The sequence below is a fragment of the Salmo salar genome, chromosome 27 (genome assembly GCF_965601325.2).
Source record: "Salmo salar chromosome 27, fSalSal1, whole genome shotgun sequence".
Classification (NCBI taxonomy): Eukaryota; Metazoa; Chordata; class Actinopteri; order Salmoniformes; family Salmonidae; genus Salmo; species Salmo salar.
In genome coordinates, this window is record NC_138317.1 from 2,130,789 (window position 1) to 2,274,967 (window position 144,179).

At 42.2% G+C, this 144,179-nt stretch overlaps 1 protein-coding gene across 1 annotated transcript; it reads left to right on the forward strand.

Annotated features, from left to right (window-relative positions):
- Positions 1–12,197: 12,197 nt before the first annotated feature.
- LOC106588171 (ephrin-A3) lies at positions 12,198–116,259 on the forward strand. Its single transcript, XM_014176893.3, has 5 exons — positions 12,198–13,112; positions 108,606–108,916; positions 109,535–109,600; positions 111,512–111,586; positions 113,791–116,259. Exons 1-5 carry the CDS (start codon positions 13,003–13,005, stop codon positions 113,907–113,909), a joined length of 681 nt encoding a protein of 226 aa, XP_014032368.1. The 5' UTR covers positions 12,198–13,002; the 3' UTR covers positions 113,910–116,259.
- The last annotated feature ends 27,920 nt before the right edge of the window (positions 116,260–144,179 follow it).

Below are 144,179 nucleotides of genomic sequence, written 5' to 3' on the forward strand. Positions count from 1 at the left end.
CAATATGTAGATAGTAACTTACTATAAGCTACATATTTTACATACTGAGTAGAACTGTATTATACCTTGCATATCAAACCTGATTAGCAGCTCTGACAAGGTTAATGCATTAAGCCGTGATGGAGATGAAAGTGAACTGCTGCCCTACAAGACATGTCTCTTCAAATCATGATTTAGTGGTTGGATCTAAAACCTGCTGTGTCATGTTCTTGTATAATCAGGCCCTCTTTCTCTCTTACTAAAGCCCAATGAGCTGTTACTTTTCCTAATGTGAGGACATAATTCCGGCAGCATTCTCCTTCCAAAAGCACACAGGGAAAGGTTGATGTCCATGCCAAGCCAACAGTCTGATAGTGATTGTGACATTTCCTCTCCTCCCTGAGGGCCTCACTTTGCCTCACCCCCTCCGACATCCAAAATGCTCCAATTCCTAAGGAGCAATATCTCCTCCTCACAGAGAAAAAGGTCACATGCTCCATTATTTCAAACTGAACTTTTGACCTAACATTTACAGAGAGAGGAGGCGAAAAATAGCCCTCGATGTGACACTGGAGTTCGATCGGCATGTTGTTGTTTGAATGGATGCTACAGAAATATCATTATTTGATGTTAGACATTGGATGCTTACACATTGGTGCTATCTAGAACCTAAAAGGGTAGAAACCATTTGAGTTACATGTAGAACCCTTTACACAGAGGGTTCTACATGAAACCCAAAAGAGTTCTACCTGGAACAAAAAAGGGTTCTACCTGGAACCAAAAATGATTATCCTATGGGGACAGCCATAGAACCATTTTGTAACCCTTTTCTCTGAGAGTGCAGGTTGCGAATGGATTATGAAAATATATACAATTATTACGAGACAGTAATCTACATTTAGGAGACTACTTCTGTTCTGTTTCTATTCTTGTTTGATGCTGATGTCCTATCTTTATACATCAGCGTGCAAGGGAGTAGACAAGGTTGCAGTCGGGCCCTAAGGCTGTGATGCCGAAGACTAACATTGCCTTTGACTCTGATTCACTCTGCGAGTGAGTTCACTCTGCCAGCTTCGTTTTCTTCTCATAGATTCTCATTAGTGTTGGGTGGTAAAACAATGTAAGAGGATGTAGAGTGCAACTCAGCCAATGCAAAAGGTACTGTACTGTACCATCAACCCCTCAGGACAATGAGAAACACACAAAATTCACTGATGATGCTCCCTATCAGGATATTAGAGTACATTTACACACAACAGTTATCGATTGATGTAAAGAGAGAATTTAAAAGAGAAAGAGAGAGAGAGAGAGAGAGAAATGGGGAAGATACAGCGATAGGAAGAAAGAAAGAGTGAGATAGGAGGTGAAAAGGAAAGAGAAACACCTATGGATTCATTGAGAACCTTACTTAATTGCTTCCGTAATCGATTGTTGTCCCGTGGCATGGGGTGCATTCCAAATGGCACCCTTATACTTCATAGTGCACTACTTTTGAACAGGGCCCTTAGGGCTCGGTAGTGCACTATGAAGGGAATAGGGTCCCATTTGGTACGCAGACTTGGTCAGTTGAGACTGCTGATTTGGGAGGAGCTGGATATTGACCCTGTTGTTGATTGTGCATTTGCTTTGTCTTACAAAACCAATCCTTGGAGGCTTAATAAAAGAAACGCATGCTCGGCTCCACCAAATACTTGATGTAAGGTACCGTCAACTATCATCTCTTAATAAGTTGTTTTGATTACCCTACAGTTTTCCCAAGTAAACGTTATGGATTCCAGGCTACTGCCTGTCATCATGCTTGTCAATATTTGTTCCTTGTTATACATAGCTTATTTAAGCATCGTCACATTTTGAAGATAGTGCTCCATTACGTTTCCATGTTGCAATGAGATGTTATATTACTTTGATTTATAGTCAATGGTGAGAGAGCCCTAAGACTTTCCCCAATACCCTCAAACATCCCCCCTCTTATCTCCCTCCTTTCTCCTTTAATACTCCATGCGTCACTCATGCTAATAACCACACTCCTCTTTTTGTCTTCTCATCAGACACATGCTGCTCTCCCATCTCTTGTTTTCTCCTCTCCTCTCTTCAATATTTCATGCCATTGAAAGTGCATCTATTCTCAGCGTTTCCCCATGTCCTACCACCTCCTGACTGTCAAAACATAATTTTCTATCAATCGACATCCCTCTCCCTGACTCTTTCTTCCCTCTTGCTTCTCAATCATCTCCGTTGGGACCATCATGTATTGGTGATGATGAACCTCGTTGCAGTGATTGCCTTCCTTTATTTAATTTCTCCTCATGTTTGTATGCCATTGTTCCATTATTGTCGCTACCCCAATGTTGCAAACACACTACACCCATTTTACACACACACACACGCCCCACCCGCACGGCACGCACGCACACACACACACACACACACACACACACACACACACACACACACACACGCAAAAGTCAATCACCTATTGTCAGGGTTGGGTAGGTTACTTTCTAAATGTAATCCATTACAGTTACTAGTTACCTGTCCAAAATTGTAATCAATAACATAACTTTTAGATTACCTAAACTCAGTAACATAATCTGATTACCTACCTTTACTTTTAGATTACAGTTTTTCCAACTGCTTACACACAAAATCTTTTCATGTCACACGATTTTTGAAACCTCTCACTCAAAGTGCAAAACTACATACCAAATATCCAAAACCATAAGCTATTTCTCAGCCTTTGACTCAGTTGTCAATTGCATAAAACACTTTTTTCAAAACACTACACACAATTCTCTACCTAAAACACAAAAATCTAACAGGAAGTGACTTGCTTTCCTTTTCCAAACACAACCAATCAAAATGCTACACTTATTCACCAGGTCACACACACACTCCTCACATGTGCAAACACTAATTGCTTAACTGATCACTAACCAATCACTGCTTAACTGTAGTATAGGCCTATAAATAGGTCAAAGGTCAGATTACCTGTTTCGAACAATGGATGCCAACAATGGACAGAGAGCAAGAGAAATAGGAGGGAGAGGCAGGGGACAACAACGAGGACAAATTCAAAGACTTGGACTTGGACTTGGAGGACGAGGACGAGGGCAAAGAAGAGAAGGAAGGAGAGCCATCTCTGATGAGATCAGCACAACACTTGTTGATCATGTGGTCAACCACGGTTTGACCATGAGAGAGGCTGGACTGAGAGTCCAGCCCAACTTGAGTCGATTAACAGTGGTGTCCATAATTCTAACCTTCAGAAATGAGAACAGGTATGCAACTATCTAATGACTATTTTAGCATTACAGTTATGTACTGTACAAAACGTATGACTGCATAGTATTGCATAAACATTTGTAACTCTAAGCCATCCATTTACTGCACTGCATTGAATGAATGAGGTTGGTTATCATGCTGTACTACCTTTTTTGTACATTGTTTACAGTTCCTATGCTGAACACATACTGTGTTTGAATTCGGTACAGAGTGGAAAGGCAAAGACATCATGGAGGACGAGGACGCTTGTTTACAGATGTACAAGAGACTGCAATTATAAATATGGTTTTGGCCAACAATGCAATTAGGATTGGAGAGATAAGAGCGCATATCTTGAATAATGACACCATATTTAACAACATCAATGCTGTAAGCCTGTCGACCATACAACGCATCCTCCAACGGCACCGAGTGACGATGAAACAACTTTACAAGGTGCCATTTGAGAGAAACTCTGACAAACTCTGACAGAGTCAAGAATATGCGACATTACTTTGTAGAGGTATGTATGCAACACTACTTCCAGTACTTCAGACATACCATATTTACTCATCTGTATGTCCTTTTGTCTGTTGCAGAGAGTATTGGAGCTGGATGCCCATGTAATTCGCCATTTATTTATGTGGATGAGGTTGGCTTCAACCTCACCAAAACCAGGCGCCGCGGACGAAATGTAATAGGACAAAGGGCAATTACCAATGTCCCTGGACAGCGTGGGGTAATATAACTATGTGTGCTGCCATCACTCAAAACGGGGTCCTCCATCACAATGCCACACTGGGTCCGTACAACACCGGCCATATGCTCACTTTTCTGGATGCAATTTACACAATGCTTGTCCCTGATCCAGATCAGGAGCCTGCTAGATTTGTGGTTTTATGGGACAATGTTAGTTTTCACTGGGCTGTTGTGGTCCAAAACTGGTTTGCCACCCATCCACAATTTGTAGTTTTGTACCTACCCCCATATTCACCTTTTCTAAATCCCATAGAGGAATTCTTCTCAGCCTGGCGCTGGAAAGTGTATGATCGCCAACCCTATGCCCGCATGCCGCTTCTCCAGGCAATGGAGGACGCATGTGGGGACATAGAAGTTGCCTCTGTCCAAGGTTGGATACGCCATGCTAGGAGATACGTTTTCTCTTGACAAACATCGAGGGAAGTATCTTGTGATGTGGACGAAGTATTGTGGCCAGACCCAGCCCTGAGAAGAAATTAAGATTAGTTTAGCACTGGTGACTGCCCCCCCACCAATTCCTGGACTGCCCCCCCGGGACCCCACACACGCAATTGTGTTCTTTATTGTATTCTAAAGAATATACTTTTGGTTTACATATGTTTATGGTTTTGTTGTATGCTACTGTATACAACAGTAATGTTTGGCCTAATAAATATTTTCTGTTTCTACATTGCATTGGTGTTTACAGTGTACTTGTTACCCCTCTCAGCAGATTACTTTCACTGTAGAACATTGTATTGAAATGTAAATATAAGCCTATGAAAGACCAAAGAGCTTTAGGTTTAGAACGACAGTGTTTACATGGTATATCCAAAAATGTACCATTATGAAAGCAGTGTTTGCCATTTGATGCAAATGCTTCATTCTGACATGTGTTTATGGCATTTTGAATGCAGTGTTACATTTTGAAGGAGATGTGAGGCATTTTGCATTTTGTGTGTGCAGTTTTGGGAATTGTGTGTGGAGTTTTGAAAAAAGGAGACAGTTTTGAAAACGTGTGTAAGCAGTTGGAAAAAAATGTAATTTCCCCTTAAGCGGCATTAGAAGAATTGAACGACATCTATTGCAGGATAAATCAATGTTAAGGTTTACATAGCTGGCCATATGGCTGTTAAATTTAACTTTATGGGTTGGTTATGTAGTCTTCTTCTGACCCATCGCTTTCTACTACATATAATAATACAATTCAATTATATCTTTACATTAATAACCAGTCAATCAGAATTCCAATAAATGTTATACCCCTTGATCTTCAAGAATAGGACTTGGAAATATGGAAGTATAGATTAGCCTAATTGTTTAACCTGAGCATGACGCCAAAACTAAGGACTTATTAGCCAGCTCTACTCTGTTTATGATTGTTGTCATGGAGGACTGATTTGGCTCATTGATTCGAGTTGAAAAATAAATGCTGCGCTCATGGAATGGCATGCTTTGAGAGATGAGACGTGCTATTTACATGTGAAAACTTAATTTCATATGCTACTTTTGGTATAGGCCAATTGTTTATATTTTTGTTGGTGACACTGATATCTTGATAATATGCAGCTGTATAAAGGGCAAATCCACATCTGAAACAATGACAAAACGGGCAGCCCCACCTCTGTTTTGGTAAAAAGCTGAGGGATGGGAGAATTGTAACTACTCTCAGATGAATAGACAGAGCTATGGATGCAAGGACTGACCAGCCATGATATCAAAATGATTGTTTTAACCATGTTATGAGGCTATACAATGTTTGCTTACATTTACAATGTTTACAAACATTGGAGAAAAACAGCTTATATTTTGGGTTCTCATGGAGTGAGACAGTTGAACTACTAAATTTTAGCACACCTACTCATTCAAGGGATTTATTTATTATTTAATATTTTTACATTGTAAAATAATAGTGAAGACATCAAAACTATGAAATAACACATGGAATCATGTAGCCAAAAAAAGTGTTAAACAAATCTAAATATATTTTATATTTGAGATTCTTCAAATAGCCATCCTTTGCCTTGATGACAGCTTTGCACACTCTTGGCATTCTCACAATCAGCTTCAGGGGGTAGTCACCTGGAATTCATTTCAATTAACAGGTGTGCCTTCTTCAAAGTTCATTTGTGGAATTTCTTTCCTTCTTAATGCATTTGAGCCAATCAGTTGTGTTGTGACAAGGTGGGGGGGGTATACAGAAGATAGCCCTATTTGGTAAAAGACCAAGTCCATATTATAGCAAGAACACTTCAAATAAAGAGAAATGACAGTCCATCATTACTTTAAGACATGAAGGTCAGTTAATATGGAACATTTCAAGAACTTTCTTCAAGTGCAGTTGCAAAAACCATCAACCGCTATGATGAAACTAGCTCTAATGAGGACCGCCACAGTGGATAAATTCATTACAGTTTCCAGCCTCAGAAATGGCAGCCCAAATAAATGCTTCACAGAGTTCAAGTAACAGACACATCTCAACATCAACTGTTCAGCGGAGACTGCGTGAATGAGGCCTTCATGGTCGAATTGCTGCAAAGAAACCACTACTAAAGGACACCAATAAGAAGAAGAGACTTGCTTGGGCCAACAAACACGAGCAATGGACATTAGACCAGTGGAAATTTGTCCTTTGGTCTGGAGTGCAAATTTGAGATTTTTGGTTCCAACCGCCATGTCTTTGTGTCACACGGTGTGGGTGAACGGATGATCTCTGTATCTGTATTTCCCACCGTAAAGCATGGAGGAGGAGGTGTTATGGTGTGGGGGTGCTTTGCTGGTGACACTGTCAGTGATTTATTTAGAATTCAAGGCACACTTAACCAGCATGGCTACCACAGCATTTTGCAGCGATACGCCATCCCATCTGGTTTGGGCTTAGTGGGACTATCATTTTTTTTTCAACAGGACAATGACTCAACACACGTGTAAGGGCTTTTTGACTAAGAAGGAGAGTAATGGAGTGCTGCATCAGATGACCTGGCCTCCACAATCCCCCAACCTCATCCAAATTGAGATGGTTTGGGATGAGTCGGACCGCAGACTGAAGGAAAAGCAGCCAACAAGTGCTCAGCATATGTGGGAACTCCTTCAAGACTGTTAGAACAACATTCCAGGTGAAGCTGGTTGAGAGAATGCCAAGACTGTGCAAATCTGTCATCAAGGCAAAGGGTGGCTATTTGAAGAATCTCAAATATTAAGTATATTTTGATTTGTTTAACACTCTTTTGGTTACTACATGATTCCTTATGTGTTATTTCATAGTTTCAATGTCTTCACTATTATTCCCAGATGTAGAAAATAGTAAAAATAAAGAAAAACCCTTGAATTAGTAGGTGTTCTAAAACTTTTGACCGGTAGTATGTATATATATATATATATATATATATATACAAATCCAAAAATGGATGTAGCAACTACAGATTGCTCCTTTAAGTTTATCAAAAAGTGTACGAGTTTGACCATGTGTCCATTAGGACTATGGATTTTTTTTTATCAGCATGAATTAGATTGAGCAATAAAAGCCCCACTTTTATTCCAGAGGCTGGGATCCGCGCTATGCAGCTGTAGCAAGAGCACATTTTTCACTGGCTGTCCACTGGTTTCAAAAACAATGATTGATAGGCACCTTAAACTTCTTGAATTCAACCTTAATTGGTTTCAAATACACATTGAGATTTGTGAACAGCCATCCACAACAACCACAATCTGTAAGGCGCAAATAGCTAAATGAGAGAGCAGCAGTGTGATTCACATCAATGACCTATGTACTGTAGATATCAATAATAAGTGATATCCGTATCGCCGTAGACCACACCACTGCTGTCATCCTTACCTCCAAGCGTTTATTCAAGTTGGATAATCTTTGGAATGCCGACAGCAGTCTCACCATTGGAAGACATACAGTGAGCACCATAATTAATTGGACAGTGACCATTTTTGTTATTTTGGTTCTGTACTCTAGCACTTTGAGTTTGAAAGGATACAATGACAATGAGGGTGAAGTGCAGACTGTCAGCTTTAATTTGAGGGTATTTTCATACACATCGGATGAACCGTTTAGAAATGACAGCACCTTTTGTACATGGTCCCCCCATTTTAAAGGTACTACAAGTATTTGTTGAATTGGCTTCACAGATGTGTGTCGTTAGGCATTCATTTGTGTCGTTAGTGAATGCAGGAGAGCTGTTGATGAGGAGTATTGATTCTAGACTTTGCTATTGCCTTTGGAGGTTGTTGTTGGGGTGTGACAACATGAGGAAGACAGAAGTGTCGATGCAAATGAAGCTGGCCGTCATAAGGCTCAGAAATGAAAATCAATCAATCAGGAACATTGCAAAAACCCTGGGCATGCCCAAGTCAGCAGTTTGGTTCATCAATAACAAAAACAACCGGTGAACTCAATTATGTCAAAAGACCCGGTAGACTGAGGAAGACCACTGTAGTGGATGACCGGAGAATACTCTCTATGGTGAATAAAACCCCCCTGACAACAGCCCAACAGATCGAAAACACTCTCCTGGATGCAGGTGTAGATGTGTCAAAGTCTACCATACGTAGAAGACTACACCAGCAGGACTACAGAGGGTACACTACAAGATGCAAACCACTGATAAGCCTGAAGAACAGAAAGGCGAGATTACAGTTTGCTAAAAAGCACCTAAAAGAGCCCCAAGGGTTCTGGAAAAAAAGTATTGTGGATAGATGAGACAAAGATTAACATGTACCAGAGTGATGGAAATAGGAAAGAGTGGAGAAAAAAAAGACATGCCCATGATCCAAAGCGTACCACCTCATCTGTGAAACATGGTGGAGGGGGTGTTATGGCTTAGGCCTGTATGGCTGCCAGTGGAACAGGCTCACTTGTCTTCATCGATGATATGACTGCAGACAGAAGTAAAACAATGAAATATTTTATCTGCTCAGATAAAACCAAATGCCTCCAAACTCATTGGACGGCAGTTCATCATGCAACAAGACAATGATCCTCAACATACTGCTAGAGCAACGAAGGGATTTTTGATGGCCAAAAAGTGGAAAATCCTTGACTGGCCGAGTCAATCACCAGATCTGAATCCAATTGAACATGCATTTTACATGCTGAAGAGGAGACTGAAGGCAATAAGTCCCCGAAACAAGCAGGAACTGAAGATGGCTGCAGTACAGGCCTGGCAGAGCATCACCAGGGAAGATACCCAGCGTCTGGTGATGTCGATGCATCGCAGACTTCAAGCAGTCATTCCATGCAAAGGATATGCCACCAAATATTAACAATGATTACTTTATTCTACATTATGTTAAACTGTCCAATGTTTTTTGATGCCCGAAAATGTAGGGGACTATGTACAAAAACTTCTATAATTTCTAAACGGTTCATCCGATATGTATGAAAATACCCTCAAATTAAAGCTGACAGTCTGCACTTCACCCTCATTGTCATTGTATCCTTTCAAACTCAAAGTGCTAGAGTACAGAACCCAAATAACAAAATAATTGTCACTGTCCAATTAATTATGGTGCTCACTGTAGCTTGGACTGTAGCCTAAAAAAGCCTATTCCTGTTCTTTTCCCGCGATCCATCTAACACATTTGGTGTGTCATCATAGTTGTCTCTGACTTATGGTCAGACTCGCTCACGTTGAACAAATTTAAACTTGTGCCTGTTTTCAATGCTGATTTGAATGTCATTGAGAAAACAGAGAAGTGTTACATGTAATCCGTTACACCCCAACCCTGCCTACTGTACATGTGTCTCACACCTGTTACGATGTCTGTCATCACTCTTAATACATACAGCACACCCCCATCTCCCTTCTCCCCTCTTTTTCATTCGCCACGATCATTTACCAGTACCCAGCTCATTCCCCGAAGGTTCACCTCTTATCCACTCGTTAACTTTCTCTCTCTCACTTTTCATCATGTCCTGACATTGCAGAACATTGTTCTTGATTACTTGGCAGATGCCATTATCCCGGGCCTATATCTTCCCAATCTCATTAGCCATTTGTACAGCTGGGTACTTGCTGGAGCGAATCAGGTTAAGTACCACGCTCAAGGGTACACACATCAGTAGGGCCCACCTGGAGTTTAGACCTGCCATCCTCCTGATCGCCAATAACCATAACAGACACGCTATGGTGTCCTTCGTCTTTTTCTCTCCCCCTCCCTAAACTTTCTCTCTTTTCAATTTCTCTCTCTCGCTTTCTTTCTCACCATAGTCTCCTAGGCTCTCACTTGGTCTCTCTCGCCATCTCACTTGTTTTTGGCACAGTGGGGTTAGGTAAACAGAGGAATTGAAAATTCATGTCGGGCAGTAGGGGTGAGAAAGGGAGAGGACAGGGAAGACTTGGGAGGTGGGTGTGATGGTCATGCCATTGTGGTTTACTAACACAACGCTGAACATGGGGAGAGGCACAGGGACATAGATGGCAAGATTTGCAACTGTACACATCATTGTTAGGTGTTTCTTCGTGACCAAATATTGTTATTTTTCTTATTAATAATGGTTGGTTACACTCACTAAATGTGTTTATTTGGGATCATTCTCATACCCAGAATTCTCTGAACACTTCATTCAAAGTAGGTCTTTGGTGTTTGAATTTAAAATGTGATTATTATTAAGTGAGATAAGAAATGAAAGAAATAAAGAGAGAAAAGAAGAGTGGTAAAAAGAAACAGGAGAAAATGTATGATGCAGAACGTTTATAAAAAATATTTCTCTGAATTCTGTTAGTAAATCATTATCAGGAAAACAAGGATATATGAAGACAAAGAGGTAGATTGATGATAATATATGATCTAATTAATCAATATGTCCATACCGGTAACAATCATGAATGAATCACTGTACATGCAGAGTAAACAAGGTAACTTCTCTATAGTGTAAGGCTACAGATGTTTACCATGCAGTGCCCAGCAACGGCAAAAGAACAACATGCGCGTATGTATGTGCACATCCGCAACACGTCCCAAAACATCAAATTTAAACACATTTGATTATTGATGACATGAAGCAATCCACTAGACCATGCTTCCCTCTCTCATACTATGTTTGTACAAAGCCCATATTGAGACACTCACAGTCTAACACTCATACATAGGCCAACCCTTCCCAAACACATGCATAAGGCCTACTACGTGGTTCATGTTACTCAAATAGGACTATGTGAATATTAAATATGTTCATCTAAATCTTTTCTGATCTTCATTGACAGTATTTTCAGTATGAGTTGTAGGTTATAAAAAAGAGAGGGTTTGTGAAGAGATGGCTGGGATATGCCATGGAGACGCAATGCATTCCTCTTGAATGAGTGGTGACAAAGGGATGACAAATGCTAGTAGCAAGTGATCTGGCATAGATAGAACAGGCAGAGGAAAGGGAGAGTTGGGGGAAAGTGTTGGTAAGCTACTCTCTCTTTCTCTTTCATCCCCCTTTCTCTGTCACCACAGCAACATGCCTGGAAGGCATTAAAAAGAGGGTTCATCACTGACAAAAACAACAGAGAGGGAGAGAGTGAGTGAAGGAAACTGAGATCAAAATAGACAGGGGGTGTGTGTGTGTGTGTGTGTGTGTGTGTGTGTGTGTGTGTGTGTGTGTGTGTGTGTGTGTGTGTGTGTGTGTGTGTGTGTGTGTGTGTGTGTGTGTGTGGTGTGTGTGTGTTAGAGTGTGTGTGTTAGCGTGTGTGTTAGAGTGTGTGTGTTAGCGTGTGTGTGTTAGAGTGTGTGCATGAGAGAAGGGGTGCGAGGAGGAGAGAGTAGGGCTGTAGACCTACTGTGGTTTTGGAAGAATATATATAGCATTTTCTCCAATGAATTTGAACTTTAGTGAGAACTAATCACAAGATGCAAAGCATTTAGTATTCCCAATGACAGATTATAGAAACTCACATTAGGGAGACTTAAATCCCCACTCACATCACCAAAACCACTTATGAAAATTACACCCAAGATATGATAATAACCGTTATAATAGGCCTATAGAATTTGCATAGTTAATCAAACACAGTAATGCCTAAAACAGTGAAATTAATTGTGTTTAAACCCACCATCGAAATTAAACAGGTTAATTAAAATCTCTCTGAATTTTGGAAATTAAACACACGCCCGCATCACACGCAGACGCGCGCATCACGCACACACGCACACACACACACACACACACACACACACACACACACACACAGTGGTGGCGGGGTTGGGCAGAGTGAGCGCATCTTGTCCATCAGAGGGCGGGATTGTAGGAAACTGGCGCGCAGTGCGTGGGTGGTTTGGAAGCGGTGGCAGATAGAAACTAGACACTAAATTCTTCCGCTGCTCTGTCGTTCGCTGCATACTTTACGTATATACTTTCATTGCGGAGAATAAACTAACGTCCGTGGGCGTGGCGTTTGGCTGGAGCAAGGAGTCTGGGTAGCAAGGCAAGGTAGACACCTCAAAGTCTCAACTGACAGTCTGAGCTGAGGCTAATTCAAAATGACAAAGTAGACTATCGTCAAAACGAAACGGGAACCCAATACTAACAGAAGGATAATGTGAACACATTTTGAGAAACTTCAATGCCAGCTGTGCTTGACCAACAAAGACGAAAAGATAGTATTGAGATATGTTGAGGAGAATTGCAGCATCTTCTCGGCTCAACATGGGACTACAGTTGTCAATTGTGGGAGCCTAATTTGCCGTATCACTTATTCTTATTACACTACTGTTTTCGGTCAGTGGAGAGGAATAGGGAACATAAAAGTAATAGCCTACTCAAAGCACGGTGACTTCAACGTGCGCAGCAGGCAAAGTAAGTACAAATAGGGTTGGGGAGAATGCCCAAATGGGATTCTTCGCGTAATGGAATTAGAATTGAAAAACACGTAAACCAAGCCAAGTACGCATATTTGTCCTTCCCAAAGGTTGCTGGAAACTATTCAACTGCGTTGTTTTGACCGCTGGGATGTTGTGAGAGACCCACTGTTTGGGACGGCGGAAACTGAGAGCGAAGAAGGTAGCCTAAAAAGAACGAGGAACAGTGGGATTATGGCTCTCGCAACGGTTTCTCTCTGTCTAATAGCGCTCGCCTTTACAAACTTGCACCTGACGCGAGCCAACGACCGACATGCCGTCTATTGGAACAGCTCAAATTTACAGTAAGTAGGCTACAAGTATAGTACAGTACACTATTATCTTTGTTTTCTTTGTTGCTATGGACCTAAACCGACGACAGGTGTCAGTATGAGGAATTGATCATCCCCTAACTAAATGTTACTATTTTAGAGAATTTACAGGTGAATGTATGTATAAATCATTGTTAAGTGTGTGATGAATGCTGTATTCCCCCCATCCCGAAAATGTGCATTGCAGAATTTGCCCATTTCCAATAACGAACGCACACACACACACACACACACACACACACACACACACACACACACACACACACACACACACACACACACACACACACACACACACACACACACACACACACACACTATAGCCAATACCAGGCAATTGTGTTGCCTTAATGTTCCCTTCCACCATGTAAGCAGGCACCTGGTGTTCTATATGAATATTTAATTAATGTGGCCAACTCAGTTGTCACTGTCCATCTCTTACTCCACAGTGACTCATATCTGTCATCTATGACCCCCCCCCCTCTCTCACTCTCTCACAAACACTCAATCCTCTCCATCTGACTGCAATCCATTTTGATATTGTCTGCTTTCTTTGTCCCCCCCAAAGGTGGTGCATCCATAAGGCTAGGGAAAGCTATTTCATATTGAATTAAGTTGCCAAAATGATGTAGCCTAATTATCCTAATGTCTATACAGAAATAAATAAAATCATTCAAAATAGGCTACTACACCAGAAAGCATGATTTGGCCACAGAGCTTTTTGAAGAAAAAACGCTGTGGGTTGTTTTAAATCACACAGCCTACAGTCGAAAGGGCCCGCAATTTGGGCAGCGGGCACGGCAATTACCAAATAGATGATACTTGAGTTGCAACTGTCAATGAAAAGCAGAGAGACCCAGCCAAACATGTTGCATCATTTCTAAATACAATCGCAGAATAACATAGTTTGGAAAGCAAATGGCTATTACTATAAATTGAAGACAGTGAAAAGACTCTAATCTGTCTTTAGTTATCAAAATGCTCAACTTAATTGAGCGAACACCTGCCTATCTTATTGGCACCAGCGGAGAGTATCAGCCATATCCCCGGTAGTGCTGAGCGATTAGTGCTTTTTGAGGGGGGTTCGTTTTCAGTTAGATTATGAAAAAATGTTGGTTTTTGCAATTTCTTTAGACATTAAATGCTCTATGCATTATGTGGGTTGAATGCTGTAACAATTAATACAATTAATAGAAGTCCCATGATAGTAGTGACTGCTCCATTACTGCATATCACTTATTTAACTATCATTTATTCACATTACTTTAATAAAATATTTGTTTTATTTGATTACTTTATTATTTCATTCCAAGTCAGACTGGACTAAGGTAAGTGGGCGCGCAATGGATTATGGTCATTGTAGTTAATTATCATGTTTTCGGTGCTAAAATATTTGGAATATTGGTCTGTTTGAAACTACAACATAACACAGTTCAGGCTTGATCTGATTTATCTCGACAGAAACTGCACATCGAGATCACAGAAAAAAAAATGTACAAAATGGAATTCAAATAATTGAACTGGCATCTTGTCAAATGGTTGTTTAAAAAATGAAAAATAACCGACATTTCGGTTAATCGCTCAGCACTAATCCCAGGTGAGTGTGCGTATTCACTGTCTTTATTATTGGGTCAGGGACACTTGAAAGTTAGTTTTTTAACAATAATTTACTCCTCCAGGTTAGATGGACGTCATATCGTATTTGCGTCTCTCTTTTTCTTAGGCCTATTAGATGTTTGCAGAAAACATAGTTTTTATTGATCTGTGTGTCAGTGTCAGCAGAGTAGGCTACCCTGTCATTTTTGTCATATTAAAAAAGGATTCTGCTAATGTCTCCAGTAATATGAAGTGTAGTAGAATTACATGAAATGTGTTTATTAAAGGCCACATTTTGCCCCTGCAAAGAAACATAGGCTATCTGATATAGCTTATAGTCTAGCCTACTCTACGCCTGTCACGTGGCAGGGGGTATTTGTTTTATGTGGTTCAGGGTGTGTTTGTGTATGTGTTCATGTAGAGGGGGTATTTGGTTTATATGGTTCGGGGTGGTTGTTTATGTAGAGGGGTATTTGATTTATTAGTCCAGGGTTTTGGTTATTGTTCTATGTTAGTTTTTCTATGTTCTGTCTAGGTGTTTGTATTTCTATGTTTTGGTAATGGGGATTGGGGCCTTCAATTGGAGGCAGCTGTCTATCGTTGCCTCTGATTGAAGGTCCTATATTTAGGAGTGTGTTTTGTCATGGGAGTTTGTGGGAGATTGTTGCTGTGTATAGCTTTGTGCCTTACCGGCCTGGTCTTTGTCGTCGTGGTTTTTGTATACATGTTTATTTTGGTTTTCCTTCTTTATCCTTTAATAAAAGAAGATGAGTATACATTTTCCCGCTGCGTCTTGGTCTAAACTCTACGACATCCGTGACAACGCCACTACGCGCTGCATTGATTTTATTTTTTTTGCGAACAGTGATTGAGTTATATTACTAGCCTAAATTATGACTAGCCAATCTAATCATCACAAATAGGAATAGTAGGCTATCTGACATAAGTCTGCAAATGTGAGGATGCATGGAATGCTTTGTGGTAAAGGTGAATTTCTATGGTGAAAATTTGCTTCCCCAAACTTGAAACCCACACTCCGTCTATGCCCCCCCCCCCTACCCCCCACACACACATGCAAAAACAAACGCACACTGCACACTGCACACTACACACACACACACACACACACACACACACACACACACACACACACACACACACACACACACCCCACCCCAGAAACCTGCCCCTTTCTTCCTATTCTTCTTCTATCTCTCCTTGGTCATAACAATCCTACTACAGTAGGTAACTATACTGTAGGTAAACATCTGCAGACCTCTAACTCAATACCTCTGCAGCAGAGATCGATGGGGTATCTGGTGCCTTTGTCCTCTCATTAGTTATCCATCTTTCTCACATTCTTTTATCTTCTACCCTCACCCCGCTGTTGCTCACTTTCTCTCTCTCTCTCTCGCTCTCCCTCTCTCTCTCGCTCTCTATTTTTCTCTTTCTATCTGTTTTCCACCTTTTCGTTTTGTCCATTTATATTCACCTCAGACACTGGCCTATCTCCTGTATCTCCTCTCTCTAGCTCATACTTGGTTATTTACCTCTCTCTTTCCCTTATTTTTCTACTCTCTCATGGCCAGCCTGTCCCCCTCAATTTCTTTTTTTGTTGTTGTGTGCATCTCATTACCGCCCCCCCATCTGCTCTTGTTTCCTCATTCACCTCCAAAACCCAGGCTGAGTCCCAAATTGCACCCTATTCCCTTTATAGTGCACTACTTTTGACCAGGGCCCATAGGGCTCTGGTGAAAAGTACACTATATATAGGGAATAGGGTGCCATTTGGGAGATATACTCAGATGGAAAGATATCAAAGATAATTACATATATACAACAGAGTTGTTTGAATGCAAACTCAGAAATATTTCATATAACTCAGTCTGGGTATGTGAGGCTTGAGATACTCAAGGTATCTCAATCACCTCTGGTGTACCCAACCAACAGTGCTAACGAACACCTAGTCAAATTCCAACTAGCCCTGGTTGTGATAGCAATTATGTATGTAAATTTGAATCTCAATAGAGGAGGCATATTAAAGGAGAATCCTTAGCAGTACCAGCACATGTTCAAAGTGTTGTGAGGGTTTTGCAGGTTTGTGCGTGTCACATTCTGTATTAGTATTATCTATCATTGTTAATTATTCATTTGGTGTGTGTTCTATGACTTGCACAGCGTGAGGAGTACGCCCAGGCATTGTACGGGATAATCATTCATCAAGTCTTGGCACATCAGCACCTTAATATAACACTTATATGAATATATTTTCATTAATATATTCCAATGATAATACGTGTATCCGTGTGGGGCGATGTGTGTGTGTGTGTGTTTGTAAAAAAGAATCCCCTCCTCCACATTGAGATAGGAATCTGTAAAATAATGCAAAAATTGACCCAGTTTGCAGGTAGCAGACAAATCCACAGAGGCTATGGCAGGAATACTGATAAGCGATCAAGCCTTATAGGCCGTAGGCTTTAGGCCATTTCAGCATCGTTGGTTCATCTCAAATGGCACCCTATTCCTTATATAGTACACTACTTGTAAACAAAGCACTATGGGCCCTGGTCAAAAGTTGTGCACTATATAGGGAATAAGGTGCTATTTGGGATGCAACCCCTGTCCACATCCTGCTGCAGGCCTCACTTACCCACCTCAGAATTAGATACTACCTCAGGGGGAACAGGGAGGAGCCGAGGCCAGGGCAGAGGGCAAGGGACCAGGGGCTTTCAGGGCTGAACTCTGGGTGATGAGGCCTCGCTGTTGGTTGTACCCTTGAGCGAATCATTCAGCCCAGATGGCTACAGAAAAAATCCAGCTGTGAAAAATGGGATCACATGAAAACCAAGCTGTTTGTGCTAAGGCCATGAAAACAGCTTGCTATGGGTTTTATTCTGATGAAAAATTCACATTTACCTCTTATTTTACCAGGTAAGCTGACTGAAAATACATTCTCATTTACAGCGAAGACCTGGGGAATAGTTACAGGGGAGAGGATTAATGAGCCAATTGGAAGCTGGGATGATTAGGTGGTCATTAGGTGGTCATGATGATCATGATTTAGCAAGGACACAGGTTTACCCCTCTACTCTTACAATAAGTGCCATGGTATCATTTTTGTCAACAAAGAGGCAAGACACCTGTTTAACGTCCCATCCGAGCAATGTCCCCAATCACTGCCCTGGGGAATTGGGATATATACAGTACCAGTCAAAAGTTTGGACACACCTTCTCATTCAAGGGTTTTTCTTTATTTTAAACTATTTTCTACATTGAAGAATAATAGTGAAGACATCAAAACTATGAAATAACACATGGAATCATGTAGTAACCACAAAAGTGTTAAACAAATCAAAATATATTTTATATTTGAGAATCTTCAAAGTAGCCACCCTTTACCTTGATGACAGCTTTGCACACTCTTGGCATTCTCTCAATCAACTTATCCCAAACTATCTCAATTGGGTTGAGATCGGGTGATTGTGGAGGCCAGGTCATCTAATGCAGCACTCTATCACTCTCCTTTGTCAAATAGCCCTCATCAGGTGTGTTTTGGGTCATTGTCCTGTTGAAAAACAAATAGTAGTCCCACTAAGTGCAAACCAGATGGGATGGCGTATCGCTGCAGAATGCTATGGTTGCGAAGCTGGTTAAGTGTGCCATGGATAAAAAAAAAATCACTGACAGTGTCACCAGCAAAGCACCGCCACACCATCACACCTCCTCCTCCATGCTTCACGGTGGGAACCACACATGCAGAGATAATCCGTTCATCCACTCTGTGTCTCACAAAGACAAGGCGGTTGGAACCAAAAATCTCAAATTTGGACTCATCAGACCAAAGGACAAATTTCCACTGGTCTAATGTCCAAACTTCCGGAATGCTTACAAGGCCCTCCTCCACCCTCCTTTCAGCAAATCTGACCACGACTCCATCTTGCTCCTCCAGTCCTATAGGCAGCAACTCAAACAGGAGGCACTCGTGCTTCAAAGTATTCAACGCTGGTCTGACCAATCAGAATCCACACTTCAGGATTGTTTTGATCACGTGGACTGGGACCTGTTCCGGGTAGCTTGCGAAAATAATCTAGATGCGTACACAGATACGGTGACTGAGTTTATAAGGAAGTGTATAGGAGATGTAGTACCCACTGTGACTATTAAAACATACCCTGTTAGCAGTTGATGTTACTCTTCAATAACACAGACCCAAAGCAAATCAGGGGGAGAAAAATTGTTTTATTCAAAGAGGAGATGTTATGCTGAGAGGTAGATGTTCATTCTCCCCTGTCCTCAGTGATTCTCTTCTGTGATTCTCTCCACAGAACAAAGGGACAGGATGTACTTTTTAACCCAGCCCTAACCTGTGGTTGGCCAATTAGTATTCCTTGCAATAAAACTGGGCCAATGGCCAAATAAGAAGTATCTGATTTCAGGTTCAATGTATAAACAATTTCGACCAATGAGAACTTGCCATGTAGCTATGAGTCCCGGAATGAAATTCCTCCCATGTCTCTGACCCATTGATCATTAATCCCTTATTACAGAAAAAACACTATTTCCATTGATCATTCCCTATTGACCGTTAGTACACTATTGACTTCTTGTCCTCTGCGTTGTGTTTTTATCTTCAAAATATTCTTACACTCTCCCCTAGACCATTTTAAAAATGAATATACTTAAAATGTTATTTTAGAAAACAATAAAAAGCATGAAAAAATAGACTGTATAAAAAACATTAGCAGTAAGCATAAAATTATTCACATTAAACACCTTGCATTTCTATAAAACACAAAGGGCAGATTTCACTTGCTATTGCAATAAGAAATAGATTTCAAACAAAGTTATAGAAAATAAGTATTAACAGGTGTAATGATGATGTCCCTTACGATTCCTACTGTATTAGGAGGAAACTCACAAAAAAAAGAATTGTCTACAAGACAATAATATTCAATCGTCCTATTGGCAAGGTAATCATTCACCAAGTCCCTTGAAAATGACCAGCTCTTCCACACTGGTATCAGTCCCACATAGATAACTATTATACATTATGTTCTGACAGTCTGCCAGTAGTGAGGAATTCTTCTTCCGTTCCACTGGTTGATAAGGACTTCTCTAATGACACTTCACTGGTGATCTTATATAATTTCAAGTACAGTCCTTGGGTCAAGGAATATAGCTTCAGATGGTAGATTCTCATAACCTGTAACGAAGGAATCAAAAAAGTGAAAGTAACATGTCCTGATTTCAAGAGAAATTAATATTTCACATAGATTTTTTTAAGTAAGCATGTCCTGATTTTCAGGAAAACTTTGGACATTTCACCTTAGATATCCCTAATATGTTGACTGCGGTGTACAACAATAGAAGCTTATCAGGTTCTGATCATCTTACTATGCTTCTTCACCCAAGATTGGCCCCCGATTGCTAATCAATCAGTTCTTTACTCTCCAGGCTCCGCTTTGCCATCAAAATGGACAACCTTGCAATGAGTGACATGTATCCATCGTGATTTTCCCTGGACTTTTACTGCTGACCTCGTTATGAGCAAAACTTGATAAGGACCTTCCCACTTTGGCCTTAATATGTCTGTTACATATTTTTTACCATCACCCACTGTCCTGGTACTACGTCATGTCCCCCCTCGGGAGTTATTCCCCACGCCTCTTTTACTTGTCTGTCTGTTTCCCCTACTGCATTAGAGAGTTGTATGCAATAGTTAAACATTGTGTCACTCATAAAGTGTACGTCTGCTTTTCTCAAATCTCAAATCTACTATCACATTGTCCATTGTAGTAACTGCCCAACGTGCCTTCCTCACACCCCCCTCCACAATACTTGAACCGTCTGTGTATGAGATAAACTCAGGGTTTTCCAACAGATGACTCTTAGTAAACCCATCAGAGAGCGATCCAAAACCAACTCACAACAGTCATGTTCAAGTAATGTGGTATCTGGAGGAAGCATCAGAGTAGCTGGATTACATGGTATGATGATGTTAGGAGCCTCCAACACAGCCGACCATTTGTTCCAATGAGCAGCTGTGACCTGTGCAGCTCCATTCATTGTCAAAGAGTATGAGCAGCATGTCGGCAGAATCTTTAATCACTTCTTTAGTAGCATCAATAGCTTCCTTGCTAATTGGATATTGTTTTGTAAAAACCACTATTTCCATTGATCATTCCCCACTGACCGTTAATACTCTATTGACTTCTCATCCTCTGCGTTGTGTATTTATCTTCAAAATATTCTTGCATCCCTAATCAGAAACCGTGGATAGACGGTAGCATTTGCGCGAAACTGAAAGTGCGAACCACCACATTTAACCATGGCAAGGTGACTGGTAATATGGAAGAATATAAACAGCGTAGTTATTCACTCCGCAAGGCAATCAAACAAGCTAAACGTCAGTATAGAGATGAAGTGGAATCACAATTCAACGGCTCAGACACAAGACGTATGTGGCTAACACAGTGCCACCGACGCGGCCCACTACCAAGGACTGTGGGCTCTCCTTCTCTGTGGCAGACATGAGTAAAACATTTAAACGTGTTAACCCTTGCAAGGCTGCCGGCCAAGACAGCATCCCTAGCCACAATCCTCAGAGCATGCGTAGACCAGCTGGCTGGTGTGTTTACGGGCATATTCAATCTCCCTATCCCAGTCTGCTGTCCCCACATGCTTCAAGATGGCCACCATTGTTCCTGTACCCAAGAAGGTAAAGGTAACTGAACTTAATGACTATCACCCCGTAGCATTCATTTCTGTCATCATGAAGTGCTTTGAGAGACTAGTCAAGGCTCATATCACCTCTACCTTACCTGCCACCCTAGACCCACTTCAATCTGCTTTCCGCCCCAATAGATCCACAGACAATGCAATCGCCATCACTCTGCACACTGCCCTATCCAATCTAGACAACATGAAAACCTATATAAGAATGTTACTTATTGACTATAGCTCAGCATTCAACACCATAGTACCCTCCAAGCTCATCATTAAGCTTGAAGCCCTTGGTCTGAACCCCACCTTGTGCAACTGGGTCCTGGACTTCCTGAGGGACCGACCCCAGGTGGTGAAGGTAGGAAACATCGTTCCCACTCTGCTGATCCTCAACACTGGGGCCCCATAAGGGTGCATGCATCGCCCCCTCCTGTACTCCCTGTTCACCCATGACTGCGTGGCCAAGCACGCCTCCAACTCAATCATCAAGTTTGCCGACGACACAACGGTAGTAGGCTTGATTACCAATGATGACGAGACAGCCTATAGGGAGGAGGTGAGGGCTCTGGGAATGTGGTGCCTGGAAAACAACCTCTCACTCAACGTCAACCAAACAAAGGAGATGATTGTGGACTTCAGGAACAGCAGAGGGTGCACCCCCTTATCTACATCGATGGGACCGCAGTGGAGAAGGTGGAAAGCTTCAAGTTCCTTGGCGTACACATCATTGACAAACTGAAATGGACCACCCACACAGACAGTGAAGGGAAGAAGGTTCAACAGAGCCTCTTCAACCTCAGGAGGCTAAAGAAATTTGTCTTGTCACCTAAAACCCTCACAAACTTGCACCGCAAGGCTCTCCAGAGGGTGGTGCGGTCTGTCCAACGCATTACTGGGGGCAAACTACCCGCCCTCCAGGACACCTACAGCACCCGATGTCACAGGAAGGCCAAAAAGATAGTCAAGGACATGCACCACCCGAGCCACTGCCTGTTCACCCCGCTATCATCAAGAAGGCGAGGCCTTTACAGGTGCATCAAAGCTGGGACCGAGAGACTGAAAAACAGCTTCTATCTTAAGACCATCTTACTGTTAAACAGCCATCACTAGCACATTAGAGGCTGCTGCCTATAGGCATAGACTAGAAAAAACTTGCCACTTTAAGGAATGGAAGACAAGTCACTTTAATGTTTACATATCTGGCATTACTCATCTCATATGCATATACTGTATTCTATACTATTCTATGGTATCGTAGTCTCTTAATAATGTTTACATATCTGGCATTACTCATCTCATTTGTATATACTGTATTCTATACTATTCTATGGTATCGTAGTCACTTAATAATGTTTACATATCTTGCATTACTCATCTCATATGCATATACTGTGCAACTCATCTCATATGTATATACTGTATTCTATGCTATTCTACTGTACCTTAGTCCGTTCCGCTCTGACATTGCTCGTCCATATGTATATAGTCTTAATTAATTCCTACTTAGATTTGTGTGTAGTGGGTACATGTTGTGTAATTTGTTAGATATTACTGCACTGTCGGAGCTAGAAACACAAGCATTTCGCTACACCCGCAACAACATCTGCTAATCACATGTATGTGACCAATAAAAATTGTATTTGCTCGTGTTTTTTGGCCCAAGCAAGTCTCTTCTTCTTATTGGTGTCCTTTAGTAGTGGTTTCTTTGCATCAATTACAGATACCCCAAAACACTACTTAAATAGTACTTTAAAGTGTTTTTATTTAAGTACTTTACATCACTGCGTCTCACGAAGACACAGCGGTTGGAACCAAAAATCTAAAATTTGACTCGTCAGACAAAAAGGACAGATTTTCACCGTTCTAATGTCCATTGCTCGTGTTTCTTGGCCCAAGCAAATCTCTTCTTCTTATTGGTGTCCTTTAGTAGTGGTTTCTTTGCAGCAATTTGACCATGAAGGCCTGATTCACACAGTCTCCTCTGAACAGTAGATGTTGAGATGTGTCTGTTACTTGAACTCTGTGAATGATTTATTTGGGCTGCAATCTGAGGTGCAGTTAACTCTAATTAATTTATCCACTTCAGCAGAGGTAACGCTGGGTCTTCCTTTACTGTGTCGGTCCTCATGAGAGACAGTTTCATCATAGCGCTTGATGGTTTTTGCGACTGCACTTGAAGGAACTTTCAAAGTTCTTCAAATTTTCCCGATTGACTGACCTTCATGTCTTAAAGTAATGATGGACTGTTGTTTCTCTTTGCTTATTTCAGCTGTTCTTTCCATAATATGGAGTTGGTATTTTACCAAATAGGGCTATTTTCAGTATACCACCCCTACCTTGTCACAACACAACTGGCTCAAATACATTAAGAAGGAAATAAATTCCACAAATTAACTTTTAACAAGGCACACCTGTTAATTGAAATGCATTCCAGGTGACTACCATGAAGCTGGTTGAGAGAATGCCAAGAGTGTGCAAAGCTTTCATCAAGGCAAAGGGGGGCTACTTTGAAGATTCTCAAATATAAAATATGTTTTGATTTGTATAACACTTTTCTGGTTACTACATGATTCCATATGTGTTATTTCATATTTTTGATGTATTCACTATTATTCTACAATGTAGAAAAAAATCAGAAAAACCCTTGAATGAGTAGGTGTGTCCAAACTTTTGATTGGTACTGTACCTCGAAGAAGAAGTACCCTGATTGCAGCCGTCGGAGTTGCAGCACCGTTAGCTACCTGCTTCCATCTCCATTAGAAAGAGTTGCTCTCAGCTTTCACTCGCAGCGGCGTGCCCAAGCCAACATGCTACAGATGTCCCTGCTAATGGCTGACTGAGGCAGGAAAAATCACACGCAGGCCATTAAATCATCTTGCATCTGAGGCCATCTGCCAATTAGAGAGGGGAGATGTGGAACATCTTGAGGAGTGCATAGGACCGGTGGGGGAAATGCCGCGAAGAAGTCACTTCTCCTCTGGCGGCCCGCACTCCTGTCTTCTCCTATCAGGTATTGGCCTTGCCACTGACACAGATTAAGTCCTAAATGGCACCCTATTCCCTGTGGACTCTTGACAAAAGTAGTCCACTATGTAGGGGATAGGGTGCCATTTGGGAAGCTGCCACAGACCGTAGCCTCTTAATTGGATGTTCTGTGTCAACATGATCAAAACTATAGTGTGGCTTTCACTCACTCCCAGTGTAGCTGCTAAGGATCTTAACTTAGCAGGAGATCAGGGAACAAAAGCTGCCGGTCCTTTGTATAGGCGTAGGAGGGAATAGCAAGGAACCTGTGGTGAAAATGTGGCACACCTTACTGTAAAATCGGCCTACCATCGCCCCCTTAAAAAGTTGAAAGATATTTCTTCACCGGTGGAACCTCAGTGAGTTATTGCTCAATGTGTGTTCATAGTACCACATGTTGTGACCCCGATTTAAGACCTGAAATTAAGTCTGTTAGGACCCGAACCAAATGAAGACAAAAAAAACACTTTCAGCGCATCCCGGACTGCCTGGTTGGCTCACCATATATGATGTTACAAAAGAAATGATCACCTTGTGGAGCGGAGCTGCTGTCTTACTCAACCGCCCCACTGAGGCTGTGTGGGTGGAGGACCAGCAACTTAGAGGTGGCGCTGTGTGGTGGTAGAGAGGGGAGCCCCAACACCCCTGCTGACAAATAGCTTCCCTGACTGAGAGTAGGAGGCGTGGGGCTCCTCATGATCAATGTGGAGCGGAGCTGCTGTCTTACTCAACCGCCCCACTGAGGCTGTGTGGGTGGAGGACCAGCAACTTAGAGGTGGTGCTGTGTGGTGGTAGAGAGGGGAGCCCCAACACCCCTGCTGACAAATAGCTTCCCTGACTGAGAGTAGGAGGCGTGGAGCTCCTCATGATCAATGTGGAGCGGAGCTGCTGTCTTACTCAACCACCCCACTGAGGCTGTGTGGGTGGAGGACCAGCAACTTAGAGGTGGTGCTGTGTGGTGGTGGAGAGGGGAGCCCCAACACCCCTGCTGACAAATAGCTTCCCTGAGAGTAAGAGGCTCCTCATGATCAATGTGGAGCGGAGCTGCTGTCTTACTCATCCGCCCCACTGAGGCTGTGTAGGTGGAGGACCAACAACTTAGAGGTGGCGCTGTGTGGTGGTAGAGAGGGGAGCCCCAACACCCCTGCTGTTGAGGTTTCTGATGTTTTCAGTGAGATATACAGTGAGGGAAAAAAGTTTTTGATCCCCTGCTGATTTTGTACGTTTTCCCACTGACAAAGAAATGATCAGTCTATAATTTTAATGGTAGGTTTATTTGAACAGTGAGAGACAGAATAACAACAAAAAAATCCAGAAAAACGCATGTCAAAAATGTTATAAATTGATTTGCATTTTAATGAGGGAAATAAGTATTTGAGCCCCTCTCAATCAGAAAGATTTCTGTCTCCCCGGTGTCTTTTATACAGGTAACGAGCTGAGATTATGTCACGTCCTGGCCAGTATAAGGGTTAATTGGTATTGGAGTTTGGTCAGGACGTGGCAGAGGGTATTTGTTTTATGTGGTTCAGGGTGGTGTTTTGGGAAAAGGGCGTTTGATTTAGTATGTCCGGGTTTTTGGTTTATGATCTATGTTTAGGTAATTCTATGTCTAGTCTAGGTAGTCTGTGTTTCTATGGTTGATTAATTGGGGTTGGGACTCTCAATTGAAGGCAGGTGTTTTCTCTTTGCCTTTGATTGAGAGTCCCATATATTAGGGTGTGTTTGTGATTTGTGGGAGATTGTTTTTGCATTGCGTGTTTTGTGAGCCTGCAAAACTGTCATTTGTCGTGCTTATTGTTTTCTTGTTCTCGTGTTCAACGTTCTTTAATAAATTAAGAAAATGAACACCAACTCTACTGCGTATTGGTTCACACTTTCAGACGACGATTTCGCTATATCATCGGATGATGAAGAAGTTCGTGACAGATTAGGAGCACACTCTTAAAGGGAGTGCTTCTAATTTCAGCTTGTTACCTGTATAAAAGACACCTGTCCACAGAAGCAATCAATCAATCAGATTCCAAACTCTCCGCCATGGCCAAGACCATAGAGCTCTCCAAGAATGTCAGGGACAAGATTGTAGACCTACACAAGGCTGGAATGGGCTACAAGACCATCGCCAAGCAGCTTGGTGAGAAGGTGACAACAGTCGGTGCGATTATTTGCAAATGGAAGAAACACAAAACAACTGTCAATCTCCCTCGGCCTGGGGCTCCATGCAAGATCTCACCTCGTGGAGTTGCAATGATCATGAGAACGGTGAGGAATCAGCCCAGAACTACACGGGAGGATCTTGTCAATGATCTCAAGGCAGCTGGGACCATAGTCACCAAGAAAACAGTTGGTAACACATTACGCCGTGAAGGACTGAAATCCTGCAGCGCCCGCAAGATCCCCCTGCTCAAGAAAGCACATATACATGCCCGTCTGAAGTTTACCAATGAACATCTGAATGATTCAGAGGACAACTGGGTGAAAGTGTTGTGGTCAGATGAGACCAAAATGGAGCTCTTTGGCATCAACACAACTCGCCGGGTTTGGAGAAGGAGGAATGCTGCCTATGACCCCAAGAACACCATCCCCACCGTCAAACATGGAGGTGGAAACATTATGCTTTGGGGGTGTTTTTCTGCTAAGGGGACAGGACAACTTCACCGCATCAAAGGGATGGACGATGGACGGGGCCATGTACCGTCAAATCTTGGGTGAGAACCTCCTTCCCTCAGCCAGGGCATTGAAAATGGGTCGTGGATGGGTATTCCAGCATGACAAGGACCCAAAACACACAGCCAAGGCAACAAAGGAGTGGCTCAAGAAGAAGCACATTAAGGTCCTGGCCTAGCCAGTCTCCAGACGTTAATCCCATAGAAAATCTGTGGAGGGAGCTGAAGGTTCGAGTTGCTAAATGTCAGCCTCGAAACCTTAATGACTTGGAGAAGATCTGCAAAGAGGAGTGGGACAAAATCCCTCCTGAGATGTGTGCAAACCTGGTGGCCAACTACAAGAAACGTCTGACCTCTGTGATTGCCAACAAGGGTTTTGCCACCAAGTACTAAGTCATGTTTTGCAGAGGGGTCAAATACTTATTTCCCTCATTTAAATGCAAATCATTTTATAAGTTTTGACATGCGTTTTTCTGGATTTTTTTGTTGTTATTGTGTCTCTCACTGTTCAAATATACCTTCCATTAAAATTATAGACTGATCGTTTCTTTGTCAGTGGGCAAACGTACAAAATCAGCAGGGGATCAAATACTTTTTTCCCTCACTGTATATGGAAAAACGACTGGGGGAGATGGGGAGAGGGAGAAAGAGAGAGAAACACACAGAGGGAGACAAATAGAGATGGAAGAAGATGGAGGAGAGGCAAAGTGCGGAAACAGTATTGAGAGAAAGGGGTGGGTGGTAGTGATGGAGAACAGGGAGTGCCGGTGGAATGATGGAAAGTGTGCCAAGAAGGTAGAGAGAGGGAGATTATTTTTTTAGATGGAGAGAGAATGATTGAGAGACCCAGGAGAGAGAAAGAGGTGGTGAGCTTTTGCGGAAGTGAAAGTTATTTGCCGAATATGCTGTGGCTGCTGTTTCTTCAGAGATGATACTTATGGGAGGTGACCCGTGCTAATGTGGACACACGCAGGGTTATTCATGTGGACCAGTGCTCAGAGACAATAGCAGCGGCCTGGCCCTATGCATCATTGTGCAGTGCAGTGCGTGAGACACAAGCAGATTTGCTAGATGATTACATGCATGGCTGTCTGCCTGGCTCGCTCTCTGAACAGTCTCGCCAATTTTACATACAAATGCATCTTACTCACTGGCATTCAATTTGTTCTTTTCCACATTCGTCATGCCACTGTGCAACGCAACCGTCTCAAACAGCATTAGATATTTTTCAAGTATTTCTTTCTTTCCTGACTTGTAGTTGATGTCTGTAGTGCTGAATGGGAATCTGTGAGCAGCGCTGACTCAAAAGTATACTGAATGACCTTCAATACTGAATGAAATTCTATGGAAATATTTCTGAATTAATGTAGCATGTTTATGCTAATTCAAAACAGTTATCATCTTGTCTTCACATTCTATTGACTTTCCAAAGCCGTTAAAGACCCACAGAACTGTTAGCTTAGTGATTCGTATTGTCTCATTTTCTCTTTGTGCAATAGGTTGGCACAGGTGTCAAAAATACACATATAAACGACAGTCTTCGCATTGGAAAGCTGTTTTCTTAAGTAATGTTGGCTGGTATGAGTCCTGCAAAATGCGTGAAGAAAAGCAAGCTGAAAGGATATTTAAAGTCCCAAACTACACCCTATTCCTTATAAAGCACTTATAGGACCACAATGGAAACAAGTCTTCTGACTTTTTTGTGTATAGTGTCTTCTGCAATTTTTGTTATATGTATCTGTTGCTTACTGTAACATAAAAGAGAAAACACTTGTTTTCAAATAAAATAAAATGTAATTTATTGGTCACATGCTTCGTAAACAACAGGTGTGGACTAACAATGAAATGCTTAATTATGGGCCCTTCCCAACAATGCAGAGAGAATGAAAATAGAGAAATAATAGAAAGGTTAAACACGTAATAATAAAAGTAATAATAGATACACAGTTAGTAATGATAACTTGGCTATATACAAGGGGTACCAATACCAAGTCAATGTGCAGGGGTACAGGTCATTGAGGTAGATACCTGTACATATAACTAACTAGGAATAAAGTGACAGAGCGTAAACAGCAGTGATGACTCAAAGAACTTTGTGCAAAAAGGGTCAATGCAGATAGTCCAGGTAGCAATTTGCTTAATTTATTTAATTATTTAACTCTTTAGCAGTCTTATGGCTTGGGCGTAGATTCTGTTCAGGGTCTTGCTGGTTCCAGACTTGGTGCATTGGTACCGCTTGCCGTGCGGTAGCAGAGAGAACAGTCTATGACTTGAATGACTGTAGTCTTTGACAATTAGGACCTTCTTCTGGTACCGCCTGGTATTGAGGTCCTGGATGGCAGGGGACACGGCCCCAGTCATGTACTGGGCTGTCCGCACTACCCTCTGTAGCTACTTGGCGTCGGATGCCAAGCAGTTGCAGACAGTGTCACAACCAAAGCACCCCCACACCATCACACCTCCTCCTCCATGCTTCACGGTGGGAAAAAATCCGTACACCTACTCTGCGTCTCACTGGTGGTGGAAAAAGTACCCAATTGTCATACTTGAGTAAAAGTAAACATACCTTAAAAGTAAAAATCACCCAGTAAAATACTTTTGTTTTAAATATACTTAAGTATCAAAAGTAAATGTAATTGATAAAATATACTTAAGTATCAAAAGTAAAAGTACAAATTGTTTCAAATTCCTTATATTAAGCAGATCTTTTTAATTTACAGATAGCCAGGGCACACTCCAACACTCAGACATAATTTACAAATGACGCATTTGTGTTTCTTGAGTTTGTGAGTCCCCCAGATCAGAGGCAGTAGGGATTACCAGGGATGTTCTCTTAATTAGAGTGTGAATTTGACCATTTTCCTGTCCTGCTAAGCATAAAAAATTTATCAAGTACTTTTGGGTGTAAGGGAAAATGTATGGAGTAAAAAGTACATCATTTTCTTTAGGAATGTAGTGCAGTAAAAGTAAAAGTTGTCAAAAATATAAATAGTAAAGTAAAGTACAGATACCAAAAAAAAACGACTTAAGTAGTACTTTAAAGTATTTTTAATTAAGTACTTTACACCACTGCGTCTCATGAGGACATGGCGGGTTGGAAGCAAAATCTCAAATTTGGACTCATCAGACAAAAAGACAATTTTCCACCAGTTTAATGTACATTGCACATGTTTCTTGGTCCAAGCAAGTCTCTTCTTCTTATTAGTGTCCTTTAGTAGTGGTTTCTTTACAGCAATTCAACCATGAAGGCCTGATTCACGCAGTCTCCTCTGAACAGTTGATGTTGAGATGTGTCTGTTACTTGAACTCTGTGAAGCATTTATTTGGGCTGCAATGTCTGAGGCTGGTAATGATAATGATCTTATCCTCTGCAGCAGAGGTAACAATGTGTCTTCCTTTCCTATGTCGGTCCTCATGAGAGCCAGTTTCATCATAGCGCTTGATGGTTTTTGCGACTGCACTTGACGAAACTTGAAAGTTCTCAAAATTTTCCGAATTGACTGACCTTCATGTCTTAAAGTAATGATGGACTGTCATTTCTCTTTGCTTATTTGAGCTGTTCTTGCCATAATATGGAGTTGGTATTTTACCAAATAGGGCTAATTTCTGTATACCACCCCAACCTTGTCACAACACAACTGATTGGCTCAAACGAATTAAGAATTGAAATGCATTCCAGGTGACTATCTCATGAAGCTGGTTAAGAGAATGCCATGTGTGTGCAAAGCTGTCATCAAGCTAAAGGGTGGCTACTTTGAAGAATCTCAAATATGACATATATTTTGATTTGACTAACACTTTTTTGGTTACATCATTTTGATGTCTTCACTATTATTCTACTCTAGAAAATTGTAAAAAGAAAGAAAAACCCTGGAATGAGTAGGTGTGTCCAAACCTTTTACTGGTACTGTATCGGGACATGATTTTTTTACCGTTAGCCGTATAGTTTTGACAATATCACAATATTATTTTTGCGCTTGTTGGCTGTACCTTCACCAAAACACATTTATTTCCATGACCAGGGCTCAACATTAATGCTAGTTGTCTTGTCATGAACAAGTCAAAATAATAGTTGGACAAGAAGAATGTAAGTTTCAAGTTTTAATGTGTACAGTGAAATGCATTTCTTGCAATCTCTAAACCCAACAATTCAGTAATCAATATCAATATAGTACTAAAAATAGCATAAGGTAGAGCAAGAACACACAAGAAATAAAAATAAGAAATAAGAAGAACACGAGAACCGTACAAACGATATACGAGCATAGAAATGATATAGATTTAAGTTGTCCAAATAGACAGCTAAAAAAAAAAAAAAAAACACAAAATCACAATATCAAACAATTACTGCGATCCGAATTGGATCAGAGAGGCCAACAATAATTTTCTATATTTTTTCATATACAGAAATAAAAGAGCCTACATGTAAGAGTGTAGGTGATATGCATATTTGCTACAGCCTCATGTCCAAACTGATGCTGAGGGAGGCACCAGAAAATGAGGGAGGCACCAGAAAATGTAACCAAACTTTAAGGAGACTTTAATTACATAAATATAGGCTAAACGCCAGTAATGTTTGACAAATATAATGAATGATAACATCAACGTCTAAAGACTTGACTCTGGCAACATACTCGGGGCACAGTTCGTTCATATCAAATTATCACAAGACCAGAGAGAGCACAAAAAGCTTATTTCTCTCAAATTTTGTGCACAAATTTGTTTACATCCCTGTTAGTGAGCATTTCTCTTTTGTCAAGATAATCCATCCACCTGACAGGTTTGGCATATCAAGAAGCTGATTAAACAGCATGATCATTGCACAGCTGCACCTTATGCTATGGACAATAAAAGGCCACGTTAAAATGTGCCTTTTTGTCACACAACACAATGCCACAGATGTCTCAAGTTTTGAGGGAGTGTGCAATTGGCATGATGACTGCAGGAATGTCCACCAGAGCTGTTGCCTGAGATTTTATGTTCATTTCTCACCCATAAGCTGCCTCCAACATCTTTTTAGAGAATTTGTCACTACGTTTAACCGGCCTCACAACCGCAGACCACGTGTATGGCGTTGTGTGGACAAGCGGTTTGCTGATGTCAACATTTTGAACAGAGTGCCCCATGGTGGCGGTGGGGTTATGGTATGGGCAGGCATAAGCTACGGACAACAAACACAATTGCATTTTATCAATGGCAATTTGAACGCACAGAGATACTGTGAAAAGATCCTGAGGCCCATTGTTGCGCAATTCATCCGTCCCATGTAGCAAGGGTCTGTACACAATTCCTGGAAGCTGAAAATGTCCCTGTTCTTCCATGGCCTGCATACTCACCAGACATGTCACCCATTGAGCATGTTTGGGATGCTCTGGATCGACATGAACAACAGCGTGTCCCAGTTCCCGCCAATATCCAGCATCTTCGCACAGCCATTGAAGAGCAGTGGGACAACATTCCACAGGCCACAATCAACAGCCTGATCAACTCTATGCGAAGGAGATGTGTCGCGCTGCATGAGGGAAATTGTGGTCACACCAGATACTAACTGGTTTTCTGATCCACACCCCTACCTTTTTTATGTATCTGTGAGGAACAGATGCATATCTGTATTCCCAGTCATGTGAAATCCACGGATTAGGACCTAATGAATTTATTTAAATTGACTGATTTCAAATTTCAAATCAAATGTATTTATAAAGCCCTTCTTACATCAGCTGATATCTCAAAGTGCTGTACAGAAACCCAGACTAAAATCCCAAACAGCAAGCAATGCAAGTGTAGAAGCACGGTGGCTAGGAAAAACTCACTAGAAAGGCCAGAACCTAGGAAGAAACCTAGAGAGGTATGTCGTGACGTTGTATTAATAAGAGCGTCTGCTAAATGACTTAAATGTAAATGTATTAGTTAATGTGACGACTGTTGCTCATCGAATGATTAACGGTTTATAATTGCGTGATTAAATGAATTAAGCAATGAATCAAGCAATTATTAACTCATCAACCTGGGGCACCATGGGAACAGTATTTTGATTGAGTTTCTATTTCCCAAATTAACTCAAAGGATATCAGAATATCGATTTTACAACAGTCGCTAAATTAATCAACCTCTTGTCTCATGTCTGAACGTCGCATAATCCGGGAATCTGCACGGACCCGGGTCCCACCAATGAGTTTACCACACCAATCTTAGTTGATTATTTATTTACTAGCAAGCTAAAATGATGATAAAAATACACATACACAAAACACAGTATAGCTATTGATTAGGACTTAGTATAACGGGCCAACACACTATGGCACGTGTTACCCAAGATGGGGATTTAGAAGAGAGAGAAACCAAGAAAGTACACGAGAGAAATATACATTTGGGTTCATTTGTCAGCCATGCTTATTTACATTTACATTTCATTTCAGTCATTTAGCAGACGCTCTTATCCAGAGCGACTTACAGTAGTGAATGCATACATTTCATACAATTTCATACGTTTATTATTTTTATTTTTTTTTCCCTGTGCTGGCCCCCCGTGGGAATCGAACCCACAACCCTGGTGTTGCAAACACCATGCTCTACCAACTGAGCTACAGGGAAGGCTAGCCTTGCCCCGAACTGCCGCTCTTATGGGTCAGAATATAATGATGTAATTACGTGTTGCAGGTCTCAGGTGGGAAGCTCCGCGTGGGTCGTTTAGGCTTCTCAATGACGCACTTCTCCGGCGCAACTCTCTGGTTGTCCTCACGATGTCAGTGTCCTTCTTGGCTTAGTGGTCTGATCCCTCGCGGTCTTCTGAGGACAGACAGCTCTGTAGCTCAGAGCTCACAGCTTCGGACTCGAACGGTGTAGATACCACGATTCAATGGAGAGTGGAGGCTGGGTGGTTCGGCTTGAATTCACCCGCTTAGACACTGCTACTCGTCCGTAGCTCGTGTAGAAAAAGATTTCTTTGTCTTCAACCTTGTTTCGTTTTGGGGTTCGTTGACTTCGTTAGACCTTCGCTGCAGCTTGGGGTCAATTAGTCTGATATGTTAATTCTTCACTCTCCTGTCTTATACCCTAGGGTCAGAAGTGGGCGTAACCGCCTTTAGGGCAATTCTCTGGGCGGACCAAGTTAAGGGGCAAGGCCTAGATTTGACTAAAATCCTATTTTAGACACTACCTTCAACTCTCATCTTTACCAAAACATTCTCTTTGATTTGGATATTTTCCACACAACGAACAATGTATAAACATCAGGCATATACTGGGAAAACTCTTAAAGGTACAATGTTTTCATAATAACGTCATCTCTTAACCTTTAATAACAATTCAAAAGTTACATACATTTTCATATTCCACCTCTCGTCATGACCACCATTGTGGCTGACGGAAACCATTGTTCCAAAGTCCCTTTATTGCATGTTTAATGTTCTGAGGCCAGTTCTCCATAGTGAGAGGACAAAGGAATTTCTCAGTGGCCTAAGGTTTATTATGGGCGTGAGGTGTCATAAAACCCCCCACATCTTCAGACCCCTAGATCTCTCCTCCTCTGTTGGGGGTTTGGGAGATAATCTGTAGGGTGGTGGTCTCCTGTACCCTGACCTGATCAGGACAGTCATGACAGGTACCAGGCTATGAGGGGTGGCCAGTCCTCTTCTGGCTGTGCCGGGTGGAGATTATAACAGAACATGGCCAAGATGTTCAAATGTTCATAGATGACCAGCAGGGTGAAATAATAATAATCACAGTGGTTGTAGATGGTGCAACAGGTCAGCACCTCAGGAGTAAATGTAAGTTGGCTTTTCATAGCCGATCATTCAGAGTATCTCTATCGCTCCTGCTGTCTCTAGAGAGTTGAAAACAGCAGGGCTAGCACTGGAGTAATATGGTCAAATTTTTTGGTTCTAGTCAAGATTCTAGCAGCCATGTTTAGCACTAACTGAAGTTTATTTAGTGCCTTATCTGGGTAGCCGGAAAGTAGAGCATTGCAGTAGTTAACCTGTTGGGGCTAACCTAGAAGTGACAAAAGCATGGATTCATTTTTTTGCATCATTTTTGGACAGAAAGTTTCTGTTTTTTGCAATGTTACGTAGATGTAAAAAAGCTGTCCTTGAAACAGTCTTGATATCTTTGTCAAATGAGAGATTAGGGTCCAGAGTAATGCCGAGGTTCTTCACAATTTTATTTGAGACGACTGTAAAACCATCAAGATTAATTGTCAGATTCAACAGAAGTTTCAACAGAAATCTCTTTGTTTCTTGGGACCTAGAACAAGCATCTCTATTTTGTCTGAGTTTAAAAGTAGAACATTTGCCGCCATCCACTTCCTTATGTCTGAAACACAGGCTTCCAGCGAGGGCAATTTGGGGCTTCACCATGTTTCATCAAAATGTACAGCTGTGTGTCATCTGCAGAGCAGTGAAAGTTAACATTATGTTTCCGAATGACATCACCAAGAGGTAAAATATATAGTGAAAACAATAGTGGTCCTAAAACAGAACCTTGAGGAACACTGAAATTTACAGTTGATTTGTCAGAGGACAAACCATCCACAGAGACACACTGATATCTTTCTGACAGATAAGAACTCTGCCAGGCCAGAACTTGTCCGTGTAGACCAATTTGGGTTTCCAATCTCTCCAAAAGAATGTGGTGATCGATGGTATCAAAAGCAACACTAAGGTCTAGGAGCACGACGACAGATGCAGAGCCTCGGTCTGATGCCATTAAAAGGTCATTTACCACCTTCACAAGTGCAGTCTCAGTGCTATGATGGGGTGTAAAACCAGACTGAAGCGTTTCGTATATATTGTTTGTCTTCAGGAAGGCAGTGAGTTGCTGCGCAACATCTTTTTCAATTTTTTTGAGAGGAATGGGAGATTCGATATGGGCCGAAAGTTTTCTATATTTTCTGGGTCATGGTTTGGCTTTTTCAAAAGAGGCTTTATTACTGCCACTTTTAGTGCATTTGGTACACATCCGGTGGATAGAGGTCCAGTATGCAGCTTGAAGGTTTAGAGGCCATGATTATTTTCATCAATGTGTCAAGAGATATAGTACTAAAACACTTCAGTGTCTCCCTTGATCCTAGGTCCTGGCTGAGTGGTACAGACTCAGGACAACTGAGCTTTGGAGAAATACACAGATTTAAAAAGGAGTCCGTAATTTTCTTTCTAATTATCATGATCTTTTCCTCAAAGAAGTTCATGAATTTATCACTGCTGAAGTGAAAGCCATCCTCTCTTGGGGAATGCTGGTTTTTAGTTAGCTTTGCGACAGTATCAAAAATAAATATTGGATTGTTCTTATTTTCCTCAATTAAGTTGGAAAAGTAGGATGATCGAGCAGCAGTGAGGGCTCTTCGATACTGCACGGTACTGTCTTTCGAAACTAGTCGGTGGACTTACAGTTTGGTGTGGCGCCATTTACATTCCAATTTTCTGGAAGCGTGCTTCAGAGCTCGGGTATTTTCTGTATACCAGGGAGTTAGTTTCTTATGACAAATGTTTTTTGTTTTTAGGAGTGCGACTGCATCTAGGGTATTGCGCAAGGTTAAATTGAGTTCCTCAGTTAGGTGGTTAACTGATTTTTGTACTCTGACGTCCTTGGGTAGGCGGAGGGAGTCTGGAATGGCATCTAGGAATCTTTGGGTTGTCCGAGAATTTATAGCACGACTTTTGATGATCCTTGGTTGGGGTCTGAGCAGATTATTTGTTGCGATTGCAAACATAATGAAATGGTGGTCCGATCATCCAGGATTATGAGGAAAAACATTAAGATCCACAACATTTATACCACAGGACAAAACTAGGTCCAGAGTATGACTGTGGCAGTGAGTAGGTCCGGAGACATGTTGGACAAAACCCACTGAGTCAATGATGGCTCCGAAAGCCTTTTGGAGTGGGTCTATGGACTTTTCCATGTGAATATTAAAGTCACCAAAAATGTGAATATTATCTGCCATGACTACAAGGTCAGATAGGAATTCAGGGAACTCAGTGAGGAACGCTGTATATGGCCCAGGAGGCTTGTAGCTATAAAAAGTGATTGAGTAGGCTGCATAGATTTCATGACTAGAAGCTCAAAAGACGAAAATGTAGTTTTTTTTGTTAATTTAAATTTGCTATCATAAATGTTAGCAACATCTCCGCCTTTGCGGGATGCGCGGGGGATATGGTCACTAGTGTAACCAGGAGGTGAGGCCTCATTTAACACAGTAAATTCATCAGGCTTAAGCCATGTTTCAGTCAGACCAATCACATCAATATTATGATCAGTGAATAGTTCATTGACTATAACTGCCTTGGAAGTGAGGGATCTAACATTAAGTAGCCCTATTATGAGATGTGAGTTATCACAATCTCTTTCAATAATGGCAGGAATGGAGGAGGTCTTTATTCCAGTGAGTTTGCTTAGGCGAACACCGCCGTGTTTTGTTTTGCACAACCTAGGTCGAGGCACAGATACGATCTCAATGGGGATAGCTGAGCTGAAGCCATGAGAAAGTTATCCGGCGGCAGGGACTTTCGAGGGAATTTATACTACTATCTGTACTTACTGGTGGCACAGATGCTGTTTAATCCTTTCCTACACTGAAATTACCCTTGCCTAACAATTGCGTCTGAAGCTGGGCTTGCAGCACAGCTATCCTCGCCGTAAGGTGATCGTTCTCCTGTATATTATGAGTACAGTGACTGCAATTAGAAGGCATCATGTTAATGTTACTACTTAGCTTCGGCTGGTGGGGGTCCCGACGAACCAAGTCCAGATAAAGCATCCATAGTGAAAAAGTTGAATGAAAAAAAGTCAAGCGAGGGAGTAACTAAAAATATAAACGGTATTTAAAAAGTAAAAACCGTAAAGTTGTCAGGTAGCAAAGTAAGGTTAGCAACAAAACGCACAGCAGCACGTAAACAAGTCTACAAGTTGTGACCTGAAATTTCCTTATATGAACTGTAACTCAGTAAAATCGTTGAAATTGTTGCATGTTGCATTTATATTTTGCTGCAGTATATTTAATAAATAAAATAATAATAATAATAAAATAAACCTAATTGTTTAAAAGCATGTCTTTGAAGCATGTCTTACCTTGTTTCAAAGTAGCCTAGCCTAGCCAAAGTACAACTATAGAAAGGTTGAGGGAATTATGTTATAAACACTTAATATTCCATTTACATGTGCTACGCCCCCGATGCTTCCTCATCAATTTGCTATGCCCCCACAAGAGAGGTAAACCATCCAAGCTAAAGTTAGGATTAACTAAAACTGGGGAGAAAAACTCCTTTCTGAAAAGGAGATGGAGAGACGACACTGCCAAATAGTAATGACCAACTTAGGGATTTAATTAAAATAGGAGCAACTTGAAGCATTTCGAGCCTTTGTGTGAAGGTATGATGTATTAGCGCTCTTGCCAGCGGGATTTTAGGAAAAGCAAGGAAGGGTGCATGCGACCTTGTCTTCGGAAGTTTGGAGAGCTGGTTGGGGAAGACAGGGAGAGATGTGTTGGCCTCTGTCCTATACAGCTCCAAAATCATCTGAATCGTTGTGGATGAAGTTCATATGACCTACATATAGTATGTACACAGACCTAGAACTATAGCTCAACGATTTAGAATGGCACTGCGATGGATACATGTAATGTTGGAATGGAAATTATAGTGATGAATGATTGTTTGAAAGTGTTGGTATTTGTACAAACGTAATGAGTAAGAAGTGTGTGTTTGCATGAAATGTTTGCATGATAGGCCTTAAAGACAGTAACCTAAACAAAGTGATAGAACTGCATCATAAATAACTGGGTTACAGGCAACAAAAGTGCTAAAAGAGGCACTACAGAAAGTACTTTTACTGGATTAAACTATGGGAACCCTACACATTTTCTTATGCAAGAAATACTAGCATAGTAATCAAATGTGCTTCAAAATCTGCATATTGTTACCAATGATGCATTTATTCTGAATGAGAATGGGAATTAAGAATCTATAGCCTACTTTTTATCACAGTCAGCAGACTAACAACAGTATCTTTCTGTAGGGGTCAGGGCTCAAAATGAAAACTTGCCATTTTGGAGTTTCAGCAAGCTTGTAGAACTACTTTCTTTGGTGAAAGAAAATGAGATTCCTATATACCGTATGAGAACATCATGTTCAAATGCAACATTATTTGAGTGACAGAGAGAATAAACATGAAGAGCCATGTTGAGAAGGCATCACTTACTATAGATTATAGCCCAAAGTCGACTGTCTATTTTACCAGGGGCCATCGCCACTCATAGATAGTGTCTTCAAAGTGAAACACAACGTAAAACAAAAAGCTCTAGGTCTTTTAATGAGGTGTTCATTTTGTGTCAGTTCCCAATGCCAACAAATTGTACTGTTGGTAAAGGATGTCTTCATAGTGCCAGCATGACCTATTGACATACAGTTGAAGTCGGAGGTTTACATACACCTTAGCCAAATACATTTAAAAAGTAGATGGCATCATAAGGGAGGAAAAGTATGTTGATCTATTGAAGCAACATCTCAAGACATCAGTCAGGAAGTTAAAGCTTAGTCGCAAATGGGTCTTCCAAATGGACAATGACCCCAAGCATACTTCCAAAGTTGTGGCAAAATGGCTTAAGGACAACAAAGTCAAGGTATTGGAGTGGCCATCACAAAGCCCTGACCTCAATCCTATAGAAAATTTGTGGGCAGAACTGAAAAAGTGTGTGCGATCAAGGAGGCCTACAAACCTGACTCAGTTACACCAGCTCTGTCAGGAGGAATGCACCAAAATTCACCCAACTTATTGTGGGAAGCTTGTGGAAGGCTACCCGAGACGTTTGACCCAAGTTTAACAATTTAAAGGCAATGCTACCAAATACTAATTGAGTGTATGTAAACTTCTGAACCACTGAGAATGTGATGAAAGAAATAAAAGCTGAAATAAATCATTCTCTCTGCTATTATTCTGACATTTCACATTCTTAAAATAAAGTGGTGATCCTAACTGGCCTAAGATTTTTACTAGGATTAAATGTCAGGAATTGTGAAATGCTGAGTTTAAATGTATTTGGCTGTGTATGTAAACTTCCGACCTCAACTGTATATATGTAAAAATAAGAAAACAAATGTAATATGCACAATAGAGGTCGACCGATTATGATTTTTTTTTAGCGCCAATACCGGTACCGATTAATCGGCCAATTTTTTTTTTTATTTGTAATAATGACAATTACAACAATACTGAATGAACACTTATTTTAACTTAATATAATACATCAATAAAATCAATTTAGCCTCAAATAAATAATGAAACATGTTCAATTTGGTTTAAATAATGCAAAAACAAAGTGTTGGAGAAGAAAGCAAAAGTGCAATATGTGCCATGTAAGAAAGCTAACGTTTAAGTGCCTTGCTCAGAACATGGGAACATATGAAAGCTGGTGGTTCCTTTTAACATGAGTCTTCAATATTCCCAGGTAAGAAGTTTTAGGTTGTAATTATTATAGGAATTATAGGAGTATTTCTCTCTATACGATTTGTATTTCATATACCTTTGACTATTGGATGTTCTTATAGGCACTTTAGTATTGCCAGTGTAACAGTATAGCTTCCGTCCCTCTTCTCGCTCCAGGAACACATCGACAACAGCCACCCTCGAAGCAGCGTTACCCATGCAGAGCAAGGGGAACAACCACTCCAAGTCTCAGAGCGAGTGACGTTTGAAACGCTATTTGCGCGCACCCGCTAACTAGCTAGCCATTTCACATCGGTTACACCAGCCTAATCTTGGGAGTTGACAGGCTTGAAGTCATAAACAGCGCAATGCATTGCGAAAGCTTCTGGCAAAACGCACGAAAGTGCTGTTTGAATGAATGCTTACGATCCTGCTGGTGCCTACCACCGCTCAGTCAGACTGCTCTATCAAATCATAGACTTAATTATAATATAATAAACACACAGAAATACGAGCCTTAGGTAATTAATATGGTCGAATCCGGTAACTATCATCTCGAAAACCAAACGTTTTTTTTTCTTTCAGTGAAATACGGAACCGGTCCGTATTTTATCTAATGGGTGGCATCCCTAAGTCTAAATATTCCTGTTACATTGTACAACCTTCAATGGTATGTCATAATTACGTAAAATTCTGGCAAATTAGTTCGCAACGAGCCAGGCAATGAACGCAAGAGCAGTGACACAATTTCATGTTAGCAGGCAATAGTAACTAAATATGCAGGTTTAAAAATATATACTTGTGTATTGATTTTAAAGAAAGGCATTGATGTTTATGGTTAGGTACATTGGTGCAATGACAGTGTTTTTTTCGCAATTGAGCTTGTTAAATCATCACCCGTTTGTCGAAGTAGGCTGTGATTTGATGAGAAATTAACAGGCACCGTATCGATTATATGCATAATGCTATGAACCTAGCATAAACCTATGCTACCCTCCAGTCCCTAGACTTCCTGGCGCTGACAGAAACATGGATTACCACAGATAACACTGCTACTCCTACTGCTCTCTCTTCGTCTGCCCACGTGTTCTCGCATACCCCTAGAGCATCGAGCCAGCGGGGTGGTGGCACTGGAATCCTCATCTCTCCCAAGTGGACATTCTCTCTTTCTCCCCTGACCCATCTGTCTATCTCCACATTTGAATTCCATGCTGTCACAGTTACCAGCCCTTTCAAGCTTAACATCCTTATCATTTATCGCCCTCCAGGTTCCCTTGGAGAGTTCATCAATGAGCTTGATGCCTTGATAAGTTCCTTTCCTGAGGATGGCTCACCTCTCACAGTTCTGGGTGACTTTAACCTCCCCACGTCTACCTTTGACTCATTCCTCTCTGCCTCCTTCTTTCCACTCCTCTCCTCTTTTGACCTCACCCTCTCACCTTCCCCCCCTACTCACAAGGCAGGCAATACGCTTGACCTCATCTTTACTAGATGCTGTTCTTCCACTAATCTCATTGCAACTCCCCTCCAAATCTCCGACCACTACCTTGTATCCTTTTCCCTCTTGCTCTCATCCAACACTTCTCACTCTGCCCCTACTCGGATGGTATTGCGCCGTCCCAACCTTCGCTCTCTCTCTCCCGCTACTCTCGCCTCTTCCATCCTATCATCTCTTCCCTCTGCTCAAACCTTCTCCAACCTATCTCCTGATTCTGCCTCCTCAACCCTCCTCTCCTCCCTTTCTTCATCCTTTGATTTTCTCTGTCCCCTATCCTCCAGGCCGGCTCGGTCCTCCCCTCCTGCTCCGTGGCTCGACGACTCCCTACGAGCTCACAGAACAGGGCTCCGGGCAGCCGAGCGGAAATGGAGGAAAACTCGCCTTCCTGCGGACCTGGCATCCTTTCACTCCCTCCTCTCTACATTCTCCTCTTCTGTCTCTGCTGCTAAAGCCACTTTCTACCACTCTAAATTCCAAGCATCTGCCTCTAACCCTAGGAAGCTCTTTGCTACCTTCTCCTCCCTCCTGAATCCTCCTCCCCCCCCCCCCCCTCCTCCCTCTCTGCGGATGACTTCGTCAACCATTTTGAAAAGAAGGTTGACGATATCCGATCCTCGTTTGCTAAGTCAAACGACACCGCTGGTCCTGCTCACACTGCCCTACCCTGTGCTTTGACCTCTTTCTCCCCTCTCTCTCCAGATGAAATCTCGCGTCTTGTGACGGCCGGCCGCCCAACAACCTGCCCACTTGACCCTATCCCCTCCTCTCTTCTCCAGACCATTTCCGGAGACCTTCTCCCCTTCCTCACCTCGCTCATCAACTCATCCTTGACCGCTGGCTACGTCCCTTCCGTCTTCAAGAGAGCGAGAGTTGCACCCCTTCTGAAAAAACCTACACTCGATCCCTCCGATGTCAACAACTACAGACCAGTATCCCTTCTTTCTTTTCTCTCCAAAACTCTTGAACGTGCCGTCCTTGGCCAGCTCTCCTGCTATCTCTCTCAGAATGACCTTCTTGATCCTAATCAGTCAGGTTTCAAGACTGGGCATTCAACTGAGACTGCTCTTCTCTGTGTCACGGAGGCTCTCTGCACTGCTAAAGCTAACTCTCTCTCCTCTGCTCTCATACTTCTAGACCTATCTGCTGCCTTTGATACTGTGAACCATCAGATCCTCCTCTCCACCCTCTCCGAGTTGGGCATCTCCGGCGCGGCCCACGCTTGGATTGCGTCCTACCTGACAGGTCGCTCCTACCAGGTGGCGTGGCGAGAATCTGTCTCCGCACCATTCGCTCTCACCACTGGTGTCCCCCAGGGCTCTGTTCTAGGCCCTCTCCTATTCTCGCTATACACCAAGTCACTTGGCTCTGTCATATCCTCACATGGTCTCTCCTATCATTGCTATGCAGACGACACACAATTAATCTTCTCCTTTCCCCCTTCTGATAACCAGGCGGCGAATCGCATCTCTGCATGTCTGTCAGACATATCAGTGTGGATGACGGATCACCACCTCAAGCTGAACCTCGGCAAGACGGAGCTGCTCTTCCTCCCGGGGAAGGACTGCCCGTTCCATGATCTCGCCATCACGGTTGACAACTCACTTGTGTCCTCCTCCCAGAGTGCTAAGAACCTTGGCGTGATCCTGGACAACACCCTGTCGTTCTCCACTAACATCAAGGCGGTGACCCGATCCTGTAGGTTCATGCTCTACAACATTCGCAGAGTACGACCCTGCCTCACACAGGAAGCGGCGCAGGTCCTAATCCAGGCACTTGTCATCTCCCGTCTGGATTACTGCAACTCGCTGTTGGCTGGGCTCCCTGCCTGTGCCATTAAACCCCTACAACTCATCCAGAACGCCGTAGCCCGTCTGGTGTTCAACCTTCCCAAGTTCTCTCACGTCACCCCGCTCCTCCGCTCTCTCCACTGGCTTCCAGTTGAAGCTCGCATCCGCTACAAGACCATGGTGATTGCCTACGGAGCTGTGAAGGGAACGGCACCTCCATACCTTCAGGCTCTGATCAGGCCCTACACCCAAACAAGGGCACTGCGTTCATCCACCTCTGGCCTGCTGGCCCCCCTACCTCTGAGGAAGCACAGTTCCCGCTCAGCCCAGTCAAAACTGTTCGCTGCTCTGGCACCCCAATGGTGGAACAAGCTCCCTCACGACGCCAGGACAGCGGAGTCAATCACCACCTTCCGGAGACACCTGAAACCCCACCTCTTTAAGGAATACCTAGGATAGGATAAAGTAATCCTTCTAACCCCCCCCCCTTAAAAGATTTAGATGCACTATTGTAAAGTGGTTGTTCCACTGGATATCATAAGGTGAATGCACCAATTTGTAAGTCGCTCTGGATAAGAGCGTCTGCTAAATGACTTAAATGTAAATGTAAATGTATATGCAACGCAGGACACGTTAGATAAACTAGTAATATCATCAACCATGTGTAGTTAACTAGTGATTATGTTAAGATTGATAGTTTTTTTATAAGATAAGATTAATGCTAGCTAGCGACTTACCTTGTCTTCTTGCTGCCCTCGCGTAACAGGTAGTCAGCCTGCCATGCAGGATCCTCGTGGAGTGCAATGCAAGGCAGGTGGTTAGAGCGTTGGACTAGTAACCAGAAGGTTGCAAAAACGAATCCCCGAATCCCCCCTGAACAAGGCAGTTAACCCCTGTTCCTAGGCCGTCATTGAAAATAAGAATGTGTTCTTAATCTGACTTGCCTAGTTATATAAAGGTGTGAAAAAAAATAAAAAAATAAAAAAAATAGGCAAATCGGTGGCCAAAAATACCGATTACCGATTGTTATGTAAACTTGAAATCGGCCCTAATTAATCCGCCATCCGATTAATCGGTCAACCTCTAATACACAACAACTGAAATATTTGATTAAAGTAAATTTATGCTAATAAATCATGGTTAATAAGTAATAAGCAGTAATGGGTAGTCACTACCATAATTTGACTCTAATTAATAGTTTTATTCTGGGTTGTTACAGCATTCAACCCACATAATGTGTAGTGCATTTAATGTAAAAAATGTTATATGCCTATTATTAGCTAATGTTAGTTGGTACTTGTTAGCCACAAGATTGTGACGTTTAACAGTTTAAAGTTGTCTAATATGTTACTCTTTTTAATGTAAAAGGGTCGTTATAACGTCTGAGGGCACAGCCCTTTGATTATCGTCGCTTCGTGCCCACACATCAAAGCAGCTGACCCAGACTCTCAAATTAAGGACATAGATCAGCTGGATCTCTTTAGAGCTCCCCCTTCTTAATTTCTAACAGATATTTTCATCTCTGTCACATCAAACCATGCACATGTGCAGTGCGTGTTTAAGAAAAGTGTTTCCTGCTAATTGCATTTTGGAAAATTCGAGCCCTGGAAGGAATTGTTTGGTTGTAATTGTAATGTTGCAATATTTTATAGGCTACCAAGGGTGGCCAACCATCCTCCAGGACAGCCTTAAAGGGGCAGTGTTGTATTTTGAGACAGGCTTGAATATGCAAAGAAGCCAATAGGCAGAGTGTAGCCTACATTTCTGTTTGATTCTCTATGGTAAAAAAGATAATAACAATAAATATTGTATCGGCACCTAAGTATCGTGATAATATCGTATCGTGAGGTCTTTGGCAATTCCCAGCCCTACCATTTGGGACCTAGCCTTAATGGTCCATATGGAACCTGATGGTGGGTATGTGAATCAATATAGTTCTATGGGACAGAAAGGCTGTGCTCCCAGCCCTGATCTGAAAACATACAAAGGTTGCACTCTGTATATCGCTCTATCCCCAGGCCATAAGATGATCAATGTTCAAAAGCATTTTTAATTAGATTTCACGGTGTCAGTAAATTTCCATTAAGTATTCTGAGGTGGACGTGGAATGCTTCAGATCAGGTTATTGACTTATAAAAGCATGCTTGAGAATGTATACGTCCTAAATGGAACCCTATCCTCTATCCCCAAAAGTTGTGCACTAAATAGGGAATAGGGTGCCATTTGGGACTGTTGTGGCTGAAGGTAAGAGAAAAGCAAAAATATTGCTGGAACCGATGAGAAGTATAGCAAGAATTCAGAGGCAATGCACGATGTTGAGATTTTCTATGCTTATTATTGAACGCCCTCTTCTCAAGGTCTGCAAAACACGTCAGCTATTTGTCAGCAAGACAATACAGTTCAAAATAGCTAAATTATATTTCCAATGACTGTATTATGCAATTATGGGACTTCTTGAGACATGATCCATCTTTAGATTGATGAGAAGACTGGTCATGTTGTAGACTATGTAAAAGAGCCATATCTCTTGTATGGAAAGCTCTTTCTTTCTCTCAGTGAGGTTCATAAGACCGCAACAGCCTCCCAGAAAAATAACAAGGCACTCAAGAGCTCTCTGTCTTATTATTGACTGGAATTGTCATGGTAGGCATTGGATGCGTTCCAAATGGCACCCTATTCTCTATATAGTGAACTACTTTTGACCAGTGCCCGTTAATTTTTTTCTATTTTCTACATTGTAGAATAATAGTGAAGACATCAAAACTATGAAATTACACATATGGAATCATGTAATAATTTTTTTCTGGATTTTTTTGTTGTTATTCTGTCTGTCACTGTTCAAATAAACCTACCATTAAAATTATAGACTGATCATTTCTTTGTCAGTGGGCAAACGTAAAAAATCAGCAGGGGATCAAATACTTTTTTCCCTCACTGTATTTGAAAGTGATGCAGAATGCTACAATTGGTGGAATCATGCCATATTTAGACCAGATCATGTTAAACAAGGTTGGAATGTGAAGCAATGAAATGGGGTATCATGACACCCACAGAACACAACTGTGGGTGTCATGATACAAATACATGATACACATACAAATCATTAAAATCCAGACGGAAAATATTTACACAAGCGTTGTAGCTCTTATCGCGGGACTGTGATTGTGTGATATCACCTCCCCAGTAAGCCTGTTGTGTGCATTTATATTCATATTGCACTGTACAGCTTTACCTAAGGATTGGGGATCAATGAAATGGGGTATCAGTCTATTCAATACCCAAGATATTTTTTCCCAACGTCCTCCTCAGAGTTATCAGACTCCAAAACATCCACGCAGTGTTGTCGTTCCTCGGGAATAGTGTTCAATACACATAGGTTGACAAAAAATGTGGTTCAATTCACAGTTGTTTCAGAGTCCCACAATAAGAGCTACGACGCTAATGTTCTCTGGGTGTCACTGAGTAGACTGATTCCCCATGTCATTGATCCACAATCCATAGGTAAGGCTGTACAGTGAAATAAGTATGCCCCCAATGCAATTCTAAAGTATAATACATCCAGTGTGATTTCAACATATTTTTGTCAAATTAACAAATGATTGTCTTTTGTTGATTTTATATAACAACATTCCAACCTCGTTTAGCATGATCTATTCAATTATGGCATAATTCTACTATTTGTATTCATTTGCATCACTGTCAATGACATACTTTTATTTTGAAGGCTAATCGCGAAGTCCACTATTGTGGCTAATCCTTATTGTGGCTAGCTTCACATAGATGTGTCCGACCATCAAACCGTCTTATAAATTGGGGTTGTTTTAGATGATGACAGCTACTGAAACAGATGTCATTTTGCTATGTTTTTGGGGAAGAACATTGTTTACATCTGTCGTGTCTTTGGCTATGCCGGATTAAGTGATATGACATGCTAACCTATAAAATCCTTTCTCTGTAATTAATATTACCTGATTAAGCTAATCATGTAAATGTAATTAACTAGAAAGTCAGGGGCACCACGGAAGAACGTTTATAGAGCCGTTATCTTCCGAATAAACTCTTAAAATACTTAGTAATACTTTACATCGATAGCAGTCAATATTATCCCTTATCTTATTTTCAGTCTCATAATGAAAGTTGTAAATTCTTGGCTATCTTCACGAACCCTGGCTAACAAGTTGAATCAGCAATACCAAATTGGGTTTAATTATTTATTTACTAAATACCTAAACTAATCACACAGAATTACATATACACAGAATACAAATGATGTCATACAGAAAACGTCCTGGTGGACGGAACCTGTATGATGGCTGGTTACACAAAGGAAAGGGGGTTGGGCTTGAATGAAAGAGCGGGAAGACTTAGGAACGAAGAAACAGCAGCTATGCTATCGTAAATACATTATCTTATGCATTACTAAATTACCGCCCATTTGGAAAAGGAAAATGCAATAAATATTTACTCTGAGCTGCGCTTCTGTAGATTGGTCGTAGATGTTGGCCGGGTTGGCCAACAGATCTTCCTGTCCTCGGAAGAATGTCAATGGTGGTAAAGTGGATACGTGGTGGTATCTTCGTCTGGTTGTTAGACTGGATCCGTCGTCCGTCCTTTCCTAGCACCACGTCTACAGCGGCCGCTGCTAACTCAACGGCTAGGAAGTATCACTTCTGTAGTGAATAAGCTCAAAGATCATACCATTCGCCACCAAAGCTCACGCCGAGGTTGGCTTAGTTCTGTACTTGACATGTGTGTCCTTCTAACATAGAGGCTGCAGACCTCACGTACTGGAACCTGTGGTTATCTTTTCGTCAAAGGCTTATATAGTGGAGAGGGGGAAGGATGTTTCATCGTTTATAACCCCTGTGTCTCTTCACAGGGGTGGGCCACTGATCAAGCAGGGCACTTTCCTTATGAAAACCCAATTCTCTCATTTGGAAGCTAAAATTACATTTAATCTCCTAACAAACAATTTCAATATCAAACATTTCAATTGCATAACAATTCCACGTGGCTCTGATAACTAGAGGGTGTATACTTTCCCAGGTACAGTTTATGTCGTCCTGTCATCAGTCATAATGTCTCAGATGACAACCGAACTGACATCCATACTCATTACGTTCCAAAGCATATTTCCAACTGGTTTTATTATCAAAATATGGTTCCTTTCCCCATTTGTTTGATGTTCCCAGACTCTCTATATTTAACAGGACAGCAGTCCTTCAGGACAGCAGTCCTTCAGTAGGGTCAGAAAGAGAGGGGAAGGGAGAAAGGTATTTATGGGGGGGGTCAGAAACCTTACCCACAGGCCAACGTCATGACACATCCATGAGCTAGCTAGCTTTTTTTATGACCAGCAACTTTACCAGCATCAAAGCATACAGTGAGGGAAAAAAGTATTTGATCCCCTGCTGATTTTGTACGTTTGCCCACTGACAAAGAAATGATCAGTCTATAATTTTAATGGTAGGTTTATTTGAACAATGAGAGACAGAATAACAACAAAAAAATCCAGAAAAATACATGTCAAAAATGTTATAAATTGATTTGCATTTTAATGAGGGAAATAAGTATTTGAGCCCCTCTCAATCAGAAAGATTTCTGGCTCCCAGGTGTCTTTTATACAGGTAACGAGCTGAGATTAGGAGCACACTCTTAAATGGAGTGCTCCTAATCTCAGCTTGTTACCTGTATAAAAGACACCTGTCCACAGAAGCAATCAATCAGATTCCAAACTCTCCACCATGGCCAAGACCAAAGAGCTCTCCAAGGATGTCAGGGACAAGATTGTAGACCTACACAAGGCTGGAATGGGCTAAAAAACTGTCAATCTCCCTCGGCCTGGGGCTCCATGCAAGATTGCAATGATCATGAGAACGGTGAGGAATCAACCCAGAACTTCACGGGAGGATCTTGTCAATGATCTCAAGGCAGCTGGGACCATAGTCACCAAGAAAACAATTGGTAACACACTACGCCGTGTAGGACTGAAATCCTGCAGCACCCGCAAGGTCCCCCTGCTCAAGAAAGCACATATACATGCCCGTCTGAAGTTTACCAATGAACATCTGAATGATTCAGAGGACAACTGGGTGAAAGTGTTGTGGTCAGATGAGACCAAAATGGAGCTCTTTGGCATCAACTCAACTCGCCGTGTTTGGAGGAGGAGGAATGCTGCCTATGACCCCAAGAACACCATCTCCACCGTCAATCATGGAGGTGGAAACATTATGCTTTGGGGGTGTTTTTCTGCTAAGGGAACAGGACAACTTCACCGCATCAAAGGGACGATGGACGGGGCCATGTACCGTCAAATCTTGGGTGAGAACATCCTTCCCTCAGCCAGGGCATTGAAAATGGGTCGTGGATGGGTATTCCAGCATGACAATGACCCAAAGCACACGGCCAAGGCAACAAAGGAGTGGCTCAAGAAGAAGCACATTAAGGTCCTGGAGTGGCCTAGCCAGTCTCCAGACCTTAATCCCATAGAAAATCTGTGGAGGGAGCTGAAGGTTCGAGTTGCCAAACGTCAGCCTCGAAACCTTAATGACTTGGAGAAGATCTGCAAAGAGGAGTGGGACAAAATCCCTCCTGAGATGTGTGCAACCCTGGTGGCCAACTACAAGAAACGTCTGACCTCTGTGATTGCCAACAAGGGTTTTGCCACCAAGTACTAAGTCATGTTTTGCAGAGGGGTCAAATACTTATTTCCCTCATTAAAATGCAAATGAATTTATAACATTTTTGACATGCGTTTTTTTCTGGATTTTTTTGTTGTTATTGTGTCTCTCACTGTTCAAATATACCTACCATTAAAATTATAGACTGATCATTTCTTTGTCAGTGGGCAAACGTACAAAATCAGCAAATACTTTTTTCTCTCACTGTATGTATCGATGAATCATTGTGACATCTGAAATACGAGTGATAGTGTAATCAATGTAATAATTCCTTCATATTCAGGTCCTGATTGGTCAACAAACTTATTTGACACGTCAAATAGTGTTATTTCACATGTCAAATAGTGTTATTTCACACGTCAAATAGTGTTATTTCACACTTGAAATAGTGTTTTTTGACGTGTGTCTTTTTTGACACACAAAGACCCAAACGGAGCTCCATAGAAATCCTGGTTGAGAATGACATGACTGAACAAATGAACCATGAAACAGCACAGCAAGTAAGTGAAAGAAATAGGTTTTGATTATGTTTTACTGGTAATGGGGACATACGTAAATGCCAACAAAATAACTTTTTGGTCAGTGTGGTGTGTGTGCGTGTAACCTTTATTTAACTAGGCAAGTCAGTTAAGAACAAATTCTTATTTACAATGACTTTGCTGGGCCAATTGTGCACCGCCTTATGGGACTCCCAATCACGGCCGGATGTGATACAGCCTGGATTCGAACCAGGGACTGTAGTGACGCCTATTGCACTGAGATACAGTGCCTTAGACCGCTGCGTCCATGTGTGTATCGGTTATCGGTATCGGTATCGTTTTTTTTGGCAAGGAAAATATTGGATATCATATCGGTGCATCACTACCCAACACACCTCCAGGCTGTGTAAGGGCTATTTAACCAAGAAGGAGAGTGACAGAGTGCTGCATCAGATGACCTGTCCTCCACAATCACCCAACCTCAACCCAATTGAGATGGTTTGGGATGAGTTGGACCGCAGAGTTAAGGAAAAGCAGCCAACAAGCGCTCAGCATATGTGGGAACTCCTTCAAGACTGTTGGAAAAGCAAAGCTGTCATCAAGGCAAATTGTGGGTTCTTTGAATAATCTCAAATATTACATCAATGTTGATTTGTTTAACACTTTTTTGATTACTACATGATTCTATATGTGCTATTTCATAGTTGTGATATATTCACTATTATTCTACAATGTAGAAAATAGTAAAAATAAAGAAAAACTCTTGAATGAGGTAATCGGGTACATTTTGGGACGCAACCATTGTGTAGTTTCTCTCTCTTCATATCGAGAACCCTACTGGGGAGGTGTCATGGGACTAATGTGAGAGTAGGGCATGCCTTCTTCAGATGAACGCAGAGAGAAAACACAAGGCCCCTTCACATGCTATCAAAATCCATTAGTATTCCAGGCGCTCCAAGGTTATAGAGACTACACTTAGCCAGCTCTGTAAACCCACAGGAGATAGCCCTGATCTAGACAGGTAGAACCAATTTCAGACTTAATGATTTGAATGTAAATGCTCCTACAGAGGAGGCCTCCCAACTCTCAGCCTGAGCCTCCTCCTCTAAGTTCTACTACAGTGTGTGCATTATGCTAGCAGTGTTGTGAGCAGGGATGGACAGAGACGAGAAATCGGCCCATGCATTTCTAACACACCAGCTAATTTTTTTCCTTGAAGCTCCCAAACCGGACCATTATTTTCCTCGAGGCCCCCACATCTGCCCATTCTTTCCCCTCAAAGCCCCCATTAATAGCCAAATAATGATAATTCTGCACAAAACCGCCAATTTAGACACGCTCAAATAGGCTAAAGATGGACCAGCCCTTCTGGCGTTTGCCAGAACTGCCCTATGGCCAGTCCGCCACTACAATGCATTATGCTACTAGTGTTGTGATGTTTCTGCCAGGAAATGCATTTATTTTGTGAAGGAAATTGTTAACCTTTGTAGAAAAATATCAAAGCCATTGATATATGGATGGTCACTGGCCATAGTGCCTTGTAATGGACCTTGCTGCATTGCCTGGAGAAGTCGTTATCGTTTCTCAATAAGAAAAGCTCTCAGGTGTGAGGCTTGAGTTTGTAGTTCTTGTTTGCCAGTACCTCTTCAATAGATAACTATACTTTGTCATTGAACATTTTTGGTAGAAAAAAGCACTTAATCACAAGGATGTGCTCTGTCATATCTTGTCGTCTTAACAGCCTCCTACAGGTCTTAAGTCAGTGTCATGTCTTTGCTGTAATACTCCTGAGTATTTTACAACAATGCAGTCACATGAACAGGCAGTGGAATGGAAGCTTCATCGGAGTTCAATGGATGGGAGTGCTTTTTAGTCTATCTATCAAGAGGGTCAATTCTGAATATGGATGTAATAATTAGGTATTCTGTTATAATTAAGAATTTTCCTATTGAAGCTGTAATTATAGGAAGGTCTGAGACCCTTTGGCAGCCGTCGTCTCTCTAATGAGAACATATGAAGAAAATTGAAATCTCTCTCCAGTGCTTTGCACATTGAAAATGACTAAATGTAATCTGACCTTCTTCAACGGCAGCAGGCAGCCACTGCTGCCTCCAGAAGTTTAATGTGCCCGGTTAAAATGTTGAGGGGGGACGTCTAAATCAGGACAACTTCAAGCGAAACACTTCTATTAGAGCTTGAAAGTCAGAAATAAGTGGAATGGACAGGAGGCCACTACCTGAAGGCAAGGAGGGAAGAAGAATTATTATTAGGAAGCCATATAGGGCTGGGGAGCCCTGATGGAAGAAGTCCCACTTTTGCCAAGTCAAAAGACTAGCCTAAAAAGCAGTCTGTTTAACAGAAAAGCCAATAGCATTATTTGACATACAAGACACGGCTTCTGTGACTAAATCAGTGTTTTGCATAGATTGCAACACCCAAACTGCTGGCCTAATTCCCCTCTACATTTAGACTCAAAGACAAAATACAAATCGGTATGAAAATCCGACATTGACACAAGCATATTCCTGCTGTCAGTGTTTCCATCTCTTCAAACTCATAATTTAATCCAGTCTCGTGTTGGCCTGCATCAAAAATCTATTTGGAATTCATTTGGCGCCTTGATGTGTAAATTTGATTATGGTTAATACATGAGCTACGGCACATGTATAGTCATGTATTTCTCTTCACACACGTGCACATGTTTTAATCTCTGTGTTATTCTCATTGATGTGTACAGAGATATTCGTGACTTATCTCTCACCTATAGTCTCCTCTATCAATGGACGTGCTGGCAATGGTTCACTAGTGTGTGTGTGTGCAATGTTCCTGTATTCGATAACGAGTGCGGGTATGTCTCAAGCGATGCAGTGAGGATGTGTGTAAAGGTATGTGTATGTTATTTTTACCTGTGTACCGACAGTTGAAGTCGGAAGTTTACACCTTAGCCAGATACATTTAAACTCAATTTATCACAATTCCTGACATTTCACTCTGGTAAAAAAAAAATTTTAAATGGTAAAATTCCCTGTTTTAGGTCAGTTAGGATCACCACTTTATTTTAAGAATGTGAAATGTCAGAATAAAAGTAGAGAGAATTATTTATTTCAGCTTTTATTTCTTTCATCACATTCCCAGTGGTTCAGAAGTTTACATACACTCAATTAGTATTTGGTAGCATTGCCTTTAAATTGTTTAACTTGGGTCAAACATTTTGGGTAGCCTTCCACAAGCTTCCCACAATAAGTTGGGTGAATTTTGGCCCATTCCTTCTGACAGAGCTGGTGTAACTGAGTCAGGTTTGTAGGCTTCCTTGCTAGCACACGCTTTTTCAGATCTGCCCACACATTTTCTATAGGATTGAGGTCAGGGCTTTGTGATGGCCACTCCAATACCTTGACTTTGTTGTCCTTAATTAAGCCATTTTGCCACAACTTTAGGAGTATGCTTGGGGTCATTGTCCATTTGGAAGACCCATTTGTGACCAAGCTTTAACTTCCTGACTGATGTCTTGAGATGTTGCTTCAATATGACCACATAATTATCCCCCCTCATTATGCCATCTATTTTGTGAAGTGCACCAGTCCCTCCTGCAGCAAAGCACCCCCACAACATTATGCTGCCACCCCCGTGTTTCATGGTTGGGATGGTGTTCTTCGGCTTGCAAGCCTCCCCCTTTTTCCTCCAAACATAATGATGGTCATTATGGACAAACAGTTCTATTTTTGTTTCATTAGACCAGAGGACATTTCTCCAAAAAGTACAATCTTTGTCCCATGTGCAGTTGCAAACCGTAGTCTGGCTTTTTTATGGCGGTTTTGGAGCAATGGCTTCTTTCTTGCTGAGCTGCCTTTCAGGTTATGTCGATATAGGACTCATTTTCCTGTGGATATAGATACTTTTGTATCTTCGTATCTCCATGCTTCTACACCTGCATTGCTTGCTGTTTGGGGTTTTAGGCTGAGTTTCTGTACAGCACTTTGAGATATCAGCTGATGTAAGAAGGGCTATATAAATACATTTGATTTGACTTGATTTGATTGTGTTCCTGTTTCCTCCAGCATCTTCACAAGGTCCTTTGCTGTTGTTCTGGGATTAATTTGCACTTTTCGCACCAAAGTAGGAGACAGAACGCATCTCCTTACTGAGCGGTATGACGGCTGCGTGGTCCAAGGGTGTTTATACTTGCGTACTATTTTTTGTACATTTTTTGTACAGATGAATGTGGTACCTTCAGGCGTTTGGAAATTGCTCCCAATGATGAACCAGACTTGTGGAGGTCTACCATTTTTTTTCTGAGGTCTTGGCTGATTTATTTAGATTTTCCCATGATGTCAAGCAGAGAGCCACTGAATTTGAAGGTAGGCCTTGCAATATATCCACAGGTACATCTCCAATTGACTCAATTAGCCTATCAGAAGCTTCTAAAGCCATTACATAATTTTCTGGAATTTTCCAAGCAGTTTAAAGGCACAGTCAGCTTTGTGTATGTAAACTTCTAACCCACTGGAATTGTGATACAATGAATTATAAGTTAAATAATCTGTCTGTAAACAATTGTTGGAAAAATGACTTGTGTCATGCACAAAGTAGATGTCCTAATCGACTTGCCAAAACTATAGTTTGTTAACAAGAAATTTGTGGAGTGGTTGAAAAACAAGTTTTAATGACTCCAACTTAAGTGTATGTAAACTTCCGACTTCAACTGCATGTCCTTATGTCTGTAATGGCTACTGTAATTGTTACTGTAGTATATTTTTCAGATTTTGTGCTTAATGTATAGTTGTGTTATTCATTTTTTTACCCTTACTTTACCAGGTAAGTTGACTGAGAACACATTCTCATTTACAGAAACGACCTGAGGAATCGTTACAGCGGAGAGGAGAATGAATGAGCCAATTGGTAGCTGGGGATGATTAGGTGGCCATGATGGTACAGTATGAAGGCCAGATTGGGAATTTAGCCAGGACACCGGGGTTAACACCCCTACTCTTACAACAAGTGCCATGGTATCTTTAGTGACCACAGAGAGTTAGGACACCCATTTAACGTCCCATCTGAAAGACGGCACCCAACACAGGGCAACGTCCCCAATCACTGCCCTTTGGCAATGGGATTTTGTATAATTTTTGGGGGACCAGAGGAAAGAATGCCTCCTACTGGCCCTCCAACACCACTTCCAGCAGCATCTGGTCTTTACTTTACTGACTTTATTGTCCCCATGGGGAAATTATGTTGCAGTGTCATGTACGCGATTAATGTGGCGTTTACATTTTTAAAAACTATTTGACAATACAAATTCCATAACAGTTACATACCAATAAAAAGAGACTTGCCTAAAGGCCTTACTGGGTCAATAGGAACATTAGCCCAAGCTATTTAGGAGGGATATCACACTTGGCACAAATGATTGTCTACAGTAGTTCTGTTTTTCCTGCCGAGGGGTGCCCTATACCTGCACCCAGAGGGGAGTAGTTCAAAGTCCGGGTACAGGGGGTGGCTTGGGTCTAAAATGATTTTGTGAGCCTTGTGGAAGACCCTGACCTTAAAGATCTCATCCAGGCCTAATCTGTTTGACTCCAAGTACCTTGCTTGCTGTGGTGAGAATCCTTCTCAGCATATTTCTCTGGCTGACAGTGGCATTGCCAAATCAACAAACAAACAAAATACAAAAAGTTAAAATACTCTCAATGAAAGATTTGCAAAACAGAGTCAGTATAGTACAGTCAACATTAAAAGATCCCAGCTTTTTGAGAAAGTACAGTCTCTGTTTATAGATCAGGTCTGTACATTTACTCCACTGAAGTGTGTTGTCCAAGAGGAGACCCAGATATTTGTATTCCTCTACAATCTCTATGTTCTGACCTCTGATAGATGTTGCAGAACTAGGTGGTAGGTCTCCCATCCAGGGACTGACCAGGACCAACCCTGCTTAGTTTCAGAACCAAGCCAGCAATGGGATGCAGGGTGGTATGTGTAGATGACAGTGTGTAATGTGTAGTGTAATTATGTTGCTGTGTGTGTGTGTGTGTGCGTACATGCGTGTGCGCCCGTGTGTGTTAGTGTGTGTCAATTGATGGTGCAGAACAGATCAGTGCAGTATGTAAACTGGGGGAGACACAGAGAGATGAGCCCAGATCCTAGATTCCAGATCCTCACCACGTTGTGTGTGGGTGTGCTGAATATCAATGTCCTGCTGCGCTCTCTCTCTCAATGTATTAATGTGTGTGTGTTTGTGTGTGTGTGTGTGTTTGTGTGTGTGGTGTGTGTGTGTGTGTGTGTGTGTGTGTGTGTGTGTGTGTGTGTGTGTGTGTGTGTGTGTGTGTGTGTGTGTGTCTGAGTCTGGGTGTGTAAGACTTTGCATGGAAGAGACAATGCATGTCTGTGATTGGGTGTCAGTGAGTCAAGGTTTGTGTGTGTCCAGTATGTAAGTGTGGGTGGATATCTAACCATTCTTTGGGTTTGTCTGAGAGGGATTGTCTGGAAGTGCAGAATACTGATTCAACCTGTTTTCTCCTCTGTCTCGCTCTCTCTCTCTCTCTCTCTCTCCCACGTGATAATGTGTGTGTTTCTCTCTGAGTACACAGTGACAGACCATGGCTGCTGCTATGTGGGGATGTTCCTGCGTGGAGAGTAGCCCTTCTTTTCTCTGTCTTCACTCTCTGTGGTGTATTTCAAGTGGTTCTGCCTAGCCTTCTGTTCCTTCTCTCTTCTCACCTTGTGTAGAGTCAATGGGAAGTCCCAGAAGACCACGCTCAACCGCATTGCTGTGCGTGGGAGGAGAGCTGACACTGCCGCACATTACCTCCCTTTCATTTACCCTGCTACAGTAGTGTGTATGTGTGTGTGTGTGTGTGTGTGTGTGTGTGTGTGTGTGTGTGTGTGTGTGTGTGTGTGTGTGTGTGTGTGTGTGTGTGTGTGTGTGTGTGTGTGTGTGTGTGTGTGTGAGCTAGAATCTATTTGTGCTAGCTGCAGGCTGTGTGTATGTGTGTCTTGTGCAGTTCTGTTAGTAAATGTAGGAGATAGATGGTTATGATAAATAGATTTGATTTTACAGCAGTTAAAGGATTCTGTGCCACTTCCCTCGAGAGGGAGAGCAACAGAAAGAGGTAGAAAAAGATAAGGCAGAAATAACCAAAAACTAGCTAAAGAAAGATAGGAAGAAAGTGAGATTGGGAGAGAGGTAGAACTAGATACAGTATTACCCAAGGCAGAGATGTAAAAGGAGATAGAAGACGGATGGAGAGGGGAGGTAGAGCTGGCATAGAAAATATGAATGTTGTGTCAGAGAGTGGAGTTTCTTCACAGACCAGCATCTCTCTCTCTCTCTCTCTCTCTCTCTCTCTCTCTCTCTCTCTCTCTCTCTGTCTCTCTCTGCCTCTCTCTCTTTTTCACACGCACACAGAGCACATTACTCGGTTAATCGGATCAGACTAATTCATCAGACACTAACAATTCACATTGACAATGCTTGCAGAAACACAATGATCATCCACAGGTAGCAAAATGTTTAAAACACAAAGCTTGTCGGAGTTATTTTCACATACTGTAGCCCTCCAGACAAAACTAACATGCAAACACCTAATTATTCAACTCATTATGTATTCTTATCTAATTGAGATGTGACCATCTTCTATCTGTCTATCTGAGCTAAAGCTTTGGCCTTGAACACCTGCTCAGTTGGCCGACTTCAAGACAGCAAACATTGACTCCTTCCCACACACACACACAACACTCTTTGAGTTACCGCTGTGTCAGGACTTGGAAATCCCTGCCAGCACCTGTCACTGGCTGGATCTACAATAAGTCCCTGGAAGATAGGGAGCTGCTAGTGTAAGAGAGAGAGAGAGAGAGAGAGAGAGAGAGAGAGAGAGAGAGAGAGAGAGAGAGAGAGAGAGAGAGAGAGTAAGTTAAAGTGAGAGAGAGAGAGAGAGAGAGAGATGATGCTCATTCATGATGTGAACAGGGGCGGTGATGTGAGGGAGAGACACCCTATCATTCACGGCAGACGGTGTCATGGGTGACAGCCAAATGACAGGGCCAAGCACGCTGCAGTCTAGAAAGGGATAGAGGGAGATAGAGAAGGTGAAAATAGAATGAATGGTGGGAGAGAGTATGTACTGTATACTGTCGATGGGGAGAATATTCTGTTAAATGATGCCTGGAAAAAATAACATGGTGGTTAGGGTGGTTGTTCGGGATGGAGAAGTAACTAAAGCATACTAAAGCAATGGTTTTCCTGAAAAATGGTTAAGCCTGATATATACGCACCAAGCTCTTTGTACCCAGAAGCACAGAGTAGGCTAGAATTAGCAACAATGAGCAAAAAGGCTGAGCAAAAAGAGGAAATTGCACAAAACGTATGTACATGATTGTCTTTGTTTGATGTAAAATTTTGTCGACTGGAACACAAGCCCCACTTCACAGTCAAGTCTTTATCAAAATATAGCTGAAAACCCCTGGCAACGTTGTGAAGAGGTGCTAATATCCATAAATCGCTCTTGAAGCGGTATCTGCCAATATAGGACACTCCTGATGCAGGGTATCATAAAAATGCTAAAAACTGTTAAATGTTGCAATTTTGGATGTTTATCCCAATAACACAGATGCATTTCCAGTCAACATGAATTAGAATCAGTAGTTACATTACGGTTGAATTCCAACAGTCGTTTCTGTGCATGTGATGTGCCATATGATGCTTAAATACTGTTTACAGTTGCTATTTCTTTCTACTTTTCGATGTTGTGTCTTTTGTTTGGTTTTTATCTAACTAAACCTACACATTTTCATTCAACATGAATTAGTTATTTAGTTACATAATTCTAACTGTTTTGTAATTCTAGCAGTTGTTTCTATGCGCGTTTAATAGGTTAGAACCGGGACGAAAGTAACACAGAAGCTAGAATGATGCAGTGAAGTCAGCATGTTCCTAATGTGGAAGACGACTGACTGTTTGAAAATTATATATGACATCATTAGAATTATGCTTTAATCAATTGACTTGATGGATCAGCTTTCACATAAGATTTATCAACAGGTTAGTAGTTAATGGGGGTCACTTAGTGGGGGTCAATTACCTTGTGTCAAGCCATGGAATTGTGATAAGCATGATGAGTTTGCCATTTCTGAAGAGAATAAATAAGTTTATTCTATCAAGACACGAGGAGAGAGCATGACAAGGACAGTTGGAGCACACCTGATTGGTAGGGCTAAGCATGAAAAGTAATTGAAAATGGTGATAAACATCTCCTACTACATTCCCATTGAAGTGAGATGAGAAAATGATGGTTAATATAGGTTTTATGTCATCTATTTTAGTTCGATTAATATTGTAAGGCAACATACAGTATTGGGGTTGCGCAACATTGGTTCATTTTCATAAATGTCGAAACCTATAGTATGAATTATTCAAATCGACACAAACATACAATTATGGCGGATAGTACATTTGTTGAAAGTAACGAGTATTACAAACCAGAAACATGGAGATATTGTGCACTTCTCACCAGTGTTGTTGCCACCCGCCGGCAGGTACAAAAGTAATGTTGCGGTAGTTCTGTTCGCTGTATATTTCATTTAAAGTCATTTACCCTAAATTAAATTACAGTTGCTAATGGTAGAGGACACATATAAGTTGTTTGTCATAAAATATGGTGTATCTAGCTCTAGTTCTCCCCTACCATGTTATGCCATTAGGGATGTTAACGGTTAACGGTTAGCCGCTGATATATTTGACAGGTCATGCTCATTAATAGGTTAATTTCCATAATTTTGTGGAATTAAATGGCTGTGTGTGTTTTTTTGGGTAGTCATCATATATCTTATTTATCATACGTGCACAACATACAGGGCCTAGTTTGAGGAGCGGAATGGCCTATCACCTGTCAGACAGCGTGAGAGCAGCTCTTCAAAAAGCCGTCACTGGAGTGCGCAACAAATAATGGAGTGTGCAACAAATAATAATTCTAAATGCAATACTATTTTTATTTCTCAATCTCAACTTGTAACTAAAGCCTCCTATTCGCCATTCGAGGGCATAGGCTATAGTCAACGGTAGGCAGGTTATCAGCGCGTCACCCACCCCTTTACAATATGAGCTTGAGGCAGTATGATTGTTTAAAACCTGAACGTTTTACTTTACTTCAAATAATGAGGTATGTCTTACCTTGCTTCAAAGTTGCCTAGCCAAAATCCAACCATAGAAATGTGGAGGCAATTCTTTTATATTAACCAGCATTTCTCTCATATAAACTTTATTTTGTTTTCCAGAAGCCAAAGTCAGAATCCTAGTCATATTAGCAACCCATCTTTAGTTTCCTCTCTTCCTACATTTTTTATTGATATTTTCATCACATATGGAACCGCTTGATTTAGGTGCACTGTTTAGAACAGTGTTTTCCCGCTAACTGTATTTTGGCAACTGTAACGTTTTATTAGCTGCGTAATTACAGCAGTTGTATGTTCAATAATAGCCTATATAGCCTTTTGACTGTAAGACAATATGCTAGCTATTGTTTCATTTTTTAATTAAGCTCTTAATGAATAATGTCCATTCCTTGTATGCATGCATAATATTTTCTGTTGATCACATCATTTTACTGTTTGAAAAACATTTAACCATTTGTTCACCGGTTAATGAGGGTCGGTTAGTCGGCAGCAAAATTGACCAAAATTTGCATCCCTAGATGCCATTATGTGCAGTGCAGCTAGTTCTCAGTAGAAAAAAATAAATTTCTGATACATGACACAGGGAAGATGAGTCTCATTATAAAATGCCAACACCATTAGCATTTCTGCTTTGTGCTGTGCGTGCAAGGTTTCAGGTTTTAAATCTATATAAAAAAATGAAATTGCAGTTCGTCAGCAACAAGCCCCCACCCCTTCCTCATTAGACAGCTCATCAGCAATCTTTCAGCATATGTATTATTTATGAGCAGAACCCGGTTCATTTTAAACACTCCTTATTTAGTTTTCAGTACATTTGAGCCTTAGTGTCAGCCTATTGTGTAGGAGTGCTTGGAGCCTAAGGAAATGATTATTTTTTACTTCATAATGAAGGCCTCATTCCCACTACTGCTCAGAGCCGGTTGGTTCGCTGTCAGCCGCTCAATAGCTTTGTATGAACATTTACATTTTTCAATCAACCTTGTGTTCCTTCTCAGGCACTCGATACCTCAACCTGCTGCTTGATAATTTACCCAGGGTTCCTTTGACCCCCAAGGTGACCTCATGGAATCACATCTTTAATCAATCAACTCAACAGAGGCCCACGTTAGCTAGCCGCTACTATTTGGATAATTTTTCCAGTATGTCTAGGTTTTCTTCAGTCAACAACTGGATTTCTAGAAACTGAACACAATGGACCTGGACTTATATGTAGACACACAAAACAAAGTAGCTAGCATGACGCATCACAATTTGACTTCTGTTCTGATTCCTTTTGCTGAAAGCTTGAATCAGATTTGTCAGTCTAACCCCCTGATCTCCATCCAACTGCAACTGGAGCAATTTAGTGGGACTCACACCAAGAAATGTCAAGCTGTTTACCCCAAGACTCTAGACCACACTCCAAGATGCCAGCTACCTCTGATTCCATGTAGTGCACTATAAAGGCAATAGGGTGTCATTTGGGATAGAGACGAATATACCAGTTACCTCTGATTCCAATAATCCAGTACCTCTGATTCCCAGCACCAACCTGCAGGTGTGGTCCTCACTTCCAGAGCAGCTGACTATAAGCACCGGCTATCATTGGTATTCATTTCTTGCTCTTAATTCCCCAGTAGTATTTTTTTCTCTTTTTGCTTGACAGAGGACTGTGGATTAAACGCCGGTGGGAGTGCTCCATCACGACTATATTTGATCCAATTAAATACAGATTTAATCAGGCCGACAGTCGGGATGTGAATACGGAATGCAATCCGCCTGGTAACTGGAGGCTCGTTAGCGTGGGCCGGGTTGCTGTGGGTTTCCAGCCCGGTAACAGAGGATTGGCCTTGTGGGTGAGCCAGAGGGAGGCTCTGATTCTATCTGACCTGTCAATTTGGCCGGAGTCCATTAAAATATTCCTGGACAGTTTTCTTATTCTTCTATTTCTGTTTTTAATGAGCTATTACCTTTTCTCACTTTCTGTGTAAAGACAGTAAAGCCCCTTCGAACATCCTCTAACCGGCTGATTTAGTATGTTAAGTTGCCGAGGAGGCTTGAGACACAAGGACATTCCTTTGGGAGAGCGGCAAGATTCACTTTTGATGTAAACACTTGATTAATTAATGATTTAGTGATTGGATTATATGTGCAGCAGGGCTGAAATGATCTGGAGGAGTTTCATCTTGAATTTACTGGCAGGCAACACAATCCCAAGATGGCGTAGCAGTTAGACGTCCTTTGTCCTCGTCTTGTCGTGTCCCGTGTATATATATATTTACGTCTTTTCTTCGTATATCTTTTTTATATATTTTTTCTAAAAACTCAATTTCAAAACACTCTCCTGCAACCCGCCTCACAAATCTTTGTATTTTTTATTTATTTAAGTATTATTCACCTCAAATCTGAAATCCACAACAGAAGCTAGCCAGAGGTTAGCCAGTTCACTGTTTTTAATGAGCTATTACCGTTTCTCACTTTCTGTGTAAAGACAGTAAAGCCCCTTTGAACATCCTCTAACCGGCTGATTTAGTATGTTAAGTTGCCGAGGAGGTTAAGTTGCCGAGGAGGTTAGCCAGTTCACTGGCTAACGTTAGTATTCAGCTAACCACGGTTGGCGGTCATCAGCTATCCTTTAGCTCAAAAAGCTATCGGCAGTTTTGCACAACGCTACTCAGACCAGAGCATACCAGACCTATTTTCTCTCCATATCCCCGGATTTCTAGAGCTGCAAAATCTGGACCCCTACAAATCAGCCGGGCTAGACAACCTGGACCCTTTCTTTCTAAAATTATCTGCCGAAATTTTTGCAACCCCTATTACTAGCCTGTTCAACCTCTCTTTCGTGTCGTCTGAGATTCCCAAAGATTGGAAAGCAGCTGCGGTCATCCCCCTCTTCAAAGGGGGGGACACTCTTGACCCAAACTGCTACAGACCAATATCTATCCTACCCTGCCTTTCTAAGGTCTTCGAAAGCCAAGTCAACAAACAGATTACCGACCATTTTGAATCTCACCGTACCTTCTCCGCTATGCAATCTGGTTTCAGAGCTGGTCATGGGTGCACCTCAGCCATGCTCAAAGTCCTAAATGATATCTTAACCGCCATCGATAAGAAACAATACTGTGCAGCCGTATTCATTGACCTGGCCAAGGCTTTCGACTCTGTCAATCACCACATCCTCATCGGCAGACTCAACAGCCTTGGTTTCTCAAATGATTGCCTCGCCTGGTTCACCAACTACTTCTCTGATAGAGTTCAGTGTGTCAAATCGGAGGGCCTGTTGTCCGGGCCTCTGCAGTCTCTATGGGGGTGCCACAGGGTTCAATTCTTGGGCCGACTCTCTTCTCTGTATACATCAATGATGTCGCTCTTGCAGCTGGTGAGTCTCTGATCCACCTCTAGGCAGACGACACCATTCTGTATACTTCTGGCCCTTCTTTGGACACTGTGTTAACAACCCTCCAGACGAGCTTCAATGCCAAACAACTCTCCTTCCGTGGCCTCCAACTGCTCTTAAAAGAAGTAAAACTAAATGCATGCTCTTCAACCGATCGCTGCCTGCACCTGCCCGCCCGTCCAGCATCACTACTCTGGACGGTTCTGACTTAGAATATGTGGACAACTACAAATACCTAGGTGTCTGGTTAGACTGTAAACTCTCCTTCCAGACTCACATCAAACATCTCCAATCCAAAGTTAAATCTAGAATTGGCTTCCTATTTCGCAACAAAGCATCCTTCACTCATGCTGCCAAACATACCCTCGTAAAACTGACCATCCTACCGATCCTTAACTTCGGCGATGTCATTTACAAAATAGCCTCCAATACCCTACTCAATAAATTGGATGCAGTCTATCACAGTGCCATCAGTTTTGTCACCAAAGCCCCATATACTACCCACCACTGTGACCTGTACGCTCTCGTTGGCTGGCCCTCGCTTCATACTCGTCGCCAAACCCACTGGCTCCAGGTCATCTACAAGACCCTGCTAGGTAAAGTCCCCCCTTATCTCAGCTCGCTGGTCACCATAGCAGCACCCACCCGTAGCACGCGCTCCAGCAGGTATATCTCACTGGTCACCCCCAAAGCCAATTCCTCCTTTGGCCGCCTCTCCTTCCAGTTCTCTGCTGCCAATGACTGGAACGAACTACAAAAATCTCTGAAACTGGAAACACTTATCTCCCTCACTAGCTTTAAGCACCAGCTGTCAGAGCAGCTCACAGATTACTGCAGCTGTACATAGCCCATCTATAATTAGCCCAAACAACTACCTCTTCCCCTACTGTATTTATTTATTTACTTTGCTCCTTTGCACCCCAGTATTTCTACTTTGCACATTCATCCACTGCAAATCTACCATTCCAGTGTTTTACTTGCTATATTGTATTTACTTCACCACCATGGCCTATTTATTGCCTTTACCTCACTTATCTCACCTCATTTGCTCACATTGTATATAGACTTATTTTTCTACTGTATTATTGACTGTATGTTTGTTTTACTCCATGTGTAACTCTGTGTTGTTTGTGTCGAACTGCTTTGCTTTATCTTGGCCAGGTCGCAATTGTAAATGAGAACTTGTTCTCAACTTGCCTACCTGGTTAAATAAAGGTGAAATAAAATAAATAAAAGCCTCTCTCTGCTTTAGGACGTAGAATAAACAGAAAACATCCTTTCTGTGCCAGAGAGAGACCCGTCTGTAATGGTTGTGGCTGATTGTGAAAGCATCCTCCACCATGGAGGAGCACTTCTGTGATATGAAATACAGCTCCCCAGTGGCCCATCAAAGTCTGCTGAAAGTGCTGTGTCACCTTCAGAGATTCTGGGGAGAATTGCTCCAGCTATATGCTGCTAGGCCTGTTAATGAGTGGTCATTGGAGATGCTGGATTTCAACATTTAAAAGGATTGCATTGATTACAAATGCTGCAATTTTATATGGCTTAGAAGACTATGTTTATGTGTGTGTGTGATTGCTGTGAAAATGGCAAAATGACAGTTTCTCGTCTACTGTTGTATACTGTATCACCTTCATTACACACATAGGCTTTGTTAACGTGTGGGTTTGATTGTTTTGAAAGCGGGAATATGGCAGTTTCCCGACTTTTGTATACAGTAAATATCACCTTGACTACCCACAACCCACACAATGTAAACACTCGGCAGTATTAAGTGCACAGTTTAGTCTCTGAATCAAATCCAAGCTGGCTGCTCGCTGCCTGTAATTTTTCAACAAGCTGTTGGTTTGTGTCCCATCCAACACGTCAGTCACTTACAGTATCTTAATGTAAACAAGTTTTGCCTCAACAGTCTCTTTCATGTTGGCTGTCATGGATTCTGTTATGCTATCAGAACGTGCCCCTGTGTCATTTCTCCCTATTTCACTATTGTGATTCAGGGCATAGCTGAGCCTTTGAATAAAAGACACACAAACGAGAGAGTTGCATTTGATAGTGTTTCAGCGTGGCTTGTGTGAAAACCCAGAAATAGCAAAATACATATTTCGTGTAGAAGTTATCAAAACAAAAAAACGCAACAGAGTGTAATTCGATAATTACTCTCTGAAAAGTGACGACTTTAAAAGCAACTCCAATGGGCATTTTTTTCAATCAACATTGTTTCCAAGTCATTTCAACACAAAAAAATAAATCAATGTGATGACTTTGAATCAATGTGTAAAACTAATTGGATTTGCAAAAAGTCATCAACGTAAGGGAATTTCATGTGTTTTTCACCTAACATTTATTAACCTAAATCCAATAACATGGTGGATTTTTTGGTCGATTTCATGTTGAATTCACATTAGTTGACAACTCAACCAAATGTAAATCAAGACTAGACCTTGAACTGACGTCTGTTCCCAGTGGGATGCTTCCACCTCCTACCCTTGGGATAGCCTCACCCACTGCCTTCCACCTCAAATCGGTAGTCATATAATTGGATTCTGTGTTTGGAGGAAGAGTCACCTCACCTGTTATTTCCAGGTGTAAATGAGTTGAAGACGGAAAGGTTACTCTGAACCTCACAGGACTCTGTGGTCCTCCAGGAGGAGCGCTGCTCACCTCCTGCCCCAGCCTGATATCTCAAACAGGGCTGTTTTTTAAGTGCTCGGTTGGGTGCCTACGTTCTGCACTCGGCGAGAGCTGTGGCATCGGCTGGCAGCCCCCTGTAAGTTTCTTCTTGTTACCATTTGCATATCGAACAAATAGGAAATTGTGTTCATTTGTATGCAAATGTGTTTGTCCCCAAGGCTGGGATTTTGAATTAAAAGTTTTACCGTCCCATTAATTCCAAATTACACACAGGCACTGACATGGCCCTCTCTTCCTGGCAGGGGAGGTCCTTCCTACCACCCGAACGCAGCCCTGTCAGTTTAGGCTGTTTAGTTTGCCATCTGCGAACACAGTCGAAATTGGGATTGAATCTGGTCTGCTGATTTGCAGATTGATCGTCTGCACCATGTCGCAATCTTCTCTTAATTATCATGCAAAAATATGCTAAGATTTAGGCTGATTGATATTCCGGGATACTATGGGAGACAGACGCGAGAAGGCCTTGGAGTTGTTGACTGACAGGTCGTGAGAAAAATGTTAAATGAGAGAGAGAGTGGTGAAGGCCATCCTCTGTGCAGATACAGCACCACCTCGTCAGCCTCTCTCATTAAAATACATGTATCACTTATGAAAAACGCATGACCCCTCAATGATGGCTGGCATGTATAGACTCATACTAACAATCAGCAAATGCATACGCGACGTGTGTTGTCCATTATGGTGAATAGAGCGATAGAGAGATAGAAAGAGGATGTTTTAGTCTTGTTTCTACTGTTTCAAATCAAATCAAATTTCAGCATACAGTCATACACCCCCATGTACAGCAAGTCTGAAAATCATATTGGATTTTGTGAAAAGTAAAAAAAGAATAATAGTGCATACTAGTGCATTTCTCAATGATAAGTAAGCCATAATACTAACCTAAGAATAGCCCATGCTTCAAACCAACCAGCCTGGAATGAATCCAGCATATGGAAAAATACATGAAACGAGAGAATAAGAGAAAAGATTCTTTAACGAGCAAAATGGCCCGATCGATAGATATTTTCAGCTAAATTACAGCCCTGCCATCCTTCCAAGCTGCACAGATGTCAAGTTGGAGAAAAAGTGCTTCATGTCAGAGGAATCGAGGCTGTAACCATCTCCCCTATAGTCCTACAGCATTCAGTGATGATGGGACACTGAAAAAGGGACACCATAATAGAGGCCTATTAAAAATCACATTAAGCTGATATCAGAGTGTGCGTCCAAAATGGCACCCTATTCCCTACATAGTGCACTACTTTGACCAGAGCCCATAGGGTGCCATTTGGGCCAAAGCCCCAATATGGGGGGGGGGGGTTCAGATACCGCCGCTGTCACTGTACGTGACTGTCCCCTAGGCCAGTCTCTCTCTCTAATAACGGAGGCGATCATCACAGTGAAATATGAAGCATGGCACCGGGCTGCAGCCAGACCTAAAGGAGAGTAATCACTGATATCACTCACATGTGACTGTGCTGTAGTCCATCACAACCGAGGAGGATAGAGAGATCTGAAAGGAGAACTGTTTGGGTGGAAGGGGATGAAGTGAATGAGTGATGGATTTAGGGAGGTTTAGGGAGGATGAAAGCGAGAGTGAAAGAGAAGAAGGGAGATGGGGAGAGAAGCTAAAGGATGGAAAAGGTAAGGTAAGACATACAGGTGTTATCCAAAGAGAATGGTGGAAAGGAGGAAGAGGCAAGAACATAGGGAGCTAACAGGTTGGAAAGAGCAGAAGGTAGAAAAATATGATACTATTGGGTTTATCATACTATGGTGTGGATACAGTTGAAAACCCCTGTCATACATAGTTCCGTTATACAGATTGCGATTCCTTGTTCAAATATTGTGTGATCTAGACAAGTTGGTTTTAGAAAAAACATAATTAGTTTGACATACCGGCTTTTAAAATGTTTGCTGTACTGTTAGGCGTATCAGAGATTCAGCATGTCAAAGAGGCCAGAGTCAAAGACTAGATTGGGTCACACACAGGAACAGAGCTGAGGAAAGAAAATTGGCTGGCTTTTTTGACTGCAAAGAGAGATGGGTAACTTTCTTTCAAATGTTCCAAGAGAGACTTGTGCTTTAAGATTCCACATAAAAAGCACTTGACTTCTGTTGTACTTATTCAGTTGACTGACTCAGACAAAACCGCGTCCTCCCCTTATTACTTATTATTAATGGATGCCAAGCGAAGCCAGGCTTCCCTAAAAAAATGTATCTAGAAAAAAAGTAAAATATACAAAATAATGTATCTTTCATCTCTCTGTGTTTCATAATTTTTCTTCAATTAGCAAGAGGCTGAATGTATCTCACCGGAGAAAGCATCCGAGCGAAAGAAACAGCGCCTCTCTGTATGTGTAGGCCATCTATCTGAGGCTGTATGGTCCAAAAGAGTATGACATTGTTGCTACCCGTAGCATTGAATGCAAGGGAAGCCAGCGAGAATTTGGCCTCCCTTGATAAAAAAATAAATAAAATAATAGCCAATCACCATTGAGCTAAACTGAGTGAGCTGTGAATGGTCCTGGCGCCCCCAAAAAAGAAAAGCCCGTTTGGATTTGCATAAAGAACAAACTTGACAGAAACTATTGACAGAAACTTGTACATCTCGTTGTGTTGTTGTCCTAGCTTGCTAAAATTGGTCCTTTCCTGAATTAGCCATGGATGGAGATAGGGATTTGGACTTGTGGTTTTACTTAATTCTACGTACTGGCCAATGATTATAACAGTGATTCTGATTCAACCATAAATTAGTATGTTGTGCCCCTGGCCTGAGTGGATGGAAGTTCAATATGTAGATAGATGTAGAAGGCTAATGTTAACTAGCTAACGTTGTCCATGACAGGTAGCTAGGCTAGCGAGCAAGCATTTTAGTCAGGTAGCCTAGGACAACAAAAACTAAAAGCTTGTACTGTATGACAGAGTGATAGACCATTCAGGCAACATGAAAGAGGAGGATGGCATTGGCATTTCTCTACAAGTCAACATGTTTTTTGTTCTTGCAAGAACACACACGCACACACACGTACAGAAATCAAAACCATGGGCAGCCACATCATATTTAGCTTACGTTGATTGAACTAAATTGTTGACTTCACCAGACAGAGGTTGCGCTCCGGTTTTCTGATGAAACAAAGGTGGTCGAATTTATTTATTCTACCACTGTATCTTCTTATATATGCATATGAACTAACGGGTTACAGAGCAAACAACGCAATTATCACAACACACAGGTTGTAATATGGCTTTTCTTCTGGCTTGGTATCCCCGGTGATTTTACCCACGCACCGCTACTGCAGGTGTTTTAAATTATCCGATGGCATGGCAGAATTGGCAGAGGTTCTTAAAATCTCCTTTCCATCCCCCGTCTGGGTGACGAGGGCCAATTGTGACTGTTGAGAAAGTCTGTGAGGAAAGGCGATGCGTGGGAGGCCAGAGGACGGAGAGAGGAGGGAAAGAGGACGAAAGGTTAAAGCAGGTGGCAAGAGAAATGCGCCACAGTTTGAGCTAAGGCCATTATCACGTCCCTTAATCCCCCCCACACACATCTCGGAGGTGTTGGAGGTAATTCCGGGGCCCAGGGCAAATTCACAATAGCAGGTAGTCTCTATTTACAAGTAATTGCATTTCTCTCACCCTCTCAGAACTCTCAGAATTCTGTGCCTCAGGAAGTAGAAAGTTAAAGGAACACTAAAGAGTTCCAGACGTCCAGTGAAGTTCCACCGCACATGTTTAGCTGGAAACCTTCATATGAATGCAGATTCAGAATGGTAGGTTATTACTGTAAACCTGGGGTGCCTGCCCATCCCCGTCTCTGCCTGGTCGTTGAATGTACGTAGTCAGCCAGCTCCCACTGCTTTTCCTTCAAAAGGCAGAACTGATTCGGCCATTCGAGTCCCAGTGAGTCAACTGTCAAATCATCGACTTTAAATTGATCAATTAACTCCAAGGGGCAAAACGGAAATTGGTTGCCTACTGTACTCTACTGTGGCCCTGTAGGATTGACTAAAGAGATTCTATAGACAGTCAAAATGAACTAATAACTACCAATTTGTATTGACCCAAATTATGATAAATTGTCATGATAACTGACTAATTTTTCATGGATGAGGGAGAAAAAAAGTTGTCCGTAGTATCTCAGAATCCTTAAGGGAGTAGGCCGACCAAAACATTACTCAAAGAGACAATAGAGAGAGAGGAAGGGCGGCAACTGTGAAATGCATCCTTTTGAGTGCCTCTCGACTGATCAAAGGGATGCTTAGTGAAATCGTTGGAGGGCTGAATGTCTAAATATCTAGATGCACACTCACGCAGGGAACAAGGAAACGAGCCAGGAAGAGAGGGAAGAGAGGGATCAGTAGAGTACTACCATAAAGGAGTGCCTCACTTAATCCACACGGCTAAGCTGCAGACACACGCAGCGCGAGGTCACGTGCACAAAAATCTATTGACCAAAACTATTTATTTAATGAAATACCACATCCAAACTCTACATGACAAATACCAAAGCAATTGTCTACAACCATACTTATTTTTGCTTGTTTACTTTTTTCCTTTCCTAAGCCTATGTAAAGATCTGTGCCTTGTTAGCAGTAAGTGACTAGTCGACAATGTTGTTATATAGAAAATAACTGTCTATTACTAGTCTGTGAAACAGCTTGCAATATAGCATATTTCTCAAAATGCCCTTCTGCTACGCTCTTTGTGTCTATGTTTCTGGCTTGTTTCAGCATTATGCTCAAAGCGTCTTCCATTTATGTTATAATTCCAGTTTCCTTATTTCCCCCATAATCACAATATCCACAGAGACTCTGTGTGTCTGTGTGTGTCTGTGTGTGTCTGTGTTTGTCTGTGGATCTGTGTTTATGCGAGTTGTGTGGAGGTGGTGTGCCATTGCCATATACGTGGCTGTAGAGTGGGTGTTATTTATATGTCCCTATCTATCAGCCGCACAAAGAGGATGATTTGCCCCTCGCCGAGAACACTGGCTGTGCTCAAACTGCGAATAAGTGGAACATGAATTTAGTGATAATTCCTGAGCCCTCTGGAGAGGGGATACAGAGGTGTGCTGGAATGGCAGCTGAGCACGCAGCCACCTGTCACGACCCGAAAAAACAGCAGGTACCGCAAAAACAACCGACCTGTCGGGGCCTTTTTTCAACTCTAATTGTCATATACCTCATTCATTGGATTACAGCTTTAATTGGGCCTCATAATTACCACTTATTGTTCTCACTTATTGTTTTCGAGCCCAATTTGTTTGTTTCTGTTCACGCTTTGGCAACACAAAATGTTCCTTTGTCATGCCAATGAAGCAATCTGCGTTCAATGCAATTGAATTTTATTGAATTTAAGGAGAGCAGAAGAAGAGAAATCAGGAGAGCAGAATAAGAGAAATCAGGAGAGCACGAAGAAAAAAGGTATTGAGCATGAAAAAGGCACCTGCGGACATAGGAAATGAAAATGGGAGGGTTTTGAAATTAAATTATTCGATCTCTGTTTGAAAAGGCTGTTTGTTTCAACTGACAGACAAAACCTGTGAAGAGAATCATGGATTATTAACCAAAAATAATACATATATTATCATCTCTAAACTAAATCAATTTTAATTAAATAATGTATCAGTCCATTTGTAGGAGTCCAAACTAGAGAAGTATACTGTCTGTTGGTGATGATGGTGGTGGTGAATGTTGACAGTCTGTAAGCATACAGAATTAATATTCCCCCGGGCGCCAGTGAGTAAAGAGATTATCTTCAGAGCCCTAGGTCACCTCCATATCATCATATTGAGATGAATGTGGTCCGGGATCCAATAATCCTAGATAGGATCTGAGATTCATTACAATTGCCTTAACCTTGGATTACCCAACACTTGATAATCAGAGATTGAGGGAACACACACATTGCTGTGTGTCTCCACAAAAACACTTGCTAATGCAAAAAGGTAAACTCAACAGGGATTGATTGAATTAATTGGAAGGCATGGAATTAATTGGTCCCGGTAATCCCCATGACAATGACCCATAACACTAGCCAACACAATATTGTGATATCACCTACCAAGTGGTAAAAAAAACCTGCTACCAGTCATTAAATATTACATTTCACAAATACAGTATTTTCTACATCTTTATCACTTACAAAATATATCTTACAAAGCATGTCCAACTCCTATTCGGTCCAGAGATCCGTGGTCCCCCTGTATAGGCATTGTCTAACAGGTAGCTGCTGTAGCTACTCAACTGTTGCCCAGGCAGCCGAAGCCTGATCGAACTGGTTTTACACCGGGGGTGTCCGAGGGCTCTAAACTTCCACAGAAATCAATACCGGTCTTAACTGTGTCCAACCGGCTGGAACTGGCTGCAATTTCCCCCTGAATCAGAGCCCTGTTCCCCTTAGTCATCAGCAATGACTGGCCAGTAAACACTGCAGTACCCATAGCGACCAACAGTACCCACACATCCCTCCATCTCTGGACCAGCCAGGCCTGATTTTGTGAGTTTCCCAAATGACACTCTATTCGTTATTTAAGTTTCCAAGTTTATTGAACACGTGCACAGGATAGACAGGTGTAAAACAGTACAGCAGAATTCTTACCTTGAGACCTCTTTCCCAACAATGCAATGATAATGATAGAAAATATATATTTTTTTTAAACACACACAAGAACTAAGATGTGAGTGAAAGAAACACGAGAATGCAACTGTATACATGTCAGTGCCAGTACCTTATTCAATGTGCAGAGGTAAAAAAAAAAAAGTGACTGGTAGTAGGATATTACATGTGAACAGGGCTGGAAAGTGACTGGTAGCAGGAATATGTAAATGGTATTATACTAATGGTAATATATACATGTAAACAGGAGTAATAGTGACCAATAGAAGGTTAAATAGATACAGTGCCTTTAGAAAGCATTCATACCCCTTCACTTATTACACTTATTCTCACCCATCTACACACCACACCCCATAATGACAAAGTGAAAACATGTTTTTGACATTTTTGAAAAATAACTGAAAATGAAATACTGAAATATCTAATTTACCTAAGTATTCACACCTCTGAGTCAATACATGTCAGAATCACCTTTAGCAGCGATTACAGCTGAGAGTCTTTCTGGGTCTATAAGAGCTTTACACACCTGGATTGTACAATATTTGCACATTATTCTTTCACAAATTCTTCAAGCTCTGTCAAGTTGGTTGTTGATCATTGTTAGACAGCCATTTTCAAGTCTTGCCATAGATTTTCAAGCCAATTTAAGTCAAAACTGTAACTAGGCCACTCAGGAACGTTCTGTATCATCTCGTTAAGCATCTCCAGTGTAGATTTGGCCTTGTGTTTTAGGTTATTGACCTGCTGAAAGGTGAATTTGTCTTTCAGTGTTTGTTGGAGCGCAGACTGAACCAGGTTTTCCTCCAGGATTTTTTATATGCCTAACTAGATTTTGTCAAAATACCTCCCTGCATGTTCTCACTGCAAAAAAAGCTGCAGATTAGGAGCAGCGAGCAGAGGGGTGTGTGTGTGTGTATATGTACAGTGATTCCTCAATTAAAGTTTTGAGCTTATGCCACGACATGTTGTGGTAGATGGTGGCAGATTGTGGTAAATTGCGTCATTCTCTCATTGTGCCACACTATTGCAAGGGGGAGTTAGAACGCTGATTATGCTTTTGGTTTTGCTTTTGGTTTCTTTCCCTAAAAAAAAAAAAGATTTCTAAATAACAAACTGGCTTTATTTACCACAGTGTGGACTCTCTATATAAAGTGAGTTTCTGAAACACAGAATCCTTCTTTGCTGATGTGATGAAGAAACTGAATGGAAAAGAGTTCAACGAGGATACAGAGGGGAACAAATTTGCCATATTTTCAAGACCAGAGCTATTTAACTTATTTGTTTTATTTATGAAATGTACTAGTTTACTTAGGCAATTTAATATTAGTTTAGGCTTGGCCTATTTTGGAGCATAAAGCTGAGTGATTCACTCATTCGTGGCTTTGGATGAAAATAAATAAGTAAAACATTATTTCTGATCGTCTTTAATAAAAAATGCTTTGACCAAGTTAATCCGCTCATGTTGTGTGTGTTTGTGTGTGTGTATGTGTTCTATTATTTGTGATATTGTGGTTACAATGAAGAATGTTGTCACACCCTGATCTGTTTCACCTGTCTTTGTGATTATCTCCACCCCCCTCCAGGTGTCGCCAATCTTCCCCATTATCCCCTGTGTATTTTTACCTGTGTTCTCTGTGTGTCTGTTGCTAGTTCATCTTGTTTGTTCAAGTCAACCAGCGTTTTGTGTCTCAGCTCCTGCTTTTTCCAGTCTCTCTTTTCTCGCCCTCCTGGTTTTACCCTTGCCTGTCCTGACTCCGAGCCTGCCTGCCTGACCACTCTGCCTGACCCTGACCCTGAGCCTGCCTGCTGTCCTGTACCTCTGGTTTAATGACCCCTGCTTGCCTCGACCTGAATATTGCCTGCCCCTGTTGGAATATTAAACTATTGTTTATTCGACGTGGTCTGCATCTGGGTCTTAACTTCATACCTGATGAATGTAAACAAAATAAATCAAATAAATCCTATTCATAATGAATAATCAGATGCGTGTTGCAAGCTTATCATTTTCTCTTTTTTTTGTACGATATATATATTTGTTTAGACAATACAAATGACAACATACAAACATCACACAAACATCAACTACATCAGACCTGCCTAGACCCACCTGCACACACCCTCATCTCCAGCGCCACATCACTCTCCTCCACATGGCATCAAACTGCACCATTTTGTTTCTTTCCATCACCCACGCACAACATTTGGATAATAAAGCATTTAAAGGCTGATTGGTTGATTTCCAGTTTTTAAGTATACGTTTTTTTCAAGATGATTGATGAGAAAAGTATCGTCCAAACCAACCCACCCTTACATGCCATGTCTTGAAATATGCAGACAGACGGATTACATGGACATTTCCATTTCTAATACTTCTGACAGCAACTTTATAACTCCGTCCATAACTTTTGGACTTCACAACATTCCCAGAAGGCATGGATCATTATAACTTAATGAACAGGCCAAAGACCTATGGGTTTAACCTTCTGAATGAGTGATTATATTGAAGATAGAAGCCGCGTCTTAATGAGTTCCGAGAGCTGATTCAATCCGTTAGCCAACAAAATAACATCAATTTATTTTGCCTGATTGTTTTCATGACTACAGACAGCAGGCTATTCTTCTTCTTTTCCTGCATGAATTAATTTGCCTGCATGTCTATTCAACATTTAGCTAAAAAGAAACCATGCCATTAATTCAGAACGATACTTCTTTTTTTTCACAATGCAATGCAGCACATTGACAACTCAAATCACTTTAAAGAGCCTTATAATATTAGGCAACAAATAAATATACTAAAACAATAACTTCAAAACAGTCTGTTCATCACTGGATTTTTTCAAATTGCTGTGCAGGAAAAGGATGTCATCCACCGTGCTGGGTCGCTGGGTCGCAGGCTTGCAGCTGGCTTCTCTCTGAAACCACAACTCCATCTGAAGGTGACGCTTAATCCTTTGGAACCACACAATTACCAACCTGGTGAACAGTAGGCTGTTTGCTTTCCTCCAAGGCCAGGAAGCGATAGAGGAAATCAACAAGATCCACTAGTGTTCTTTCGCAATAGCTGGCCTTATGTTATCTGCAGTTTTGAGCTGTACTGTCCCACTCCGTGGTGAATAACATCCACTCTTCGTTCATGTAATGGGCTGTAAGGTACAAGTATCCTATTTTTCGAAAACCACCAGTCCACATGTCAAGTGTAATTGCACCATTGTATTTACCCAAGTTCTCTCAACTCCGGGACCACCCGCCCACAGATTTTTTTGCCCAATGCAGGACTCTAGTGCGAGAGTAGAGAGACTCACAGACAGAAACATTCACACCTCCATTAATTTACAAAAGGATAGTCTAATAGCTTGGTTAGGTGTGAAAAATCCCCCAATTTGTGTCACAGTTTAGACTGCCGATAGATGCTGCGGTCAGAGTTGAGTCCTATTGTAAAGTGTAGCCTGATGGTCAAAAGGGGCAAATTTGCAATATATTCAAGGCTTAAGTCCTCTAAAGTTTTACATTTTTAACTAACGAAAAATATATCAACCCCTACAAATATGTCCATTTATTATAATCCACATAATAATTCTAATGAAGTTAGCTGTAGCGAGAGGAGAGAGACTGCGTATCCTAAAGACGATCAGAAAGAATGTGTCTTTAACCCTGCATTATGTGTGTGTGTGTCTGTGTCTGTGTGTCCTCAACTTGCAGCGGGCCACCAACTTTGCTATCACTCAGTCATATTGCGCTTGTTAGTTAGTATGCACATTGATAGCTTGATAGCAGACGTTCTCGCCACGTGATTGCAACAGCAATCTAAATGATCAGACCGAAAACATGCGAGGAAAAGTGATCGGGTGAAATTATGGAGCAAGTAGACGGAGAAATACAGCTTCTCTCCCATCCAATCAGAGTAGCAGGATCAACGTACAGCCCACCCTTCTCTTTACAGACAAGTAAACTGGCCAGTTGACTTATTTAGACCACGTAGAACCTTGCATATGACTGACATAAGAAAGATGCGTGCTGACACCCGAAAATTACTTACATGGATAATTACAAAAAATACTTAGATCATAATCACATCCAGAAAATTGCCCATATCCGTTAGGATACTCATATTTTCTGACTACTCGGCACACCCCTAATGAGTATCACTCTTTACATTTTCAAGCATGGTGGTGGCTTCATCATGTTATGCGTGTCATCGGCAAGGATTAGGGAGTTTTTTAGGATAAAACTAAAGGGAATAGAGCTAAGCACAAAACACTTCAGTTTTTTCCAATCATGAGTATCATCCAATCCAATCTGACTATCAACTGTCAATTTACAGATATGATTATGAGTATGCTGTGTTGGTACACCCCTAGTACTCAGTGATGTGTTTAGTTGGATTTGTACCAAACACAACACTTTGTAAGGACATAAAGTAAATGTCTTTGCCACATTATTTGCAGTTTGACTTTAGTGCCTTATTGCAAACAGGATGCATGTTTTGGAATATTTGTATTTTGTACAGGCTTCCTTCTTTTCAATCTGTCATTAAGGTTAGTATGGTGGAGTAACTACAATGTTGTTGATACATCCTAATTTTTCTCCTTTCACAGCCATTAAACTCTGTAATAAGTCACCACTTTTTATTATGTGACTTGTTAAGCACATATTTACTCCTGATCTTATTTAGGCTTGCCATAACAAAGGGCTTGCATACTTATTGACTCAAGACATTTCAGCTTTTCATTTTTTATTAATTTGTCAAATGTTCTAAAAACATAATTCCACTTTGAAATTATGGGATATTGTGTGTAGGCCAGTGACACAAAACCTCAATCGAATCCCTTTTAAATTCAGGCTGTAACACAACATGATAGGCACTGTAACTAATAATGGTAATGGACATCAATAATCAATGGACAGCAGCGTAATGGAGTAATACATTTAATCTATAATCATTTTAGCTGAAGTGTAGGTTGTTTCTTTGTGAGTAGAAACCAATGGATGGACATAGAGTGTGACTGGTCTGTGGGAGAGGAAGAGCAGTAGGTGTTAGCCATTTCTCAGTATTCTGGCCAGGGGATAGAAGCTGTTTAGGAGTCTGTTGGTCATAGCCTTGATGCAACGATACCGCCTGCCAGACAGGCGCATGGAGAACTAAACTCAGCAAAAAAAGAAACATCCCTTTTTCAGTCTTTCAAATATAATTTGTGAAAAATCCAAATAACTTCACAGATCTTCATTGTAAAGTGTTTAAACACTGTTTCACATGCTTGCTCAATGAAACATAAACAATTAATAAACATGCACCTGTGGAACGGTCGTTAAGACACTAACAGCTTACAGACGGTAGGCAATTAAGGTCACAGTAATGAAAACTTAGGACACTAAAGAGGCCTTTCTACTGACTCTTAAAAACACCAAAAGAAAGATGCCCAGGGTCTCTGCTCATCTGCGTGAATGTGCCTTAGGCGCGCTGCAAGGAGGCATGGGGACTGCAGTTGTGGCCAGGGCAATAAATTGCAATGTCCGTACTGTGAGACGCCTAAGACAGCGCTACAGGGAGACAGGACGGACAGCTGATCGTCCTCGCAGTTGGAGACCACAAGTGCACAGGATCGGTACATCCGAACATCACACCTGCGTGACAGGTACAGGATGGCATCAACAACTGCCCGAGTTACACCAGGAACGCACAATCCCTCCATCAGTCCTCAGATTGTCCACAATAGGCTGAGAGAGGCTGGACAGAGGGCTTGTAGGCCTGTTGTAAGGCAGGTCCTCACCAGACATCACCGGCAACAACGTCGCCTATGGGCGCAAACAAACCCACCGTCGCTGGACCAGACAGGACTGGCAAAAAGTGCTCTTCACTGACGAGTCGCGGTTTTGTCTCACCAGGGTTGATGGTCGTATTTGCGTTTATCGTCGAAGGAATGAGCATTACACTGAGGCCTGTACTCTGGAGCGGGATTGATTTGAAGGTGGAGGGTCCGTCATGGTCTGGGGGGGTGTGTCACAGCATCATTGGACTGAGCTTGTTGTTGGGCCTTCCCTGTAGCTCAGTTGGTAGAGCATGGTGTTTGCAACACCAGGGTTGTGGGTTCGATTCCCACGGGGGGCCAGCACAGAAAAAATAAATAAAAAATGTATGAAATGTATGCATTCACTACTGTAAGTCGCTCTGGATAAGAGCGTCTGCTAAATGACTAAAATGTAAATGTAAAATGTTGTCATTGCAGGCAATCTCAATGCTGTGCGTTACAGGGAAGACATCCTCCTCCCTCATGTGGTACCCTTCCTACAGGCTCATCCTGACATGAGCCTCCAGCATGACAATGCCACCAGCCATACTACTCATTCTGTGCATGATTTCCTGCAAGACAGGAATGTCAGTGTTCTGCCATGGCCAGCGAAAAGCCCAGATCTCAATCCCATTGAGCACGTCCGGAACCTGTTGGATCGAAGGGTAAGGGCCATTCCCTCCAGAAATGTCAGGGAACTTGCAGGTGCCTTGGTAGAAGACTGGGGTAACATATTACAGCAAGAACTGGCAAATCTGGTGCAGTCCATGAGGAGGAGATGCACTGCAGTACTTAATGCAGCTCATGGCCACACCAGATACTGACTGTTACTTTTGATTTTGACCCCCCCTTTGTTCAGGGACACATTATTCCATTTCTGTTAGTCACATGTCTGTGGAACCTGTTCAGTTTATGTCTCAGTTGTTGAATCTTGTTATGTTCATACAAATATTTACACATGTTAAGTTTGCTGAAAATAAACGTAGTTGACAGTAAGAGGACATTTCTTTTTTTGCTGAGTTTATTAGAACTATATTACTATTATAGTGCACTACTTTTGATCAGTGCTCTATGGAACCTGCTGAAAAGGACAAAGCTCTTGTCCTTTTGGGCCAAAGCACTTCAAAGAAAATGAGGAAAATAATGAGAATGGACTCTCCCTAGTACAAATTGTTTAACTTCGGTCAAACATGTCGGTTAGCCTTCCACATGCTTCCCACAATAAGTTGGGTGAATTTTGGCCCATTCCTCCTGACAGAGCTGGTGTAACTGAGTCAGGTTTGTAGGCCTCCTTGCTCGCACATGCTTTTTCAGTTCTGCCCACACATTTTCTATGGGATTAAGGTCAGGGCTTTGTGATGGCCACTCCAATACTTTGACTTTGTTGACCTTAAGTCATTTTTCCACAACTTTGGAAGTATGCTTGGGGTCATTGTCCATTTGGAAGACCCATTTGCGACCAAGCTTTAACTTCCTGACTGATGTCTCGAGATGTTGCTTCAATATATCCACCTACTTTTCCTCCCTCATGATGCCATCTATTTTGTGAAGCGCACCAGTCCCTCCTGCAGAAAAACACCCCCACAACATGATGCCCCCACCCCCGTGGTTCACGGTTGGGATGGTGTTCTTCGATTTGCAAGCATCCCCCTTTTTCCTCCAAACATAACGATGGTCATTATGGCCAAAAAGTTAAATTTTTGTTTCATCAGACCAGAGGACATTTCTCCCAAAAGTACAACCTTTGTCCCCATGTGCAGTTGCAAACCGTAGTCTGGCTTTTTAATTGCGGTTTTGGAGCAGTGGCTTCTTCCTTGCTGAGCGGCCTTTCAGGTTATGTCGATATAGGACTCGTTTTACTGTGGATATAGATACTTTTTTACCTGTTTCCTCCAGCATCTTCACAAGGTCCTTTGCTGTTGTTCTGGGATTGATTTGCACTTTTCGCACCAAAGTACATTCATCTCTAGGTGACAGAACGCGCCTCCATCCTGAGCAGTATGAAGGCTGCGTAGTCCCATGGTGTTTATACTTGCGTACTATTGTTTGAACAGATGAACGTGGCACCTTCAGGAGTTTGGACATTGCTCCCAATGATGAACCAGACTTGTGGAGGTCTACAATTTTTTTTTTCTGAGGTCTTGGCTGATTTCTTTTGATTTTCCCATGATGTCAAGCAAAGAGGCACTGAGTTTGAAGGTAGGCCTTGAAATACATCCACAGGTACACCTCCAACTGACTCAAATGATGTCAATTAGCCTATCAGAAGCTTCTAAAGCCATGACATCATTTTCTGGAATTTTCCAAGCTGTTTAAAGGCACAGTCAACTTAGTGTATGTAAACTTCTGATCCACTGGATATAGTACATTGTGATACAGTGAATTATAAGTGAAGTAATCTGTCTGTAAACAATTGTTGGAAAAATGACTTGTGTCATGCACAAAGTAGATGTCCTAACAGACTTGCCCAAACTATAGTTTGTTTACAAGAGTGGTTGAAAAACGAGTTTTAATAACGCCAACCTATTGTATGTAAACTTCCGACTTCAACTGTATTTATCCAACTATTTTTTACCAAACAAGTGTCCTTTTTAAAAAAAATCTGTGCTCTGTGGAACCTGGTCAAAAGTAGTGCACTATATTTTTTTGAAAGCAATAACTTAGTAACAAAAATGATATGTCTAATAATAATGAAATAATAATAATACTTTTTACATAAACAGCATAAAAAAGTTGTTGTACAACTACTAATAGGCCTACAGCTAATATAAACTGCTGCTACAACTACTAATATTACTAATAAAACTAAGTACCTATAATATATACATATACATACACGTACGTACGTACGTACATACATACATACATACATACATACATACATACATACATACATACATACATACATACATACATACATACATACATACATACAAACATACATACATACATACATACATACATACTGTATTTACAAATACAGTATATTCACATGGTGATGTTTCTATTAGTTAAAAACATAAACCGTTTGTTCTTAACATTTGAAATAGGGCTTTCTTAGATTCACTGTGTGATTTTAATGCCCTGATTTTTTAGAGGTAAATTATTCCAGTCAGTTTGGCCTTTGTATCTGAGAGATCTTACTCAAACCTCATGGTGTGTACCCTTGGAATTTATAATTGCTTCTGTTGTTGAAAGGAGTAGTGTGAGTCTTGTAAAGTTAGGTGTTCCTTAATATGAACAGGAACATTTAAGTTGATACATCTAAAAATAAATTGGTACCAATGCAGTTGTCTTCTGTTTGGGAGTGACAGCCAATTTAGTGATTCATAAATGATGTGTCTTATAATGGCATCCAAGAATGAATCTGCAAAGATTGTTATGAATTACATCTAATTCGCTAAGTAAGGTCTTGGTTGTGTTTTCATTGATGGTGTCACCATAGTCTAGGATAGGAAGCAGCAGCTGGGTTACTAAGGTCTTTGTAATGGATATCCCTACATAGGGAATAGGGTGCCATTTGGGATGGAACCTTAGCACTCAGACCGAAAAACTCCCTAGCCTGGTCAGGCCTGATTTGGATGCATCCCAAATGGGAGCAAATTCCCTCTATAGTGCACTACTTTTGACCATGGCCCATAGGGTTCTGTTCAAAAGTAGTGCAATATGTAGGGAGCTGGGTGCCATTTGCGACGCACACGATGGATGACTCATGTTGTTTGTGATCATTAAATACATTAATATTGCATTATTACAGGTTGCTTGTTGTAATTAACGCTGATGATGATGTGTTACTAACTCTAATATGCCAGAGTGCAAATTGGCGAGAGGACGTTTGTGATGACTAGCCCGTCGTCACAAATCATTACATGTAATAATGCAGTCCCTAACGCTTCGCCGAATGGTTGTGCCGCGGTAAACTTGAAGTGATTATTTCCGCTGAATACGTTTTCAAGCATGCATTCAACATGTCAATCAAAATCAAAATGCATTGCCACATATAGTAAGTAGCATGTCGAAATCAGAGAACCAGAGACAGAAAAAAACAAGTTGGAGGTATGCTAGAGTCCTCGACATCCATTTATTTTCTCCAGTCTAACTTCCAGTCTCCAGCCAGCCTTGATCTGGTCGGCTGCCCTCTTCCCTCCATCTCCCTGGTTCTTTATTGACTGTGGAGTTTAAGGCGGTGTTAAACCAGCATCGATGTAATAGTGGGCATTAGCCCTTTGAACTGCCCTTAATCTGACTTTAATAAACTCGCCCTTGTACTTCTGATAAGGTGACTGCATTGTCTCGCGGGCACGCACGCACACAAACACACAAACAAACACTATTGGGAGGAGAGACACTTATTCTGGGGGTGTTAGTGTGGGCCTGCCAGCGTGCACGCGTGTATGTGCGTACGTTCATGTGTATATATGAGTGTGTGCAGTAGCCCATTATTATGGGCATAGTAGCATGCCCATACAAAGACCGTCAAAATCCCTTCTGCCGACACGGTGTACTAGAGCTGTGCTCGAGACGCTACTTTAATTGGAATGTAATTGGAGAAGCACCATTGATCATAAACCGCATTCAGGTCCCTCTCCTCCCTCAGCGCAGCTAGCACTCTTCTGTTTTCTGTGCTTCCCTCCATCTCTTCTTCCCTCCCTCGTTCCTTCTCACCCTCCCTCCCTTATGAAGTACGTCAGTCATGTGCAGTGGAGCGACGCAGAGGAACAAGGCCCCCTACTGGGTCCACAGCGCTAGGGTCAATCTGCGTCTGGGGCACAAACCACTGTAAACGGGTAGGGGGAGAGAAAGAGGGAAAGAGAGAAAGATGGGAAGATGGGGATTAGGAGGAAAGACAGGAAAGGAGAGAAATAAATAAATTGTAATTATCCCCTGGTTCTATTGTGCAATTTCTTCCAGCGTTTAGTTAAGTGAGATTTGTTTTGGGTGTTTTGTTGTTTTTGAATGCTTCAGAGAAGTCAATTTATCGCCTCATTTGTCAACCGCTGAAGTGCGTCAGCAGCATCTAAATGGTGTCAAAGAGTCGAGAAATGCTTTCTTATTTAGTCTGAGTCTACCTGTGAATCAGGGTTGAGGAGATTGGCTTTGCACTGTTTTAAATACGGGCTCTACCACAATGAAATCTAAGGGCACCACTGGAGAGCTCGTGTCACAAATTGATTCTGAAGTGGAAGAGGAAAATACAAGAGAAAGAGAAAGAAGGCAGAGAAGCTTGTGGTGAAAGAGACTACCAGGGTCTTTTATGAGACTGAAAAGGATATAGCAGAATGATCAACCGATAGCAATGTGGAGAAAGAGAATGAGAGGATGGGTATATGTAAAGATTGGAAATGAGGGACAAAGACTAAAATTCGGAATGATTTTGGGGTACAGCACAGCAGTAGAGAGAGACACCATGAAAGGATGATGAGAAAAGCATTGCTAATAAAAAAAACAAATAAGTGGTTAAGTGGATAAACGTAAGAGACAAAAAGGATAATAGAAGGAAGGTTGAATGAAAGGGTGATGGAGACAGAGAGAGAAAGAGGGTGTAGACATAGAGAGGGAGGGAGGAGGAGAGAGAGAGGGAGGGAGAGAGAGAGGGAGGCTGTTGTTTTAAGATCAGTACGGATGAGTGCGTTTCCCCTCTCTGGGGAGGGGGCCTGTTGGCTCTCTCTGTCTGTCATTCCACTCGTTTATGCCTCGCTCCAAGGGAGAGGTAAAGGGCACTGTGTTTGTCTGGGGGGTCGACAAGAGGGGGAGGAGGGGGGTGCAGTAATGCTCTTTTCAACATTGAATGCACCCTTTTTCCACCCGCTCTCTCATTTTCCCTTCATCTTTGTACTCTCCATCTCATTTTTCTGCCTCCCTCCTTCCCTCCCTCCTTTCTTCCACTCCTACTACATTTCTGCTCCATATCCGCTCTGGCATGTGGCTTACAGCAGGTCTTTGGTTTTCACGTAACCAATCATGGTTATTGGTCTCCATTACAGGGTACCCCTTAGTTGTTTATCAAAGTGTTGCGGGTAGTAGAGGAAGTTCTGATTTCATTTTCAACCACATCGATAGAACACCCCGGTCGCTGGCACTGTTTGTTCTCTGTCTGTTTTGGACGGCCACCAATGTCTAGACAGCCATTTACTATCAACACCAGGCTTTTGGGTCTCCCGAGTGGCGCAGCGGTCTAAGGCACTGCATATCAGTGCTAGTAGGCGTCACTACAGACCCTGGTTCGATTCCAGGCTGTATCACAACTAGCCATCATTGGGAGTCCCATAGGGCGGCACACAATTGGCCCAGCGTCGTCTGGGTTAGGGTTTGGCTGGGGTAGGCCGTCATTGTAAATAAGAATTTGTTCTTAACTGACTCGCCTAGTTAAATAAAGGTTAAATAAAAAAAAATATTGAGCCCTTGAAGGTAAACAGTAGAAGATTACATTATCTGATATGGGCATTTTTTGTGTTTTAAACTGTTTAAACAACACATCTTCTATCCACCCAGAGCCACTGAAATGTGCCTGCGGTGGAGTTAGAATTGCAGATAATAATGTCCATGTATCAGCTGTAACCACATAAGGGGGATGTTTTCCGGACTGATTCTTGGTAGTCTTAAACAAATCTACTTTGATACAAAAATATACACCTCACACATGGTTATGGTTTTAAAAAAGAAGACACCTGTACCATGTCAGATATAGAGTTGAAATGTATTCAATTTTGAGTTTGCATCCCACTATTACATTTTATATACAGTACCAGTCAAAAGTTCGGGCACACCTACTCATTCAAGGGTTTTTATTTATTTTTACTATTTTCTACATTGTAGAATAATTGTGAAGACATCAAAACTATGAAATTACACATATGGAATCATGTAGTAACCAAAAAAGTGTTAAACAAATCAAAATATATGTTATATTTTATATTCTTCCAAGTAGTCAACCTTTGCCTTGATGAGAGCTTTGTACAATCTTGGCATTCTCTCTACCAGCTTCATGAGGAATGATTTTCCAAAAGTCTTGAAGGGGTTCCCACATATGCTGAGCACTTGTTGGCTGCTTTACCTTCACTCTGAGGTCCAACTCATCCCAAACCATCTCAATTGGGTTGAGGTCGGGTGATTGTGGAGGCCAGGTCATCTGATGTAGCACTCCATCACTCTCCTTCTTGGTCAAATAGCCCTTATACAGCTTGGAGGTGTGCCAGGTCATTGTCTTGTTGAAAAACATATGATAGTCCCACTAAGCGCAAACAAGATGGAATGGCGTATCGCTGCAGAATGCTGTGGTAGCCATGAAGGTTAAGTGTGCCTTGAATTCTAAATAAATCACTGACAGTGTCACCAGCAAAGCACCCCCACACCATCACACCTCCTCCTCTATGCTTCACTATTGGAACCACACATGCGGAGGCCATCCATTCACCTACTCTGTGTCTCACAAAGACATGGCGGTTGGAATCAAAAATCTCAAATGTGGTCTCATCAGACCAAAGGACAGATTTCCACCGGTCCAATGTTCATTGCCTGTGTTTCTTGGCCCAAGCAAGTCTCTTCTTCTTATTGGTGCCCTTAAGTAGTGGTTTCTTTGCAGCAATTCGACCATGAAGGCCTGATTCTTGCAGTCTCCTCTGAACAGTTGATGTTGAGATGTGTCTGTTACTTGAACTCTGTGAAGCATTTATATGGGCTGCAATCTGAGGTGCTGTTAACTTTAATGAACTTATCCTCTGCAGCAGAGGTCATTCTGGGTCTTCCTTTCTTGTGGCGGTCCTTATGAGAGCCAGTTTCATCATTGCGCTTGATGGTTTTTGCGACTGCACTTGAATAAACATTCAAAGTTCTTGAAATGTTCCGCATTGACTGACCTTCATGTCTTAAAGTAATGATGAACTGTGGTTTCTATTTGCTTATTTGAGCTGTTCTTGCCATAATATGGACTTGGTCTTTACCAATTAGGGCTATCTTCTGTGTACCACCTCAACCTTGTCACAACACAACTGATTGACTCAAACGCATTAAGAAGGAAATAAATTCCAGAAATTAACCTTTAACAAGGCTGACCTGTTAATTGAAATGCATTCCAGGTGACTACCTCATGAAGCTGGTTGAGAAAATGCCAAGAGTGTGCAAAGCTGTCATCAAGGCAAAGGGTGGCTACTTTGAAGAATCTCAAATGTAATATATTTTTATTTGTTTAACACTTTTTTTGTTACTACATGATTCCATATGTGTTGTTTCATAGTTTTGATGTCTTCACTATTATTCTGAATAACATTCCACCCATGAGGCCAAATAAGGCGCTTTTGGTAATTGTGTAACGAATGCGTGTCGGGAAGAAAGTTCAGGGAGTGAGCGTTTTAATAAATAAAATAAACGCGAAACACAAACAACGCACCGACATGAAACAAGAGTCAATAACACCTGAGGAAAGAACCAAGGGTAGTGACAGATATAGGGAAAATAATCAAGGAGATGATGGAGTCCAGGTGAGTATCATGAGGCGCTGGTGCGCTTGACGATGGTGACAGGTTTGCGGGATAATCAGCAGTCTGATGACCTAGAGGCCGGAGAGGGAGTACACGTGACACATTGACTGCAGAAAAAGGCAAACGTCCAGGATTAGGCTTAATCTGTGTCCGGAAAATCACCCTGAGGACTAATGGTAGTTTAGTTTATATCACCAGGTTACTCCTCTCAGAAACTACCATAACTGTTTTTGGGAACCATATATTGTACTGCACATAGAAAGGTTATCAAGGTAGTTAAACTACAATAGATGTGATTGGGAGGCAGGCTCCCCACAGGTTAAGTATGCAATCTGCATAAAGTGCTTATTTTTACCTGTGTGTGTGAGTGCGCGTGAATCTCTGTCTGTGCAAGTGTGTGTGTGCCTCTCCCACAGCGGGTGCAGCCAAAGTGTGTTACACTAATGTAATTCTGTGGCCGTCCTCCAGCTAAAAACCAGGAGCAGTCTCCTCTACACTTCCCTCAATGTCACCTTTCCCTCTCTCTTCCACTTTCCTCTCGCCTCCTCTCCCAGCCCCCTCTCTCAGTTTGTCATTTTTCATCATCTGTCTGTGTTTTCTAATCTCTGTCCTTTCTCCTGTCTGCGTCTCAATTCATCATCTCAACTTGGGTCTTGTGCTGAAGGTTACTGAGTCACTGATAGAGAGAACAGGAGGAATAGACGATCACAGACACTGACAGAGGGGAGGGAGGGGGGTCTCTCTCTCTCTCTCTCTCTCTCTCTCTCTCTCTCTCTCTCTTTCTGCTGTATTTCTTCTTCCCTTATCTTCGTCCTGGCTCTCCCTTTCACTCCTACCCTGACATCTCTCCTTCTCTTCTTCTCCTCCTCCTCCTGGTGCTCTGTCATTTGACAGCTGTCAATCACACACATACACGTGCACGTACGCACGCACACACACAGACACACACACACACACACACACACTGCCAAGGTAGCAAAAGCAGGGAGTTGTTGTGACCTGTGTGTACGTGTGTCTGTATGTATCTGCCAGGCACTACCTCACGTAAGTGCCCTGTATAAACACTAGCCCACCAGAGCACAGAGGATGTTGGCTAGCAGATCACACAAATCTGAAATACTTAACCCTCACTAGTGCTGCTTGGCGAGTCACAAGCCACACACACTTCAGTTCTGTATGGTGGCCTATGTATCATGCTCCAGCTGCACATATGAAAGCACGCCCTCCATTTGTAGGCTCGCTAAAAGAGAAACACATTAGTTAACGTTGTATGCTATCTTTACGCACATAAGGTCACATTCAGAGGTCCTGCATGCTCCACTAAACAAACTGGCTGCATTAGGGCCTCGCATAATAGCCTGACCAGCCTGAATACAGGCAGACTGTCTGAAATTCTAATCACCAAACGCAGGCATTACTATTCTAACTATGCTTCCGACTATTCCTGCTAAGCTTTCTACACAGTTTTGGTCAAACCGTGAAGGCCAAAGCCATTTCTTAAAAAAACAAAAAACATTTGTATTATATTTGGATAAACACAATCTCTTTCTTACTTTTCAACACTCTTCCTCCACCTCTGTCTCTATCTCGTTCTCTTTGGCTGACTTTCTCCGTTTCGCTCGAAGTTAAATCATCAGTTTTTGCTCACCCTCACACATTCCTCTCCCTATCCCTTCCCTCTGTCATGATTTATTTATACATTACCCATCTTTTCTTAATAATCTCTCCCTCTTATCTTTCAATTTTCCCCCTTTGCCTCCCTCCGTCTCGGCCTCCCTTTGTTCTCCTCCTTGTATAGCACATCACCTCTCTATCTCCATTTCTGTGCTGCCGTTCGTTTCTTATTCCCTCCCTCACTGCCGCCTCCCCCCCTCCCCTTATCTCTTCCCCCTATATCCCTTCATCTCTACTTCTTTTTCTCCCCTCTTCTCTATCTCTCCGCCTGGCTCGCTCTGCATTCCTCCCTCGCTCCCGCCCTCCGTGCTGTCCCCCTGCCCCTGACTGAAATTAAAACCTGACTGCGTTGGCTTGGCGTGTCCACCTCTCCCGCCAAGGCACAGCCATATGGGCCTAAGAAATAGACCTTGAAGAATAAGATAAAGTACATCAAAACTGCCACGGACTCGCGGCTCTGTGGGCACTGTATATTTTTAGATAACCATTTAACATTTTTACAAGCTGTTTCTGTGCCTCTCTTTCTCCACCCTCCTCTCCCTTACGCTCCCATTCTCCCTCTCTCTCTCCCCTCTCTCTCTCTCCCTCTCCTCTCACTCTCTCTTTCTCCCTCTCCCCTCCCTCTCTTTCTCTCCCTCTCCCCTATCTCTCACCCCCCTCTCTCTCTTCTCTCTCTCTCTCTGGTCTCAATCTGACAGTGAAGCAAGAGTCTGCAGTGATTAACACTGATTAAAGTAGTTACAGGGCTCTCTCATTCTCTCTCTTTCTCTCTCTGTGTGTGTGTGTGTGTGTGTGTGTGTGTGTGTGTGTGTGTGTGTGTGTGTGTGTGTGTGTGTGTGTGTGTGTGTGTGTGTGTGTGTGTGTGTGTGTGTGTGTGTGTGTGTGTGTGTGTGTGTGTGTGTGTGTGTGTGTGTGTGTGTGTGTGTTAGACTGTGAATCTGTCACTCATCTGGCCAGGGTATCAGAGTAGGGAGCGGCACAGCTGTAGGATCCTGGCAGTTCAGATGGTTCAGTGTTTGTGTGTTTGTTGTATGTGCACGTGTGTGTGGGTGTGCATGTGCGTTCTCCCCTTTGTCTCATTCTCACCTTGTCTTGTTTCAACAACGACCACATTCACAGATGAACACAACCACAGTTTTAACCAAGAAGTGTTATATCAACAATCTGCAGTCTGTAAAATGACTTCATCCATCCTTTTCTACTATGCTATTAGTCCCTTGAAATACAAATGGTCCCATATTAGGTCACATTAAAGTGTTTGTTCTGCCCATTGAAGGTGTTGATGTCTTACTGGCTGCGTCTCAAATGGCACCAAATGGGCCCTGGTCAAAAATATTGCACTATATAGTGAATAGGGTGCCAGGGAGGGAGGAGAGAGAAGAGAGAGAGGGGGAGAGAGAGAGAGAGAGGGAAAGAGGGGGTAGGAAGAGAGAGAGGAAGGGAGAGGGAGAGAGAGGGAGAGAGAGAAAGAGAGAGAGAGATTTTACACCAATTATCTAATGTGTGATCTTGGGGGCTGTCCTCATAACTGCCTGTCATCTCTGCTGGGCTCTTGTCGTGGTCTATCATTTTTAATCTTCTCTGTTATCTCCTGCTTCTCAGCTGGTGTCACTGCATATGTCTGAAATAGCACCCTGGTCCCTTTATAGTGAATAAAGCCCCATAGGGCTCTAGTCAAAAGTGGTGCACTATATAGGGAATAGGGTGCCATTTTGGACGCAGTTGTGCTGTAGTTTGGGGGCCGGGCATTTCCATGATGAGATGGCAAAGCATACACATTCATTCATTAATATGATCACCATAGCCACCTGCTACACACCTCAAAATGGACTTTATAAATGAGATTTTAGGATAATACAAGATTATACATTGTGCCATATGACCAATTCTGGAGTGGGATTTCAATGATGGGGGTTTTGTGAATTTGGAAAGTATGAGATTATTGTTGGGTATTATTATGCTGCGCTTGGTTTAGCACATACTTATCCCTCCCTCTGCCATGTAATTCCAGCTAATGCCCGTCTTTGTCTTCTTGATATGGTTGGCGGTCCTTGACCAGCCAGCCGCTCAACTGTTTATTGATTGATTGATTGGTTTAATTTATTGCCATTGACTTTATTGTGTCAAAATACATATACACAGAGTACATTTTTTTTTTACTTTTCAGGGATGACACAAAGTCAATTACTTATTTCCATTGTGGTCCCTTATTTCCATTCATAAGAACCTTGAATCTATATAAAAAAAAATACAAATAAAGTTTCAATCATCCTACAGCATAACTACACTTGCAGACTGTCTTTATCTGGGTATTGCATAGACACAGAGCCAGAATAAAGAACTTGCCTTGACATACTGTAGGTTCACCCACTTTAATGCTTTATCACAGAGAATACCATGAGAATACATGAACGTATATATGCTCGCCTGTTATGTAAGGTCTTTATGTCATGGCCCTGGAAAAGAGAGAGAGCGAGAGAGAACGAGAGAGAGAGAAAGAACGAGGGAGAATGAGAGAGCAAGAACGAGAGAGAGAGAGAGAGAGCGAGGGAGAAAGAATATAGAGAGAGAGAGAGCGAAACCAGGTGTTCTAGTGCCGGTCAATTATTCAGGAAGCGAAATATGGTCCATCTTCCACCGCTCTGACTGCTCTAAACCTGTATGGCCTGAACTCAGCTCATACCAGGATACAGATTTAGTCGCTACCTGAGTAGTTCTCCTCAGCACTGCTGCTGTGTGCTGTAGCATGTAGCGTTTAGCATTATCGGTGCCCTCCTGTGTAACGTGTAAATAAGTACCCTGGGCGTTTTCGCTTGGCTGTGGCTGTAGGTTGTTTGCGCAAACATATATTTTAAAGGGACAGGTTATTTTAAGAAGGGATGAAATATTCATGGAGGCAGAGAGAGGCTTGCCCTGAAGCATACATACTGTGTGTTTTTCTCCTATTTCTGTGTGAATATGTTGGAATTCTTTTCACACAGTGTGCTTTATGGGATATATATGGGTAACTGTATGTGGACAGTGTCTGTATAAGGATAAACAACGTATGTGTGTTGATATGCTCACGAGCACAGCTTTGCATATCGTGGATTTGTGCGCACGCGTGTGTGTGTGTGTGTGTGTGTGTGTGTGTGTGTGTGTGTGTGTGTGTGTGTGTGTGTGTGTGTGTGTGTGTGTGTGTGTGTGTGTGTGTGTGTGTGTGTGTGTGCACGTTTGCGTAACTCTCTGCGGTTGTTCTGGCTCAGACATAAAAGGCCACGTTACTCTATTGGGCTTCCTGAGGTTGGCACTGTGATGAAGGCCCAGACTAAATATGGGTAGCACTCTTTCTCTCTCTCTTTCTCTTCCAATCTATCCCTCTCTCTCTCATTATCTGTCTTGCTCCCTCTCTCCCTCTCTCCCTCTCTTTCTTTCTTTCTTTCTTTCTTTCTTTCTTTCTTTCTTTCTTTCTTTCTTTCTTTCTTTCTTTCTTTCTTTCTTTTTTCTTTCTTTCTTTCTTTCTTTCTTTCTTTCTTTCTTTCTTTCTTTCTTTCTTTCTTTCTTTCTTTCTTTCTTTCTCTCTCTCTCTCTCTCTCTCTCTCTCTCTCTCTCTCTCTCTCTCTCTCTCTCTCTCTCTCTCTCGCTCTCTCGCTCTCTCTCTCGCTCTCTCAGTGCCAACCCAATGGAGAGGCTTAAAGAGTTATGTTTGAGAAAGCTAACACCCCACTGTGGCAGACTTCCTATGAGAGCTGCATAGGCTCTCGCACCCCACACTTCAAAGCTCATACGCTGCTCTTTGAAACCTTGGAAGTAGGTATGGTTCTGTTGTCTGATGGCTTCAGTGTGTTTCTTCCTGAGTTTAATCTTCTATAAGTATAGTGCTTATTTGGTCTGTTTATTTCTCAGGCTGTTTGCTGCCATTCTTTGTTCTTCGGCCCACGTGTTTGTCTACACAAGTCAAATGGAATGGAGTCTGTTGCACGTGTTGTTAATGGTTGCCGTTCATACAAAGACCTGTACATAGCTAGACATGACCGGCCTTGTCGACCTGATAGCTACTGAGGTGAGGGGCTGGTTTGATGTTGATGATAATGTGTTTTCTTGTATACCAAAAATGACAGATATTGTTGTGGTGGGGAGGCCAGAGGGAGGTGTTCATTTTTATGAATTACAGTTCATATAAGGACATCAGTCAATTGAAATAAATTCATTGATCTATGGATTTCACATGACTGGGAATACACATATGTATCTGTTGGTCACAGATACCTTAAAAAAAATGGGCCTCACAATGGGCCTCAGGATCTCATCACGGTAGTTCTGTGCATTCAAATGGTGCATTCAAATGCAATTGTGTTTGTTGTCCGTAGCTTATGCCTGCCCATACCATAACCCCACTGCCACCATGGGGCACTCTGTTCACAACGTTGACATCAGCAAACCGCTCTCCCACACAACGCCATACACGTGCTCTGCGGTTGAGAGGGAATATAGTACTGCCAAATTCTCTAAAACGACATTGGAGTAAGGCATCACTACAGCCTCGGGTTCGATCCCAGGCTGTGTCACAGCCAGCCGTGACTGGGAGACCCATGAGGCAGCGCACAATTTGCACAGCGTCGTCCGGGTTAGGGGAGGGTTTGGCCGGCAGTTCCTTGTCTCAGTGACTCCTTGTGTTGGTCCGGGCAACTGCAAGCTGACTTCGGTTGTCAGTTGGACGGTGTTTCCTCCGACACATTGGTGCGGCTGGCTTCCGGGTTAAGCGAGCAATATGTCAAGAAGCAGTGCGGCTTGGCAGGGTCGTGTTTCGGAGGATGCATGGCTCTCGACCTTCGCCTCTCCTGAGTCAACAGCGCAGTTGCACCGATGATACAAGACTTGTACCTACCAATTGGGGAGACAAAGGGGATAAAAGTAAAAAATATTAATAATTAGACATCTGTGGCATTGTGTTGTGTTACAAAACTGCACATTTTAGAGTGGCCTTTTATTGTCCACAGCACAAGGTGCACCTGTGTAATGAGCATGCTGTTTAATCAGCTTCTTGATATGCTAGACCTGTCAGGTGGATGGTTTATCATGGCTAAGGAGAAATACTCACTAACAGGGATGTAAACAAATTTGTGCACAAAATGCGAGCGAAATAAGCTTTTTGTGAGTAAGGAACATTTCTGGGATCTTTTATTTCAGCTCATGAAACATTTTACATGTTGCGTTTATGTTCTCGTTCAGTGTACATAGGCTGACAGTACGTGGCCTTGAGATTGCAGACCTGCATTAGACAGAGGCAAAGCAGATAGCGAGGTACTGATCCGTGTCAGCGGTCATGGGCAGCCTTGATATGTGGAGAAGAAGGTGCCATCTGTAGTGTCCAGATGTCTGTGTCCTTTGAAATGTTTGAATCCTTCTTGACTGTAATGTGATTTGTGGATTCAAATGAAGTATTTCAAATGTGTGTTCGAATGCGTAAGTGCTGCTATCGTGCGTGCGTCTGTGTATCCTAGTGTGAGCACATGTCTCTGCGAGTATGCGTGTCCAAGTACCTCCTCCAGGAGTCCTCTTACCCCTTGGCTCTTCTACACCATTGTCTCATCAATGTGGCCTGTAGCCTGAGAGGAGACACGTCTACAAGATGAGCACTGTGTTCTCCTACGCCTCTGCCGCAACACATGTGCCTGACATTCCCACTGAGGTGGGCACTGTGGAGAATTCACTGTGATGAGAGCCTCCATTCTCTGACACAACCCATTTAGAGTGTGTTCTCAGAAAGCGAGCGGAGCGAACTTTTTGTATTGGTATCAACACAGCTCTTCTGAGAGAACGAGGGAATGGATAAAGAAAGAGAGAGAATGAGATCTGCTTTTCATCAGGAGGCACTTTGAGAATAAATAGAGATGAGCCAGTGGCCTTTAATATCCGCTCACAATTAGAGACTCACCTTCAGAGATAAGGGCTGTGTCCCAAATGGCACTCCATTCCTTATATTTATTATCTTATTATTATTTTTTTCTTCCAAGATGGCGTAGCAGTTCAGACGTCCTCTACCCTCCTCTTGTCGTGTCCCGTGTATTTATATATTTACATATTTTTTTTCTTCACTTATCTTTTTATATATATATATTCTTTTTTAATTCTAAAAACTCAACCTCAAAGCACTCTCCTGCAACCCGCCTCACCAATTTAAAAAAAGAAAGTATTATTTACCTCATCTGAATTCCACAACAGAAGCTAGCAAGAGGTTAGCCATTTTCACTGGCTAACGTTGAAGTTCAGCTAGCCACGGTTAGTTGTCCTCAGCTATCCATTAGCTCGAAAAGCTATCGCCAGTTTTTGTACAGCGCGACTCAGACCAGAGCATACCGGACCTATTCTCTCTCCTTTCCCCGATTTCTACCGCAGGCTCTGGACATTTACACCTGGATCTTGCAGCTAACTAGCTGCTACCTGAGTGACTATTGGCAACGTCGGTCACGGAATTAACACACATTATTACGGAGCTAGCCAGCTAGCCAGCTGAAGAGTTCCGTCAGCCACTCCTGGGCTATTCCTGAGCTAGCCAGCTGAAGTGTCTCCTGGGCTACAACTCACCTATCCTGACCCGTTTTACTGCCGATCCGGAGCCCCATCGGGTCTTCACGACTGGACCACCGACGTTATCTGCCCGGGGGAGTTATCCAACTGGCCCCTCCGTCGCGACGTAACCTGATCGCCCATCTGCGGCCCGCTAATCGTTAGCTGTCTTTTCGGCTGCGATCTGAATAGGTCTATCGGACACTTTTCTTGGGCCACTATAACTAACTATTTTGCCAACTTGGACAGGTCCCCCCTTCCACACGGAACCCCACTAACCCACAGACGGAAACGCACGAGCTGGCTAAAAACAGACCTCCCTCCCATCTTCCACCAGCTTGCTACCTATGGCCCGGCTAGCTGTCTGAATCTCACTGGACCCTTTGATCACTCGGCTAAGCATGCCTCTCCTTAATGTCAATATGCCTTCTCCATTGCTGTTCTGGTTAGTGTTTATTGGCTTATTTCACTGTAGAGCCTCTAGCCCTGCTCATTATACCTTAACCAACCTCTCAGTTCCTCCACCAACACATGCTATGACATCTTCTGGTTTCAATGATGTTCCTAGAGACAATATCTCTCTCACTATCACTAAATGCCTAGGTTTACCTCCTCTGTACTCACATCCCACCATACCTTTGTCTGTACATTATACCTTGAAGCTATTTTATCGCCCCCAGAAACCTGCTCCTTTTTCTCTCTATTCTGGACGTCACAGACGACCAATTCTTATAGCTTTTAGCCGTACCCTCATACTTATTCTTCTCTGCTCCTCTGGGGATGTAGAGGTGAATCCAGGCCCTGCAGTGCCTGGCTCCACTCCTACTCCCCAGGCGCTCTCTTTTGATGACTTCTGTAACCGTAATAACCTTGGTTTCATGCATGTTAACATTAGAAGCCTCCTCCCTAAGTTTGTTTTATTCACTGCTTTAGCACACTCCGCCAACCCGGATGTCCTAGCTGTGTCTGAATCTTGGCTTAGGAAGTCCACCAAAAACTCTGAAATCTTCATCCCTAACTACAACGTTTTCAGACACGATAGAACGACGAAAGGGGGCGGTGTTGCAATCTACTGCAGAGATAGCCTGCAGAGTTCTGTCCTGCTATCCAGGTCTGTACCCAAACAATTTGAACTTCTACTTTTAAAAATCCACCTCTCCAAAAACAAGTCTCTCACCGTTGCCGCCTGCTATAGACCCCCCTCGGCCCCTAGTTGTGCTCTGGACACCATATGTGAACTGATTGCCCCCCATCTATCTTCAGAGCTCGTGCTACTAGGTGACCTAAACTGGGACATGCTTAACACCCCAGCCATCCTACAATCCAAGCTTGATGCCCTCAATCTCACACAAATTATTAATGAACCCACCAGGTACAACCCCAAAGCCGCAAACACTGGCACCCTCATAGATATCATCCTAACCAACGTGCCCTCTAAATACACCTCTGCTGTTTTCAACCAAGATCTCAGCGATCACTGCCTCATTGCCTGCACCCGTAATGGGTCAGCGGTCAAACGACCTCCACTCATCACTGTCAAACGCTCCCTGAAACATTTCAACGAGCAAGCCTTTCTAATCGACCTGGCCCTGGTATCCTGGAAGGATATTGACCTCATCCCGTCAGTAGAGGATGCCTGGTTATTTTTTTTAAATGCCTTCCTCTCCATCTTAAATAAGCATGCCCCTTTCAAGAAATTTAGAACCAGGAACAGATATAGCCCTTGGTTCTCCCCAGACCTGACTGCCCTTAACCAACACAAAAATATCCTGTGGCGTTCTGCATTAGCATCGAACTGCCCCCGCGATATGCAACTTTTTAGGGAAGTTAGAAACCAATACACACAGGCAGTTAGAAACGCCAAGGCTAGCTTTTTCAAACAGAAATTCGCTTCGTGCAACTCCAACTCTAAAAAGTTCTGGGACATTGTAAAGTCCATGGAGAATAAGAACACCTCCTCCCAACTGCCCACTGCACTGAGGATAGGAAACTCTGTCACCACCGATAAGCCCACTATAATTGAGAATTTCAATAAGCATTTTTCTACGGCTGGCCATGCTTTCCACCTAACTACCCCTACTGCATTCAACAGCACTGCACCCCCCACAGCTACTCGCCCAAGCCTCCCCCATTTCTCCTTCTCCCAAATCCATTCAGCTGATGTTCTGAAAGAGCTGCAAAATCTGGACCCCTACAAATCAGCTGGGCTTGACAATCTGGACCCTTTCTTTCTAAAATTATCTGCCGAAATTATTGCAACCCCTATTACTAGCCTGTTCAACCTCTCTTTCGTGTCGTCTGAGATTCCCATAGATTGGAAAGCAGCTGCTGTCATCCCCCTCTTCAAAGGAGGTGACACTCTTGACCCAAATTGCTACAGACCTATATCCATCCTACCCTGCCTTTCTAAGGTCTTCGAAAGCCAAGTCAACAAACAGATTAACGACCATTTCGAATCCCACCGCACCCTCTCCGCTATGCAATCTGGTTTCAGAGCTGGTCATGGGTGCACCTCAGCCACGCTCAAGGTCCTAAACGACATCGTAACCGCCATCGATAAGAAACATTACTGTGCTGCCGTATTCATTGACCTGGCCAAAGCTTTTGACTCTGTTAATCACCACATCCTCATCGGCAGACTCAGTAGCCTTGGTTTCTCAAACGATTGCGTCGCCTGGATCACCAACTACTTCTCTGACAGAGTTCAGTGTGTCAAATCGGAGGGCCTACTGTCTGGACCTCTGGCAGTCTCTATGGGGGTACCACAGGGTTCAATTCTTGGGCCAACTCTTTTCTCTGTATACATAAATGATGTCGCTCTTGCTGCTGGTGAATCTCTGATCCACCTCTACGCAGACGACACCATTCTGTACACTTCTGGCCCTTCTTTGGACACTGTGTTAACAACCCTCCAGACGAGCTTCAATGCCATTCAACTCTCCTTCCGTGGTCTCCAACTGCTCCTAAACACAAGTAAAACTAAATGCATGCTCTTCAACCGATCGCTGCCTGCACCTGCCCGCCTGTCCAGCATCACTTCTCTGGACGGTTCTAACTTAGAATTTGTGGACAACTACAAATACCTAGGTGTCTGGTTAGACTGTAAACTCTCCTTCCAGACTCACATCAATCATCTCCAATCCAAAGTGAAATCTCGAATTGGCTTCCTATTTCGCAACAAAGCATCCTTCACTCATGCTGCCAAACATACCCTCGTAAAACTGACCATCCTACCAATCCTCGACTTCGGCGATGTCATTTACAAAATAGCTTCCAATACCCTACTCAACAAGCTGGATGCAGTCTATCACAGTGCCATCCGTTTTGTCACCAAAGCCCCATATACTACCCACCACTGCGACCTGTACGCTCTCGTTGGCTGGCCTTCGCTTCATAATCGTCGCCAAACACATTGGCTCCAGGTCATCTACAAGACTCTGCTAGTGTTGATGATTAGTTATTTGAGAAGGAGACCAAGTCAAGACGTTGGACCGGGTGATTCAGTTTATAGTAAGGCAGTTTATTATGAGACAAAGATATTTGGCAAAGCGTGCACGGACTCCTTCGTTTAGCTCATAGGGAACTAGCAGAAGAGAGCCCCGAAACATAGTGTGCATCTAATTTATACAATGAAATGACAGTGTGTTGACATTGAGTCTAGTAGGTCCGCTCTCCTGACTGGTCGATGAGTGGAGGGACGGTCCACTCTCCAGGTGGTGTCGACTTCCCATTGGCCCTTGGCAGTGTCCTTTGTCCTCGGAGTCCAACACACCTAAGTGTGTGTGTGTGTGTGTGTGTATTTCTGGTAATTCGTGTCTGGGTGCTTGCGATATTCATGGAATGTTGTTCTTTACACCAGTGGTCAGTTCGTGTGGCTAGGGCTTAAGTCAGCCATCTGTCTCTGGGTGTGGTCGTGATTGGTATCAGTTGGTCGCTCAATATGTCTCTGGAATTTTGTTGTGTGCTGTTGTGAAACATGTTGTGCAAATGCCCTCCTTATATATCATTAGGTAAAACGTTAGATTATCTTTATTACACTAGGTAAAGTCCCCCCTTATCTCCGCTCACTGGTCACCATAGCAGCACCCACCTGTAGCACGCGCTCCAGCAGGTATATCTCTCTGGTCACCCCTAAAGCCAACTCCTCCTTTGGTCGTCTCTCCTTCCAGTTCTCTGCTGCCAATGACTGGAACGAACTACAAAAATCTCTGAAACTGGAAACACTTATGTCCCTCACTAGCTTTAACCTCTATGGGCTAGGTGGGACGCTAGCGTCCCCCCCCCCCCCCCCCGTGGTGCACTCCATCAACAGCAGGTGCATTTCAAGAGCGGCAAATTTGAAACCAAATAAATGTCAAAATTCAAATTTTTCAAACATACAACTATCTTACACCCTTTGAAAGATAAACATCTCCTTAATCTAACCACGTTGTCCGATTTCAAAAAGGTTTTACGGCGAAAGCATAAAGTTAGATTATGTTAGGAGAGTACGTTGACAATAGCTGTGTGTAATGTTTTGTCAATTCAAAGACAGGGTCACCAAAACCATAAAACCATCTAAAATGATGCACTAACCTTTTACAATCTCCATCAGATGACACTCCTAGGACATTATGTTAGACAATGCATGCATTTTTAGTTCTATCAAGTTCATATTTATATCCAAAAACAGCGTTTTACTATGGCATTGATGTTGAGGAAATCGTTTCCCTCCAATAACCGGCAGTCAAGTCAGCACCACAAATTAAATAATTAAAATTAGAAAACATTGGTAAAATATTATATTGTCATTTAAAGAATTATAGATTTACATCTCTTGAACGCAATCAACTTGCCAGATTTAAAAATAACCTTACTGGGAAATCACACTTTGCAATAATCTGAGCACTGCGCCCAGAAAAATACGCGTTGCGATACAGACTAGCCGCCATGTTGGGGAGATCTAAAATCGAAAATACTATGTAAATAATCCATTACCTTTGATTCTCTTCATCAGATGTCACTTCCAGGTATCACAGGTCCATAACGAATGTAGTTTTGTTCAAAAAAGCTCATCATTTATGTCCAAAAATCTCCGTCTTGTTAGCACATGATCTAAGCCCGCCGGACTTCACTTCATGAACGAGGGGAAAAAATATATTTACGTTCATTGAAACATGTCAAACGTTGTATAGCATAAATCATTAGGGCCTTTTTTAACCAGAACATGAATAATATTCAAGGTGGACGAATGCATTCTCTTTTATAACGTATTGGAACGAGGGTACCCAACATGAACTCGCGCGCCAGAGTCTAATCGGCCATCACTGTTCCATGGCTCTTGTTCGGTCAGATCTCACAGTAAAAGACTCAAAACACTTTGTAAAGGCTGGTGACATCTAGTGGAAGCAATAGGAAGTGCCAAAACATTAATCAACCCCTGTGTGTTTCAATGGCATAGGCTTAAAGGTAATTCAACACATCAGGTATCCACTTCCTGTCAGAAAATGTCTCAGGGTTTTGCCTGCCAAATGAGTTCTGTTATACTCACAGACACCATTCAAACAGTTTTTAGGGTGTTTTCTATCCATATATAATAAGTATATGCATATTCTAGTTACTGGGTAGGATTAGTAACCAGATTAAATCGGGTACGTTTTTTTATCCAGCCGTGAAAATACTGCCCCCTAGCCCCAACAGGTTAAGCACCAGCTGTCAGAGCAGCTCACAGATCACTGCACCTGTACATAGCCCATCTATAATTTAGCCCAAACTACTACCTCTTCCCCTACTGTATTTATTTATTTTTATTTATTTTGCTCCTTTGCACCATATTATTTATATTTTATCTTTGAACTTTCTTCAAACTACAAATCTACCATTCCAGTGTTTTTCTTGCTATACTTTATTTACTTTGCCACCATGGCATTTTTTTGCCTTTACCTCCCTTATCTCACATCATTTGCTCACATTGTATATAGTCTTATTTTTTAATTTTTTTATTCTACTGCATCATTGATTGTATGTTGTTTTACTCCATGTGTAACTCTGTGTTTTTGTATGTTGTCGAACTGCTATGCTTTATCTTGGCCAGGTCGCAATTGTAAATGAGAACTTGTTCTCAACTTGCCTACCTGGTTAAATAAAGGTGAAATAAAAAAATAAAAAAATAAAAAATATAGTGCACTACTTTTGACCAGAGCCCATATGGCTCTGTGTCCAGTTTCCCAAAGGCATCTTAAGGTTCTAACATTGAACTTAAACTTAAGATGCTTTTGGAAAACCTGGCCCTGGTCAAAGGTATTGCACAATATAGGGCAAAAGATCCCATTATGGATGCAGTCATACACTCCTCTCATACCTCTGTTGATAGAAAATAAATGATTATAGGCTAGTAGTTCTGTACTTCTAAAGTACCCTGTAAAGAAAGTCAAAGCCTGGTATTTATTTGTTGTGGTGTGACATCACCTAGGGGTCTTTTACTATCAGCTCTCCACCAATCAAAGAGAGGCCTTCGCTTCCATCTGCCCCCTCTATTATAGTTGTTTTGCCTGAGAGAGACTGCCATATACTGGCATCACTGCAGTCATTGCACAGTATTCATTTAGTAGCTCCAATCTGCAGCCAAACCTGGCTCCACTAGCTACGGGGACCTGTTTCCCTAATGTGTGCAGTCAGACAGAATTACACAGACTGGTGCTGTGTGTGTGTGTGTGTGCGTGTGCGTGTGTGTGTGTGTGTGTGTGTGTGTGTGTGTGTGTGTGTGTGTGTGTGTGTGTGTGTGTGTGTGTGTGTGTGTGTGTGTGTGCGTGCGGGTGCGTGCGCGTGTGTGTGTGTGTGTGTGTGTGTGTGTGTGTGTGTGTGTGTGTGTGTGTGTGCATGCGTGTGTAAAGTGTGTGTGTGTAAAGTGTGTGTGTGTGTAAAGTGTAGAGAAGCATCCACCACCACCACCCTGAGTCATCTCTGAATCATCACTATTACTCCAGTCAGATCTAGGGGTAATCCCAGGCCTGAAAGGCTGCAGCGTCTAGCTCTTTTTTTCCCCACGCCTCAGCACTTGTTTTCAGCCTCCATTTTGGATCGAAACACAGTAAACTGCGCGCTAATTGCGAGGCTAACCCAATCAGCAGAGGGAGGATTTGCTGGAGACAGTGTGTACTTTTACTTGGAGACGATTAAATGACTTTTGGTGCTGAGGTACGAGGAAAAGTAACAGAGCCTGTCCCTGTCTCGCTAGCAGATGAAGACATTGTTTCTGCATCACATTTAGTGACATGGGTTTTACCTGTAAATCCATCATGGTGACCTTGAGGGAGATCATTGATAATGTCATGACGATTTCCTTGTGATTGAATGAAGGTTGTTTGATAGTCAGACTAAGAAACCAACCTGAATGTGAGCGGCATACAGATACAATACCGACAGTCAATGTTACAGCATTGACATGAACGTAACGATAATGAACCATGTAATATATATTTTTTTATTTAACCTTTCACTAGACAAGTCAGTTAAGAACAAATTATTATTTACAATGACGGCCTACCGAGGACGAGTGGGTTAAACTGCCTTGATCAGGGGCAGAACGACAGATTTTTAGCTTGTCAGCTCGAGGATTCAATCCAGCAACCTTTCGGTTACTGGCCCAACGCTCTAACCACTAGGCTATTACCACTAGGCTATTACCACTAGGCTATTACCACTAGGCTATTACCACTAGGCTATTACCACTAGGCTATTACCACTAGGCTATTACCACTAGGCTATAGTGGTAATGAATCATGTAACGCTGTTGACCATTTTGTGTATGCGTATCAAATATCGAAAGGTTTGGTTGGATATGTTGGTAAGACATTGCCTGGCTACCCAGACTCCTTGCTCCCAGCCAATCGCTACGCCATGCCCACGGACGTTAAGAACACACGTGAGTAAAGCTGCGAAGATTCCTCATTGGTTTTGATGCTCTGATGGGAGACTATATAATCACTGATTACTTTTGTTTTATACAACGCCCCTCGTGCCCCTCGTCACCATAAACGACTTCAATGATGGCAGTCTCGGACTAAAGTACGTAGCGAATGTCAGAGCAGCGGATTAATTTAGTGTGAGTCGTCAGGCTAGGTCAGAAAGCAGCCTGCATGTGAACAGCATGTAGATCTAGTGATCTACTATTACTAACAGTCAATGGTGTTACTGTGATGGCACTGACAGGGATGTAACGTTAATGGCCATTTTGTTTATGCTCGTTCACAATGGAGGTTGGTTTAGTTGTAGATTTGATCTAGATCTTCCACTGCGGAAGCAGACCTTTAGTTTCTGTCCACTGTTGTCTGTTTGCGGTTTCTTTGTCATTTATTGAAAGTGGCTGTATTCTCAAAATATGTTTTAGTGGAGACAGTGGTGGAAGGTACAGTAGTGCTATCTTTGTCTTTGTCTCTCGTCTCTCTCCCTCGCTCCCCTCTCTCTAGGCTGTCTTCACCAGCTTGTGCCGGCTGTACTAACGAGCAGTGCTTTCCCACTCATAGGAAAAGGATGATGATACAGCAGAAACGACACAGAGACAATGTACAGCGCGGATAGAAAGAGAGAGGAAGAGAAAGAGCGGCACCATCACTCTTTTTTCCCGTGCACTTTACTACATATCTGTGTATCCCTGGGGTGCACTACATCTCTGTCTCTCCCTTTGCCTCCCTTTCTCTCCTTTGTTTTCACTTGTTTGTCATCTTCATTGTATCTCTTTCTCCTGTTTAGATTCCCCCACTAGCTCTCCCCGTCTTCCTTTCTCCCTATCTTTGTTGTTACATCTTCTGCCCTCCTCCCCTCCTTGCCCCACCACCTCATGTGTCACTAAGTGGACTGCTTATATAAGTCTATGACTTCACACACTTATTGAACATCCTTGTCCATCTCCCACCTCCTTGCTCCTCCTTCCTCCTTCTCCCACTTCCCACCTCTGACTCTGTCTGTGACCTTTGTGATGGAACTGGGATCTAATTCTTATGTTATGTTATGCGTAGAGTGCGCTGCTAAAGCAGCAGTGTTCAACACTCACACACTTACAAATATGCTCACACACACCCACATGTACACATATATACACACACTTGTAAATGCACACACACTATCTCCTTTCTTTCTCCCTACTCTCTCAATGACAGAAGCTCCTTTCCCTATGCATTTCTATCCGATTTGCGTCCATGATTCCCCGTAATCACATTCTCCATCTTTCCTCTTCCTTTCCCTCTTACAGGTCTCTTACTCTATTTTCCAGTCTCTCACCTCTTCCCCTCAATCTCTCTCTCTCTCTCTCCATCTCGTTCCCCCCCATCGCTTTCCCCTTTCGTTTTCCTTCCTCTTCCCTCCCTCTCTCCCTCTCTCGTTTTTATCTTCCACTCTCTCTCTCTCTCGTCTCTCCACCTCTCTCTAAATATAGTCCCTTTGAAGCATGGCTGTGTTGTTCCTTTTGTAACACCGTAAGACAAATATCTGTCATCCAACATCTGAGAGAGGAGTGGGGTACTAGCGAGGAGATATTGTAAGATTTATGGCAGGGAAAGAACAGTGGTTAAGGGATATGATATTGCTCTGTCTTAGCATGTGTGTAATGGCAAACGAGGACAAGGGGAAAGACGAAGAGAGACGGAGCGAGGGTAAAGTAGGAAAAGACACAGAAAAGGAGTTACTCTACTACGCTATAATGAGAGAGGGAGAGAGAGAGGGGTTGTGACATTTCTGATCCTCATTTTTTAATTGAATAATAATCTCTCTTGAGAACTGACCTAGTATTGTGTGTGTGTGTGTGTGTGTGTGTGTGTGTGTGTGTGTGTGTGTGTGTGTGTGTGTGTGTGTGTGTGTGTGTGTGTGTGTGTTTGCGTGCATTGCATGTGTGTGTGTTTGCGTGCATTGCATGTGTGTGTGTTTGCGTGCATTGCATGTGTGTGCGCTTGTGTGTGTTGGCGCGCGCACATGTGTGAGGTTTCGCTCGTGTGCGTGTGCGTTTGCTCATTTTGTGTGTATGTGAGAGAGGAGAGTGAGATTGTAAGAGTAAAGAGAGAGAGAAAAAACCCTAGGGCTGAATGCAACTCAATACTGCCGCCTACTGTTACATAATAGTCAATACAGCTCCAGTTGTTGCAGATTTCCCCTGCCATTTATCCTGACACAGATTCCCACCCACAGCTAAGGATTCCTCACATCTCATCAATTGTCCTCTCTATCCCTTCAGGATAGGTGTAATGAGTTTGTATAATAATACTTCGTACAATTACGATAATGAATATACATAGTATGATAAACAGCCATCCCACTGGGCACAGACGTCAGTTCAACGTCTTGTTTTGATTTACATTTGGTTGAGGTGTCAACTAACATGAATTCAATGTAAAATCAGCCACAAAAATTCACCATGCCATTGGATTTAGGTTAAAAGGTGGGTGAAAAAAATAAAAACGTTGATGACTTGTTGTTAATCAAATCAGTTGTCCACGTTGATTCAACGTCATCACATTGAATTTATTGGTTGAAATTATGTGGAAACAACGTTGATTCAAACCAGTTTTTGCCCATCAGGATATCAAGCCATGTCATGGTGGCAGGATGTTACATTATGTCACAATCATCTTCTCCCCTAAGGCTACAGGAACACGAGCATTTCGCTACACCTGCAATAACATCTGCTGAACATGTGTATGCAGCTAATAAAATATGATTTGATTTACAGTGATGACTGTATACACACATGCATGGATGCACGCACACACACACACTTCACATGTCCCAACCCAAGACTGATCTTCTGTACCTGCTAACACACTGGTACACTGTGTTCGGTCACCGTAGGCACATGGAACCTAGCCCCTTCACGTCAGTGTATCCCTCCTCCCTGTGGTAGAAGAGCCACTTAGCCAATTACATGATCTTCTTCCGCTTCACTGACCCAGACTATGTCATGCTCATGAGAATGGCAGGGACTTAAAACATGAAAAGTACTGCACCTAAACTGATATCTGGTGTTTGAAAGGTTTTCAATGTTAACCCAATGAAAGTGATGATGCACAGAACTTGCTTTAAAACAGAATAGAAATTGTTTATTTGGAGAGATTTGAAACAGGAGGAGACAGAGTAGTGAATGTGGAACAGGTGGAAGCGGGAATTGAACCCCCGACTTCTGTGGAATTTCATTGGAATTTTAGACACTCAACCATACAGCCACACTGTTTTAAAGAAAATAAAAAAATAAACTGGGATGAATTGAAATTGGAAAAAACAAGAACAATCAACATATTGTATACTTAATCAAAATAAATGTAAGTCATTTCAATAATTTCTTAATTTCATTTTACCCAAAAATGTAATACTAAATCCAACTTAATGTTGCTCTAAATGTAAGTATCTTTTATGAAGAATGTTTTGTGATTTTACTCATTGGAAGTCTGGTTTTAATCTCCTTGCACTTCCTATCTTGCCACATGGCTCTTGCCAACATTTTTAGACTAGGATTCTTATACACAATGATGTATGTTCGAAGAAAGAAAAGTAACTTCTATATTAGTGTTAATCAACTTGTTGTGCCATGAGGTGTATCCTGCAACGCTTGCTGTAAAACCTGTAGTTTCTGTTGGTGCATTGAGCACTGTGCTCAATAATGCCTAACAAAATGGGTTAAACTATATAGACTAAAAACTAGACTAAACTATGTTGATATAGAAATCAATGTTAAACATTAAAATAGTCTAGAAGAAGTGATCGAATTCTGCACTAGACAGGATTTGAAACACAATAATAGTGTTTAGAAGCTATAGAGAGAGGAATAGACACCAAAAGAGAAGGTATTTATTTCTGCCCTAAACAGAACTCGAAACACCAAAACAGTGTTTTCAACCATTGTCGGTAGTGCTCCCAGTCCCTGGCAAGGTGGTGTTACAACACACCATGTAATGATTCAAAACATCTCAGAATAATGTTTCAATACTCCAGCAAAGTTAAGGTTTCATCTCCCTCGTGTTGGTGGCAGCTCAGTTGCCACTAGTTTTGTTGTTACAAGCACTTGATTGTAACAGGGTGAGTTTTATAGTATGCTCTTACTCATCCATGTATTTATTCTCTCTCATCTCTATTTCTCTCCTTCTCTCTCCTATTTTTCTGACTTTATTTCTTCTTCCTCTCTCTCCTCTCTCACTCTCTCCTTCTCTCCTTTCTCTCGCTCTCTCGCCCTTCTCTCTCTCTCCCTCTCTCTCTGTCCCTCCTGCTCTCATTACCCCTCCCTCTCTCTCCCTCTCTCCGTCCCCCCTCTCTCCAGTCTACGGAGGGAGGGCTACACAGTGCAGGTGGCAGTGAACGACTACCTGGACATCTACTGCCCGCATTACAACACTACCGCCACTAGCCAGCGGGGGACGCTGGAGCGCACAGTGGCTGAGCAGTACGTCCTCTACATGGTTAGCTACCGTGGCTACCGCACCTGCGACCCCCAGATGGGCTTCAAGCGCTGGGAGTGCAACCGGCCGCACGCGCCCCACGCGCCCATCAAGTTCTCTGAGAAGTTCCAGCGCTACAGCGCCTTCTCCCTGGGCTACGAGTTCAACGTGGGCCACGAGTACTACTACATATGTGAGTGGAATATTGCTATACTAAGTCTCTATAGGAGTACAATATTTATGTAATGATGATTGTACTACTACATCTGTAAGTGGTGGAGCTGAGGTACTCTTTCTCTATATTTATATATTGTTATAGTTGAGTAATGGAAATGGATTGCATGGGCTATCTGTATAGCGCTTTCCCAAGTGTACCAAGTGCAGGCACTTTACATTGTAAGTTACACTTCAGCCATTACCAATGTGTAGCACCCACCCACATACCTTAGTAAGTTAGAGTTGGACAATTACAGCATATCGTTGTGAGTCGTTGAACTACATTAGTTCATTTAACTCTTACACCACAATCCTAAATATACTTCCTTCCCTGTGAATAAACATACCACTAATAGCTGTGTTAAACTGCTGTAAAAATAGCGGTTTAACATTTGACTTTGTATTCGTCCCAAATGGCACCCTACTCCCTGTTTAGTGCACTATTTTTGACCAGGGCCTATAGGCTCTGGTCAAAAGTAGTGCACTATGTAGGGAATAGGGTGTCATTTGGGACACACGTATGGACTCTGAGTGTTAGTTCATAGGCTGGCCTATAGATGGCACAAGGCTGACGTGTATCTGTATTCTGTTGAAGCCACGCCCACCCATCACCACGGACACAGCTGCCTGAGACTGAGAGTCTACGTCTGCTGCTCCACAGGTGGGTCTCGCTCTCTGTTTCTTTCTTCCTCCCTCTACCTCGTATACATACACACACACAGTCACACACACTCTCACGCATGCACTCACACACACCCAGCTGTTTTTGTGAAATTTTCACCATTCAAAATTGTATTTTCCTTAACCCCTAAACCGAGCCCTAACCCTTAACCTTAACCCCCAAAACCCTAAACCTAACCCTAACCCCAAAAACTCTAAACCTAACCCTAACCCCAAAACCCTAAACCCAACCCTAACCCTAACCCTAACCCTTAAGCTTAAAATAGCATTTGAACAAATGCAGGACCTGGAAAAGAAATCCTACCTTTTCAGGACATTAAGGTGAAATGTTACAACATTGGGGTCCTGATAATGTAGGAAAACAAGTACACACACGCACACACGCGCGCGCCCCCACACACACACACACACACACACACACACACACACACACACACACACACACACACACACACACACACACACACACACACACACACACACACACACACACACACACAGGAGACCTGAGGCTACAGCTTCTGACAGTGCTTTCCCGGTGTTCTTATAGTGAGGTTATTTCTATCTCACTGTGTTCCAGGGTTGTATGATGTTCTATGTTATTCTATGTTTCCAGGGCTTTGATAGTGATGTTCAGTGTTGTTCTGGGTCTCAGTGCTCTGATAGTGTTTGATAGGAATGCGCTCTCTTCGATCCTGATGTGCTCTCTCTCCATCTGATTCTTTCCCTCTCTCTCTCCCCATTCCTCTTCTCTCTCTCTCCCCTCTCTCAGCATCTTTCCTCTTTATCTCTCTGTTTCCCTCTCTCTCTCCCCCACTTAACTCTCTCTGTTTCTGTCTCACACTCTCTCTCTCTCGCTTCTCAACATCTCCCCCTCTCGCTCATCTCCGCATCTCTCTGATAGTGACGTTCTGTGTTATTTTTACTCCAGTAGCCTCTCTCTCTCCTGCAGGCCTTTGATCAAAGCCCTGTGCTGAAAGCTCCCCCTACTTCTCTAACCTTGTCACCATTAATACATCCCACACTCAGGCCAGTGTCAGCTTCTGTGTACACATCACCTTAACCCCCTCTCCGAGTGTCAGGGCTAATCTATTGAAGTGTCCACTCGGAGAGTGTGTGTGTGTGTGTGTGTGTGTGTGTGTGTGTGTGTGTGTGTGTGTGTGTGTGTGTGTGTGTGTGTGTGTGTGTGTGTGTGTGTGTGTGTGTGTGTGTGTGCGCGTGCGCGCGTGCACATGTTTTTGTAGAAAGTGTGTGTGTGTGTGTTTGTATGTGTGCGTCCTTGCGTGCGTGATTGCATGTGTGCGATAGTGTTACTTTACAAACCACAACCTTCACTCTGAACGGTCTGCTTAATAGCCTATCATCTGAACCCAATTGTTCTCTGCTATTCTCATTCCACTGTATCTCTGCCCTATCCCTTTTGTTTTGAGAGCATTCTTCTCTACAAATGCACATACTTACAATATGCCTCATATCGAACAGATTAACACACCGTACACTAGCTCCCTATCAATATGCTACATCCCTCTTTGCAGTGCAATATTATATGGGTAAGCCATGTGCATTCTCATTTAAACATTCACTGAGCTGATGTTAATGTAATACCAAGTCAAGGCTATCAGTGTGTGTAATACTTTCCCTCTCAGTGAATATGCCTTCATCTTCTGCTCGATAGCTTCGCCTCATAGGATATCTTCATGTACTGGACTGGAGTGTCCTGGCGTTCACACATTGTGCATCCAGAATGGCACCATATTCCCTTTATAGTGCACTACTTTTGACCAGGGACCATAGGGTGCAGTATATAGCACTATATAATTAGTGCAATATATAAAATAAGTAGTGTGGGCATTTTAATGACATTGTGTATTTGTGTTCCTCTCTGTCTAAGTCTCCCACGATGATGATTCCAGTCAGACCCCTCCTGACTACACATTCAGGCCCAATATCAAAATACACAACATCGGTGAGTACTCTCCCTGATGCTCTCTCGATCTCTTTCTGCATCTCACATTCTCTTTCTTTCTCTCTGTTACTCTTTCTCTCTCAAACACACACACAGTTGTCCTTCCTCAATTGTATCCTAGGTCTTCTAATGAATGGAAGATTCCTGTTTACCAAAGACTAGGAGGTGGAGGTGAACGAGTCGATGGTGCAATTGAGTGGTTATATAAACACCCTCGTTCTCTCTCTCTCTCTCTCTCTCTCTCTCTCTGAGAACCATTTAGCTTTGGCTGCTTCTGGGAGCTTGTGGCCAGCCGAGACGGGGCTAAAAGAGTGTGACCCGCATGAGATGGAAACTCAGACCAGGGCACAGGGGGGAAAGAGCCCCTGAGCTATAAGACTATTCTGAGAGAAAGGCTCAATGGTGCCTGGATGGCTCCACAGAGCACCCTAAATCATGACCGAGCTTAGGGGGAAAAAATGAACGGAAACGCATAGTCCAAACAACCCAGAATGCCTTGGGTATCCTAATACATCCTTCTGTACTTTGTGCATTAGTGACATCAACAGAAAGAGGACACAGTAGCAGACATGACTCATGACCCACAAACACTTGCGTAACACTGATGGCCTCACTAGCCACACTGACTGCCCAATTGCTCACCCACTGGACCTGTCTTGGCCTTGGATTAGCTTTACCCCACCCTTTCTCTCTTCTGATTGGTGTTTTTACTTCCTCTTCTGTCATATTTACAGTATGTTTCCTATTGGATGGGTCTCCATTTACCTGTATGTGAGTCAAAGAACACCCTAGAGCAGTGCTCCAGTTTACATCCCTAAGAACACCTACTGTAACAGCTCCAGTTTAGCTAGCACTACCTTACACAATCAGGAACACTATTCTATGGTACGAACTCACTCACCGCCCCTCCCGAACTGAGATAACATACTGATAAATACCTTGTCAACTAATCTCATAGAGTTAGATAAAGGACTCATCCTTGTATTTGTGCAATTATGGCATCTGTGACAGCATGGGCAGCGCCATTGAGGCTATCTCTATGGTAAAGTAATCAATGTTATTTTCTTTTGTGTTTGAAAAAAGCATAAAGCTAATATTGGTGATTTACCGCCACCTGCAGTGCTAGAGACCTGAATCTTTTGTGTCATTCATTTATTGTGGCCACTAGATGGCGGTGAAATAGCTTAAAGCCATTTAGTAACCATAGGCCATCCAATTTAAAGAAGAAGACAATGCTCTGATCATTGGCTGATCGCTCCACACCCATAAGAATCCCCACCCAGTTGACTACTTTAAAATGGTGGAAGCCCTCAATGTCCATGCTAAAAGGGGTTATATCCTATCTCTATCTAACTCTATGGGTAAATCTACCTTTCAGCTGGAACAGTCTGTTTAGCACAGGCACTCAGGCCCTATCACTTTACCATATGACTTTATTTACCCACGTCACTGGTGTGGATGTCAGGGCTATGTGTCATCGTCGTAGCCGACAGACATGTTTCCTAATGTTTCGATGAATGGCTTTGACGTGGCAGAAGCACAGTCAAACCAGTCGAGTTGGATGCTGTTCCTTCTCTTGAGTCGACGAAAACAAATTCCAGACATTTCCACAAAAAGTGGAATGAGACAGGCGCCAAGTGTCATTCTTCTGTGTCTATACCCGGATTCTCGCTGTATCAGTGTCACACCTTGTGTGTGTCTCTCTTATCACGTTAACTCTTCACTGTCTGTCCCCATAGGGGCCTATAGGGAGGCTCAGGATTCTTCTCACACATCCCAGGCTTACATTGAGAATGAGATGTATTTTTTCCCTGTTCTCTCTCTCTTTCTCTTACCCTCCAGCTAATGTAGGATTGTGCCTAATCAATGGGTTGGTTCTATAGCAATTTCATTTAATTGCAAATCCTGCTAGATGAAGCTAAATCGGTAGAATAAAAAGATCCATACATTTAAAAGATGAACAACAAAGTGTGTTTATTCCTCCTCCCAAGAGGGAATAGGTCATCACATGTAGCAGCGCTGATGATAATTGGTGATTTGTGTTAAATTGCTCTATGTTTGTTCTCTGCATTATTTGTATGCATTGCACAACATCGGCTGTAGATTGATTTAGTTAATGTGTCATTTGATGTTCTCTCTCGCTCTCTCTCTCTCTCCCTCTCTCTCTGCCTCTCTCTCTCTCTCTCTCACCCTCTCTCACCCAGATGAATTTAACCCTGAAATTCCCAAACTGGAGAAGAGCGTCAGTGGCAGCAGCCCATCACGCGATCGCCTTCTGCTCACCGTGGCAACATTGCTCATCTCCGCCCTCCTGGTGTCCTAGCAACTGTCTCCCCGAGTGACATCACATGGATACCTGGACCGCTTGGCCTGAAGGGCTCTGTATTCACTAACCCTGGGTTCAATTAGAAAGTGGGAGTAAACCAAGGAAAGGACACATAATTCAACCAAACAAAAGCCAGAATTACAATCAATTCGACACAACCATAAAAAACAGGACTTACTCTCGGATCGTACTAACTTAAGGAGAGGCCTTTAAAATCTGCCGTTTTGCCCTTGAGCAAGGCAGTTAATCCCCAAAAACAACTGCTCCCCAGGTACCGATGACGTAGATTAAGGCAGCCCCCTGCACCTCTCTGAGTCAGGGTTGGGGTTAAATGCGAAGACACAATTCAGTTGTGCAACTGACTAGGTATCCCCTTTCACTTTCCTTTCCCTTTTTCAAGTCTATCTCAACTCACCTCTAATCACCGTTGGTACACAGTTTGTGCGACATGATGTCTTCGGTTCATGTGTTGTCAGACATACACTATGTGCATATGTGCCACCGCATTTCATGCATTTGGTATGCCACCACAAGGACCAATAGCAGAAAATGGCATTCAGACTTATAGACATGACACTTCCATCATACCTAGGCTGCCTCTGGCTACACATATGCAGTTAAAGTAGGACATGTGCAGTGGGATTTGTAATGGGATGTACACAACCATACAGGAGTATGGCTGCCTGTCCATCTGCTAAGGAACTCACTTGACATTGCCTTCAGCTAGTCCCAATATGGAGGACCTTTGAGCTTTGTGGAGTAGGATGGACTGGGCTCCACTGAGCGTGCCCAATAGACTGGGGACTGTAGGCCTCCAATGGGCTTTCAGGACTGGACTCAGCTGGACTTGGCTGTGCTGCAGTACTGTGGACCATGCTGGACTCTGCCGAGATTCACTGTACTGTGCTATGCCATATACTTGCAGCCATTTCTCTACACTGCTGCCATTCTCCCGGATGTTAACCCATCTTTTACTGTCATGGTGGTGTTGACTGGAAATATTTTGAGAAAATCTCTATAAGGCTTTCGAGTACCATTATCCATCTCCTCCAGATATTCTCTAACCTTGGCTTTGTGGTGCATAGAAAGGTCCGAAGCCCACATGTCAAGGACAAAATAGACGGTGCCCTCCAAGAACTGGTCCTAGATCTGTCCTAGATCTGAGACTCTGGACCTTTGCTTTTAGAGCATTTCCAGAAGCACACATCTGTGTTTTTGCTATATACATTTACCCATAACACTTTGAATGGGTTCCAGGTACCAACATTTTATCAACAGTCAACAGAGTGGTTTCTAATACCACAAATTACAATATGAAACATTTCACAATAACAAATTCCCTACAAATCCAGACCTGATTTATTAAAAAAAAAAATCCCGTCACTTTTAAAGGTTCCCGAATCAGGGCTGGTCATTATTGCAATCCCAGCCACCGTGGTAACGACCAATACAGTCGCCAGAGTGCCACAGGTGCCTGACTGTGATTTGTGTCACAGATTACTTTAGCCGCCATTTTGTAAACATGTGTGAATGTGCAAACAGACAGCAGTCCTCTGATGTACTGTTTTATACTATAAAGTCGGACAATATCAGGATTGCATTATCGATGACAATGCTGTATGGTTTATTAACATTTTAATTTTTTAAGTATGTTATTTATTGATTTGCTTGTTTATTTATGTACATTTTCAAGTATTTTTTCATTATTAAGCTACTGTGCCAAACTCAATTTTTTTTTTGCTAAAGCATTTGCTTCTGTTAAGTACAGTACATGGATATGTGCCGGTTAAGACTATTGAGGAGAGATGTAAACTCTTCTTCTCACTTGTTATAAAGCATCACATTTAACCATAAAATGTATGGCAACAGCACGGAGGAAATAAGAGTACAGGTGATACCGGATAAAAGACGTCACCCCTTCAGTGCTGAAGTTAAACATTTTGACACAAGAAATGAAGATAGTGCATTGTAATGTGACTTTATATGCATACTGGTAGGGACAGAATGTATGTGTGTGTGTGCGTGCGTGAGAGAGAAAAGGCATATCCTTGCACATTTGTGTGAGTTATGTATGTATTAGGAGTGTGATTGTCCGCGCTTTCGAGTATGTGTGCATTTTAGACTTTTGGTATTCGTTGAAGGACTTGTTTGTAGGATCTGAATATGCAAGCGTGTATGAGAGAGAGAGAAAGAGAGAGAGTGAGAGAGAGAAAGAGAGAGTGAGTGTGTGCTTCAGCAATGTTAGTTTATGTTAGGATTTTAAAAAAGCATTTACTAACGTTGGAGACAACAACAAGAATTGTGTTTACCTTTGACAAGAATCAATAAAAAAAACATGTCAACTGAACCAAGAATGACGATTGTTAAAATAATGACAATAAAAATCTTACTTTTAGCAAAAGTCTTCATACATGTATATCCTAAATTCAATTGTTTAGTTGCTATGTTGTTTCGTCAGGAACATTCTGTATAAGAATGTTCTCCATTTATCTTTATTATCCTTCTTTGCTCTTCTTCTATCTCACCTGCACCTACCCTTGCCCTTCACTTTCTCTTTCAGTTTGCGTTTATATGTTTACCTTCCCTTTCTGTTTGGTCCTTGTCTGTTCCTGTTAAGATCTTGCTCCCCCAGTCCCTCACACTATATTATACTAATTTAAAGTATCCTACATACTAGGGCTGCACAATTAATCTTTTTTTTTATTATTGCAATATTGACGTGCAACTTCTTCATATACACTGAGCAAAAATATAAACACAACATGCAAAGTGTTGGTCCCATGTTTCATGAGCTGAAATAAAACATCCCAGAAATGTTCCATAAGCACAAAAAGCTTATTTCTCACAAATGATGTGCACAAATCTGTTTACAAACCTGTTAGTAAGCATTTTATCCTTTGCCAAGATAATCCATCCACCTGATAGGTGTGGCATATCAAGAAGCTGATTAAACAGCATGATCATTACACAGGTGCACCTTGTGCTGGTGACCACTCTAAAATGTGCAGTTTTGTAACACAACACAATGTCACAGATGTCAAAATTTTTTAGGGAGCGTGCAATTGGCATGCTGACTGCAGGAATGTTCACCAGAGCTGTTGCCAGAGAATATAATGTTAATTTCTCTACCATAAGCCGCCTCCAACATCGTTTTAGAGAACCAGCCTTACAACTGCAGGCCACATGTATGGTGTTGTGTGGACGAGCGGTTTGCTGACATCAATGTGCCCCATGGTTGCGGTGGAGTTATGGTATGGGCAGGCATAAGCTACATACAATGAACACAATTGCATTTTATCGATGGCAATTTGAATGCACAGAGATACCATGATGAGATCCTGAGGCCCATTGTTGTGCCATTCATCCGCCACCATCACCTCATGTTTCAGCATGATAATGCACAGCCCCATGTCATAAGGATCTGTACACAATTCCTGGAAACTGAAAATGACCAAGTTCTTCCATGACCTGCATACTCACCAGACGTGTCACCCGTTTTCTCTATTATACTATTGGTTTGTGTATCTTTATCTCTGAAAAATTCTAGTTAATCCTTGTTCACACTGGCAGTTGGAAGTAACTCAAATAAAAAAATGTGCATATCCGATTCGAATCAGTTATTTTTCCTGCAGTCTGAACAGCCAAAAAGCACATGGAATCGGATATTTCAAGCCACACTTCGAACAACCATCATAGGTGGTTTGAATTCAGATACCAATCTTGTTGCTTGCTAGGTACTCTGTTGACATTTTGACACGAACATGTGGTAGCTAACTAGCTTGTTAATTGTTTACAAACAAATTAGTAAATGTGCTAGAAAGCTTAACAGTAATATAGCTAGCTAGTTGACTGCTGTGGCTAGCCCAAAATGAATCATTTTGAAAGTTGGATCATCTTATCCATTTGAGGTTTTAAAAGTGTTCTTACACTATGATTTTGAACATTCAAAGCAACTGGGAAACGTCCATGGCAGGCATTGTTGTCACCTTAGCTTGCTATATACCTAACTTCTGAACGATAGGGAGCACGAGGACCAACACCAATCAGCCTTCACTACTGCGGACACACCCATCGTTACTATGACAACTAGCATAGCCATGTCAGCAAATGACTGCTGTCTGAACACACACAATTTAAATTTGGTCAGTTGCTGTTTGGATAGTCAGTTGTTTGGACAGTACGGATTCAAAAACGGATTAGAAAAAAATTACTGATTTTAGCATTTAGGCCTGCAGTGTGAACAAGGCTTTAGTTAGTCTTAGCAAGCGCCAATCCTAATGCTAATCGCTAACTAGCTAACTGGCTATCTAAATGCACTAAACAAGCAGAGATTCTGTAGGGGGGGGGGGAATCTGGCTAATACAGGCTGCTACCAGTGGTGGTGTCAGCATGTTGTTTGTGCAATCACATGTTCTGAATCAGACTGGAAGCATAATCGAAAACCTTTGTCTGAATGTAACATTCATTCAAATTTAATTAGGGTCCCCTGGGAAACACTGACAAACCCTTTGGTTACTAGTACCCTGTCACAACAACTCCTATACCTGTCTTTTTCATTCGTTGTCATGCCAAACAACACCAACCATAGAATTACAGTGCAATCAGAAAGTATTCAGACCCCTTGACTTTTTCCACATTTTGTTACGTTTCAGCCTTATTCTAAAATGGATTATATGTATTTTTTCCCTCATCAATCTACACACAATACCCCCTAATGACAAACCAAATACAGGTTTTTCAAAATGTTGGTAAACAGAAATACCTTATTTATATAAGAATTCAGACCCTTTGCTTTGAGACTCGAAATTGAGCTCAGGTGCATCCTGTTTCCATTGATCATCCTTACGATGCTTCTAGAACTTGTTTGGAGTCCACCTGTGGTAAATTCAATGGATTGGACATGATTTGGAAAGGCACACACCTGTCTATGTAAGGTCCCACAGTTGACAGTGCATGTCAGAGCAAAAACAAAGCCATTAGGTCGAAGGAATTGTCCTTAGAGCTATGAGACATGATTATGTCAAGGCACAGATCTGGGGAAGGGTGAAGTGGCGTCCATCTTTCTTAAATGGAAGAAGTTTGGAACCACCAAGACTCTTCATAGAGCTGGCTGCCCGGTCAAACTGAGCAATAGGGGGAGAAGGCCCTTGGTGAGGGAGGTGACCAAGAATCCAATGGTCACTTTGACAGAGCTCCAGAGTTCCTTTGTGGAGATGGGAGAACCTTTCAGAAGGACAACCATCTCTGCAGCACTCTACCAATCAGGCCTTTATGGTAGAGTGGCCAGACGGAAGCCACTCCTCAGTAAAAAGGCGCAGGATAGCCCGCTTGGAGTTTGCCAAAAGGTACCTAAAGTACTCTCAGACCATAAGAAAAAACATTCTCTGGTCTGATGAAACCAAGATTGAACTCTTTGGCCTGAATGCCAAGCGTCACGTCTGGAGGAAACCTTCACTATCCCTACAGTGAAGCATGATGGTGGCAGCATCATGCTGTGGGGATGGTTTTCAGTGAGAGGGACTGGATCGAGGGAAAGATGAATGGAGCAAAGTACAGAGAAATCCTTGATGTAAACCTGCTCCAGAGTGCTCAGGACCTCAGACTAGGGCAAAGGTTCACCTTCCAACAGGACAAAGACCCTAAGCACACAGCCAAGACAACACAGGAGTGGCTTCGGTACAAGTCTCTGAATGTCCTTGAGTGGCCCAGCCAGAGCCCAGACTTGAACCTGATCGAACATCTCTGGAGACACCTGAAAATAGCTATGCAGCAATGCTCCCCATATCCAACCTGACAGAGCTTGAGAGGATCTGCAAAGAATGGGAGAAACTCCCCAAATACAGGTGTGCCAAGCTTGTACCATCACACCCACGGAGACTGAAGGCTGTAATCGCTGTCAAAGGTGCTTCAACAAAGTGCTGAGTAAACCGTCGGAATACTTATGTAAATGTGATATTTCGATTTTGTATTTTTTATACATTTGCAAAAATTCTAAAAACGTTTTTTGCTTTGCCATTATGAGGTTTCGTGTGTAGATTGATGAGGGTAAAAAAATATTCAATACATTTTAGAATAAGGCTGCAACGTAACAAAATGTTGAAAAAATCAAGGGGTCTAAATACTTTCCGAATGCACTGCATATGCGATATAGGAGACGCTTTTATCCAAAGCGACTTAGTCATATGCATACAATTTTTATGTATGGGTGGTCCTGGTGACCCAAGTGTTTTGATCTAAATTGCAATTAAAATCAAAATCGCAATAGCTGGGTAAATTTTTTTCAGATCGTGCAGCCGTACTACCTACAGACACGCACCACCATCATCCTTTGTTACTTACCCTTTCAGCTTCAACATGATCACCTTCATCACATGGCCTGTGCTTACAGTGATATATCTCTACTTGAGGGCTCAAACGCAGCACCCATAAATCATAATGACAGCGTGGGGAAAACCAACCTACTGCTCCATCTCTATCTCTCTCCCGATTCGCTCGCTCTGCTCTCCACCAAACACCTACAAGCTATTCATGTCTCCACACATCTATCTCCCTCAGTCTCTCTCTCTGTCCCTCCACCACACCGTCCCTTGCTCCATGTGCCCTTATCAGTTTCTCTCTAATCTTTGTACGCAAACCAGAAAGAAGTCAACAAAAGGGATTGACATCTATCAGATGCTCTTAATATCCATCACGTCAGAGAGTAAAGGGGGCAGATTAGATCTCTCTTTCATGTTTTATGTCAGTGTTTCCCAATCCTGGAACTGGGGAATCAAAAGGTGGACATTTTTGTTTTTGCCCTATCACTACTGTACTGTAATACACCTGATTCAGGCTCAATGATGAGCGTATTAGTTAAATCAGGTGTGTTCGTGCTAGAGCAACTAAAATAAATCAGGTAACACTTTATTTGGATAGTCTGTAGAGCATCTACAGATGGACTATCTATAGACTATAATAGTAACATTTCAACCAACTATCTACTAACCCTAACCTTAGCCCTTACGCTAACCTTAACCCCCATCCTTACCCTAATCTTAACCCTCTTCAGCGAGGGTTTTTTCATCTGTTTGTGACAAAAAGAAATGACGAAGTCTTCGCCCCTTAGTTGGTGATAGGTCAACAGTAGGGATTCTTTAATTAAGTATTTGTTGTCATTCAACTAGAGAAATCATTTTCATGCACATTTTTTCACTTGAGAAATACCGTACCAAACATCTTAGTTAGATTTTGCACGAGTAAAATTGCACGACTAAGATCTCCTCTACAAAAACATAAACATTTATTACAGAGTTATCTTAGATGAATTAACTATTTTGAGGCGTCTCAAGATGGACTAACAGTACTATTGAGGCTTTTTCTTGTTTATCAATCAAAGGTATTTTAAGGGAGTATGCAAGCAGGCGCCAGCCGAACCGAAGCTGACACATTTTTCTAAACCTGGGCTCCCGAGTGGCGCAGTGGTCTAAGGCACTACATCTCAGTGCTAGAGGTGTCACTACAGCCACCCTGGTTCAAATCCTAGCTGTATCACAACCGGCCGTGATTGTGAGTCCCATAGTGTGGTGCACAATTGGCCCAGCGTTGTCTGGGTTTGGTTGGTGTAGGCAGTCTTTGTAAATAAGAATTTGTTCTTAACTGACTTGCCTGGTTCAATAAATAAAACATTTAGATAAATAAACCTAACCCTAAAGCATCTATCCACAGAATAACTTTCCAGACTGTCCAAATCAAGTGTGACCAAATTGCACCCCTTTGGGTCCCAAGCATCAGGACTGGAAAACACGGTTTTAATCATCATACCATACCCAAAAATTGCAAGCAGGAGAAAAGGGGAGAATTCTGATTTTGGCTTACTCTCTCTCTCTCTCTCCTTCTGCCTTTCACTCCCATTAGCTGGAGGTTAAAGAGTTTCAGAGAAGCATACACTGGAGTCTCATTGGGGGTATACTCAGTGTATATAGTTGTCATCTTGGCTCAATGCATGTATTAGGTCCTAGTCAGCCTACTTCCGACTTGTACATTCATTGAATACTTACATTTTTATGATTTATATCTGTTTTTTGGGGTTATGAGTAGGATGTAGCTATTTGGACTAAACTGGTTATAAGATAAGTCATCACTTTAAGAATAAATGCCTAATTTTGGCAGGTGTGGTATGGCGGGGTGAGTGACATGATTGCTTGTGTGTGCCACCTTCATTGTTATAAAAGCTCTTGCTTGACATTAGCCTGAGATTTGCATGCCTGGAGAATGTTTGGAAATTATGCTTAATCTTAGTTTGATTTTCAAAAGGAAGACTAAAAGCTCCATCAGTAGCCTACGAAGGGAGCTATAATTTAATACATTGACATCCTCCTGAATCGTCCTCCTTTTTCCCAAAAAGTATTTAACAAGTTCGTGATTGTGTCATTCTAAGAATATGGTGGCTTTCCTGTTCCCCGCCTTAACTACGAGGAAAAACACTTAAAAAGATATGTAGACAGCTATTTTGCAAACTATTTTTTATATATATCGTAGAAAATGGTCAGTAACAGGAAAATAGCTATTCCCTCGTGTCAGGAGTGGTGGTTAAGTGACATATTTTCAGTTAAACAAAAAACAAAAAAAATCTCCCATAGGAAAGTATTATACTGTTGTTATTAAGTGGATTACTTCAATTAAAATATCAACTAAATATTATAAATAATTTACAGGGATTTCATGTCACTGGTTATAAAAAAACACAATTTTAAAAATATGCAACATCCTTGCCAACATCTTACTGGGTCAAAGGTTCATTGCAGGTGGGCGGTTTTGAAAAGCATGTGGTGAGTCTGAACTCTGTCTTCATATGTTAAATCACTTAATCATGTGATTTGATCAATTATTTTACAAACAAATAATTCTCCCCTTACAATAAACTATATAACACCAGCGACACATCTTAAGGCTTCACATGAAATGACCAAATTAAAACAATTTTATGATTCATTTGGTCATTTCATGTGAAGCCTTAAGATGTGTCACTGGTGTTATATAGTTTATTGTAAGGGGAGAATAATGTTTTTGTAAAATAATTGATCAAATCGCATGATTAAGTGATTTATTTACCATTTAATCAAATCAAAATAAAAGTTAATTGGTCGCGTACACATATTTGCAGATGTTATGCAGGTGCAGCTAAATGCTTGTGGTTCTAGCTCCAACCATGCAGTAATAATACCTAGAAAACAATACAAAACAACATGCACATAATCCAAAATTAAAAATTAAAAAATGACGAAATATCAGAACGAGCAATGTCTGACTCCAGAATATGCTGTGTATAGACAGTATGGACAGTATTTGATGGTCTGTCGAGATTGGTGTTGAAGAACTTGACTGGCCTGCACAGAGCCCGGACCTCAACCCCATCGAACACCTTTGGGATGAATTGGAACGCCGACTGTGAGCCATTCTTAATCGTCTAAAATCAGTGCCCAACCTCACTAATGCTTTTGTGGCTGAATGGAAGCAAGTGCCCTTAGCAATGTTCCAACATCTAGTGGAAAGCCTTCCAAGAAGAGTGGAGGCTGTTATAGCGGCAAAGGGGGGACCAACACCATACTAATGCCCATGATTTTTGAATGAGCACCTTTGGTTGTCCACATACTTTTGGACATGTAGTTTATCTCCCTGGACTCATACAATAGCAGGGAGATTTCTTAGGTCCGGATTGGATGCATGTAGAAACTGTCCCATTATGGAGAATATCCTAGCTCTGTATATGAAATGAAGGACATGCGTATCTGGAGCATGTCTACTCCTTATATCTAATAAAATGTCAGATATCTGGAAATACAGTTGAAGTTAGAAGTTTAAATACACCTTAGCCAAGTACATTTAAACTCAGTTATTCACAATTCCTGACATTTAATCAGATACAAATTCCCTGTCTTAGGTCAGTTAGGATCACCACTTTCTTTTAAGAATGTGAAATGTCAGAATAATAGTAGAGAGAATAATTTATTTCAGCTTTTATTTCTTTCATCACATTCCCAGTGGGTCAGAAGTTTACAAACACTCTTTTAGTATTTGGTAGCATTGCCTTGAAATTGTTTAACTTGGGTCATACGTTTCGGGTAGCCTTCCACAAGCTTCCCATAATAAGTTGGGGGAATTTTGGCCCATTCCTTCTGACAGGGCTGGTGTAACTGAGTCAGGTTTCTAGGCCTCCTTGCTCGCACACGCTTTTTCAGTTCTGCCCACAAATCTTCTATAGGCTTGAGGTCAGGGCTTTGTGATGGCCACTCCAATACCTTGACTTTGTTGTCCTTAAGCCATTTTGCCACAACTTTGGAAGTATGCTTGGGGTCATTGTCCATTTGGAAGACCCATTTGCGACCAAGCTTTAACTTCCTGACTGATGTCTTGAGATGTTGCTTCAATATATCCACATCATTTTCCTTTCTCATGATGCCATCTATTTTGTGAAGTGCACCAGTCCTTCCTGCAGCAAACGCTGATTTCTTTAGATTTTCCCATGATGTCAAGCAAAGAGGCACTGAATTTGAAGGTAGGCCTTGAAATACATCCACAGGTACACCTCCAATTGACTCAAATAATGTCAATTAGCCTAACAGAAGCTTCCAAAGCCATGACATAATTTTCTGGAATTTTCAAATCTGTTTAAAGGCACAGTCAACTTAGTGTATGTAAACTTCTGACCCACTGGAATTGTGATACAGTGAATTACAAGTGAAATACTCTGTCTGTATACAATTGTTGGAAAAATGACTTGTGTCATGCACAAAGTAGATGTCCTAACCGACTTGCCAAAACTATAATTTGTTAACAAGAAATGTGTGGAGTGGTTGAAAAACGAGTTTTAATGACTCCAACCTAAGTGTTTGTACACTTCCGACTTCAACTGTATATAGATAAAGATATCCCCTGATATTGACCCTTTTCGCCCAGTGTGAGGACACGGCTTGGGATGCCGTCTGGCCCGTCAGTCTTGCAAGTATTAACACGCTAAATGACTTAGTCACATCGGCCACAGAGAACAAGAGCACACAGTCCTCGTGAGCGGAGGGCTGTGGCTTGACGTTGTTTTCCTCAAAGCGGGAAAAGAAGTTGTTTAGCTTATATGGGAGCGAGGGGTCAGTGTCCGTGATGCGGCTGGCTTTCCCTTAAGAATCCCTGCCACATATGGCTCGTGTCTGAGCCGTTGAATTCCAACTCCACTTTGTCCTTGTACTGTCGTTTTGCCTCTTTGATTGCCTTACAGAGGTCCTAGCTGGTCCGTTTCAAAAACAGTCTTGAAGCATAAATTCCGATTGGTCAGAGTTACTGTGTTGCTGCCATCTTAGATATGATATATTTTCTGCAGATTTGTCACTGGTTTAACCATCAATGGTGTTACTTTTCCCGCTGGTTTTAATTGAATATTCGAAAGATTTGTCACTGGTGTTACTGGTCACTGGTGTTACCATCACTGGTGTTATCATAGAAAAAATTAGTACTAATAAAGAATATTTCATAATATTATCGTTAACCTTTTCTGTCTTTGATTATATATGCAAATGAAATAGTAAAGTTACATTCTGGAAAGTCTGAATTGTCATTAAAATATAGCTAACCCCAGTGTCAAATAGGCAACAAGATTTATTTTGTATGTAATGTAGTAAAAATATCAAAATACATCAAGCTGTCATGTATGTTGATCTACATTGTTAAGGGGTTAACTATTAAAAGCTGTCATGTATGTTGATCTACATTGTTAAGGGGTTAACTATTATCTGAGTTTGTTAAAAATATTTTTTAAATTGGCTGGTCAAAAGCCACCAATTTCGTAGAACAACCCGATTAAGGAAGATATTCCATTTGTAAAGCGAAATGACCTTTAGGTGATTTGGACACATGTATCATTTTCTAAGTCATTTACTGTGTGATACACCATCTGTAGCCTAGCCTACGTGGGTGCCAGGTAGAATTCCCCAGACAACCTGTGCCGTCTGGTCCCGACAATGAAACAGATGCCAACTCTAGTTCCACTGAGAACTTGTAAGAGCGTATGACATCAATGAACAATCTCGCTTCAAAATGTGGATGGAAGACTGGTTCCAGCTGTAGGTAGGCCTGTTGTTTATTTGGCAACTACTCAAATAGATTTTTTTATAACAGGAACAACTTGCAAAATATTCAGAGGAAGGCTAACCAAATAGGCCTAGGCCTAGCATGCTTATGTGATAATATGTGACCGACCAGCTCGATTCGCTCATATGTAGACAATTAGTAATTGTGTTTTATACATTGGATAAAAGTAGACTCAGAGCTAAAAAGTGTATATCATACACTACAGTTAAGGAACAATGGGAAAGTAATTCTGTTTTGAAAGTTGATAAACTTGTAACACCGCTTTTGAGAAAATGGCCCCTGAATGTTTTGGTACACCTACTGGAGAGCTATTCTTTGTCTACACCCATTCAGAATCCTTCACACCCTCTTAAGCCTTAACCCCACCCATCTCTTTATGGATTCACATGTGAGGCCACATGCTAAACAGAGTGAGTATGGTAGTGTACTAAACAACCAAAGGTTTCAAGACTTTAGGCTGCTATCGACATGTCTGTAGACAGTTGTCGCAGTGACATCATTAACATTCTTTTGACGTCTGACATCAAACTTGTTGCTGTCGTTATGAATAAGTATAAACACAAAAATGACAGGCTGCATGACATCAGTAGCCTGCTGGTCCAAAATAGCGTAACTTGTGAATTTTAACACCAATAACCCATCAGTTTAAAAATGAATTTAGTATATGTCAATCTAGTAAACCAGGCAACTAAAAGCAACTTTCTAAACAATGTTTTGGTTCATTTCTAGCTTGTTAGTTAAGTTAGCTGGCTAGCCAGTTCAATTAATGACCATGTCATATAGCTGACTAGCTAGCTAAACAATTAACCTCTCTGGGCTAGGCGGGACGAATTCGTCCCACCTACGTAACAGCCACTTTAAGCCTGTGGCGCGATTTTCAAAACCTTAAAAATCCTATTACTTCAATTTCTCAAAAATATGACTATTTTACAGCTATTTAAAGACAAGACTCTCGTTAATCTAACCACACTGTCCGATTTCAAAAAGGCTTTACAACGAAAGCAAAACATTAGATTATGTCAGCAGAGTACCAAGCCAGAAATAATCAGACACCCATTTTTCAAGCCAGCATATAATGTCACCAAAACCCAGAAGACAGCTAAATGCAGCACTCACCTTTGATGATCTTCATCAGATGACAACCCTAGGACATTATGTTATACAATACATGCATGTTTTGTTCAATCAAGTTCATATTTATATCAAAAACCAGCTTTTTACATTAGCATGTGACGTTCAGAACTAGCATACCCCCCGCAAACTTCCGGGGAATTCGCTAACATTTTACTAAATTACTCACGATAAACGTTCACAAAAAGCATAACAATTATTTTAAGAATTATAGATACAGACCTCCTCTATGCACTCGATATGTCCGATTTTAAAATAGCTTTTTGGTGAAAGCACATTTTGCAATATTCTAAGTACATAGCCCAGGCATCACGGGCTAGCTATTTAGACACCCGGCAAGTTTAGCACTCACCATAATCATATTTACTATTATAAAAGTTTGATGACCTTTTGTTGTCTTCGTCAGAATGCACTCCCAGGACTGCTACTTCAATAACAAATGTTGGTTTGGTCCAAAATAATCCATCGTTATATCCGAATAGCGGCGTTTTGTTCGTGCGTTCCAGACACTATCCGAAATGGTAAAGAAGGGTCGTGCACATGGCGCAATTCGTGACAAAAAAATTCTAAATATTCCATTACCGTACTTCGAAGCATGTCAACCGCTGTTTAAAATCAATTTTTACGCCATTTTTCTCGTAGAAAAGCGATAATATTCCGACAGGGAATCTCCTTTTCGGCAAACAGAGGAAAAAATCACAAAGGCGGGGGCGGTCGGGTCACGCGCCTAAGCCCAGTGTCCCTTGATCGGCCACTTGAGAAAGGCGATAATGTGTTTCAGCCTGGGGCTGGGATGACGACATTCTGTTTTTTCCCGGGCTCTGAGCGCCTATGGACGACGTAGGAAGTGTCACGTTAGAGCAGAGATCCTTAGTAAAAGATAGAGATGGAAAAGAAGTTCAAGAAATGGTCAGACAGGCCACTTCCTGTAAAGGAATCTCTCAGGTTTTGACCTGCCATTTGAGTTCTGTTATACTCACAGACACCATTCAAACAGTTTTAGAAACGTTAGGGTGTTTTCTATCCATATGTAATAAGTATATGCATATTCTAGTTACTGGGTAGGAGTGGTAACCAGATTAAATCGGGTATGTTTTTTATCCAGCCGTGTCAATACTGCCCCCTAGCCCTAACAGGTTAACCATAATCGCAACTCATAATGTTACTACCCTGCATGAATCTGTAGCTAAAGTTAACCAACTAGCAAACCAGACAGCTAAAATCAACTTATCATCATATAGCTGACAACGTCTTAACTTTAGCTAATTTGTATTCATTATTACAGGAAAATAAACTCACAACAAGATACTTCTTTACAAGTTAATGGCAAGCTAATTACAGACAATAGCTTATGGTTGTGAGTGTGATGAAATAAAAGCAGGGCATTCTACCAGAGACTTTTAGAACTTGGACACTGTATCGTTGGCCTAACGTTATATCCTAATTTGACTTTGGTGCAGGTCATGTTGTTCTTCCCATTATCATATCTGGTAAACACACAGTACCGTATATCAAATAAAATCAAAGTGTATTTGTCACATGCACAGGATACAGAAGGTGTAAACAGTACAGTGAAATAGTTACTTGCACAGCAGAGTCTTTTGTTTAGACATGTAGCAGGCTAGCTAGCTAATAAAAAGATAACCAACTAGGGTCAATGTTAGCTAGCTTGGGCTATAACTAGTAATGCGATGCGAATAATATTACTACCCAGAACATACACATAACGTAAGCTAGCGAGCCAACCAGATGACGTTAACTAGCTAGCTAACAGTACGCTTTAACTTGCAATGAAAATGACTTTCTGACAAATTTAGAAACATATAACATCTTAAAATGTACCGAGCTAGACTTTCTTACCTGTATACATGGGTGAATGCTTCTCCCTCTGTCACGGATGCCATGCTTGCCCTTAGTTTGAAGATGTAATCCGGAGACAGGTGTTTTATACAACAGCCTTCTGTGTGTTCTCTTTTCGACTCCCTCCATATATTTGCAATCAAACGCTAGAATTTTCTCCATCTCCTTAGCTTTCATACTCTGCTTCACCGGCATTCCACTGATTTCAAAACTCAGTCATCCAGAAAGTGTAGAGCATTATCAATTTTTTTACCTCTTTTTCTCCCCAATTTCGAGGTATCCCCAATTTGGTAGTTATACTCTTGTCTCATCGCTGCAACTCCTCTACGGACTCAGGAGAGGCAAAGGTCGAGAGCCATGCATCCTCCGAAACACGACCCTACCAAGCCGCACTGCTTCTTGACACACTGCTTGCTTAACCCGGAAGCCAGCCGCACCAATGTGTTGGAGGAAACACTGTCCAACTGACGACCGAAGTCAGTTTACAGGCACCCCGCCCACTACAAGGAGACACTAGAGTACGATGAGACAAGGAAATCCCAGCCCGCCAAACCCTCCCCTAACCCGGACAACGCCAGGCCAATTGTGTCCCGCCTCATGGGTCTCCGGGTCACGGCCGACTGTGACACAGCCTGGGATCGAATCCGAGGCTGTAGTGACGCCTCAGCACTGCGATGCAGTGCCTTAGACCTCTGCACCACTCCGGAGGCTCACTTTTGCAGTTCTTTGTGATATCTTTAAAAAAAAGCCCTGCTACAAAGGATTGCCTACACACACTGAGCCGCTCATGTTATAGACCGAAGCATGTTACATGGCAGACCAATCCGAACTCATCTCTCGGCATGTCCAGCGCATCCATTATCTCAGTCAATCATAGCTAGTGGGAAGGTTCCTGACTTTTTCCATGGCTAAACCAACTAGTAATTTAACAAGTTTATTAGTATTTTCAGATGGCATACTAGTTTGTTATTAAGAAAGTTCACATGTTCCAGAAGGCATTTCTGGCAAAAAATGCTTTTTTATAAAAAAAATACATGTTTATGTTCAAATGCATCTCCTGTGAAGTAGTGACGAACGACATACGCCTAGTTTCCTGAAACTAGTCACATATGTTGACAACTGGACAGCACAGAATTTAGGACTCCACCATCACACGCGTCACACACATTTCTCACATGTAAGCTATGTGGCTTGTGCTTCCGGCCCATAGATGTCGCCATAGCATCAAGTCATTGATCCACACAACACTAACACAGGCAGAAGAGCTGGTGGTAAAACAGATGGCTAAATAAATAAATAAATATCTTGAACATTGCACATTATGTAATAGACTTATGAGTGTCTGGTCAGTGGTCATAAGATAGGATTCATATCGAGATGTACTAAATGGTAGACTATGACTACAATCATTCATTTAATTTGCATATTTTATGTAGCCACTAAGCCCCATGACCGTTTGACCTATTGTCTGCATGTAACCTTTAGATTATTTATATAAATTGGTTATTATGGCAAAATCACAGAGATCTTTGGTAAAATTGACATTTGCTGTTACAAATGTAATTTAAACTCAACTATGTTATTTGGATTTAATGTTATAGCCTAGGGGAGAACCGGGACGAAAGAAGTACGGGGAGAAAGAAACACAAAATGATATGGAATTACTTTTGTGCCTTCAATATCAAGCAAACTGTTTGAATTCGAGAACAAAATTGTTATTATTGCAAACAAAAATAATGATATTATCCTCTATGGGCCCACCTACTCAACAGCCAGTGTAATCCTGTGGCGCGATATTCAAATACCTTAGAAATGCTATTACTTCAATTTCTCAAACATATGACTATTTTACACCATTTTAAAGACAAGACTCTCGTTAATCTAACCACACTGTCCGATTTCAAAAAGGCTTTACAACGAAAGCAAAACATTAGATTATGTCAGGAGAGTACCCTGCCAAAAATAATCACACAGCCATTTTCAAAGCAAGCATATATGTCACAAAAACCCAAACCACAGCTAAATGCAGCACTAACCTTTGATGATCTTCATCAGATGACACACCTAGGACATTATGTTATACAATACATGCATGTTTTGTTCAATCAAGTTCATATTTATATCAAAAAACAGCTTTTTACATTAGCATGTGATGTTCAGAACTAGCATACCCACCGAAAACTTCCGGTGAATTTACTAAATTACTCATCATAAACGTTGACAAAATACATAACAATTACTTTAAGAATTATAGATACAGAACTCCTTTATGCAATCGCGGTGTCAGATTTTAAAATAGCTTTTTGGCGAAAGCACATTTTGCAATATTCTGAGTAGATAGCTCGGCCATCACAGGCTAGCTAATTTGACACCCACCAAGTTTGGTGCTCACTAAACTCCGAATTACTATTAGAAAAATTTGATTACCTTTGCTGTTCTTCATCAGAATGCACTCCCAGGACTTCTACTTCAACAACAAATGCTGTTTAGGTTGCAAATAATCCATAGTTATATTCAAATAGCTCCGTTTTGTTCGTGCATTTAGGTCACTATCTGAAGGGTGACGCGCGAGCGCATTTCGTGACAAAAAATTTCAAAATATTCCATTACCGTACTTCGAAGCATGTCAAACGCTGTTTAAAATCAATTCTTATGCTATTTTTCTTGTAAAATAGCGATAATATTCCAACCGGGCGACGTTGTATTCATTCAAAGGCTGAAAGAAAAAAAGGAGAAGTCTCGTGGACGGGCATCTCCAGTGTCACTGTTCCCAGGCTGACCACTAATAAATTCTCCTGCTGTTCTTCGCCCAGAGACAGCAGACACACCATTCCACTTTCTGGCGCCTTTTGAGAGCCAATGGAAGCCATAGAAAGTGTCACGTTACAACACAGATGCTGTATTTTTGATAGAGATGCAACAGAAGGAAAACAAATTGTCAGACAGGGCACTTCCTGTATGGAATCTTCTCAGGTTTTGACCTGCCATGTGAGTTCTGTTATACTCACAGACACCATTCAAACAGTTTTAGAAACTTTAGAGTGTTTTCTATTCAAATCTACTAATTATATGCATATTCTGGTTTCTGGGCAGGAGTAGTAACCAGATTAAATCGGGTACGTTTTTTATCCGGCCGTGAAAATACTGCCCCCTATACCATAACAGGTTAAGACACCGTGGAGCCGGCGCGAGATATGGGTCGGAAAATGTATCTCAGTGCACGGATGGGATATGCCACTGTTAACCAAATTATACCGTTATCCACATTGCTCCATTGAGAACATTGAAATACAGATAGTTTTCCTGGAAAACTGTCCTTTTCGTCCTCCTGCTAGCTAGCAGTAGCCACCACAGCCATTTTGAAATGGTAGTCAGCCAATCAGCTTTAACGCGACATGCCATTCCGTAATGGCTGCTGTGGCTACTGCTAGCTAGGATGAGGATGAAACGTTTTCCAGGAAAACTATCAGTATTCAATCTTCTCGATGGAGCAGTGTGGATAAAGATAAAATATGGAGTACAGTGGCATATCCCATCCCTGCATTGAGGTACGTATTCTGGCCCATATCTAACCATGATTGCGTTCCGACCCCAGTGCAGTCTTGCGTTCCGACCCCAGTCTTTATATTCTGGCAACTTAAAACAATGGGCAGTACAGCTAGCTATGTTAGATAGCTAGTTAGCTAGCTAGCAATGCTCAGAGGCAACAGTGTTTTTCTGCTAACTAGCCATCTAGTGTATAAAAAGTTTGATAGTTTTTTGTTTATTTAACTATTCCATTTCAGATAAAAATGGCTCAGCGGCTACTGGCTAGTTAGCTAGCCCACCGGGACTGACTCGGAGGACATCAGGAAACACCCTTAGGCAGGGGCGCAACTTTCACTGGGGTTGGGGGGGACATGTCCCCACCACATTCTGAAATATTTTGTCCCCTACAGTTTTATCATTGGAATGTGATACAAAATGAAGCAACGGTGTGCTTTAGGACCATGCGGACCCTCCGTATGGTCCCCCCACTTCTAAAACCAAAGTTGCGCCCTTGCCCTTAGCTAAGTGTCTTGTGTCTTGTAATTTCACATTCAGCAGATGCATTGAAACAATTAGCTAGCTAGCTAACTATCATGGTTTAATCATTTCTTTCAAATCCGGCAAGCAAGATATGATGCACTGAAGTTGCTCTAGCTGTACAGTATGTGGCTATTCAAGAACAAGGGCAGTACTAGCCCTTCTTATGACTCCAGTGCTGTATGGCCTTGTGTTCTCAAGAGCTAGGGCACTACTATCTGAAAGTTTTTCATTCAAGTACACTATACAGCTTGCATGTACCATAGACAATTTACTTTTGAATATGTTTCTTGTTTTGTGGCCTAGCTCTCACACTGGCTGTGTGTGTGTGTGTGTGTGTGTGTGTGTGTGTGTGTGTGTGTGTGTGTGTGTGTGTGTGTGTGTGTGTGTGTGTGTGTGTGTGTGTGTGTGTGTGTGTGTGTGTGTGTGTGTGTGTGTGTGTGTGTGTCCATCGGTCTGTCCTGTCTGCCTGCCTGAATGTGTCTGTCTGTTTAGGAGTTCCAGATGTGGCTGGAAGAGAGTGGTGGCAGACAACAGTGGAGGGCATCTTCACTGAGTAGTGAGCACATGTAGGAGCATATCCTCATGGAGTTCATCTATACCAGCTGATAGAAGTAGGTATCCTATATTCAGTAGACCTACTACTACTTGGATAGATAAAGGTAGAGGCAAGCATAAAGGTAGATAATATCTACAGTATCTAACTCTATGGTTGCAAATCATTATTGGTTTATTCTTATTGGTTTATTCGGATTCCCGCTAGCTTTTGCCGAAGAAGCAGCTATTCTTCCTGGGTCCACACAAAAACATAAAACACAACAAGTAACAAAACACTGATACACTGAAAGACAAGAACAGTCACACAAATTTTCAATACAACAATATACAAACAAAAGTCATTACTTGGCACTGATTCTCCTCATAGGCAGTACCAATATGAGTTTTACCAAAAGACATGTTACTGTGTGAGTTGCATCCAGATTCTCCACCATTCTCCCAAAGTGTGCACTTCTTGCATGGATTTAGCAATGCTGGAAACTCCCTTCTGCCAATGCTTACACACCTATCCTACGCTTTTAAATCCATGACGAGGCAAAGACAGAACTACAGGGTGGCAAAGCCAGCATGGATTCACCCCCCTCCCATAAAAATAACAATGCCTGGTTTTGCCAATGTATCGCCGCCGGGCCTGCCAGTAGCGCAGACCATGACAGAGGCCATATGCCGGGTGTGCACTCATGATCTGATAAAGGGGGAGGGATGTAATAATGTAATATTTAGTAGTGAAAAATATACAAAAATGTGTTCTGATTGGGCACCTAGCCATGCAATGTCATAAGGTACCACCTGCATTACCTTGTTTAAGAAGCTCATTGGATCCCACCCAGAGCAGAATCAAGTTGGCAGTTTTTTTCACAGAGAGGGAAAATAGTTAGCCAGTAGCTACTAGCTTCATTAAGTTTTGGTAGCAGCTCGCAGAATAATTAGGCACGTCAGTTAAGAACAAATTCTTATTTTACAATGACGGTCTACCCCGGCCAAACCCTCCCCTAACCCGGACAAAGCTGGGCAAATTGTACGCCACCCTATGGGACTCCTGATCACGGCCGGTTGTGATACAGCCCGGGATGGAACCAGGGTCTGTAGTAACTCCTCTAGCACTGAAATGCAGTGACAGACCGCTGCACCACTCAGGAGCTCAAGAGAGAATTAACATAACCTCATACCCACTCTCCTCTCCGTTTCTGGTTCAAGCCGTTATCCCCATTAAGCGAGTCGGAGTCGGAGGCCGAAACTTCTCTGGTCTCTGCTCCTCCCGTTGTGGGGTCTGAGACGCCAAAGGCTCCCACCATTAGCTCTGACAAATTGAAAACCCTAGTCATTGGCGACTCCATTACCCGCAGTATTAGACTTAAAACGAATCATCCAGCGATCATACACTGTTTACCAGGGGGCAGGGCTACCGACGTTAAGGCTAATCTAAAGACGGTGCTGGCTAAAGCTAAAACTGGCGAGTGTAGAGAGTATAGAGATATTGTTATCCACGTCGGCACCAACGATGTTAGGATGAAACAGTCAGAGGTCACCAAGCGCAACATAGCTTCAGCGTGTAAATCAGCTAGAAAGATGTGTCGGCATCGGTTAATTGTCTCTGGCCCCTTCCCAGTTAGGGGGAGTGATGAGCTCTACAGCAGAGTCTCACAACTCAATCGCTGGTTGAAAACTGTGTTCTGCCCCTCCCAAAAGATAGAATTTGTAGATAATTGGCCCTCTTTCTGGGACTCACCCACAAACAGGACCAAGCCTGGCCTGTTGAGGAGTGACGGACTCCATCCTAGCTGGAGGGGTGCTCTCATCTTATCTACGAACATAGACAGGGCTCTAACTCCTCTAGCTCCACAATGAAATAGGGTGCAGGACAGGCAGCAGGCTGTTAGCCAGCCTGCCAGCTTAGTGGAGTCTGCCACTAGCACAGTCAGTGTAGTCAGCTCAGCTTTCCCCATTGAGACCGTGTCTGTGCCTCGATCTAGTTTGGGCAAAATTAAAGATGGCGGTGTTCGCTTTAGCAATCTCACTAGTATAAAGACCTCCTCCATTCCTGCCATTATTGAAAGAGATTGTGATACCTCACATCTCAAAATTGGGTTACTTAATGTTAGATCCCTCACTTCCAAGGCAGTTATAGTCAATGAACTAATCACTGATCATAATCTTGATGTGATTGGCCTGACTGAAACATGGCTTAAGCCTGATGAATGTACTGTGTTAAATGAGGCCTCACCCCCTGGTTACACTAGTGACCATACCCCCCGTGCATCCGGCAAAGGCGGAGGTGTTGCTAACATTTATGATAGCAAATTTCAATTTACAAAAAAGAAACAATGACGCTTTCGTCTTTTGAGCTTCTAGTTATGAAATCTATGCAGCCTACTCAATCACTTTTTATACCTACTGTTTAGAGGCCTCCTGGGCCATATGCAGTGTTCCTCACTGAGTTCCCTGAATTCCTATCGGATCTTGTAGTCATAGCAGATAATATTCTAATTTTTGGTGACTTTAACATTCACATGGAAAGTCCACAGACCCATTCCAAAAGGCTTTCGGAGCCATCATCGACTCAGTGGGTTTTGTCCAACATGTCTCTGGACCTACTCACTGCCACAGTCATACTCTGGACCTAGTTTTGTCCCATGGAATAAATGTTGTGGATCTTAATGTTTTTCCTCATAATCCTGGATTATCGGACCACCATTTTATTGCGTTTGCAATTGCAACAAATAATCTGTTTAGACCCCAACCAAGGAGCATTAAAAGTCGTGCTATAAATTCTCAGACAACCCAAAGATTCCTTGATGCCCTTCCAGACTCCCTCTGCCTACCCAAGGACGTCAGAGGACACAAATCAGTTAACCACCTAACCGAGGAACTCAATTTAACCTTGCGCAATACCCTAGATGCAGTTGCACCCCTAAAAACTAAAAACATCGGTCATAAGAAACTAGCTCCCTGGTATACAGAAAATACACGAGCTCTGAAGCAAGCTTCCAGAAAATTGGAACGGAAATGGCGCCACACCAAACTGGAAGTCTTCCGACTAGCTTGGAAAGACAGTACCATGCAGTATCAAAGAGCCCTCACTGCTGCTCGATCATCCTATTTTTCAAACTTAATTGAGGAAAATAAGAACAATCCGAAATTTATTTTTGATACTGTCGCAAAGCTAACTAAAAAGCAGCATTCACAAATGGAGGATGGCTTTCACTTCAGCAGTAATACATTTATGAACTTCTTTGAGGAAAAGATCATGATCATTAGAAAGCAAATGACGGACTCCTCTTTAAATCTGCGTATTCCTCCAAAGCTCCATTGTCCTGAGTCTGCACAACTCTGCCAGGACCTAGGATCAAGGGAGATACTAAAGTGTTTTAGTACTATATCTCTTGACACAATGATGAAAATAATCATGGCCTCTAAACCCTCAAGCTGCATACTGGACCCTATTCCAACTAAACTACTGAAAGAGCTGCTTCCTGTGCTTGGCCCTCCTATGTTGAACATAATAAACGGCTCTCTATCCACCGGATGTGTACCAAGCTCACTAAAAGTGGCAGTAATAAAGCCTCTCTTGAAAAAGCCGAATCTTGACCCAGAAATTATAAAAAACTATCGGCCTATATCGAATCTTCCATTCCTCTCAAAAATGTTAGAAAAAGCTGTTGCGCAGCAACTCACTGCCTTCCTGAAGACAAACAATGTATACGAAACGCTTCAGTCTGGTTTTAGACCCCATCATAGCACTGAGACTGCACTTGTGAAGGTGGTAAATGACCTTTTAATGACGTCAGACCGAGGCTCTGCATCTGTCCTCGTGCTCCTAGATCTTAGTGCTGCTTTTGATACCATCGACCACCACATTCTTTTGGAGAGATTGGAAACCCAAATTGGTCTACATGGACAAGTTCTGGCCTGGTTTAGATCTTATCTGTCGGAAAGATATCAGTTTGTCTCTGTGAATGGTTTGTCCTCTGACAAATCAATTGTACATTTCGGTGTTCCTTAAGGTTCCGTTTTAGGACCACTATTGTTTTCACTATTTATTTTACCTCTTGGGGATGTCATTCGAAAACATAATGTTAAATTTCACTGCTATGCGGACGACACACAGCTGTACATTTCAATGAAACATGGTGAAGCCCCAAAACTGCCCTCGCTTGAAGCCTGTGTTTTAGACATAAAGAAGTGGATGGCTGCAAACGTTCTACTTTTAAACTCGGACAAAACAGAGATGCTTGTTCTAGGTCCCAAGAAACAAAGAGATCTTCTGTTGAATCTGACAATAATTCTGGATGGTTGTACCGTCGTCTCAAATAAAACTGTGAAGGACCTTGGCGTTACTCTGGACCCTGATCTCTCTTTTGAAGAACATATCAAGACTGTTTCAAGGACAGCTTTTTTCCATCTACGTAACATTGCAAAAATCAGAAACTTTCTGTCCAAAAATGATGCAGAAAAATTAATCCATGCTTTTGTTACTTCTAGGCTGGACTACTGCAATGCTCTACTTTCCGGCTACCCGGATAAAGCACTAAACAAACTTCAGTTAGTGCTAAATACGGCTGCTAGAATCCTGACTAGAACCAAATAATTTGATCATATTACTCAAGTGCTAGCCTCCCTACACTGGCTTCCTGTTAGGCAAGGGCTGATTTCAAGGTTTTACTGCTAACCTACAAAGCATTACATGGGCTTGCTCCTACCTATCTTTCCGATTTGGTCCTGCCGTATATACCTACACGTACGCTACGGTCACAAGATGCAGGCCTCCTAATTGTCCCTAGAATTTCTAAGCAAACGGCTGGAGGTAGGGCTTTCTCCTATAGAGCTCCATTTTTATGGAATGGTCTGCCTACCCATGTGAGAGACGCAGACTCAGTCTCAACCTTTAAGTCTTTACTGAAGACTTATTTCTTCAGTAGGTCCTATGATTAAGTATAGTCTGGCCCAGAAGTGTGAAGGTGAACGGAAAGGCTGGAGCAACGAACCGCCCTTGCTGTCTCTGCCTTGCCGGTTCCCCTCTCTCCACTGGGATTCTCTGCCTCTAATCCTATTACAGGGGCTAAGTCACTGGCTTACTGGTGTTCTTCCATACCGTTCATGCGAGGGGTGCGTCACTTGAGTGGGTTGAGTCACTGACGTGGTCTTCCTGTCTGTGTTGGCGCCCCCCCTTGGGTTGTGCCGTGGCGGAGATCTTTGTGGGCTATACTCGGCCTTGTCTTAGGACGGTAAGTTGGTGGTTGGAGACATCCCTCTAGTGGTGTGGGGGCTGTGCTTTGGCAAAGTGGGTGGGGTTATATCCTGCCTGTTTGGCCCTGTCCGGGGGTATCATCGGATGGGGCCACAGTGTCTTCTGATCCCTCCTGTCTCAGCCTCCAGTATATATGCTGCAGTAGTTTATGTGTCAGGGGGCTAGGGTCAGTCGGTTACATCTGGAGTATTTCTCTTGTCTTATCCGGTGTCCTGTGTGAATTTAAATATGCTCTCTCTAATTCTCTCTTTCTCTCTTTCTTTCTTTCTCTCGGAGGACCTGAGCCCTAGGACCATGCCTCAGGACTACCTGGCATGATGACTCCTTGCTGTCCCCAGTCCACCTGGCCATGCTGCTGCTCCAGTTTCAACTGTTCTGCCTGCGGCTATGGAACCCTGACCTGTTCACCAGACGTGCTTGTTGCACCCTCGACAACTACTATGATTATTATTATTTTGACCATGCTGGTCATTTATGAACATTTTAACATCTTGACCATGTTCTGTTATAATATCCACCCGGCACAGCCAGAAGAGGACTGGCCACACCTCATAGCCTGGTTCCTCTCTAGGTTTCTTCCTAGGTTTTTGGCCTTTCTAGGGAGTTTTTCCTAGGGAGTTTTTCCTAGCCACCGTGCTTCTTTCACATGCATTGCTTGCTGTTTGGGGTTTTAGACTGGGTTTCTGTACAGCACTTTGAGATATCAGCTGATGTACGAAGGGCTATATAAATAAATTTGATTTTTTTGATAATCAGCCACTAGGATCTGGGACCATCACACACATCACCACACCACTCACCCTCACAGTGGAGTCCATCCATCAGGAGAACAGTCCCTTCTTCATCATTAGTGAACCAGCTCACAAGATCAACCTTGGCCTCCCATGGCTCCAACGCCATAATCCCACCATCTCATGGCCGAGGATGAGAATCACAGACTGGGCACCCGAATGCCGGAGGAACTGCTTCCCCATCCCCTGTGGTTCCATGTCGGTTGAGAGTCCTGTGGTTGCCCTTCAGCCAAACATCCCGGAGGTATACCAGGACCTGCGAGATGTATTTTCCAAAACCCACGCCACCTGTCGCCCTCCTCATCGCCCCTGGAACTCTGCCATCAACTTGCTTGTGCCCCCGCACAGACGCATCTACCCTCTGTCGGTGGCTGAAGCCAAGGCCATGGAGGAGTACATCCATGAGGTGCTCCAACAAAGATTCCTCCACACGTCCAACTCTCCTGCGTCTGCAGGCTTCTTCTTCGTAGTGAAGGATGGAGGATTACAGCCGTGTATTGATTACAGAGAACTGAATGAGATTAACATAAAGTACCGTTATCCTCTCCCGTTGGTGCCGGCAGCCATCGAACAGCTCCACAGGGCCCGGTAATTTACCAAATTGGACCTGCGGAGTGTATACAATCTCATCTGCATCCAGGAGGGGGATGAATGGAAGACAGCTTTCAGTACCATGTCTGGTCACTACTAGTACTTGGTGATGCCTTTTGGCTTAGCCAATGCTCCGTCAGGTGTTCCGGGACATGATTGGATACCAGGTGGTCGTGTATATCAAAGACATCCTGGTCTACTCCGTTACCTTGGAGGATCACATCGCTCACGTCATAGTAGTCCTGGATCGTCTCCTGGCCAACCAACTATATGTCAAGGCAGAGAAGTGCCAATTTCATCAGGAAGCTGTCTCCTTTCTAGGCTACCAGATCAGCCCGCAAGGAGTGATGATGGATGTTAAGAAGATAGATGCGGTTAGGTCATGGCCAGTCCCAACTACCATAAAGGGGTTACAATGGTTTTTGGGGTTTGCCAACTTCTACTGCTGTTTCATCAGGAACTTTAGCTCCATCGCCTCTCCTCTCACCTCTCTCCTCATGGGTGGAGTCCAGCGCGCAACGAGGCATTCTGCTTACTGAAGGGACGTTTCACCTCCACCCCATTGCTCAAACACCCAGATCCAACACTACCCTTTGTGGTGGAGGTCGAAGCATTCAGAGGTGGGAGTGGGGGCTGTCCTGTCTCAACAACAAGGTAATGCACAAAAATTGTATCCTTGTGCATATTACTCTAAGAAACTGTCTCCTGCAGAGAGGAATTATGACGTTGGCGACCGAGAGCTCCTGGGGGTGAAGTTGGTATTAGAGGAGTGGAGACACTGGCTGGAGTGTGCAAGGACCCATTCGTCATCCTCACCTACCATCGGAACCTGGAGTACGTACGGACAGCGAGGCAGCTGTACCCGCACCAAGCAAAGTGGGCCCTTTTCTTTACTAGATTTGACTTTACTCTGATCTATCACCCAGTTTCAAAGAACCCCAAAGCCGATACCCTGTCCCACCTCTACGATTCGGGAGAGGGTCCTGAAGGCTCCCATAATTCCTCCCTCTCGAGTCGTAGCCCCTGTGGTCTGGGACGTAGATGTGGACATTCGCCAGGCTCTGGAGAGGGAACTCGCACCCACTACCTGTCCTCCTGAGCGCATCTACGTTCCAACAGGGATAAGGGATCGACTGCTGACCTGGGCGCACATAGCTACTGTCCCTGGTCTAATCTGTCCACTGATTTGGTCACTGATCTCCCCTCCTCTGACGGTTTCACCACCAGTTTGGTGGTTGTGGATAGATTCTCCAAATCCTGTCGTTTCATTCATCTCTCTGGTCTCCCCACAGCTCTCCAGGTCGCTGAGGCACTGTTCCAGCAGGTGTCCGGCATTACGGCCTTCTGGAGGATATCGTCTCCGACCGCGGCCCCCAATTCACATTAACCTCTTACATCTAGGCGGAACCCCTAGTCAACAGCCAATGGGATCGCATTTTTTCAAACATACGGCTATTTTACACCATTTGAAAGATAAACCTCTCCTGAATCCAACCACGTTGTCCGATTTCAAAAATACTTTACAGCAAAAGCAAAACATTAGATTATGTTAGGAGAGTACATAGACCAAAATAACCACACAGCCATTTTCCAAGCAAGCATATATGTCAATAAAACCCAAAACACAGCTAAATGAAGCACTAACCTTTGATGATCTTCATCAGATGACACTCCTAGGACATTATGTTATACAATACATGTATGTTTTGTTCAATCAAGTTCATGTTTATATCAAAAACAGCTTTTTACATTGGCGCGTGATGTTCAGAAAATGTATTCCCACCAAAAACTTCCGGTGAATTTACAAAAATACTCATCATAAACGTTGACAAAATACATAACAATTATTTTATGAATTATAGATACAGAACTCCTTTATGCAATCGCTGTGTCAGATTTTAAAATAGCTTTTCGGCGAAAGCACATTTTTCAATATTCTGAGTACATAGCTCACCATCACGGCGAGCTATTCAGACACCCGCCAAGTTCGGGGCAAACTATACTCAGAATTAGTATTAGAAATATTGTATTACCTTTGCTGATCTTCGTCAGAATGCACTCCCAGGACTGCTACTTCCACAAGAAATGTTGTTTTTGCTCGAAATAATCCATAGTTATGTCCAAATATCTCCGTTTTGTTCGTGCGTTCAGGTCACTATCCAAAGGGTAACGCGCGAGCGCATTTCGAGACACAAAAAGTCAAAATGTTCCATTACCGTACTGAGAAGCATGTCAAACGCTGTTTAAAATAAATGTTTATGGTATTTTTAATGTAAAATTGCGATAATATTCCAACCGGACAATAGTGTATTCATTCAAGAAGGAAAAGAAAAAACAGTGTGCTCGCAGGAACGCGCAAATCCAATCTCTTTGTCCTCAGGCAGACCACTCAGTAACTGAGCTACTATACTCTGCCCAGTGACAGGGGAATGCTCAAAACACTTTCTGAAGGCTTTAGACAGCCAATGAAAGCCTTAGAAAGTGCAACGTAACAGCACAGATACTGTAGTTTCGAAAGGGACTAGAAAGAAGAACTACATTTCTCACATCCTACACTTCCTGGTTGAATTTTTCTCAGGTTTTTGCCTGCCATATGAGTTCTGTTATACTCACAGACACCATTCAAACAGTTTTAGAAACTTCAGAGTGTTTTCTATCCTAATCTACTAATAATATGCATATTCTCGTTTCTGGGCAAGAGTAGTAACCAGTTTAACCTCTCTAGGGTCGGCGGGACGAAATCGTCCCACCTTCGTAACAGCCAGTGGAATCCTGTGGCGCGTCATTCAAATACCTTAGAAATGCTATTACTTCAATTTCTCAAACATATGACTATTTTACACCATTTTAAAGACAAGACTCTCGTTAATCTAACCACACTGTCCGATTTCAAAAAGGCTTTACAACGAAAGCAAAACATTAGATTATGTCAGCAGAGTACCAAGCCAGAAATAATCAGACACCCATTTTTCAAGCTAGCATATAATGTCACAAAAACCCAGAAGACAGCTAAATGCAGCACTAACCTTTGATGATCTTCATCAGATGACACACCTAGGACATTATGTTATACAATACATGCATGTTTTGTTCAATCAAGTTCATATTTATATCAAAAACCAGCTTTTTACATTAGCATGTGACGTTCAGAACTAGCATACCCCCCGCAAACTTCCGGTGAATTTACTAAAGATTTACTAAATTACTCACGATAAACGTTCACAAAAAGCATAACAATTATTTTAAGAATTATAGATACAGAACTCCTCTATGCACTCGCTATGTCCGATTTTAAAATAGCTTTTCGGTGAAAGCATATTTTGCAATATTCTCAGTAGATAGCCCGGCATCACAGGGCTAGCTATTTAGACACCCAGCAAGTTTAGCACTCACCAAAGTCAGATTTACTATAAGAAAAATGTTATTACCTTTGCTGTTCTTCGTCAGAATGCACTCCCAGGAATTCTACTTCAATAACAAATGTTGGTTTGGTCCCAAATAATCCATTGTTATATCCAAATAGCGGCGTTTTGTTCGTGCGTTCAAGACACTATCCGAATGGTAAAGAAGGGTGACGAGCACGGCGCATTTCGTGACAAAAAATGTCTAAATATTCCATTACCGTACTTCGAAGCATGTCAACCGCTGTTTAAAATCAATTTTTATGCCATTTTTCTCATAAAAAAACGATAATATTCCGACCGGGAATCTGCGTTTAGGTAAAAAGACAAAAGAAAATAAAGCACGGGGTCGACTCGTGCACGTGCCTAAGCCCATTGTCCTCTGATCGGCCACTTGCCAAACGCGCAAATGTGTTTCAGCCTGGGGCTGCCTCGATATCATTCAGCTTTTTCTCGGGCTCTGAGAGCCTATGGGAGCCGTAGGAAGTGTCACGTTACAGCAAAG

Bases quoted from the DNA above. Each gene is read 5' to 3' on its own strand.
- LOC106588171 (XM_014176893.3), top strand. From the start codon at position 13,003: ATGGCTCTCGCAACGGTTTCTCTCTGTCTAATAGCGCTCGCCTTTACA. The intron at 108,917-109,534 runs GTGAGTGGAATA...ATTCTGTTGAAG, and splicing joins CCACGAGTACTACTACATAT to CCACGCCCACCCATCACCAC. The intron at 109,601-111,511 runs GTGGGTCTCGCT...TCTCTGTCTAAG, and splicing joins CTACGTCTGCTGCTCCACAG to TCTCCCACGATGATGATTCC.